Consider the following 107,749-nt stretch of genomic DNA (forward strand, 5'->3'; position numbering starts at 1 on the left):
TATCCAGGGTAGCCTCTTCAGTGTTGCCACTGCTCTACCAGAGGGCCCTGCCATTATTATTACCCCAGCGTTGCCAGGTACCCATTACCTGGGTCGAGAGGGACATGGTGGGTAAAAACATCTTGTCCAAGGACGTAAGCACTGGGCAGGACTCGAACTCGGGTCCTCCGACTGGGAGTCGGGAGTCTTGTCCACTATGCCACAGTTTTCTACACTTTCATTAAGGTATGATAATATAGGTAATAATTACAATAATAATAATGTACACTTCTATAGCGCAACAATTCATTAAAAAGATTCTCACGGCGCGAAGTACGATTGTTATTATTTTTTGGGGGGTGGGGACATACTGTATAATATATTGGCTTATGTACTATATATATATATATATATATATATATATATATATATATATATGTATATATATATATATATATATGTATATATATATATATATATACATATATATATAATATACATATTATACATGCAAACATGCATTCACACTCACATACATGCATAATCATGTACATATACTCATATCAATACATACCTTAATGAAAGTGTAGAAAACTTGAATATCGTCATGTAAGTTCATCACAAAAAGGTATAAACATCTATATTCTGTATAGATTACGACTATATACATGTAAGCAAGACATCATGATCCCACGGGTTATTAAAGATGCACTTTATCAAAATATATTTCAAATTGAACAAAACAAGTGTCACATTGTTACGATGCATTTAGACTAATGTACTTTATTACATCATATCTATATCACACTTCTCCTTGTATGTTACATTCTCCATATCCTTTCAATTGCATTCATGTTAAACTTAGTCCCGCCATAATGACCCATAAATCTCACATCGTAGCAATACAGTACATAAAAGGAATATTGTGGAATAAGTCAGCAAACACACACACATAAAGGTAATACTGAGGTTCGGTCGTAGCCATTCTTTTTAACCATGCTCATAAGGTTGTGAAATCATTCTTAATTGAAAGTTCCCTCAGCTTATTCTGGTTAAGTTCATTTTAGTATGAATTCTCTCATCCATTCATTCCACCTCTCTCCGCTCGCGCGCGCACACACAGACACACACACTGACACACACACACACACACACACACACACACACACACACACTCTCTCTCTCTCTCTCTCTCTCTCTCCGTCACTATAGCTAGCTTTACACCTCAAATAAAGTTAACCATGATTTAAGGACGTAGCTATCAATGTAACATGTACGTATTGATATACTGCAATGGCATATCAAATTCAATCACAAGACCCACAAAAATCCGACGACAAAATGTTCCAGTTTTGCTCACAGATCTGGGACTTCTGGTGTTGACAGAGGTATTCATACCTAGTATTCGGAAGTATAAAATCAATGCAGTCAGTGTGTTCTGTGTGTGTGTGTGTGTGTCTGTGTGTGTCTGTGTGTTTGTGTGTCTGTGTGTGGTCTCTGGGACTTCAAGTGTTGACAGAGGTATACCTGTTCTGAAGTATAAAATCAACGCAGTCGGTGTGTTCTCCCCCCCCCCCTCTCTCTCTCTCTCTCTGTAAGTGTGTCTCTGTGTATGTGTGTCTGTGTGTGTGTGTGTGTGTGTATGTGTGTGTGTTTGTGTGTCTGTGGCTGTTTTCTTCCAGTTTTGTAATTCTTGTCTGTCTGTTTGTTCTGTCTTCCACCCACTTGGTATGTGAAAGTGCTGATGAAAAGCTTAAAAAGTGTCAGCAGTAGCTGAATATTGTCAATGCGTGTTTGGTATGGAATGTCGTCAACGGGTGTTTGGCGTCTTAAGTATCCCATTGCAACGAATATCTGCAGCTTCCTTTTGTTTTTTATTCAAACACGATAAGAGATGACCACGTGCACTTCATGTTATACCTTGAACTTCAAAATCGATCTCGGTAGCTTAGGGTCATCCATTGTGCTGTTAGAGTTTCTCCTCTTCCAGAATTCGACCTTCAAGCGATACTGGCGACTCTATTGGTTTTATGATACAAGGTCACACTAAAAGGGATGTATAAAAGCGTGACCAATCAGTCATTACGATACAGTTTTGTTTCTAGGCTCCATGTTTCTGTCTCTGGTCGTCTTGTGATGCCAGCAAATGTTGTTTTTCTGCATCGCTTGATCGAAAGCAGCTTGGTGGACAGCAAAACACTTGTGTGTCGTCCATCTTCAAAAGTTGTACCCACACTCTGTAGAAAAGACTTGAAACAAAAACAAACGAAATTTCTTGTGAAAATGACAGTCGATCTAAGCAAGCTATTACAGTTGATTCTGCATACATCTCATGACTCGATAAAACTCAATAGTACTGAACCACTTCAATTTTTTATCTAATATTTTTTGATAATGTGAACAGAATTTTCGTTGCATATATATATATATATATATGTATATATATATATGTATATATATATATGTATATATATATATATATGTATATATATATATATATATATATATATATATATATATATATATATTGGGGGAGGCGGGGGTGGGGGTGGAGTTTAACTTTCGGTCTTGTGATAAATGTGTCAACGACCTCACCTGGCCGTGAATTCTGGGAAATTAATTGAAGCTAGGAGTGTCCTTCCATCGAAAACATTCAGTACAGAGAGCTGCGGTTATTCTCATGACAACTTCCTTAGTCATTTTCTCATATTATTAATGCTATTTTTCGAATCTTGTCCACGTGATTCGCATAGAAAACCATGCAACATATCACAAGACATGCCCTGTATTGACTTACGTAGACTCATGATCACCTACGATAATCTTACATAGCAAGATTAAAGCAACTTCGTAATCCAATTCGTAAAATAAATGTCAGAATTGTTCGAATGCAATGTAACCAAAGGAAACTATAGAGGTGATCAGGAAACACGAAGACAATTGAATAACGCACATCTGTATATAAGTATAGGATTAGAAGGCGTTTGTTCCTAGGAAAGATCAAAACTTTACTGACGTTGACGTAGGTGGGGCACTGTTCATACCAATGAGGTACTGCGGTACTACATGGCTTAGGACTGTGGTGAGGTCCATCTTCATGTTTAAGGTCTCTTCAGTACAGTTAATGTGTTTTCGTAATTGCATATCACAAAAACACAAATTACAAAAACACATCATTTGTAAGTTAGATAAGATGTATTTGCTTTTGGTTTTGAAATGGTTTTGGGTAAATACAATTATATAGACATTTAGTTGATATAGAGTGTCTGTACAACAGTAGTGCTATATAGAGACAATGTTATAATATAAGCGTTGTGAAACAGCTACACTGTACATAGTTTGTAAAATAATGACAAATAAAATTACTTTACTATATCATATTGTATAGTCACACCATTTGGATTGAAAATGTTAACTAGGAAAGATGCACTAGTGCAGAAAATGTCCAAACAAATAAAAAAAACCATGAAAGACAAATTAGTAACAGATAATAAAATTATTTTTTTTAAAACAGACGAAAATGATAGCAGTGGTTTGTATAATGCTCCAGGTAATTTGTGCTCACAATGACCCATAGCCGGCGATGAAGAAGCTTATGACCACGCCCACTACTTTGTCACCGATGGCCAGTCTTGGGGAGGTGATGCCTATAACGTTGACGATGATACTCGCAGCGGCTAGCAAACAAGCAGCAAAAGAATTCACTCCTGTAATGACATTAAACAAGGACAAGTGTTACAGCAACAACGATGATCATTGTACTACTCATCAGTGGTAATACTCCTCCTACTACCAATATTGATCAAGAATGGTAATAACACAGATAATTGTCATTGTAGAAACAATTATTGGAATTATAATATTACTTTAAAAAAGTGATAAAATAAAGTCAGTTGTACAAATGATAATGGTTAGCAATGCAAAATATACATTCTGAATGTCTTTCTCAGCACTCATAAATGGTGACGTCACAAACTCTTTACCTACTATGCAAAGAAGACAATAATATAAAATTGGATGTTCTTATTTTCATTTCTTTTTAATTTTACCGTCATTGAGGCATTAAGGCATACACGAAAATATTTATAATGATGCACACACAAAAAACATACACAGATAAAACTTGTATCACATGGTTTGACATGTAATTTAATTTGAAAATTGATATGATTATGCAGTGTGAATGTCGAGGAAAATGATTACAAAATCCATAATGGTGATTTTTAGCATAATGTTTCGTTATATACTTAGTGGTTGTCACATTTCTGTAACCAGATTTACATAATTATAAAGCTAATTGTCACAAATGATAAACCTCAGTCTTTAGGTTGGTGTTAAAAAAAAAAGTTTCCTATGATCGGCATTATACCCAAAATTACAGCTGTCAAATACGCAAAATATTCTGTTAAATTTGCACACACACACACACACACACACACACACACACACACACACACACAAATTATCGCCCTCAGCTATGTTCGGTAATTGATATCGCTTTGTTTTGTTGTTTTTTGTTTACATCTATTGCAATTTCCCATCTATACAGACTCCTTTTCACTGGTACTTAATCCAACACTATTTTGGCATTGAATTCTCGGAGATTGCTTTCCTGGTTCAGTCGATTCGAGGGATTTACAATAGCTGTAAGATATTTGCCGATGGGGGCGCTATAGTGCTTTGCAGACTTTGGTTGTGGCGTCTACTTTACGGTACAGGCGATATCAGCCAATACATGATACGCTCTATTCAAGAACAAGTCTAAAAGTAAAACGGTATAGAAAGTGGTTCAATCAATGATTTGAATCTGGAATCTGGAATTGAGTCCAAAGTATGTCTTTATGCCGATGACTGTATTCTATACCATGAAATCCGTTCACCGTCAGATGGTGCTGTTCTCCAAAATGACCTCCAGCGCCTAGAAAAGTGGGCTAAAACGTGGCTAATGTCATTCAAATTGCCAAAATGCCAGATGATCCACTTCACAAAAAGGCGTACCATTATTCCAACTTCATATACACTCTACGGCCATCGCCTTGCAGAGGTGTCACAACACAAGTACTTGGGAATAACCCTGTCATCGGATCTAAAATGGAATACACATATTGACAACATCACCAACAAAGCAAGCAGTATGCTCGGATTTCTACGGCGTAACCTCCATAGAGCCCCTCTTAATGTCAAAGTACAAGCATGAGTTTAGTCCGCCCTCACCTGGAGTACTGTAGCCCTGTTTGGGACCCGCACACTTTGAGGCTTATCCAAAAAGTAGAGGCTATACAAAGGAAAGCTGCCCGTTTCATAACCAACGATTACAATTATGGAAGCTCTGTAACAACCATGCTCCAGAATATCAAACTACCTACCCTGGAACATAGGCGTCACATGAACAGTATCATATCCATGCATAAAATAATCTATGGCCTGGTTGATTTGCCCTTCGAAAGACATGGTGAATTCAACCCTGAACCACCTAGAAGGACCAGGAGTTGGAAGCCTCTTCAAATCAAGCTCCCTACTTCCAGAACTGATCTCCATCTACACTCATTCTTCCCAAGAACCACCAGATACTGGAATTCCTTACCACAAGCAATAACCAATATAGCTGATCCACGTTCATTTAAAGATACATTATCCAAACATTTTGAGTAATGTCCCTCCTACCATGACCTATGAACCAAAGTTGAGTGTTGCTCTACCAGGGCTGATCAACGTACACCATCAAGATCAAGATCAAGAATCACACTTGAGATTTTTGTTCTCTCCATTGAATACATCTATTTTATGTCAGAGTTCCTTGACACGAAAATATCGTAATTCATAAAATTGTTCTAAGGCAGGTATACTCTATGGATGGTACTCCATGAGACTCTCTCCTAAATCAAATCTTTGGATGCGTTGGGTGTCTGATTAATACAACAGTACTAAAACATACCATAATTTGGTTGCATTCTTTACAATTGTCTGTTACCTTATATACTGATATAATCGATACTTTGTAGGACATACACCTGTTTACTCCTTGGTAAAAACATACAGCCAACAACGTTTTGAGAGATTGGGCTTTATATAGCTTGACCTTTACATCTCCAATTCCTCTGTGAAAAAAGCAGCAGCTATTTACTGCTTCATTTAAATTTTGCTATTTCCTCTCAACGTGAAAAGCATCATGAAACGGAAGCATGTGCAAGGTTTGATATTAAACAGTTCTCGACTTTTGTGATAACATTAGTTGTTGAGTTTTCCAGATTTGAGGAGAATATTTTGAAGACTTCGGAGGCAGTTTTTTTCCCCTTTAGATATTCTTCTGTCGTGAAATACCTGTGACTATCATAAAGATGTAATATTGTGTAATGAATAGATAATTCACTGCTAGGAGTGATCCTTTAACATGGGCAGTACTAGTCATAAAGAAGGGAATGTGACAAACCGTCGGCTACCAGTGCCGGGCTGTGGAGGAGAACGGCAAGAGGAGTTTTCAAGATGAAACAGAGAAACTGGAGACCACATCCGATTCCGAGTAGAATGTACAGTAATTCACTCTGTCAAGCAACATAAACGAAATCACCATAGCGAGTTATCTTGTTTTGATAATCGATACAATAATACAGTCATAGAAAAATTAGTTATGATTTGAAAAAGGTATATCATTAAGTGCGGGTGTATCCTATTGGAATCAGTCGTAGTAGTATAGTGGCTGGAGCCATGTTGACAGCAGCTAATTATTTTACGGCTTGTCATAGAAGTTATCATATCATTATAGAACAAATACTTGCTAATATAGCGCTTACAGAAACGAGTGATAGTTGCAACAACAACAACAACACATGCCATTTTATTGTTACAAGTACAATAATTCAGTAAGAGTATCAAAATAGGGACAATAGTGGCAAGTGTTGAAAACATTATAAGAACAGTAGTCACAAGTGAGCGGGGTAGGAGTGAGGAAGTGGAAGGGGATATTGCCTCACCAAATTGTTAAACATGCAAGAAGTGTCCGTTTATTGAGTTCCAGACGGACTCCATTTATTTTTGTGAGGTTTGTGCTTACATAGCGAAAACTACATTTTGACTTGTTCATACGTGCTTATGTAGTTCCTTAAGGGAGCATTTGGCAATTCATGTGGGTGGCGAAGAAGGTGGTTTCTTGACTTCTTTGTTTGCCCCTCAACCAACAAACTGTGCCTTTCCTGAAGGAATCATGTGACATCTTTATTAATCTTCTTTAATCTAGAAACTCATAAACTTAAAAAGCTACAAAAAGCTGAAAATGCTGCATGTACATATCAGCAGCTATAGCTGCCGCATAGACACCAGCATGTTGACATCAATGCCCCAATTCCCATTCTAATCCGATACAGAGGACCTCTCTACGAACTTCTCTGCAAACTTCGCCATGATATATAGTTATCGTCTTTACGATTCTTTTAGGTTGTTCATTTGTGAAGATCGCCAAGTTACACTTCAAGATTGACAATCAATGACGGGTTATAAATGCGGATATAGGTTGAATGAGCATTGGATTGAATCTTTTAATACTTGCGTTTATACCAACCTCCCCACTCATAAAGATATAAACAAAGCAGGAAAATACATCCTGTCAATCATGCGCTATAACTAAACAAAATTTTAATGAAAAAGGTTACCTCTTCGTCATCTGCACTCCCGTAGTCACTGAGATAGATCAGAGACCTAACGAGGATGAACAATGCAGCCAACCAGAACAAGATTCCCATGATCAGCTGAGCTCTGAAACATAACACATAATTTTGACTGTCTTCGAGTTGATAGACGGATCGCCTAAAGAGCACTAGCATTTGTCTTTAAGACGCTCTTTGGGACCCATGCAGCTACGAAGGTATGCACAGTTGTTCTTTATAGGATTTGACTTTACTTTGACAAGATACTTCTTTATACCACTGGTGCATACAGAGCGCAATATTTCCACGTATATGGAGTTTGTTTGATTCCCTAACTAAAATTCGCAAATGTCACTGAGTCAGAGCTTTTGAACTCGTGAACTCATGAACTGTAAAAGGAAATTATAATAAGATATTAAACCGGCATTTCACTTTAACGATTTACAGGTCTTAATGTAGGTGACATTAATGATATTTGCTTTCCGTTTAAGTCAAGTGTTAAAACGTATAGCCCTTATTATTTCGGATATGTATTGATAAAGAAGGTGATGTGGTGCAATATATATTATATATATATTACTCAACCTCATTTCGGTATTAGTATTTCGGATATGTAGCTCGTAAAAGATTATGATGGGGTGCAAAATGACTGAACATCTCTTCACATTAGGATTTTTCCGGGGGGGGGGGGGTCGAAAGTATAAGAGGCGGTGGAGACAGAGCCAAAGTTGCGCAGATTTATGATTTAAAAAAAGCAGGACAATGGCAATTCTACAAAAATTTCATCATTTCATACTACGTTGTAGTTTGAAATATCAGGAGATAATATAAAGGTCCCATGACTCTCCGGGGATTCCCCTTGGAACGATATAAAAATGTAAAAAAGTATCAAGGATAGATAAGAAGGTTCGATAACATGGCAGGAGTGTCTATATAGATGTGTCTAAGATGTTTAAAGGATAATAATACACAACGGTTCTGAATGGTTTCTCAGTTGAGTTTTAGAACATTTCTCTTAAAGATTCAAGAAAATATATGTTAAATAGCTTTAGTTACTTTTTCAGTCGGAAAATATGTATCTTTGACTTTGATTTTATCCTGATTGAAGAACAAGACTCTTTGTTTCTGAAGACATGAAGACCATTATTTGTTTAAAGATTACGAATCACTGGCTCGTGTTAATCTTAGAAAAAGGTTTTTCTCAGATTATGAGTAACGAACACTCAGGTTTTTTAAATGGTCGTTGCTTCAGGAAAAACCATTCGCTTAGCATTCAAAATGATTGATATCTTAAATGCTATGCAAAACAGAGATCCGTTTGGTGGTAGACATTTTGAAAGCATTCACTGATTAGACGAATTGGATAAATTATCTGTACATTGAGGAGCACTCTGTGGAGTCCAGAATCATTAAATTTTGTAATCCTAGTACATGTAAAATCTTCTACATTCAATAAGTTGTGACAAGAATAATGATAAACTGCACGCCTTTTTTTCTAACTGCAAAATGCCAATTTCATTGATTTTATTCCATCAAAACATTAATATTATGTACGATAACAATTGCTTTCTGTTTATACTTGCTTCGAGCATAGTTGAATAATCAGCAAATGAATAGAAGAATTTATAGATAGAAACTCACTGCAGTTCTCTGAGGATGGCCTTTTCCCCTGTCTCAGATACGAAAGATCTCCAAATAACCACTACAGCACCGGACGCATCCAAAAAACAGCTTAACTGCAAGAAAAGGGAATGGACATAATGAGATTTTGCGTCGTTACTCTCGATAATGGATTAATTGATCCGCTAATTCACTTTTTCCCGTATAATGGGGATATAGTCTTTGTGGTTGCCTCTACCACGCGTGGGACTGGCGAGAGTTTGCATCCATCAGTCCCATCTGAAGAACCCCAGACAACCGTGAATAGATTTGATTCCTATCGTCAAAAGCACTTTATAAAGGCTCTATAAAAGAAAAAAAAAATTGCCCATTCATTAATCATGACTTGAATGTTAACTGCAACAAGGCGCAAGATATACAGTGAAATGACATTCTCTGAAACAGCGCGTATGTGAGCAGACATGAGAGTTGAGAGTACCATAAGTATCTCCGGGTGCCATACGCATACAATATATATAAAAGATCTTACTTCGATGGATCGACAGTGAATAGTATTATCAAACTATTATCGGAGGTCACTGGTTATTAAACTATATACCCATTTGTGTGTTTTTGTTTGTTTGTTTGTTTGTTTGTTCGTTTGAATTGACTGGCGCGCTGATGGGTAAACGTGATTTCTCCCTCACTACAGAAAGAAAAACTTCGGAAAGCTAGTGCCATGACCCTGGATGTTGATTATTTGTTCATCAGCCCAATCTCGAACAAAGACTGGAATGGTCTGCGAGTTGATTTGTCTTTGCGACGCAGATGTTTCTTCCCTGTCGGTGTTGATGTGGCATGGTAAAAGGCAACTTCGCCCACTAACATCTCGCTGCCACAGATAATTTGTGAGATTTCTTCACCTTTTCACTTCCAACCAACTGCGGAATCTCGTGACACAACAGAGCTATTGATTTTCTCAGATTAACCTTCTAATATGATTATGTAGAATTGCTTTCACATTTCGATTGCATTTAGCAAGTAGAAAAATTGATAAAATATCGCATGAAATAACGCATTAACGAAAGTCGCGAAGTACCGGAATTAGACAATCTCTCTCGATCATCCTGGTGACAATTTTTGTTGCACTAACAGCCAATAAAAATAGATCAATGTAGTTTTTGTTCTGTGTTCGTCGTATTAAAAAGTAGAAACAAACGGAAATTCAACTTATTTACATTATTTTTACTTTTTGTTTCTAATCGCTTATCCAAGCGAGGCCGTTGTGGCAAAATAAAGAGTCTATTAATGAACTCCAATTTGAACTTTTACAACTCTTCAATATAACAGTATAATAACATTCACATGTACATCTTCAAGGCTAAATGTATGGAAGCGGTACAAAGACGTTTCATACCCACTAACATAAACAACATGTTTCTGGCAAGGATATCTAATACATTATTTTTATTGCATCATTATCATAAAGTATCAATCGCTGGACTACAATAAACTTATTTTACAGAAAACTCTGTTAAAAATCAACCCGAGTTTTTCTGAGGTAAACAGTTAATGCAACAGTCCCTTGATTTCATTAGAGTTGGCCATCTCGAACTAACTGGACATGTAGATGTGTGCACTGTGTAGTATGCTTGTTTAGTTATTTTCATCTATTTTATACAGCAGGGTTGGCCTGTTCAGTCGTGTGAAACTGCTTTACAAAGGTGTCATGCAGTTATAATAAACATCGTTCTACGTGAAAATACAAAACACATAACACTTATAGGCAACATTGTAAACTACAAACATGGAAAGTGGGTTAATGGTAAATAAGTACACGTAGATAATAAATGGATACATAGCACTGTTATAAATCAATTGAATCAATAATAGGGCTTTGTATCACTTTTTAAATCTAATCTAAATCTATTACGCCTACCATTAATAAAAAGTCAAAAATATCAATGGTCCTGATATAGATCCATGCGGGATACCTTATTTAAGCTTCAAAATTCACTAGAGCAATTATTCACTGTAACAAAATTGCCTCCTGTCTCTCAAGTAGGATTTCATCCAGTCGGATCCTTTCCCTTTAACATACTACTGAAATTTTGCAAGAATACATTTGTTGTTGTGGAATAATACTAAAGGTCTTGCGTAGATGTAAAAAATACCTCCAGTAACATGTTTGTGGTCTATTTTAACACACAAATGATCTGTAATTTCAAATAAACATGTAGAAGTAGAACAAGATGGTGTAAACCCTGATTGACAATTTGCAAGGAGTTTATTAACATTTGAATATGCATGAAGTTGATCATGTATTGCTCTCTCCATTTTTTTTTTTTTTTTTTGGACAAGGCAGGTATAGCACTGAAATTGGTCAAAAATTATCAATATCAACCAGAAGATCCCCCTACGTGAAATGAAGTAATTTTGCTGTCTCAAAATCTTGTAGAATAATACATTTTCATAAAGTCGCATTGAATAAATGGGTCAAAGGGTCACCTATCTACTCGGCAGTCACTTTAAGAAGCTTATAGGATGAATAAAAAACGAAACGACATCATTATGTTACTAATTATCACCGTGATGTTTGCATGGAGGCGATTGCGTTTGGCAACCTCTGTTTGACTTCGCTGATACAGGACACCAAGATAAAAGAAGATGATCCCTATCAGACCTATTGTTGCAGAGCGGCAAACACAACTCGATAGATATCATGCAAACGTATCGCATGAGTACATATGTATGTATTATAGTCTACCTCCAATAATGTTTGCAGCCGCTAAAATTCGATAGGCAGACAGACAACGCGATTGCAGTTTCGTCATGTCTTTCGATTGTTGCGGTAAGCTGCCATAGTAGGCCTACTTTATCAAGTACAGTTTCACTCTCTGAGTAGTCATCACAATTTACTCAAAGTAGTAACCTCACATCACGAGTTCGACACCAACAAGTCATACACCTCACGTGTCATACAGCCATCGAGTTGTGAATGTGTGCATCTCACAAACTCGACGTCAACAAGTCGTACAGCTCACTAGTTATAAAGCTCATAAGTCATACAGCCCACGAGTCATACAATCCACGGGTCATACAGCTCACGAGTTATACAGTTCATGAATCATACCCCCGGTAAGTGCAGAAGGTCCATGAGTTCGACATCAGTAAATAGGCCCATGGGCCATACGGTGCACCAGATCGACACTAATCTAATAAGACCCATGAGCTCGACAGTGGGCAAAAAAGGCCCATGAAACCGACATTACACCACGTAGGCTGTATGTCTTGTAGGCTATATAACTCGTCGGTGTATGACTCATAGACCTTTCTTCAGTATCTAGCTCTTGGGCAGTATGACTCGTGGGTGTCGAGTTCGTGGGATATGACTCCTCTATAGACAATACTCACTGCGAATGCAAAAGCAGAAACACTTCTTGATCTCTTGGATTCAACTGTACAATGCAAACAAAGTGAGATGAATGTGGTTACGCTGATGCAAATATTCCAGTGCATTTTGTCCAAAAATGTAAAAAGTAATCCCAATGCAGGAGGAGCCTAAATGTAATATTTACAGAAAAAGTCGCATGGAATTAAGAACCGGTATTTGTTCTTGTTATTTCTCGCAAGGTTTCCTTTGGGCAACCGTTTGTAACAAACAAGCAAAAAGAATGACGTGCTTTGCAACTGTATATATCGAATACGTTGGCATTTTATATTTTGATGAAAAATATTTGATGCTGGCTGATATTTTCAAATAAAATTGAAAACAAAAAACACACCTTGTTTAACAAGGCATATACGCCAAGCAATATCTTGTATTATTTATTTTAAAATCGTTGACCTTTTGACCTCTGACCTTGTACGACTTAACCAATATTCGAAATTCGATCTTTAGGTGATGTACTTGTGGTGTGCGTTTTGTGGTCATAGATCAAAGCTGAGGAAAGTTATTGAGAGCACACTGAATATATGGCGCTTATTCAAATCCGAAAAAAAGTTCATCAAAAAGTGGCATTTTAACCTTTGACCTTATCGGCATTCACAAATATTCGAACATGAATGACATCTTTAGGTGATGTAGCCTACTTGTGGTGTGAATTTGGCGGTCATAGCTCAAAGCTGTGGAAGCTTTTGAGAGTACACCATAATACTGTTAGTACAGTGCAGGGAAAGTTAATTAAATTTTGGCCTTTGAACTTGTCGGACTGCACCCATATTCACACCTGACCGCCATCTTTATGTTATGTACTTGTGATGTGAGTTTGGTGATCGGAGCTCAAAGGTGTGGAAAGTTAAGAGAGTACATCAAATTGTTGAAGACGTAAAAGTGACGAATTTGTCTCGCTTCCGCCACGCGGGCATGATTAAAACCTGTCCACAATACTGAGGAACAGGAATTGAGTTAAATGGTGCATTTGGTAAAATATACAATGCAGTATGAGTGTAATTGATACTTAAACAATATGTTGCTCATAACATGTCATGTTACTTTGATGAGATCACGATTATTTTTGCACCCGATACACCTTAAAGGCTAATTTCACGGAGCACACTAACGATTTGTGCAGGGTGCGAATGTCGAAGAAATGGGCAAGTCCAACATTCGTATTTTAGTAGGCGAAAGATTGCCAAACCTGCGGCGGGATTCGCAAGCGTTGTCAACTGTTCGTGGGTGTCATTTTTTGTTCGGCGGTGATTTAAAAAAAAAAAAAGATTCTTGCTAACGTCTTACGCACACTGATCTACCTCTGCCTGTTTTGCCTTATTTTTTTTTTTTTTTTTTGGGGGGGGGGGTGCATGCTTACAACAAACTCGTTGCTTCTAGAGAATGAGCCCATCTTAGCATCACTTTGTTTGGTTCTCCCAGTGAGAAAGGTTTCCACCTCCCTGGTTGTTCCTATCTCTTTGTCCATTTTTTCGTTTTAACACTGTCTCTGATTTATGTCCTTGATCAGAATTGAACCTCTTTCATTCAATTTGATTTTTCGTATAAATTTTCGTCGTAGCTTTACAGTATTCGAAATGGGATAACTACAGTAGTAAAAAAGATACATTCAAACTCACAAAAAACCTTTGTCCCATGACGCTATGATGTTCTGCATGAGGGTTTCGGCTAATCAAAGTGTCAGTTTATTCAGGGAGATGAAGAATTCTGAACAAGACGAAAAAACAAGTTAGCAACATTTACTTACCAAAACAAAAGATACCTAGGATGATGAGAAGCGCAGCGGAGACATAGCCGAGGACTCTGGCTGTTTTCCAGAGACGATCCTCCCGAACTGAGAAACATACCAGAGATATCGTTTTGTCGGAGCTGTCTGAAGAAGAAGAAGAGAATAGAGTATTCCTTTAACATAATTCATATTATGTAGGGCTATTAACAATTTAGGAGATTTTTTTCAACAAATGTTAGTATCTCGCATGATTCCCTCGGCCAGTGTTTGTCAATGCTTTATACAGTAAATAGTTTCAATTCAGCAGCTTGCACCGACCTGACATAAACTGTCATCACTAGAAGAAAACGCACCATGAAACCTTTAAAAATCACACGACAATTTGCAGATTAATACTGTGTTCGTGATATGATGCCAAAGCGGCCAAGTATCTAAAAGTAAGATTTGTCACCGGCGCGAACGTATATAAAATCTTCCATGAAAATTATCTACTTTGAGGAACGTTTCAGGCTTCCTCAAGGAATGTTTTGAAGGTTGGGGAGAGCGAGAACGTGCTTTCCGGAAACGTCACGAGTGAGTAGGTCCCATTCAGAACCACACCCACATCCAAGAAAGAATACAAGGTGTGCCTTGAAACCATCCACCACAAAAAGGGTTTGGCCCTTAAGCCCTTTTTACACTTGTGTTTCTTTCTCTGACCCCGTACTTTCTCTGACCCAGGACTATCGTTAGTCCCGTACCAATTTTTTCATCTTTTTACATTCGCCAATAAATCCCGTACTAAGCTCTTGTCCTGGGCTAAGGAGAAAACTGACCTTTTTACACTCGTATTTCTTAGCCCCGTAGTTTCCAAACCACATGAATATTCATGATTACGTTGTGCACTGTACAAGTACACGCACGCACCGGCAGCACTTGATTACCTCGTTTCTGATTGGTCAGTGGGGGATCGGACTTCGTCTCCGTCGCTTAGCCCCGGATTATTTTTTCGTTCTGTTTACACTCGTTTTCTTGGCACCGCAATTGCGGTGCTAACCCTGCTATTTTGAAGGGCCAGATAGTACGGGATTATCGGTGGGGCTAGCCCACTTTGGCAAAAACAAGTGTAAACAGAAAGTGGGCTAAGGAAAGTCCGGTACCAACGGTGGGGCTAAGGCCCCCCCCCCCCTTAGCCCCACCGTTGGTATGGGACTAAGCAAAAATTTGCAAGTGTAAAAAGCCCTTAGGTTCACGCTTTTGTTTTTACTTTGTTTGTTTTGTTTTTTTTTCTGGTTAATTCGGCCCTTCTAGGTCTTCATTAAGTGTGGGCCAACCGTGGGAAAATATAGACTTGACTAATAAGTCTTCGTGTTTTTCATCGCGAACACAACATCCACTTAGTATCTTTCTTTCTTTATTTTTTTTCGTAGAAATTATACAAATACAAATACATCAGCATCTTATGGTAATAACATATCATAATGATGCGTAACGGAAAGTAGTACATACCAAGTAGAGGCTTATGATTTAGATCTTTCAAACTCGGGCTGTGCCTGTCGGAGAGTGTGATGGACATTTTTCGCTTTCAATCAAAGATATAAGACAGAAAATAAGTGTCCAAAGTTGACTTTTTCCTGCATGGATTAGCAGATGTTGATTGTCTTCTCAGCACCGAAGCTAAGCCACAGTTTGGAACGTCTTAACTTTTACTCATCCATTTATCAAGGGAAGACGCCAGTGAAATACACAGAACATGCAGCGTCTGGTAAGACGACAAGAATAGTAGGATCACGTAATGAAAGATGATATCGGTTTGTTGTTATGCCTTACTGTATCGAGAGTTTACCCTATAGTCATGTGCCTAGGTATTTTTCCCTTCCTTGACTTGCGTAATTCATTTTAAGATAATGGTCTTACTCGTTTACTTGCCAACTGGCGTGGTGGTAAAGTTACTTCCGGGTAGAAAGTAATTTTCATATATGATCAGGAAATAAGCTTGACCGTGTAGAAGTGCATGATGTGTCCGAATGTGAAATACATACATGGGAGTATGAAGGCAGTATATCTTAGGAGTAGATAATTCAGATCTTTCCTCGGAATGAAAAAATTGGAAACTTCTTTATGAGAGAAGGTGGAGCGATACTATAGATTTCCCGTGAATTTATTCTGACCCCGAAAAAGAAATCAACCGTTATTCTCAGTACAAAAGGATTGCGTACGCGAGTGACATGGTGTTAGTCTTTAATTTCCTTTTGTGAAAAGCTCTTGAGGTGTATTACCGAAAGATTTCATACACGATGTTGGGACAATGCATAATTTCGTGGCGTTTGCAAAAGTGATTTTTATACAACATTTAAGGCACAACAAGGAATTATCATCTATAAAGTTTAGGAATATTACTGCAATGATGGGTAGTAGGCTGACATGAATTTTAAACATCACGGCAGGCTCCACGTTTTTAAAAGTGTGGGGGGGGGGAGCAGTTTATCATTTCTGGTGCCACTTCCGGGTTTCTTCAGCTTGCAAGCAAGCAACAAAAACAACAAAGCCCTCTTGTACAACTTGCAATCGCCTTCCAATTGACATCGCCTAATATAACAAGCAAAACAACATTAACCAAAGGGGGGGGGGGAAGTGGTTAGACCCTTTGTATTCCTTATGTATTATGCAAAAAAAAAGTGGGGGCGAGCTTAGCCTTCAAATTAATGGGATAATTTAAATTCACATTATCAAATAGCGCGCTATTTCGTCATCGGGTTATGAAAATTCAAGCTCAAGATTCTGAAAATAGCACTTTTTTTTCGAAACATCGGGCTGATGTGAAAACGCCTAGAGTGATCGCGGCTCTTTACGTAAATGGTTGGAGAATAAGATTGGCATTGTTTGCAGGATAACAACAGAAACGTCTACCAGCCATGGCATCGTTCCTCATTGTCATTGGCAGTCATTGACCTTGGATTGGCAGATTGGTATCTCTGGTATCCCTTCAAATCTATTGCCCTAACGATAGGGGCTTTGTTTGAAACAGCAGATGCATATCATAAAAGAACCGAAGGAGTTTGTTATCACTTCTCAAACTGACGCGTACACGAGTTGGTACTAAAGTTATTTATTTTTAATGGCACATAGTGACATAAGATACAGTAAATCACATCCTCTTGCATCAAATGACTTTGTGCATCAAATTACTGTATCTTATGTCACTATGTGTCATTAATTCATCTATTCATTTATTCCATTTTGTTTTCACAGAATACCCCATTTCCAAAGGGCTCCTGCATAAAAACAACACAAAATAGGACGTACAAAGCTGCATACAAAAATACAGTAAAAGATTAAGATGATATACAGCGTGTCCCAGAAAAAAACGAAACCGAGTTTCATTGCAATTCTTTGCGATCATAATCACATGTTTGCTTTATGAGTTGTACATGGATTGAAAGATACACTTCTCTTCTTTCATTTGATGCACAATTCATTGTTCCAAATTCGTGTATGACCGAGTTAGAACAATAGACAGTAGTGCTACTAAATTTTCATTTGCACGAGCAAATGTCGACTTTGAATGAGTTTTTCAGACTTTTTCAGCAATCTTTTGCAAAAAATGAAATCATAGCCTTCATATCCGTTCTTTTTCCTTTCATATGATATCCCACGCGTCAAAAATGACCATCGCCTGCTCGAAAAAACTTACTTTGAAAATATGCTTCCATTTTACCCAGATAGATAGCTAAATAAGGGGCCATTTAGCTTTCCCGACATGCCCAACTTGGCAGATAACAATGGCCTTCATGCTTCAATGAATTTACACAAACATGAAGGGAGGGGGTAAAAGAGATTGTTACTGACGGTTCGGTTGTGAATAGTGTCTTAAATTAGCACATGATCATGAGCTTGCCTGACCATGCAGCTAACTACAGAACAAAGGGTGTTCTTCAGCGGAATGTTTGGGAAGGCGGGGTGGGATAAACGGACCGAAAAAACCTTCCGAACCCCCCCCCCCCCCCCCCGAAAAAAGACGACTTTCTGTCCTGCACTTGCACCTTTGAAATGTCAGAAGCGCAAGTTCAGTGATAGATAAAGTGGTGTACCCTCTCTTTCTACTTCACCTCCTCCTTCAAAAACCTCAAAACCCTGTCAGTGATGAAGGACTAACCACGCGTGAAGGAAATGTAGAGAGGAATGAAAACAGTGAAATAAGTTTGAGGTACAAAATCATAAAATGTGTATCATTGTTGTAACGTTGATTTCCCCTAGCCATTGGACTGCGTGCAACCTGAGCATACTCACGATATTAGTCTTCAATAATTTTGGCTATGTCTCATAGCTTATTCTAAATAAATGACAACAAAGGGCTTTCCGTCTCATACAGCATTCTCTGTAAATACCCCCCCCCCCCCCCCCCGAACAACATTCACTGTAGCACTGTGGTTGTTTTGTGTGAATTCAATGGTGCAGATGAGCCCATTGTCTAATGCTAAGTCGGGAGAGCTGAATGCTTGTTTTTCGACTATCCGTAGAATCGGTAGAAATGAAGCATGTTTTCATGCAAATTTTTCTCAAGCACGCGTTATTCATATTTGACGCGTTAGGTCTCATATGAAAGAAGAAAATATGAATATTGTGCAAATGAACTTTGTTTTTCGAAAACGTAACGTTAAAAGTCTGAAAAATTCACTTAAAGTCACCATTTGCGCGTGCAAATGAAAATTTGGTAGCACTGCTGTTCATTGTTCTAACTCAGTTATGCATGAACGTTGTACATCAAAATCTTTCCATTGATGTATATCTCATAAAAGAAAACGTATGATTTCGATAGTAAAAAGTTGCATGGAATCTCGGTTTCGTTTTTTTCTGGGACACGCTGTATATCAAAATTTACTTAGAAACTGAATATAAAAAATAAGATTATCTAGAACTAGGCCTAGATCTGGACAATTAGAAAACGGGAAACACTTAAACTTACCAGTACTCGTTTTTGAGGGGAAGTCATCTCCACTCTCTCTGAGTTCGATAGATCTCTGGTAGAAGTCCTGGTCGATGTTTTTGTCAACCCTGGCCTTCCCACTCGACCCTTCATCCTCAGGGCCTTCACTCACCGAGTTCGCTGTCAACTCCTGGTCATACTCGTAGCCTCGTTCGATCAGGCAGCCGTCTTCTGGTGAATCATTCAGGACTGGCATTGCCTCGACTGACAAAACAACGAAGAAAAGGGCGTAGAAGTGTATGATAATCATATGGTTTGTCTTCGCCTTCAGACAAGACTGTCAAAAGTAAAGGACCTAACATTACGCATCCATTCTTTACTGAACCATGGCGGTCAACAGACATAAAACTAAAAGTTAGCCTATACTTAGCATCTCTCAGAAGCCATCAGGGTCTTAACTTTTTATGTCGATGGGATCTTACTTGACATGAACAAAATTTTTACTATCGCCGGCTTATAACTGCAGTCTTGTCACAGACGCGTTATGAACAGAGTACGGATAGCCTCCTCGCTTTGTCAACGACTTTTATCAGGTGGACATACTAGTAGATACTTGAGTGCCTCTCAAGATTGTTCGGGATTATCATCGCGTCGCAACCCCAGGAATTTTGCCAGTTATCTTTCCAGTCTGGTTTAAAGGCCCCGTGACTTTTTTTTCTTGTCACATTAAATCCCATTCCATGACTTCCGCTAATGTGAATGAGTCTACTCATCACAAATTCATAACTTAATGTTAAATCAAAACGTTACGACGTATGACAGTCACACGTATTGAATCAATTGATTTTATTTTCAGTCTAAAGTGAAGTCAGGTGAAATAAGCATAACAATACATAATTGTACGCACCTTGCCTTAACCAGGTACAGCAGGTCATTATAAAAACACAGATCTTTATGAAGTGAAGATTTCTTGCCAAAAGCTCAACCCGGAACAGTTTTTGACAAAGACTATCATCAATCAATCGACATTTCCTCAATGTAATACACCGTCTCTGTATAGGACTACTTATCTAAATTTTATGCATGCTTTGTTCACAAAAGATTGCCGTAACAATCAAAGCTTGCCCTATCTATACGTAACAACATCCGATGAATGCTACAGTGAATTCCTGCTCAAGAAAATTGAAAATGGAGGGGCAGGTGCATACAATTGTTTGATACTAGAATGTGAAGGAAAAGAAACATCATTACAGAAATGGTTGCTTCCATGAGACCTGTCGTGTTATCATGCGTTAGTGCACCAGTTATAGGTACATTGCGTAACAATTTGGCATTATGACAAGTAATGTAGTAAAAACTGCTCATAGCGGCCACCTTAGAGAGAGAAAAAAATTACCGTTATAGACAGGGTCTTTAAACATGGTTTCTCTGGAGGGGAAATTGTAGTGGCCGTATCTGACAGGTGGCCGCTGGGGCAGGTTTGACTGTATTCCAGCTGACTTTACGATTCAAAATATCATGAAAGGCAAGAAGGTTTTGTTGTTCTTGTTGCTGTTGTTTCGTTGTTTTGTTGCTTTTACAGAGGCGGAGTATACATGTAGTGGGCGCAGAAAGCGAAAACTGCATTAAAAAAAAAAAAAGAAGACTAAAATTTCGTCATACATAATCATTTCAAGAATTCCAATACAGGAAGTTCACCTGGACCTGGAGTTCAGGGGAACTTTGTAACCCTAGATTAGTACATGTTTGCACTTTGACAAAACCAAGAGAATATGTCGATGCAGTTCCTCATCATAATGTGTAATGTAACACCGGCAGTGTTCATGTTCATCTGGCTATCATTTATTGAACTTCTCTCACTTTGTCCAGAAAATCTTCAGCTCACTATAATTTTGGGGAAATCCATCTTAGAATAATATTTGTCCCGTAAGGCATTACAAGAACATCACTTGTTTCTACTTTCTATATCTTAATTTTGTTTCAGTTTTGGGTTCCTATTTTTGTCATACAGTAATATCATTTACACGACATGATATGTGCTGTAATGATTTCTCCATGTTTTTTGTTTATCTGGAGACTAGGGGTTAAAATAGTGTGCTTACAGAACTCTATACCAACGGCACTTTCGCGAGTTGAGGCGTTTATACTACAAACTTATATTTAGTATAAAGAATGTCAGTTTTTGGCTACTCTATCACAACAAGATGAAACAATGCTTAGTCTTATCCCCTTCCCTCCCCCTGCATACAGTGTTTGCATTGATTTATGTAAAGTATCAAAGGTCAATGGGTCCAATGCTTACAAATGAATACTCACATTATCAGTCATGATCTGTGTTGATTAGTCTTGCTCTTGAGTGTGTGTGTGTGTGTGCGTGCGTGTGTGCATGTATCATGCAAGAAAGGTATATCATTTGTGTCAAAAATGTGTGATTTTTCTGTTTGTACAATGGTATCAGCTGATGATATTATATCTGTACTGATTTGAATGTCAATAAATAAAGATTATTGGGAAAAAAAGTGTGTATGTGTGTGTGTGTATTGTCATAACGCATACACAATCAATCCAACATTTGAAACGACACATAATTCTCTGACAAATACATATCGTATCTACATAGCCTTTAATGTTTGGAAAAGAAAATTAAATTTCAGAATATGTAGAAAAACAAATGTTATTGAAAGAGACCATTTACATTGTTATGTATTATACAAATATCAATTGTATGAACAACTCTTTAGTATCAGTAACAGTATTTACATTCATATATGCTTTATAACAAAATATGACTCCTTAATAACAGAAACACAACTTATCTAGGTCAAATGGTATGCTGGTGCTTACCAGAAGGTATAAATGATTGGAAGTTATCAAAAGGGCATGTAACTTCATGATTTTTATGACAAAACAAAGCTGACCAACAATTGCACAGGAGCACTTACTACAATTTCTTCATCTTAAAAGTTTACCAAATACAATTCTGAAAATAAAAGTATTACTAAGAATTATTACACCACATATCAAAGCTAATTTTCAATCTCATCACACCATAACTGTGAGAGCAAATTCGTCACTCACAAATTAAAAGATTGCTACACTGTATTTTTCACAGCCTTATGTAATTCAAAGTTCCAAGTATTCCTTGTTTGTGCAATCACAATATATAATCAAAGAATAATATCAGTAATTAACAAATGATGAAAAGTTTGATGCTTATTGTGAAGGCCCTGTATTACTTCAACAGAAACACTCTACTCTTTCTCACTCGTAAGAATTCCAATTTCAAAACATGCAAATCAACAAAATGGATTCTTGTATTCTTTGGATGGTTCTAATAAAGTTTGGCTGAAGAATAGGCATGCATCATAATGAGAGCAAGAGATTGTGAATATTGTCATTGTCAGTGACCCTCCCCCACTCTTTTTCACCCCCTCTGTGGCCATCTTGCGACCATCAATGAACAATTTTATCCTTTACTGACCAAGGCACTTACAGTACTTCATCAACTTGGGCTCTATTAGTTTTGGATCTAGAAAAGCAGGTGTCACACAATAATCAGATTTATGCCAAAGAAAAAGGGGGAAATCCAGGATTGCTATTACTGCGGAGAACAAAGAATTACTGTTCAAAAAGAAAGGCACAAAATATACAGTGCTCCATTTACACATTATTTGATGTGACCATAACATAATCATAAAAATGTAAATAAATCACAGTAATCTAGCAGATTCACAAATCTCCATCCACAAGAGCAGGTTGCTTTGAAGACCATTCTTTTCCACTGAGTCAAAAGGTTTCACGACCGCTGTATTGACTGTGAAGGCAGAAGTGTGCTGTGTGAAGAGCCACCACTTCATAATTGTCACAGTATGAGTGGCATTACTTCATGATGGATAGCATTGTTTTATTAAAAAGTGACAACTGTCATCACTCTCCTGTCCCAATAGGATGTACAAACAAATGGCAGCATGCTATTCCTGCTGTCAGTCACATTGTATATCTGTGTGCGCCATTTGGCTTTGGCATGGGCAAACACTAATTGCAATATTGACAAAACATCCTATACCTCAACACAGACTTTATATGGGCTCTTGGTGTTCTGTGGAGAACTTTTTTGTGTGTGATCCAAAACTATGTCAGACATAAAATCTGCCATGTAATAAGGTATGTGACTGGATTTGCCAACTCGACTTCATTCTAAGATTTGCTGGAGAATCAGGCCTGGGTTTGGCTGCCTGCCTGCCTTTGGCAGAATGGAGTTGTGAATCAATCAAATTGATCAATAATCAACAAAAAATACAGAGCAAAACATTTATCATAAACTGACTCCCTTATGACAGACACTATTGTCCAAAAATGATATAATTATTTTACTGTCTGACTCAGGTTCAACTTTCTTCGTTTTTTCTTCTTTTTGTGGACACTTGGTACCATGTGTTCTCTGGTACACTATTTCTAGGCATAATCTGCCACCTCTTGTAGCAACATGTTTTCTTCACTTCATACATACACATATCACTGATTACAGATCAACACAACATCTACGCTGTGCTTCCTATCTGTTATGAGTGCTCAGCAACATTTAACACCAAATTTCCAGCTTAATGTATAGTAGACCTGGATTCAAAAGTTGCAATATACCATTATTTTTATTGTGATGAGCCTAGGTTTCAAAATAGTGTATACTGTACATGTATACCATGTAGAGCATTCATTAATACATCAAGGTTTATTGAAGGGGTCTTGTGAATCATTAATTGTCAAAAAAGTGTTGCTCTGTCTCTCTAACTTTCCACTTTTTGGGAAACTGGACAACACTAATAATCTGTTTCATGTCCTTGACTTCACAAATCCTGTTTTATGTTTGATGAAGCACGGACAAGGAGTTAAAAGGAAAAAAAGCTTCAAGAGGCCAACAGTATAACATCTGCACAGTTCATTAACATCAGTGTAACAAATTTTGATCTGCAGTCATTTAACTCTATCTTTGTGTGTATGACTGACTTAAGGATAAAGAGCTAGGACTGGACACCCTGTGCAGACAGCAACACGATGCTGTACCATCCCAATTTGACGATACAGAGAGAGCACTCAACCAATTCATTAAGAATTGTCAGTCTTCTTCAGAAGTAAGTTTCAAGCAATATTATTCTCAATACAAGTTGTGCTTTATATATTAATCCCATCGACTCTCAGCAGTTGTTTACTTCATCTATACCTACAATAAGTAGCTATTTTCATATACACCATCTATATTCATATACACCATCAAAAAGCACAAACAATTCAAATACCACCTCAACGGGACTACTACCATAGAGATGAGTGTGGGGGAGCTTTGTGCTATGACTCTCCTGAGCAGCTGACTGGCTTCCACATCTCTCACTTTGTTCTATTTCGTGGAAAATACAGTTTCATTTCTTTAAAATCAAGACAAGGGTACTTCAAAGAGCATACATAATGTGCCTGTAACTGCCATAACTCTGTAACAATGTAACACTGCATGTTGCAGTGACACACAAGCACACAAATGCACAAAATAAGCAAGAAGTTATGTGCCACATAAGATCAAAATTTTACATTATCAACTTTATATTTTAATGATATATAATTTTCCAGCAAATGATTTTAGGTTTATCAACATGTTATACATCAAGATACTCTTGTAATGTATCAACAACTTTAGCTCTATTAATGTAGTATGGTAGCTTACATTTTTTGAATGAATGCATGGTAATTTACTACCTACAAATTGTATCAAGATCTTGTGACAGATTTCTTGAAAATGACCCACATTTATTACCCCCCTCCCCATAAAAAGATAAATAAATAAAAGCTGAAGCAAGGTGGGGTATTAGTTTTTCATTGGTAACATGATTTGTTCCACCATGTCCACACAGAATGTGCATTACATATGAGAGTTTCACTGAATTAATACAATTCCATGTTAACACGCTCACCATCCTATCCAAGATGTGCTGTGATGGTGCAGGACTGAAGTTTTCACGGCACTTTACTGACACAGAAAAAACTAAGATCATTTGAAGCACGACATTGAAATCAATGTGGAGACAAGCACACATTCCTGATGCTAAAGATCAAGGACTAAGGAATAGTTCTTGCAAATAGAAGTAAAAAAATCCAAAACAAAAACAATATAGAGGTCCAGAAACATGCTCAAAAGTATTTTCTAGGCATCAGTTTAATTCTATATCCACACTGATTTTCACATTTTTGCTATTTCATGGAATATGATGAAGTTTCACATAATACAAGGATGCCAACCTTGTATAAGAGAACATTGCAGTATTCTAAGGACTGAAAAGGTGTATTTTTGGTGAAAAGAAACAGTATTTTTTATTTTTTCTGGAATAGATACGACACGTACTGTATATGTACTAACAACACTTGAGGAAAAAAGTATTTTCCATGAAACCTGCAGTATGTTTGGGAAAAAAAAGACAGCAGTTGGCATCTCTGCATGTAGGAAAGTAGTGTCTCTAATAAAAAAAAGACTGGGCATTTCCCCCGAAAGAGACAAAAGCAAAAGACCCACAAAACAAGCAAAAACTTTATATCTTCATCAGAACATGCAAACACGATCACATATTAATTGCTACACAGACAAAAGTGAGACCTGGCAGAATAAAACCTGTTCTTTCTGTGACGATGTAAGCCAACATTGGCAGACAGTGACTGAGATGAGGCAGAAACAAAAGGATGACAAGAACATTGACTTTGTGCATACGAGTTTAACAACTTTCTGACTTACTGTATGAAAACCGAACATGCTGACATAACTAAAACTACAGAAGAGGATTTAAAAGATCCAATTATAAAAATACATTTTGCACAATTATTTTCATGAGTATAATTTCTTAAAAAGTAAATACTTCTATAAAATACTGAATTATAAAATGCATGATCAACTACAACAAAATTAAACAAAAACAAATCAGAACCTAAGCCAAATAGCAATGTATGTACATACTGATGGCTATGGAAGAATTTGTAGACTCATACGACTTCAGCATTACTTTGGATACATACGAAGAACATAAAAATTATGTGAGATTTGAGGAGATCCTTCAAAGGTATTTTGATTAGAAATAGCGATTTCTCTAATCATAATCGAAACTGTCCTTGGGTTCCAATACAGTCAGAAAGATACACTTAGACTCGAAGGTATGAGGTAATTCTTAACATTACTTCGGCAGTATTTCTCATAGGCAATACCTAGAAATATATATTACAAACTACAACAGGATTATGAATTACTTTCACAGCTCATATCCTCGCTGAGAGTTATGCTGTGTATATGATGTCCCAAGGTAGACCAACTGGCAAACTTCAATGAACATGATTAATTCCAATAACATTCAGCAATATGTTGCCACAGACTTCTAACACACCAGCCAGTGAGCTTTTTACCATAATTTCAAGCAAACTTTAAAACTCTCATTGATTCTTTTCAGTAGCTATGTACAGTGTCTTCTCAGCCTCTTCCATCTATGATATTAACCTGCTTTTGCACTGCAGACATGAATACATGCATATACACACTTGTCCACATAACAGTTCAAAGGAATGTACAGTACACTGATGAGTGTTGGCTGCCATTATGGCTTTGTAGGGGAGTTTTGGTAAGAGACCAAGCACCCTGTGTTAAGTCTAGTTACACTGTCAAAGAGTCTGTCACAGGAGGGCCAGTCAGACACATCTTGGCAGGCACAGTGAAAATAACGACCCTTTTCTGCCTGACAAACTGGTGGTAGAACATGTCTGTAAAACAAGTGTTGAAATCTTTGTTGCATTTTAACTAAGTTAGTTACTCATCATTACTCTTTGGAAGATATGAAATATTTTTTTTTTTTTTTTTTTTGGGGGGGGGGGGGAAGGAGGGGCATCATTTTAAATATGTATATATTGAGTGCCAATCTTGGCGCCTTCTTTAATTATGGTCCTGTGTTACACTTCAGACATATTTTGGTCTTGGATGTCAAGTATAGACACAGTCACATTCAATAAGAAATTATACTATTGAATGCATGTCAATACTATTGAGCAAAAAACCAATATTTTACTGTTAGTAGGAGCAACAATCTGAGCAGCAGGCAAAACAATCCATAGCCACTTCTTATCCATGTCATGTTTTGCATCACAGTGGAAGGAGAACATCCCGATGCCAAGGGTGCAGAGGGCAAGCTAGAGCAACCCTTGCATGAGACTTCATTCTTCCACTCCAGACAGTCTGATCCTAGCACATCATTCAGCTCAACACGTGATCTGCTTGGCTGCCCCAGTCAAAGTAACCAGACACAAACCAAGCACCAATCTAGAGTCTTTTCCATTCATCATATGACACTCGGCAAATTACAGCCGGACTTCTGTGACATCCCTGGTGGTATGTCAGACGGCGACAGTAAAAGTTTACAAGCTCTCTGGCCTGAGGTGGCAGACAGAGCCTACTCTTCAACACTAAGCTAGCTACTAGAGTTTGCAACCCTCAAGCGATGATTTTGTCCCAGTGGTATGGGTCTGGAGATGCTGGGCACGTTTCAGAGATCTTCATAAGAGTCTTCTTCACTCTGAGTGAAGTGTGTCTGGCTGAGGTTGAATGGACCCAACACTCCTTCATCAGTTTGGCCATAGATGTCAGCACCTGAAAGAGTGATTCCAGGATGAAAAGGAAGTGACATTTGGTTTAATACATCAAATATAAAAATTTTTATCATCATCATCATCATCATCATCATTATCCTTATTACCTCCGCGAGGGAGGAGGTTATGTTTTCATCAGCATTTGTGTGTTTGATAATGTTTGTTTGTTTGGTTTTTTGTTTGCCATGTACAAAATAACTCAAAGAGTTGTAAACGGATTTGGATGAAACTTACAGAAAAGGTTGAGAATGACACAAATAACAGATAATCTAATTATGGTAGTGAACATTTTGGCAGGAAAAGACAATGAATTTGGGAATTTAAACTGCACATTTTTTGAGGTTTGCATACACGCACTAAAGTGCATGCTCTAGTTTCTGCTAGGGCGAGGCACGCCACGCAGCTGAAAGTTGATCATGTGACAAAAGGCTTCTGTATTGGAAAATCGATCAATTTTCGTATGGGTGGAAATCACTCATCTCTACAGAAGAACAAGATCAGCGGTGCTTCTCTAGTTATTATTATCATTGTCATCATCATCATCATCATCATTATTATTATTCTTATTATTATCATTATTATATCACAATTCCTCATCAACCTTTATTCTAGCTCCAATGCATGGTTCCTTTTTTCCTCCTGAATATTTGAATAAACAGCAAACAATACAAAGATAATCTCTCTACAAGTAGCAAGTAGTTCACTATACACAGCCCTTCACATTTTTCTTCTACATGAAAGCAATTACATATTCTTTCTGCCTATCTGGTCTGTTACAATATGATCAATGTCATGAGCTCGAATGGGTTTGAAGCTGTATTTGCCACATATTTCGAACTGCATCACCTAGCTACAGCAGTCATAAGATAAATAAATCTTTTGAAGAAGCTGCCAAAATGAATACCCGGTAAAAGTATATGGTTCTGGATGAGATGATTGGTCTGGATGCTTCTCGATGGGTTTCAGATATATTACACTTGACCCCTTAAGCACTAGTTATGACTGAAAATGAGCAATCTTCACTACAACAAAAAGCAGCATTCTGCCACACAACTGTATGTTCATCACACCAAAGTGACAAGTGAACAATCTTAACCCAAGTTGAAACTCACTGTATTGTTTGTCCACCGATTGGGAATATTTGGTCGGAGTTTCTCAATGCAAACGACCTTTCGCATGTCGTCAAAGCTGGGGTCACTTGGCACATATTCAAAGAATGGAGGCTTGTAGTCTGCTACCATACCTGCATGTCAAAGAAACAAAAATATAATGCACAACTTAATGAAAACCTTTGGTGCCTTCTGGAGAACATTTACTGCCCCATATAAATAAATGAGTAACTGCAGAAATATCCTATGTCAAGAACCTTTGCATTCCTTCTTTCTTTCATAGAAGTGGTCATGAGTGCTGCAACTCTTGAACTCAAACAAATTAACATTTTGGTCTCTTGTGAACAGTGTAAATTTGACAGCTGTTTAACTATCCAAAAAAATATTATGTAGCAAAGCCAAATTTACCATGTTATATAATGCCAATGCTGTCAAATGGCATTCTCAATCCTGTTTGTTTGGAAAAATTTAAATGAGATTTTATTTGTCAATGCTGCATTAAATTTCTAGTTGTTGTGCACATCACTTCCAAGACAAACAAAATCTCTTGCATTTAGTTCCTCAGATCCTTAGATTTCCATATGCTTGGAGCAAAATTGTGTTGCAAATAATGCTGTACAGTACATTCAAGCTTATCAAAAATAAAGTAATTGCGACAACCTTGAAAAAAAATTTTCAGCCCCATACAAATGTTATCATGGTGTACACATAATGGAATATAAACTCAATGGTTGGTAGTTGAATGACGAAAGTAACTGTAAAACCTAGATATGTGGTTCCCATAGAGATGTATACTAATAATATACTAGAGCGCGGACTGCGTGTGGCGCGTACGCAGTGCTCGTGTGCCGAGATGAAGAGGCCGCGCGCCATCTTTGTCCGGGCAAAAACAAGCATCGGTCCGGGCAGCGCAGTAGTGGTGGACACGTGAACACGTATACAACAAGCGCTCAAACACGTATTGCCTTTCAGCAAAAAGATGAGGGGGTCGGAGATGAGAGAAGGAAACAACTCAAAAATTTAAGTTGCTAGCAATCTCTTATTGTGAGTGGTAAAGAAAATGAAAATATAAAAAAATTACTTTATTCTCAACGAGGTAATACTTTCAAGCCGACCAACACGACCATGGTCCATGCAATACAAAGGGTTCTCTTGGTCTCTAGACTGCCGGATGCCCCTTGTGATACAGTATACTGCGTCAATTTTTGTATTTTTTTTTTTTTGCAGTTATTTTTTTTTTCTGTATGAGGGGACTGCATTCTATAGTCCTATCTGTGTATACGAGTGTTTTATTGTATTTCTATTTTTTTTTTCCTGGTGGTGGTGGAAATGAAATAAATCATTTTTATAAGTACGTGTAGGCATATTGGTTCCATGACATATTGATGTTCAAGCTCGAAATGCTAATGTTGAAGCTTACATAAACCCTAACCCAAATCATAACACCCACGGTGACCCTAATCCTAATCCTCACCCTGCCTTTCTTACAAGAACCAAAAGCCCAATCAGACCCATGATGGTAATTCTACTTTCAGAAAGATATCAATGCCGGAGCATATGTCCTGTCACCAGGCATATATTACGTATTCTGAGCTTTTCTCACACTATCTTAGTGAAATTAACTGCTGGTATAGCAAAGGGTGGAGGAACGATTTTTTTTTTTTTTTTTGTGGGGGGGGGGGGGGGGCTCAATGGTCAAATAGGGCACTTAGAAATGAGCACTTTTTTAACTTAAAAAGGGGAGTTTTTTTTTTTTTTGAAATGGGGCAAATGCCCCCTCCCCCGTTCCGCCGACCTTGCATATAGTTATGTACTGTATTAGCTATCTATATTATAGTAGCAATAGATCGAGAATAGCTGAGGGAGGGCGGAGTGCCCCTGACGAATTTTGCAAGACCGTTTCTTTTCTTTTTCCTTCTTTTTTTTTTTTTGCCTTGAATCAATCTGTTTAACACACACTATAAATGTAATTTTAGTTACTTGTGAAAGGAATCTCCGCTCCCCTTCTTTTCTCCTGTTTCTACATCCAAAAGCAGCACATGAACCAGGCATTTTGCAACATAGATCTATGCTACTTTAAGTAGAATTTGCGAATTTAAGAACATTTTTCGATTTCCAAACTCCGATGGAGACCTTGGCATAGATGCCAGCCTACTGCCGTTGCATCCCGTCGTCGATCTCCCTGAATGCTCCGTAGCGCTACACATTATCGGTACGGTCGCTAGTCGAAATTTGCCCGGACCAAAATGGCGAACGCCTCCTTCTATCGGTCACAGGGATTTTACGGAGTCCGCCCTCTAGTGTTCTTAGTATACATCTCTATGGTGGTTCCTCATATTTTGTTTTTAGAAATGTGGCACTTTTCCATTATCAATGCTCTGATGTACATGTACTTTTTCTTGATACATCTCTTGAGCGCATGAGCAGGGGAATATCTATTTCTATGTTGAAAACGCCCATCAATATTTTTCACAAGCTTTGCAGAGAGGTACAACAAAGTTACATCCGATAATATCTTTTAAAGACTCGGGCAAGTCTTGCACAAGGCATGATCCTCTCCCTCTACAAAGAGCAAACAAATTGGAATATTTATGCCACGCTTTCACGGTTTGCTACACTGTATGCCAATACACTTTATTGGCATACAACAAGGTATACAAGTTCAGGAAAGCAGCACAACGGTATCTACACTTGTATACTACAGCCTGCTAGACACTATACGATCAGACTGGTCAAACAACTTGAAGACCAGAAGTGTGACATCACCAGCTTTGCTAGTTTCCAGTAGTGCAACTGGGTATTAATGCCAGTCGCAGAGATTTAACACATAAATTACCAAGACCGGTCATGGGCTTTCAGCCAATCACAATACAGTATTATGCAAAAAGCAAAAAAGTGCATGCAATGTGCACTGCAGGCACTTTTATAGTCAACAAAATTGATAAAATGTACTGAAGCCAGAACGGTCGTAAGCCTAGTTGTGTAGTCTGATTGTATAGTGTGCAGTGTCAAGCCGTGCGACTGGTCGTATGCCCTAGAGTCGTGTGACCAGTCTGATCGTATAGTGTGAGGTGGGCTTTAGAAGGAGTGAACCACAAACCTCCAACTTCACATCTCCTGGCAATCTCCCAGAGAACCAATCCAAATGCATACACATCAACTCGCTTGAAGGACTCAAAGCAGCGAATGTTCATTGTCTCATCCAGGAGCTCAGGGGCCATGTATCGCTTGGTGCCCACTCGGGTATTTGTGCCCATGTCAATATGATCGTCCTTTTGTGTGTGCATGACGGCAAGGCCAAGGTCGGCAATGCAGCATGTTAAGTTCCTTTTGACCAGGATATTCTTGGACTTAATGTCTCTGTGTGCAATTGCAGGCTTGCTGTTGTTGCATGTGATCTCCGTATGTAGGTGAACAAGGCCACTGCAAGCCGTCAGAGCAAGGCGGCACATCTGCCTGGCATCCAGCACATGACGGTTCAGGTAGTCATAGAGAGAGCCTCGTTCGTGGTACTCCATGATGAGCCAGAGCTGGGTGCAGGACTGGCGCGACGTCATGTCGGAAGCGAAAAAAGCCAGGATGTTCTCGTGGCGCAGCATGACTGTGTTGTAGATCTCGGTCTCTCGAAACCAGGACTTCTCGTCAATAGAGCTGAAGATTTTAATGGCTATTGTGTCTCCTTGCCATGTACCCATCCAAACTTCTCCATACCTCCCCTTGCCTGCAAGAAAGAAATACCAATCTCATTATAAAGTCTACAGTTACATTCAGAAGGTGGTCCTTAATTTCAAGGATAAGTTCTTAGTTAAGTGTCTCATGGTCTCTTTCGTCACGAAATCGGTCATTTCGTCACGAAATGACAATTTTGTCAGTGAAACAATTTCTCAACTTAAAGGACAAGTCCACCTTCATATACATAAGGATTGAGAGAATGCAGCAATATTAGTAGAACAAATCAGTGAAAGTTTGAGGAAAATTGGACAATCTGTTCAAAAGTTACAATATTTTAAGTATCTACGCAGTCACTGCTGGAAGAGAAGACTACTACAGTGTATGATGTCACATGCGTACAACTATATAAGGAAAATAAAAAGAGAATTTCACAAAACTTTACTTTTTGAATAAAGTGCACATTACTTCGACTTGCTACTGACTTATGTTAAGGGTAATATTATTCCCCCTGCCTTCTGAAAGAGAGAAGTCGAGTGTTCTTTTGTTATGTGAGAAAAATGGAAATATGTTGAATTTTCGTTATTCTCTCTTTATATCGTTGTACTCATGTGATATCACAAGCTATAGTAGTCTTTTCATCCAGCCGTGACTGAGCAGAAACTTAAAAAATTCATAACTTTTGAACGGATTGTCCGATTTTGCTCAAACTCTCACTGATGTGTTCTACTAATATTGCTGCATTCACTCAACCCACATGTCTATGAAGGTGAACTTGTCCTTTAATGACAATTTCATAAACAAAATTGGTATTTCAGTGATGAAATTGTCATTTCATGACGAAATGACTGATTTCATGATGAAAGAGACCATGGGACACTTGGCGCCCCATACTAAACTACGAGCTTATCCTCAAATTAGCTTATTCTCGAAGTTAAGGATCCTCGTCTGAACGGAACTATTGTGGTTTATATCTACCTACTCACGAACAACATTCATATTTGAATAACTGCATATTCTGCGGAAGATTGATATGTAGAACACAAAGGAAGAAATGCAGTCTGTTGAAATACCCTACACCCCACAGATTGACTGCAGTCTTCACCATTTGGTCTGACCACATGTCAAGAGCCTTCACCAAATAAACTGCTCATCAGAGCTCAAAACTTCGAAATTCCCACTTTGATGCTACTGCATCTTGATGAAACGTCATTACCTAAATTTTATGATTATGCAATTTCATTTTATTTCTCCAGAAAAAAAAAATCTACTTTAGAGTGTGACTTGACTGTGCAACTTCTGAATCAAGAAAAGGTGAGGTATGAAATTCACATAGGTAGGCCCAAGGTCCTCCTTTGGCTCCTATGACGGTTTTGAAGTTTGTCTCCTGTTGTGAAGTTTGGGTTGAATTCAGAAGGCAGGTTTTGATAATGGAGCTGAACATGTGAAAAGCTATGTAAGACACAAAGCCCGCAACGAATGATAGAAAATGGACGAAAAGATATGACAATAATTTGCAAGAGCCCTTGACTCACATAAGCCAAAACTGCAACAGAGGAAAGTATTTCAGAGGAGCAAAATGAGACTTGGGAAATGGTATAGGACAAAAACAATTGAGATGCATTGCTCATGACAAAATAGAGCTGACAGAGAAAGGAATATCCTCCTCCCCCATGCAGGTGGATTTCCTAGATTGATGCTGCATTCTCTTTTGGTTTCCAGAGGATAAATTTGGTAGATGAGACTCCTTACCAACTTGTTGCACCAGGTTGATTTGCCTGGCTACTGTCCTTTGTACCAAGTAGGGTAGACCAGATCCACTTCCAGATGTGTTGGAATGATCAAACAGGTCCTGTAAGTTAAAAAAAAAAAAAAAAAATCCAATCTGCAAATTTTGAGAAATGTTTAAAGGTAGATTTGAGGCAAGGGAGAATTCGACAATTAGCAAAATATTTAAGGTAATGCATTTAATCTAAACTGAGAAAATATAAATAATCGGTACCAGGGTATACAATGCTAGTGGAACACTGAGAAATAAAACACTTAATTAACTCTAAGTGTATACAAAATGTATCAGCAAATTGCATGAATTGTCAGATATACCATTAAAAGCTAATAAAGAGCTCTCACTTGGATTACTGAATCATCGTTCACAAACACTTTTCGATATAAATAATGTTCTGACACAGCAAAGCATTTCATTCTGAGCGGGATAGACATGGACATCTTTTATGTCTCTCTCTCTCACTCTTTTCTTCATTTCCTTTGGATATATCACTTGTTATTCAAAATCCCTCAAGAATAATGAGAGGAAGTTGGACTTTGCAGCTCAATATCACTTCTATTTTCAGAAACTGACAGTCTGACATGAATTCTTATGAGTTTTCAAACTGTGAAGTGATATTGGATATGACCTGCTGAATCTGATGTATCTGCATCACACAAAGAACACCCAATCTATGACCTTGCAATAAACTTGTACACTTACATCCTGGAAGGGAACAACACAAATTAAATGGTACATTGCAGCACGTGGAAAATTAGCTCTGGTGTAATATAACATCTTAGAACTTTTGGGGCCCTTGTATCTCGCGACCGTTAGCGTTGGATGAGTTGCAATGGTATGACTAACAAAGAGTAATATAACATATTCAACATCCATGACAGAATAATTCTTATAGCTTCTGATTGTTTGAATGCTCATCCTATTCATTGAATGAATTCACATATGCACTACAGAACTAATGAAGGGGTGCAGATGTACTTTAATATTAATCATAAATTGAATTAATGAATTTTGTGATTGATAATATAACTGGACCTAGACAGCACAACTTTAATGTCATCTGCAGATACTAATTCACCATACTAAAGAAGAAATCTAAGATTGTCATTTCATGTTCTTTGCTCTTTTCTAGATATTGTATGGATATTATGCATAAAACATGAAATCCTGCAAGGCAGAGGATGCTAATTCCTACAGAACTATTTGTGATGGCTTAAATACCACACTGATTCTCCTTATAACATCTCAGAGATATCATTCAATAACTTATCTTCCATGATGCTGGGAGCTTAAACCACCATATCAATTTATGACAAATCATATTTTAGTCTTTTGTAAACAATCCCGATGAGGAATGCAAGTACACAGGGACAAAAGGACACTACAAAAACTTCACATCAGAGGTCCTCGCAGGAGATCACAATAGATGACTCTGACATCAACCAATATTGTACTCTGTCATAACTTTGATAGATGCCTTTACAACATTGCTGATATATCTATAGAGACATGCTGTTTTGTTTTCATATATCACTAACAACCTCGCCTTTAAAGTGAATCCCCCTTCCCTTATTCAACAAAGCAAAAAGAACACTGTGGAAGCCTCATCTTGTGGCTAAGAAAAAACACATACAGTCTACAAATGAATACAGTGTGACAAAGATTGTGCATGAGTATGTCAAGAAATGAATGATGTCTACAGAAATATGAAATTCCTGCTAATGTATTTATGCGCAAGTTTGATTTTTTCCCCCTGCACATTCAGTTCTGCTGCTCCACACAGGGTCACTCACCTTAAGGGTGCTGTCGCCAGCAGGCACCGCTCGAATGTCGTAGGCATGACGATATTGCGCCTCCTGGTGGTTCAGTTCAGACATGCGCTGGCGGTGCAGACGTCGAAAGCAGTAGAAAGCGATGGCCAGACAGATGAAACAGATGACCAGTGGTCCCACCACACCAAGGATGGTATATGTCAGGTTGTAGGGCACTTTCTGACCAAAATCTGAAGAACAAAAGGGAAACAATTTGTCCAACAATTTGTCCAGAATTTTTTGATTTCCTTATCATATGAGACTAGATGAAGACACTTAAATAGCACTCTGAAAATATGCCACAAGCGCATATCACTTCAAAGGCAACTTTTGATTTTACATCAATTCATTTCTGACGAAAAAAAGGTAAATTGACAAAGGATCATCACATATTGTCACCTGCCCAGTGGAAGGGCTCTAGCATGAAATTCAACCTCAAAATTGGATTTTGGTTTGTGACATAATTCAGTAGAGTTTTGAAAGCTTTTCATATGATGTAAATATTTCTTTTTTTTTTGGGGGGGGGGGCACGTACAAGCCTTAGGGCCCTTCTGCCAGGCAGGCAACATAAAGCTTATGGCAAGAGAGAGAGAGAGAAAGAAAAAAAAAAACCTCTTTCACGGCACAAGCAGTCTCTTCTTGTTGTCAGACTCCTAATAAACATGTATAGTTCCTCATCATGCATATTACAGTACAGTGAGATGAAGCAAGCACAAGTCTTTGATGAATTCTTCCGTGAGACTTTAATGAATGAACTCTATGAAGTACAACATTGTTGCCTCTAAATCATGCTCTTTAGCAACTTACACAAACTTGGAAAAACACTATAAAATCCACCTTCATTAATGCTGGCCTACATTCAGCTGATATAGATCAACTACAACAGATCAATGTCTTTGTATGAGTACTTTCAACCCACACAGAAGAGTGCCAATGACATTAACTTCGGGAGCACTTTTCCCCTTTCTATGGCTACTGGGGAGAATGCCCTTGGAGAGTAGCTTGAAGATTGCGTGGAAATGAAGGCAATCATTGCCACATCAGGTTTATTTGGCCTGGAGTGGCTGGCCACTGAGGTCACTCATAAACTCATCTCCGTCTCATTAGATCTCATTGTCAACATGTTTTCTTTTCTATTGCAGCGCTGCTTCGATGCATGTACCCTGGCTGCTGACTTCCTCGGAGGTGGTGAAAATTGGAAGTCATTCATGAAAAAATACTTTCTCTTTAAAAGGAAGGGCAAAGGAGGAAAGACTGTGGGGTCAGGTAATAGACAGATGAAGCCCCTTGCCTGCACTGACCCATTACACCATAGACATACATGTACAGCTCAGTTCATAGACATCCACCTCAGTTTCAAAGTTTGAGAGCAAGTTACAAGAAGTGCTCCTAATAGGACAGCAAATATATAGTTCTACACAAGTTTCAGTGACTGGTTATTTAATGGAACCTTGACGATTTGGGCAAGATAATTTGTCACTATGCACACGTCGCACCTACTGTCCTTAGAGTACATTATTAAGACTTTGAGTCTAATTTTAGCAGCTGAAATAGTGTTCAGTGATAGGCTCCAGAATCTTTCTGTCAGCAAGTGTCGTGCAAGTGACACAATGTATTAAGACTGTATTTATAAGATAACTGGTGGAACCGAATGTACAAGTACAGGAGCTGCTGTGGCTCATTGGATATGGTCATGAACTATCAATCACAAGGTCCCTGGTTCAAGTCCCGTGCCTGCAGGGGTCATGCCACTAGGGGCAAGGCACTTTATCCTCATAGCCTAGCACTTCGAATGTGACTAAGGCTGCGCTTATCTAACTCAAGTGAGAGAATCATGTTTACAAAAGTATGTTTGGAATAGCGTTTGCAAACGTGGTTTGAAATGCGATTCTCGTAGTTCCACGTTTATCTAACCATCATCAAATCACAATCTGAGTGTTGTCACTGCACAGCTGCTTTGCGCAGATCAACCCGGGAAGCAGAGATCAGGTTTTATTTGAAAATACATGCCCTAAATAATGTGCTATAAAATGGAACAAAATAATTTGTAAATGACATCACATCATCTAATTCCAATAAGACTGGATGGAATGTCATATCTGCACTGTACAGTGCAACAGATTTGAATTACAGTCTTTTTTTGCAGAGTATGCATGATCTACAAAGTACCAAGCAAGGAAAAATAATCTTGAATTTAATAGTTTGGTTAGACCTTTCAGATACATTTAATCAAAGGCAGTATGGAAAGATCAACTTTTCATGTTTATCGGTACACTCTTTAGACAAGAAAAAATATGTTTTCCTTTGGCAATTTGAAAGTTTAATCAACTATGAAATGCAGGAAGTAGACTCAAGTCATGGTCATTTAATCAAATCTACACATCTGTCTGCATGACTGGGCCCTATTTCAAGGGAGCTATTTAAGAGTGAAGTCAACAACAATATAACTCAAGTCACAAGATTCCCTTCTTGATGTAAACATGTTGATCACTCCTTATCCTTGCAGTCAATCCAACCTAGCCAGGAGTAGTCTGCACTTCCACACTTGCTTGGACCATTCATACTCTAGCAGTTGCATAGCAGTAAGCATTGCAAAAATCATGCATTGCCTTCAGCACCATCCATGCCAAGATTTCAAAGACAGCAATAAGGATAGCGGACAGCATGGTAAAGAAATCTAAGTCTAAATACAACTATAGAATGCAGATTATATACATGTCTTATTTGCTGCATGGGAAACTTTTAATGTCATTTTTACTAACATTTGCAAGTTATAAGTCTCAATACTTATTACAAATTAAAGCAGAGTAATCAAACAAAATGGGAGTCAATGAGTACAGTTCATTTCTTTAAAACAAAAACTAGAAAGCAGTTTTTTGCTAAGATTTGACACATGAAACTGCCATGTCAAGACAGGTGAATTTTACAGGAAAATGGCTGACAAGTCAAGTGAGAGCTACAACTACAGTACTAACTACACATATTCTTAAAGGAATCGTATAAGTTTCGGTTGAGACCTAATTTCAGGTTTCAAACATTTTTGGGTGAGATAATGAGAAACCTGTTATGAAATATGAAAGAGCATGTAATTCCATGAGGATTTCAATGTTTATTTGATGAAAATTGGTTTTGAAATGGCTGAGATATCCAAATAGAGCAATTCTAGTAAGTACATGTATGGGACCCACACTTTTTTTCTGATCGCTTCGCTTACTTTGTTTTTGGATGTTTCAGTCATTCCAAACACGATTTTCATCATATAAACTTTGAATTCCTCTTAAAGTGGTATGCTCTGTACTATTTCATAAGTGTTTTCTTGGTATCTCGCAAAAAGCTAAAAGCCCAATTCTCATCTCCACCAATACTGTACTATCCCTTTAAAGTACAGCATGGAGCTACTAAGTGGTTCCGTGAGTACAGCAAGAAACTGAGCATTGTCATACTACATAGGCAACCTCTTCAGACAGGAAAGAGGAGAGAAGCCTTGTACAAAAAAAAAAAAAAACTATCATGAAATAATGTGGACATAAAGGCATTATTTACCGTTTGTAGATAAACAAAAGCCCAGCTCTAGTGCTTCAAAATAATTCTAGAATGTGAGTTAGGGATATAAACAACTAATGTAAAATGTTAATCAGTATAATCAATGTTAAGTATTATTAAACACATAAAATGTGAACAATACTTCTTTTTTTTAAAATCACTGCTCCCACTGGTAAATAATACCTTTAAATCTCTCATTTCCCCCCCCCCCCATTTTTTCTTTTCTTTTCCTGAGGGGGTGGACTTCACATGCCCTCAAAATATCCTGCACATCCCTTTACTGCAGCTGAGATGAGAACTGAGATTACATCATGTCATTATCATACAATACTCTGATTTCCTTCGAAGGATGACAGGAATATGCTAGATTGGTATGGAGCTAGTCTTACTAACAGACTTTCATCAACAGCATGCACAAACACATGCATGCCAGAATGCGAAATGCTGATTGAACTCAAATACAATCAGACACAAAAACTGTCATATTTAAAGGGTATAGCTAGTAACTGATCAGTGGGAATCAGTGGGAATGCTGGGGGATGATTGTTCCGATCCTTGTGGGATTCATTTAAGAGTACATTATATATCTATTGTTGTGTGAAAATTATTTGCTTCAGAATGATCTCATATTCAAGTAATGTGCAGTTTGATGTTTCCAGGTTAGCATGCCTGTACAGTGTGGGGGGCGATCGTTATGGCCCGCTAATGATCGCCCCGACACTGTACAGGCATGCTAACCTGGAAACATCAAACTGCACATTACTTGAATATGAGATCATTCTGAAGCAAATAATTTTCACACAACGATAGATATATAATGTACTCTTAAATGAATCCCACAAGGATTGGAACAATCATCCCCCAGCATTCTCAGATTCCCACTGATCAGTTACTAGCCATCCCTTGTAACTAATCTGGCACAAGCAAATGTCTGATTTTTTATCTAATTGTTAATACAGCCATGTTGAGGATTTATAAATGACTAACAGTTAAGTTCTTCGTACAAATGCTGATTTCCTTTGGAAAAATATGACACCTGTACATATGTAGGGCCTACATGTATATGGCCATTATAATTCACATTATATGCATTCATTTTGCCTTTAAGCATGTCACAAACAATATGTCTTGTGCTGTTTAGATACAACAAAAAAATGTGGCAACTCAAAGCTGAACATGACATGTTCATCAGAATGAGATTCATTTGAGGTTTTGGCTTTAGGTCACTGTCACAGCCTAGAACTGACTGGATTATGGAGCAAAGGCCATCAGGCACATGTGGACATGGCAGGAGAAAAGTGAGGAATTCACAGGCATGTCTCTTGGCAAAGGCATTAATCACAGAGCAGCTTAGTTCGGCCGGATCTCGGAGTCCTCTGCAAATCTTGGCTGATGATCCGTGATCCATCACAGCTAGCAAACATCAGAGCTCCTCAGGGAAGTGCTGGCAGATCCTTTCCCTCGCATCAGTATCACAAATGAAACAGTCACTGCTGATACCCCTGCATTTCATCATACTGTAGCAGGTCACAATATAGGCTTTTTCAAGGCCCTCACACTGTTGCCAGTGCACGCTGTCATGAAGCTGATAGTGAGCGCATCAGTGCGAGGGACTTTTGAGATCTGCAAGTGTAATTACACTTAATGATCCAGGGAAAGCACCACTCCTCCTGAATAATTCAGTTGATTAGTGTGGTCACTGAAATTTCCAGATTCGCCATCGGCTGTCAGTGCGAACTGAATATATGCATAAATTTTGCCAAATGAAGCTCTGCTGATCAGCTGTGATTTTTGCTATGAACTGCTTGTAGCAAATTTGGTAATTCAAAGGCATAAGAGATATATGGAGAAGTCTCAAAAGGCTCCTTTACGAGCCTACTGTATCTACTGGAGGAGACTTTGCCACAACTGCCACGATTGATCAGTCGCTGTGACTCGTGTGACTCTAAAGACCAAGAAATGGCTTATGCTCCCACCAAAAAGGCGACTCCAGGTCGACGTCTGACAAGTCTTTAAACAAGGTGACAACTTATTTACCAGGAAGTTACAGAAACATTGCTGCAACATCGCCATGACATCTACACCTTGTTGCAGAGATGTCTCAGAGACCGCACAGACATAATTACTCTCCCCAATTTGGCCATGACTAAGGAGATGTTTTCATGACCACTCTATGACCAGTGAGACTGGAGTCACCACCAGGTCACCACCTAGTCTCTAAGCCAATGTGATAACCACTTGATACTGGGACTTGCCTCTGTCTGGCATCATGACACTCTGCTCATTTCTCTTGTAATTACAAAGAGAGCAAGTCTGTGACAAAGGCTAGCTACAATACTGCACTAACATGCAAAGATATCACATATTCAATTTGTATTATGATAGTATTGTCATGTTTTTTTCCAAATGCAGGGAGTAAATTGTATGTAGTGAGAAGCAGTTCTATAATATTTTGGTGGGAGGGGATGAATTATATAATGCACATAATCTCGTTGGGTCATTTTCAGCAAGAATATTATTTTGTACGAATATGCAAAATAGACTAGAAATGTCGCTTTGGCGACTGGTATGCCTCCGCCATAATGCATGATTTTCCCAATAGGTCTAGATAGTACATGTGGACACTGTGTGATTACATTTTCACAAAATTGGCAAAATATTTGAATGACAAGTTCATCACAAATGTGTTGAATGTTCACCTTCCTTGATGTAGGTTTAATTGGATGAATAGGAGAGCATGTATCTAGGGATTTAAGGACTTTAACTTGACTTTGACCCATTCATACATTTAGGCATTGAGTAATTTTCAAGGTACAGGTGTGGAGAAAAAGTGCAATTTCTGAATTGAATAGTAAATTGTTACCATTTTCATCTGGCCTTGACCCTAAAATTCATAAGATAATTACTTTCAGGTAGAACATGCATAATATGTACTAAGTTTCAAGGTAACTTGAGCCACTTCCGAGATATGGAGGAAAAAGTTAGTTCAGCACTTTCACTTGATCTTTGACCTTTTGACCTTTGAGGCAAAAAGAGAAAAAACAAACTTTCCAGAGAATTTCTATTACATGTAGGTTACACACGCATACACCAAGTGTAAAAAAACAACCCTGCTGGCATTGCATAAATATGAGGGTAATAGTAAAATGTTGAAGTCTTGCACTTGACCTTTGACCCCTGACCTTTGACCCCATGAACCCTACATTCTCTAGATAATCACTTCCAGTCAGTACGTGTATACTTGTATACTATGTTCCATGAAGATACCTTGAACATTGAACAATTTTCCAAGGTACGGAGAAAAAAAAGAAGTTTTGATATTTTTACTTGACCTTTTGACCTTTGACCTTTGACCTCATGACCCAAACTTTCACCAGAGAATCTTAATTGGGTAATACATGTATACACTAAGTTTCAAGAAAATCTCTTCAGGCATTCAATAGATATGGTGGAAATAGTGAAATTTTATGTATTTGACCCTTACCTTTTGACCTTTGACCTTTGACCTCATGACCCAAACTTTCACCAGAGAATCTTAATTGGGTAAAACATGTATACACTAAGTTTCAAGAAAATATCTTCAGGCATTCAATAGATATGGTGGAAATAGTGAAATTTTATGTATTTGACCTTGACCTTTTGACCTTTGACCTTGAGCATGTGCACCCAAAAGTTGATAGGCACAACTTCACCCCCTAATACACATACATGCCAAGTTTCATTAGGATACCTCAACAGGTTTCGATAGTTACCTTGTCCACAAAATTCATTACGGACGGACGGAAGGACGGACGGACGGAAGGACGGACGGAAGGACGGACGGACGGACGGACGGACGGACAACCCGAAAACATAATGCCTCCGGCACCACTTCGTGGCGGAGGCATAAAAATTGTTAATTATCCTCATCTTTCAAACTTATTAGAAGAAATGCCATTATTCTCACAATGGATTGAAGTCCAATGAGTGATGCTTGAGATAATTTCATTTCTCTACTGGCAGCAAAAACTGCCAATATATGTTAGATATCAGTTTGTTTGAAATTTATAGAAAGACATCAGACCAAAACAGAAAAGAGTTAAAAGATTAAGACTAAGAGACGAAACAAAACATGAAAAAACCCTCAACTGAATATTGGATATATTGTACTAGTGCAAATATTCAACAAAGATCTGTTGCCCACTATGATTTCATAACATAACTGATGCAAATCTATCATCCATGCCCAGATCATTTGAGATTATGTCATTACTTATTACAATAATTTAAATGCAAAATTTAACTGTTAAGTACTGTGCACAGCATTAGATATACACTGTACAGCTTGGGTCAAAATATCTATTATCAACTCTGATCACATTGCCGGCCAGACGGGGAAAAAAAAAAAAAAAAAAAAAAAAAATACTGATCTCATGCTGATAACACAGAACTTTGCCAACTGATATCAACGTTATAGGAGAATGCCTGTCCCCCCATATTCCCTGATTGAACCAATTAATTAATATCTTCTGACCCTGACTTCAACAAAGGGGCATGCTGTCACAACCAAGACTCAGCAAACATTGAAAGAGATTCTCTGGCTATGAGAGGACTGCATGGGAGTGTCTCACTCGTCTCTCTCTCCTCTGCCCCCCACTGGAAGATATGTGATTCAGCCTCATGACAGGATCAATTATGGCGGGGTAATTAGTATCAGACGTGACCCTCTGTGAACCCTGTCTCCTTACATGTCTCCTGGTACCACTAGCGTCATCAACCCTCATCAAAGTCAACCAACCCACACCCATACACCCCTACTGCATTTAAGTTTTCATCTTGAAGAATTGCATCTGTGTCGCACATCCATCGCTGAAGGCCACTGGAATTGATATTTTGCAAGAACATTTCTAAATGTGCAGAGGAGTACAAATGTCACAACACACTACTTCTTCAAAGCACGTTTCTACAGTGGATTAAAGAAAACAGACATAGAACTTTAAAAAAAAATGTTTCATGATCACAGCTTGCATTTTACATAAATCAACATCAACTGTTTCAATGCCACCAAGCAGGCAAGAAGTGTAGCAGGTTGAATTATTGATGGCAGGGAATTGAGTACATGGCAGGTTAAGACCGACAACCCTATAAACTTGTCAGTAAGAATATTTCCTGTACTATGAATCATAGAATGACTATTCCCTTCATTGGCCTGCCTTGTCAATGACAAAAACATGTACTAAATAAAAAGTACCTAGTTAAGCTTGCATAGGAACAAAATGAGAGAGAACCCTTACTGATCAAATTTAGCAGCCTATCATTCTTAACACTAACACTTATCATGGCTATCTCACAGTTAGAGCACAGTGTAAACCTACACTTTACAACAAAATGTTCAGGAGTGCACTGAACACAGAGCTATCTATAATTTACTGTACACTTGAGGACCAAGAGCACCTGGAATATGAGTATACTTGAGTGCAAATTATAACAAAAAGTAACTTGGAGTCTGTGGAATGAGGCATATTGAGAGCAGAGCATATTAAGGAGAGCCTGAAAGGAAAAAGCCTGTGTTTCAGTTTCATGTTTTTTATAAAGTATTTGAAAGTGTGGGTTTCCTTGAACAACACAATAGTGATAAATATCAACTGTATATACTGTAAAACACGATATATTCGCGGCATGAAAATTTCGAGAATTGGAGCCCATGGCCTTTCTCGCAGCATGAATTTTTCGCGAATTGCCACTAGCATCCAATGCATATTGTGTAGGCAAGAACTTTTGCGTGCATTTTAATTTCGCGAATTTTGGCGCTCGCGAAATTCACGAAATTAAAATGCACGCGAACATTCCTCATTTTACAGTAGCATTTCCATATCTATTGTTGCTAGTAGGCCTATACCCTAAATTCAATTGCAGTTACTTAGTAAAAACTCTATATGAAAATCAGATAAATAAAGGTAATTGTAATGTCACTGCTGAGCAATTCTTCCATTTGTTTTTATACTCACACTCCACACACACACACACACACACAGTTTATTTTAATGATTACTCACAAATGAAAAATAAGTAAAAAAGTATGTGAGTCATTATAGCTAGCTTATAAATCCAGAGTTTTGTTAAATTTTGTTTTGCTTTGTTTTATTTGTTTTTTTATGAGGGCCCCATCCATTTCCAGCCTGACCACTCACAATGGTGATCTTCTCCGTTCAAATTTCTCTCATGAAGTGAAAAAATGAATACTTTATACTATGTATTTCTTATCTTATTTGCATGTTTTGTATATGTTTATTGTGCAATATCATTACTCATGTTTTTCTTATTGTGTAACACTTTGTTGAAAATTCTAATAATTGCATTTGTCATTATTTGCATTTTTGGAATTTTAGTTCAAATTAGTATAATTTTTTGTTTGTTTGAATGTACAAATAAACCAAACCAAAATAACTACACAGAGCTTGACACATTTAGGGACAAGTCCACCTTCATGTACATACGGATTCCCCCTGCCTTCTGAAAGAGTGAAGTCGAGTGTTCTTTTGTTATGCGAGAAAAATGGAAATATGCTGATTTTTCTTTATTCTTTGTTTATATCATTGTACACATGTGACATCACAAGCTATAGTAGTCTTTTCATCCAGCCGTGACTGAGCAGAAACTTCAAAAATTCATAACTTTTGAACGGATTGTCCAATTTTTCTCAAACTCTCACTGATGTCGTCTACTTTATTGCTGCATTCACTCAACCCACATGTCTATGAAGGTGAACTTGTCCTTCAATTGGCATCTGGTGAAGCAATGACATGCGAAAATTCAATATATCGATTTCTGGTCTGATTTACTTTTAACTTTTATTGATCTGTTGCTTAATCTTACCACATGCCAATTTATCATGATCAAAATTGAAGATGGAAAGCGGGTTTTTCTTCAAAGGGAACATCACAAAGGGACCAAATAATGTATCATACTCTTCCACTTTAATAAAGCACACAAAGATGTATACAAGTATGATGGTGGGAAAACTAATGATTGAATTCCTAAATTCCTGGAGTAGTGTTGTTACAAAAAAAGAAAGAAAGAAAAGAAAAAATGGATAGATGCGATGAATATACAGCTGGGCAAACAACCTGAAAAAAAAAATGCTGCCAACATCCTTTCCAAGCAGAGGCTTCAAAGCAAATCTAATCTTCACAAAGGGCTTACAGAAAGTGGCTTTTGGTATTCACCTCTTAGCATTAAACTATGTGTACATATACTAAAGTATACAGATAAAATTTTGTGGTGATTGAGCAAGAAATCATAGGGAAAATTAATCTAGAGAAAGACTGAATGAACGAACCACCAATCCCATCACTGCACATGTAATAAATTGGTTAACTTTAACACAGCGGGAATAAAGCACTGTCAAACTAAGAGTTTATCAAAATGCACTCACACACGCACACATCCCAATACCTGATTTCAATTGCATGCATTAGTGTGCATCATATGAGCACAAGCTGTTTGAGGTTACAAGAAAATCAAATACATGCATGTTCCAACTACATCAATACACAGAATTTCATGAATTCCCCACAGATAGAGAGTCTAGGTGACTGAGGTGAGCAAACAGCGAAGCTCAATCTTGATCCATTAATAAACTTCTCTTCAGCTTCAGGGCGTATTCTATCAATTTGTCACACCAAATTTGTAAAGATGGGACCAAATGGATGAGTAAGCACAATCTGTGGAGGGTAATGTGCTCCTGATACCCACCATCCAGGGAGCGCCCAGTTCAGCAGCTGATCAATTGATTGGAAAAAGCCAATGGGGTCAGCACAGTCGTCACAGCTCTTCAACATCAGCTCAAATTGGCCTATACCCCTTTTACACTGGCAGCTAGAGTACTTCAGAAGCAGTCCTGAAGTGGTCTACGTCCCAATGTAAATGGGTCACTCTAGTACCTGGTAGGTGGTTGGGGCAGCTTCAAAATATGTTGTTTTTTCTACATACATGCTCTTGCTTCTGGCACTGGCAAGCACTACTATAGTATTCATTTGCATTTGGTTGGAAATCGTGCAGAACAGTTAAAAACACCTTGTGATGGGGCATGTTAGTTTTCCATATCAGCCTGGAAAGTAAGATGGGGATAGTCAAGGTAATGAAAAAAATAAAAATTGGAAAAAAAAAAACCAGAATTTACCACTCTCAATCTGGATGCTCAGAACTTCAAAAGAGTACTAAATTATTTGGGGTCATTTTCCATATCAGCCTGGCAAAGGGATTTCAGTCCCAATAGATAACACTAGATAAAGAAAACGAAGCATACAGTATTCTCCACTTCTAAACCTTTCTCACATTCATGAACGATGACAAACAATTATGGGCTCTGCAATTTGGAGGAAGAAGAGGTGCATTCCCTACCCAGTACCTTGCCAAGTAACTGGGAATCATAATTCTTGACATTCAAAACACACAAAACCACAGTGACGTCCAATCTACAGAATCAATGCAAACTGTTCCTGCAGCTGCACTGACCAGAATGGATCTCAGATCACATTCTTCAGGATTACTTTGCTTGTGTTTTCTGGAGGAGGAAAGGGAATGGTAAGAAGCAAATCACATCTTTCTGTCTCCATATAGGACCTACATGTTGTAATCTGGCATCTACAGTGAGTCACTCATATGAGAAAGAAATGAAAACGCCTTCACAAGCGGAAAACAAAACAAAAACACAAACAAGTTGTTTTCTCCCCACGAATCTACCCAATGATTCTAACCCCCAACTGGAGCCGTTGCCATTAATACCTCATTCCACAGCAGACCTGACCCATTTCCATCCCCCCTCACTTTGGGAGCTCTTTCGCTCTCATTGGCTTCTTCAGTAGATCACCATGGCAACCGTCCGCCGAGATTTAAGTCAGGAATCTCCTTTTCATTAAAGGTAGTAGCTGTATTTTTGCAAGCACTCCAAATTTTCACAGAAAGTCATCTCAAGTTTCAAGTAGCAGCTGGCACCAGAACAAAATGGCAAAGTTCGAATCGACAGCTATAATTTGACAATGAAACAAAGTGTTCTCTGAATTTCAATCTATTTTCACTTAAAGGCAGTGGCCAAGATCAGTAAAATTAGGGGGGTCTGATGCAGAAATGGACTGTTCATGACTCACATATTATGTGAACATGGACAGCATTTTTCAAGCTCTCTTCTCTCCACTATAAAGATTTGTCCGTCATGAGCCTCTGGTACATACACACATGATATATCACATACTTTTAGGGTCATTCAAATTTGGGTAGGACAGATGAAACTTTTTTTTTTCTTTAATATCATTTGAAATTCTCAGGAACTTAATTGTGTATTCCTATTGCATTAAAGAAAATACTAAGCTCCACAACTGAGTGAAAACTGAGGTTATCATAACATGAAAGGACTGGCAAGGTAACGATAGTTCTTAGGTCATCACTTTCAGTTCTGATGAATCAGTTTTTCTCAAGAGATGTATACAATTATATGTTTCCTAAATCCTGAAGGGCAAAACTAACAGTCCAGGGTGACAGTAATTTAATCTTTCATCTCTCACCACTATCATTATAAGTCTATTTCTGACCTGTCAACCAAGTTACAAACTGTACATCTTTACTAATTTACAACTGAAGTAATGACTTTTTGGCAAAAGCACAGTGACCTTGGACCTTTCACCACTATCATTTTATAGGAATAACTGTCAATTTATTTCTACAACTTCTACAAAATCATTTGAACAATTGCCATTGTTAGATGAAGATACAGCTGGAAAGTGCCCTATTTGTAGGAACAGTTAAGTGATCTTTGATTTCCTATTAGAGGGATAATTGCCCAAAATTGAATCTCTACATTCACACCCCAAGTTGCATACTCGGGCTGGGTACCAAGCAAATCCACTGAGTAGCTTTTCTTAAATCATGACAATGAGATGGGACAGACGAACGGACAGACATACAAATGTACAGCATCCTTTGGGGCGGAAGTATGAAAAACCTGTAGACAGCAGAATAAGAAATCAAATTTGACTGAAATATGGGGGACTGTCAGGATGTTGGAATATAATCTATCACGAACTATTCACATATTTAATAGCAATCAGTCACTTTAATGTGATGTGATTGATCATGAGAAAATTTGCAATACCTGCTCCCATCAAATCAATAGTCATTAGGGAGCACAGAATAGTCAAGAAAAAAACAGACTGTGCGGGTGTAGCAAAAATAATGACTTTCATTTGATTATTTCCATTATGTCTTGAAAGCACTTCAATATTGATTTCCTCTGAATATTTTCTGAAAACAATTCCCAACACTTTGAGAAGACATAATAATACTGATTTCAAGTAAACATTTCTTCCACTAGACATGGACTACAATGTACGTGAATAGCAGCTAGCTACTTATCTTCCTACAGATTTTTGCTATGATTCCTAATGGGTTTTTAATACAACATTTCAAGGTATAACCCAAAAGGAAGATATCTTTGATATTGTGGCTTCCCTGGAAAATCATAATGCATTTTGGAATAAATAGCTCACTAGATTATATGAATCTTTGTAGTTTTGTTACTCATAATGGCAAAATTTCTGCATTTAAAGGTTTTCAGGTGCACCTATCAAATCACAATGTTATATACTGTTTAAGTGACTTTAATAGCCATAAATCTCAAGACGTTTCACAAGAATTACAACTAGGTTTATAACATGAGTCAAATCATATCTGAATACATGAAGTAAAAGTTAATCGAAAGTGCTTTCAAACATAAGGTGAAGGAAGCATGAACATATCTGATTATCATATACAGTACAACTGCATAAAATCCAACTCTGGATATTGGAAGGATACTTACTATACAGAGTAACTGGTGATACTGCACTTGAAATGAATTGCATTTTGATATGTTTTTACATGGCTGCTATGAAAGCAATGAATACTTGTACAAGAAAGTAAAATATGGGACTGTTTGGCTCAAAGTCCCCTCCTAAGGACTATAGGTAGTGAGGATAAAGTGCCTTGCCTAAGGGGGCACAACCACTGCAGCTGGGGGACTCACACCTCCGGATTGATAGTTTGTGGTCTTATCACCACAATATGTATGCTCTATATGCATAGCTTTTCTTTAACATCAATACTCCAACAAGTAAAGGCTGGAACGTGGCAACGAACACCCACTTTAAAGAAAACGGTTAAATATTCCACTGGATCTTTGAGTCTGTTAGAAAAGCTATTATGTCTCTAGACCACAGGACAGCATGAAAGATTCATGGCTCTCAAGTGGAATCCACTATCTACTCTTAGCCGCTGTCTGTTAAAGCACAGCCTCAAGGCTGGGTTCTTACTAGTTTACTTATTGGGGAATCTGGTGCTGTGATTTATGTTTATTACTATAAAATGTAACTACCTACAAAAGACCACATTTTCATTTCACAGGCAACAAAATCAACAATACTGGCATTTTTTTCTGACCCGAACTTCAACTTTTTGATATAATGTTCTACATTTATGAGTCAGAAAAGGGAAATCAAGGTTTTCAGTTTCATTTATGGAATATTTTGGACAGGAAAGATAACATAGCAAAAATCAGTTGTATTGATTTTCATACTACATCAGATATTACAGAGTGGAGTTCCACTACCATCAATTCACTGCCATCTATGACTTGGTAGATATCAATGTGTAGGAACTTGAATGTTTCTGAATTGACATTTTCCCCTGTTTCTTCCTTGATATCTCTTTGCAGGTTGGTGGAAAACTACTTTGAAAATGTTTACAAAGTAGCAAGAAATCGGTTTATGATCTTATTTTGACATGAAAACGACAAATGTAACTGCAATAATACTCCATTTAATTTATGGTTCAAAACCAGAAAGCCAAAGTACCTCTTTATTCCAGTTATTTTACAATTCTTGAGGTACATTAGTCAACACGATTTCCTGTCAGAGAACATGCTACACCAGGGCCCCGTTTCATAAAAAGTTGATATGATAGCAACTCTTGCTAGAATGGCAATTGTCATGGTAACGATGAGAATCCAGCTTCCTGATTGGCTGTTGCTATTGGAAGTTGCCATTCCAGCGAGAGTTGCCATCCTAACATCTTTTTATGAAATGGGGCCCAGAATCCATGAAAGATTGTTTCCTCAACAAAGGCAGCAGTGTAGAGACTTACAATGTAATCTGACATTACCTGACCACAGAAAAGAAAAAGAAACATACAGTGCAGAACTTAATCCACCCAAGAATGTTGGATTATCCAAGAACAGACTTGTACGTGTGTATCAGCATTGAGAGCTGACTTTCAAAGTTCTATACTTTGTATGTTCCCTATTGGACAATCACAGTCATCTTCCCATTCCAATGTCAATCTCTTGAGTCCAAGAGTAGCCACAGTGCACAGATACTAAAACATACAACATGAAAAAAAAAAAAATCTGCTTACTTTTCTGTATAATGCTCATGAGTGAGTGAGTGTGTGTGTGTGTGTGTGTGTATGTAACTTGTGTCTATTGTCTCCTCCAAATCTCTTAATACTGCATAGATCTTTTTTTTTCACTTCAAACATTTTATTTTAAGCATCCCTTTTCAAATAAAATATGTACTCCTTAAGTTTTCAAGGTTTTAAAGCATTACTTTGTTGATACTTGGCATTTTCTTTCGTGTGCACTTTCTAATATGATGATGCATGGTGATGAATGAACACAAGGGCATGGTGGTAGCTTCAATTTCTTTTCTTTTCTTTTTTTTTTGGGGGGGGGGGGGAAGAATGCTCTAAAAAGCTGACTAATGGAACAACCTCATCAGATATTTATAAATGATCCTTAAAGGGAAGCAGTCCTGAGATTTTCACTGTACTGATAATTAAGAAGAGTAAAAAATATAAACTTTCACCAATTTATACGCTTGGACATCAAAAATTGTCTCCGTACGCGATTTTTGAAAAATAATTCCTGCAAGCGATCGTGAAAGAGCCGGCAAAAAGATGCTACGTAATGCATGCCCTACTCACCAAGTTGACAGCCGTGCCTCTAAAACCAATTTAAGTGTTCAAATGATTAGTTGCAATTTCATCATATAATGTGAAAGTTTGTGATTTTATGATTTCAAACAAAATATTTCAAGCGTAGATATATATAATTTACGAAAAATTAATATTGTAAACATAAATTTATATGTATTTTTAAACCAAATATACCATGAACTTGACATCAAATAGGCACGGTCGTTTTCTAGCTTCCGTCCGTGTTGCATACTTCTTAGCGTAGAAACCACTCTCGCGCGCAAATCCTTACCATACCAATACACAGTACACTCGATCGACTCCGTCCAGTCGATTTTGGCATTCAAACCGAAGATAACCTGTGCATGAGAGAGTCGAATTCTTCAAAGAAAATATTGTTTGTATCTCAATATTTCTGTAAGTAGTCAGATAATCGCCTTTCCTCGAAAAAAAAAATATGACGTGAGCCGGGAAGGGTAAACACAGGGGGTCGTAGGGATATGATTTCGCTCCACTTTGCCGTGCATGTCCAGTCGGCACTGGCAGCAGCTAGCTCAGTGGCACTGTACTGCAGTCCAACCCCGGCTGCAGGCCCACGGTAAATTAAACATAGCTAGCCACTTTCCTTACCTCTCTACGCTTTTTTCCCTCGGTTTTCTTCGAAGTCGATGCTCGAGGTATTTCTGTTTTATAACTCATGTGAGCAAATGGTCAGGATTGCATCTGGTTTCAGGAGTTTTCTCGGTTTATAACCGAGGGCCACAGCCTGCCGGTCCACGTAAAAACATCGCTTCACAAATTGTCCACGCACAGGTAGGTCACAACACGATTTCGAGATTTTGTAGGCCCTAAGTTTCTTATGTTCGGCATCGTTGTACCGATATTTCCCAGCCACACAGCTCACCTTTCACGATACTTTTGTTGGTCTGGGACGGAAAAAAGGATTTTCCTGGGAAATTTTCCGCACGATTCGAGCAAAACTACTGATGTAAGATAGCCTGACCAGACGACGCTGAATGCGGTCGCCCCTGTAGTGTACTAGCAGGCCTGTGTAGAATCGTTTCTACCTACAAATATGTACACTCTGTACGTACTATATATAGAACATGCATGAGCGGCGACAGGTAGGGCTGCAGCTGCGCTTGAGACTGGAAAAGTGCGAAGGGCAAACCGCGTACGGGGTGCGTACGCGTATCTACCGTAGATCTATCATCTAGTTGTACCGTCCACACGTGCGAATATAATACACAATACATACACACACACACAAACACACACACACACACACACACACACACACACACACACAACGTAGAAACAATGTCAAATACGAGTCGGAGTAGCCACCGACGTCTTCATGCATCCGGGTAAACTAGGGAGCGTACGGATAACGAGCAGAACACGGCTGGGAAGAGTTGTGCATCGACGACGTATGACTCTCCGCCAAGACTTGCTCATTAGCATATTCACCATGCAGAGTCACACTTTTTCAACCAAAATGTACGAGCTTATTTGGTGATTTTAAAGTTTGTTTTTGGTGAAAGTAGTTCATTGGAGGTACCAACAACAACATATTTTTTTAAATTTCGTGAGGACTGTGTCCCTTTAAAGAGCTTTTCTGACACATGCTGCTGCTTTTTAAATGTGTTGGATGTGCACATTGAGACATGAAAGAACTTTTTAGACCCCATTAAAAAAACACAACAACAAACAAACAAAAACCAACCCGAAACACTAACTGCTCAAATCAAAGTTTTTTTTTTTCAAATCAAATACATATATATATATATATATATATATATATATATATATATATATATGTGTGTGTGTGTGTGTGTGTGTACAATTTTATGCGAGGGGCATGCCAGAAGTGTATGTACAGTACATACTGCTGATGGAACAAATAAAATTTACAAAGAGATATTGTCACTACTAACACATGCACAAAGAAGAGGAAATCCATTCTCACAAAATGATTTGGCACGCTGGCATTGATGCAAAGTTCTTTTTACCAGAAATTTTGAGATATCATAATGCAGCAATGTATGTAGCATAGAAGTTCCAAAATCTCCTTCCCTGCAATCTCACCAATGCATTTTATCAATTGACTATGGAGTGTAATCACAAGTTTATCTTCCCTATCAATTCTTGACCCACCAACATACACGTACAACCCATCCCCCTCCTCTCATTAGATTTCGGCTGCTAGAGAGAGAGTAACCTTGGAAGCAGAGCTGACACACGAATGTATCCTATTGACACCGTAAGTGGAGAGTAGGAAAGTGTAGGGTGTGCTACATTGACAGTACAATGTGGCAAATGATGGATCTGGTTGCTTGGTATAGATTATGGAGCTCCACGGCAACAGTCCCCACCCCTAACCAAGATTTATTGGTCTGCATCGATGTGTCTGCCTCCCTCATGATTCATGAGGTGAGAAAAGTTTGTCTTGTCATATAGCTCTATCCATCCTCTTCTCAAATGTGATTCCGGAGTGCGGACACATTCCAATGAATCATATTTCCAACCCATGTCAATATGCTATGACTGTGAATAAACATCTTTCCTTTGAACAAACTGCAAGATTGATAATTCTCTAATTCACTTTGGCAAGTAGGCAAGGGATAGTTTGTTGCGCAGGCATTAATACAGCACATCATTAACTCATACACAGAAGTATATTGTAAGTAAAACAAATTCATATAAAACTTAAAAGTTCACAACCAGAGCTAATCCATTGAGGGAAATTTAAGAAACTACCAGGACATTTTTGGAGGCAGACAGTGTAGATATGAAACTAATATGCTGTACAAGGGCTGAAAATTACAACACAAGAAGAAAAGTAACAGACTAATAAATGATTCACTAATTATCGAGGTGGCACTTCTGTAGGGAATGTATAGATCCACTTTGTTTTCTTTTACAGTATACTGCACTCCTCAGAAAGCGGCACTACTCAGTCACAGTCAAAGATGGCATAGTGTCTGTAGAAATGTATGAATGGCTGATATTTGACTACTGTAAACATTCTTTAAAATTTAATCAGTCATAAGAGTCGGCCTAAAAATGCTAAGGATTTCTCAGTATGACCTATTGAAGGGAAAATTGGCCTTGTATATTTCAACTACATATTGATTAGGTTAATTCTAGTTCAGTGCTCAGTACTGTTATAATTGGACATCAAGTGACATCATAACAATTTAATCAGCAATGCCTCAATGCAGGGCCTTGTTGCATTAAAGCCAATTAAAATGTCTCTGAGCTTGCTTGCAGACAAGTATTTTAATTCACATAGGGGTATGGAGTCTATTGAACCTCCAAGATTTCTATTCACTCATACATCTACAATCAGTCAAGACAAATCAATGATGAAATTGCTCTGTCAGCATTGAGTACACTGCTGAAGTGAACATATTGTACAAGATTCATTGCCTTTATAATCATGTAGCTCTAATCCATTTCGTTTATTCATCGTATTTCTCTCATACTCAAAATATCAATATCCCAAACCCTTCTTTCAATATAAATCAAATTTTGAATACATGCATATCTACTCTTAAATCTCCATCTCAATTGTATCGTCTACAGCTGTAGTTCTACCTGTACATCAAAGTTCTTAGTTTTTTGTTGATAGATGAAATCAGAAGTAGACAAATATGTGATCCAAAGTCCTGTAAAGGTAACATTTAGATGTAATATACATCACATTGTGAGTCTACAAAATGGACAAACTGGCCTTGACTGCAATGCAGTGCACAGATACAATTAATATTGTTTTCTTGCTATTACCTGTTAGTGAGAAAGAGAGTTTAGAAAGAAAAAATTCATTTTCACATTCTGAATTCCAGAAGAGGATACTCATTGAGTTTTTCAAGACAGAGGATTATCTTTTACAGAATGCAAATCTCTTTTCCACTTCACAGTACATGTACAACAGAAAATTTGACCTGACCTGTGCTTTTTCTCATTATGAATTCTTTTTGTAAATATTCATTCATATTATATATTTCTGGTCAGTTTTCCTGTTTTTCTGAATTTGCTATATATTTTTCCCCCTGTGATTCTCTTTTGTCTGTGTATTTTACCTCCTGTGATGCGTGATGTAGCTGTTGGCAAGAAAGTTGGATTGATCTCATCGTTGCAGAATGGCTCACTGCAGCAGATGATAGACATATCACTGGTAGACTCCACCTGACAGTTCATCCTCACCTCTGCCTCCGTGTTCAGACAGCCCTGGAGTGTCACAGTAATAGACTCAACATGTTCCAGTCACTTCTCTACATGCCGTCAAAATTTTGAATTAGTAACTACAAAAAGTAACTAAAATCTCGTATACTTTTCTTACTTGTTGAAATCACATACCCACTTATATGTGCCTTCTCTGCATAATTTCACAGCTTCATCCACCTTGAATGAAACCAAGTAAAGTAGCATTTCATTTTGTAATTTGAGTTACTTCTACACTTTGGTTGTGCTGTTTCCATCTAAAAGTGGGAAATTTCCACTGCTCTTTGCTAATAAAACACCAAATCTGTAATTTTCAGAAAGTGTTTCCAAACTTGATTCTAGGTGCCATTATGGGTTGTTTTCTGTTTGAATGTCTGTAAACATGCTACTTATCAATCTCACATCATAGTGGCTTTACTAATCCACTAAATATCCAAGATAACTCTTGAAGGAAGGTGGTCATCAGAATTATGCCATGTGTATGGAGCCATAGGGAAATAATTTATTCATTCCCTAGTTCTGCTGAATTCATCATATATTTCATTAAGCAAATTGTTTATAGACCTTCAAATACACTGTGCAACTTTTTTTTCACATGTGATTTTAAGATAGTTCAAATAATCAATATCAATTCATATTAAATTTAGATGGATTTGGTCACAAATAGCAGTGTAATCAAATCAGACAGTATATCATGATTTATTCAACCCTTTATTGATGCATGATTACGCCTTAAGCTCTTTTCACACTGAAATTTCCTTTACTAAATTGAATTTCCTCAAGAAAATTTGGACTTGAATATTTACTACATAATTTACGGTTCCCTTTATCCTGTAGCTACACTATTCCCTGCCTGGGGAAAGCGCCATCAGCTAACTAACCCATCTTCTTGAGATGCGGCCATTCTCGTCGGAAGATATGGAGGTGAAGCATTTCCTGGCAGCTGTGCACATGTTTGTCCCCTCACAGCTTAGGTGGTCACATCGGCACTGGATGGACGTGTTCTTGTTGGGTACATCTGCTACGTACATGTCTTGGCTGGCTCGCATTGTCGACACTGAAGGAGAGCAAAAACAAAGAAAGAAATGAAACCAGTGATAAGTGCTTTATGCCAGATCTGGCCCTTTAGTTTTTTGTTTTTTGTTTACTTTTTGTGTCATTTTCATTCGGACGTGGAATATTCGTTCTGTGAGAACTGCACGATCACTGTGTAATTTCTGTCTAACTTCCCCATGTATTCATGATGTTCAACAGTCAAGAAATAATGTGAACCAAGGCATTAAGTAGAATGTGAAAAGAATGTAAAGTATTACTTTTTGCCATTCTGCACATACATTCGTATGTAATACAGTAAGATTGCAATTATCCCGCAATCGATTATCCAAATTCTTTGTTATCGGGACGTCAACTGGCTGACATTTTATTTTTATGTTTTCACATGTTTTCGGTGCCAAATCTCACTCAAAACATACATGTTAAACCATTATTATGCGAATACACAACAGGACATATTCCATTCATCGCAGTGTAACAGTCCGTGAGATGCTTGTCACTGGCACCAAGTGTACAGCAGTAGTTACTGTACAATGCAGCGGCAGTATTTGACAAGTCATAATATCGATCTCATTATCAGTCAATATCAAATAAATAATACATGAAGGGATATTCAACATATAGTTCATTTTATTTCCTTATCAATTTATGAAATATGCAACATGACAATGCCATAAAGATAATCATAATATCAGTGAATTGGTAGTAACATGTGTACACCCCTACCATGATATGCTAGAAAGAGCTGTATTTGAGCACACCTCTCTTATCTGGCCAAATCGATTATCCGGACAACCGCCGGTCCCGACGTACACCAGAGAAACGCATGATAGAATAACTGCATCTGAAATTACATTTGTGCCAAGAAAAATCCAACCCAAATCTGAAACAGCACAAAAAAGTGCATCTTTGACTGATGTTCTCTTTTTTTTCCTGGTGTATGTGTGTGGGTGGAGGGTTACAGAATGTAAACTTCATGTGATGTCACTAGCAATTCTCAAGAAACCAGTCAAAGGAAGCTACCTCTTCTCTCTGGGCACACAATACCTGTCTGAAGCAATGTCTGTGACATGACAACTTGCTGCCTATGAGCAAAAGAGGGCGCTTCAAGTACTTACTGTTATGCAACAGGCAAAAATACCATTTAAAAAAAAAAAGAACTTTGTGCATAAACACATACCGGTATACACACAAAAGAAGAACATTCCATAATGATGAATGTTAGTATCAGACTAGTAAACATACTGAGCAATTATTGTCCATCCAGTTCTCCTTCAATGGACAACCTGCATTGTTGTGCCAGCTTGTTCTCCTGACTAATACTGACAAAAACAGTACTTTTCAACAATATCGACAGCAATCTAAGTTTTATTGCTTTTGAAAAAATATCAAATAATCATCATGCAAAAGAATACAATGCAACAATTCACAACATGAATGTCAGGAAAAACCAAACACTCAAGCCTGTGTTTCATACAACAAATAAAGCATTTATTGAACAGAACATGGCACAGTCTGTTTCCAATGCTACATTCAGATTCCCATCTACATTATGTATCACACATACACACTACAGAGAGTCACTTGTTGATCTGTGATCCTAAAATATTTTCCTTTCACTTCTGTCCCATAAATAGATACATTGTGGTGTTAACATGCAAAATTTCCAGAAAGGTAGATTTGGCAAGCTCTACACTATATTTCTGAACAATCCCTTTCCATCCTCACAGAAAATGAGCTTTAAATTACATTTGAATTTCTGATGCAACTTCCTTGATAAAAACTCGCTTTACGTCATCCTGAAGAGGGATAGAAATATTGTCAGTCGCAATAGGTTACAAAACATTTTACATTATCCTTTCACTTTACGAGTAAAGTCCCCTTCAAACTCTCTTGACTGTTACAGCAACTGCTGTGCAACTTGCAAATGAGTCCAGGATGCTTGCAGCCACGCCAAAACTGTCGACTCTCATTTCCTATCACATTCCTCTAAAAGTGGAAAATCTCATGCCACCCCTCCCCCCTTAACCGCAGCACAACAACAGAAGCAGCAAACAACAACCTTTAAAGATGTACCAAAGCCTGTCAGATTATCTCAGTGATCCTGTGAAAATATGACAAGTCCAAAGTCATATCATCATTGGCAGATTTTTGTTTGCTTAGCTCTATGATTTCTTGCAGAAATATTTACAACAGTAAAATAGAGTTGTTCTCTTACATAATTTCTGAGGAGTCAATCTTTCTTCATGCAAGTAACTATACAGAAGCGACAGTATTCATGCATGTTTATTAATGAAGATCAAGAAACAGCTGAAATTATTTCTCTCCTGGTCATAATCCAACAATATTCTTCATATGTTCTTTTCATGGAGTTGTTTTCATTTTTCCCCCCGCTCTATACTGGTAAACAATGGTGTGTATGTGTCTAGTAATTAGTAAATAAATTACACATAAAAGGTATACAGGTTTGCTTGGGGCAAATTCCTGCATGTGCTTGATGTGAAACCTGTCCAAATAACAGCGATACATTATCATACCAAGGACTTCCACTATTAAATTGTGGGTTTTCAGAATATCATTAGTGTTACTGGTAATTTCTGCACATAGTCGAACATGTATTTCTGTGCATGCCATGTACTGTGCATTTCTCTATCTGCACATTCATGACAGCTCAAGTTATTCAGAGAGTGCTAGAAAGATACCATCTTACAAAGTTATTGATACACTGTGCACCATACTTATCATCCCCCCCCCCCCCCCTGAAAAAAAAAGGAGCACTCACACCTATGCAGAAATCTTCTACATTGATGACAGTCTAAGGCATGCTTACAAAGGCAAAATCTCTTGGAAAATGTAAGAAAGATTGTAGGCAAAATGTACACATACTGCCATCTGTCAAACCCTTACTGTTCTTCGCTAAGCAAAGGCTGCTTCCCCTTTAAGCATGTTGTCTAGAACTTCAGTTCATATATTAACAACCATGGAGTTATAAATGACTGTGAGAGGGGCTACAGGAAGTAAACACAGCAAATGATTGTCTGGTTTGGCATGCAGCTTGTAAGCCAGAGCGACAGAGCTCTGCTAAGAAAATCTGCTAGAAATAATCCTTTCCCTGGACGCTAGGGATTTCCCTCTTACAGAATGACAAATCCAGGATCATTTCCATTCCGCTGAAATGACTGTTTGTGTGATAATGTGACTGAACCAGAGCTAAACATGATCTTGAATTTCAGGTTCGTCTTATAAGATGGCCATGCATAATAAATCAGTATGCACAAGGTTAATGCAACTTCCACAATAGCCACGAATAACTGCTTAGAGAACAGAAAATGGCAAAAATAGCAAGTTGCATTTCGCTATAAAAAGAACATCAAACACAACTGCATTAAACATCTGCATTATTCAAGGCAGAAGACAATCTCTCAACAACGTATCAACAAAGGATTTCTCTATGCATATGAAAATAAGATTTAATGGAATTCCTGTCTCTGGTGTGGTATTATACATAAACAGTCATAGAACAAATAAATATTGAAACACAATAGTAAGACATTTGGTCCCACTTACATGCCAGCTCAGTAAAGAAACCACGCACTTCGTCTAACATCAAACTGCATAAAAAATGTTCTCCCATCACAGAAAGGAGAGAGAGATAATATAGCTAATATAATATGATGTAACTCACACTTATTCAAACCACTATCCTAAACAAAGCAGTCCCTCACAGCAATGGTGACATAAGAAGAGTCTCAGGCCAATGCAAACCAGACTCTTGTCAGCTCGTATGCCTCACAACCATGTGATCCAGCTTGTGTGTGCACGTGGGAAGAAATCCACAGGGCTTTGTGCAGTGCTCAAGCTGATGGAAACATGAGCAATAGCATGCCATCCAAGGGAAAGTGGTTCAAAAGCATTATATGCAGTAGGCAACCTAAATATTATAGTTTACTTTGCTCTGGATCACAGAGATGAGTACTTTCGCCACTTGTAGGTTTAAAGATCTTCTGTGCAGGAATAGCATTTCTCAACAAGGACATAATTCAGTTCTTGGAGAAACCAGATACAATGCTGGAGCTACTGAAGTACTGGCCTTTGTGTCAGCACGAGCTGTGGGTCTATTTTTGTCTCTCCATTTTTCTCTTAGCCACGTTCTTCCTCTCATAGTTTGTCAACTGAAATAGCAGAAGTGATGCAGCACTTATGTGACAGAGAGTTTCAAAACAGAATTGAGTGTTAGCAGAGACAGATGCATGAAGAACGTTCACCAGTGGCCTATCTCTAAATCCTTGGGCTCTTTCTGGGTCACACGCCTCTCCAGCCTCATCCCTGATGTCACAAGAGCAGTGGTCAATTGCTGACAGCTACCCGACATAAGGGTCTTAATGACGTCTGTATAATCTGCACGCTTCAAAGGGCGCAGCATCACTACCATTGTGATGCGGTGTGATAGGGAAAGAGCTGTGCCATTGTTTGCATGAGAAGGTGAGGCAGGTTTTAGTTTGGGCCAAGAGGGGGACTTCTATTTCTACCACATTTTTAGACATCTCTTCCTCATCAATATGGCTGGTAAACACAGATGTACAGTCTTGAGCCCCTTTCTCACTTGGTTTTTTTTAGTCCCATACAATATAGCCCTGCACTATCCTAAATCCAGAACTATCCTCAGCCCCTTTTCTCACTTGCATTTTCAGTGTAAGGTACACATGACATTCAAAAAAAATTCTTCAATTCTTATTCAGTGAAATCCAACTTAATATGAATTTTCCCTTTTTTATAGCCTTAAATGTGATGGGGGAGGGGGGGGGGGGTTTGGTGGCTGTCTCCTCTTTTGTGGGGACAAACACTCCCCCTCATGACTTCACTATGATGCAGGTACAGTATTCAGGTACAGCTGTACATAGGCTTAATGTAAAATGCAACAATAAATACAAATGCTTGAAATGAAGGTAAAGGACCCATTCTTGGAAGCAGGCCCAAGGAGAATAGAACAATGCTATTTTAATACAATAGTAGTGCCAAAGTGTCTGCTACTCACGAGATATCGACCACACCCTGCTTAGCAGACAAGAAGGGAAAGAAAACAAGGTGGGGAGAGGGGAGGACCAGGTGTAGACCTGAAGGAGTAGTATGGTGTATGAATGGATGAGTGGTTTGATAAACACATCTTTAAAGACCTCAGTAAACTATAGGGTGAGCAGGAAAATCAGGAAAAGTTTGTTGAGAATGGCTGTTTATTCACATATCCAAGTCAGTTTTTTTAAATTAATACTTGGATAAGTGGCCTAACAATTACAAAAACTTTGTTATGAATACATAAATTAACACTTAATACCAGTAAGAATTAGTATGGGTATAAATGAACTTTAAGACTTGAATCTTTCATAATCATCAACACATCAGAAATTTCATGCTAAGAATTTGGCATCTTTACTCAAGCTGGTAGAGCATCATTCTTGTGTTATAAGGAATATTATACATTTTTGAATAATGACTTCCATGAACTATGGTCAGGATTTCATTACAACAATACTAATTTTGCTCAGCCTTTGGTCAGCTTTTGCTCAGGTACACTCTTCATACCTCCTGGGCTTGGCTAGATTAGATAAGTGAAGACACTGAAGCAAGTGAGTATCAAGAATTGAAATGGACCTCTGCAAACTACAAAGAAAGGGTAGCAGAGTATGCCTGGCTTAGTAGGACTTGGGATTACTACGAAACTCAATGCAAAATATGAAAGCATTCAATACACACCCAAATGCACTATACAGAGTAATTATGTCATACTATGCACACATTTTTCTTATTTTGTATTACAACAAATAATCACATTACTTTCCGAGAGTCTACCTTTATTGGCTAGTTTCCCAGAGCAATTTCGTTTAGAGCTGTTAAATTTGCTTGTTCTTATGCGACACAGTTCAGTACTTCGCATGCCTTTTTTTTTTTTTTTTTAATGAAAGAGTTGTAGCTTTGTAAGGAAATAATCAAGTGCTCAGGGGCCTTACATGTACAGTAAGTATTAATGTACATGTCAGATTTATACATTTGAATGTGTTTAGTAACTTTGCCTATTGCCCATCAGGATCTGTGAGAGACAGTTACTTACACCTTTTTTTCAAAACAGCATGTGAGTTCTTCACCTGATGAAAACTAGTCCCAAATATACTCGGGCAGGTGTTTACGGGAAATGCATGTTGCAGCAAAATCAGTCCATCCTAGTAGTAAACGGGTTAAAATGTAATGGAATTTTTGTCTATTTTGCAGTGTTGACACACACACGATACAGCAACTTTTTTATCCCGTTATGTGCTTTGAGTGCTGCTTGACACAGGAAACCCCTTAGCACAGGATACACTAACCAAAATTCTCCACACAGAAAGGGTTAATGGGAATCTTGAATGTCTCTAAATTCTTGAAGCCATCATGCACAACCACACATAGAGTTCTTCAGTCTCCTGCATCTCAAAAAGGAAGGGATCAATAGTCCATTCTTATACAACCAAGGACAATCACAAGCCGATGTAAGATCTCCCAATCCTGGGCGGGTGGATGAGGGGTTATTAACCAGCAAACTTCGGCGAAGCTTTCACTTAATGAATTAGACACTGTTTAAGTGCTTCAGAATGTTGACAGATATTCAATGTTTGGGGAGGGGGGTAGATGGGATGTGAACGCAGAGGAATGTACCTGTTCTCTCCTACCAACCTTTTAAAGATTAGATTGCATCTATAGGCATGGAGATTTACATTGTAGCTCTTATTTGCAGTAATGATTCTCTTTTAAAAATATACAATGTATGACAATTTCGACAATGAAATTCAAACAGCCAGACTGGAAATAATTTATGCTACAAGTGTAGTACTTTGAAAACCAAAATGTAGGCACTGATGATGCTTTACAAAACTGTACTTTACATACACGTACAATTGTACGTTCAAATTCCGAGTTAGCTTTAATACAGTGCCTTGTGACAGTTTTTCAATTCCTCACACTACAAACACTACACAACAGATCACAAAGAAATAGTTCAATAGGGTTTCCTGAAAAAGAACAATTTCTACCTTGAATCATGGTGAGTTAATCTTAGTTTAAAGGGATAGTACAGTTTTGGTGGAGATGAGAATTGGGCTTTTAACTTTTTGCATGATACCAAGAAAACACTCATGATATAGTACAGAGCATACCATTTCAAGAGGAATTCAAAGTTTATTTGATGAAAATCGGGTTTGGAAGGACTGAAACATCCAAAAACAAAGTAAAACAAAGCGATTGTGATAAAGTGTGGGTCCCACACTTTGTTAGAATCGGTCTTTTTTGATATCTCAGCCATTTCAAAACCAATTTTCATCAAATAAACATTGAATTCCTCATAGAATTACATGCTCTTTCACATTTTATAAGAGGTTTCTCATTATCTCACCAACAAATGTTAGAAACATGAAATTAGGTCTCAACCATAACTGTACAATCCCTTTAGGACTCCCTCCCCATCATTCCAATTAGGAAAAACAGGATTATAATTTGAAGGGCATTTTGAGTCACAGATGGTATTACAGTAGAACCTTCATCATAGACAGATTAGGAGGTGGGTAAAGGGTGATACAGAGCTCATAATTGCATTGGATATGCAAATGTACATGAACACACTGTAGGATATATCTTTGGCCTAATTAGAGACCTGATGTTCATTTTGTCGGCATGGAATAAAGGACTAGTGAAAATATTAATTAAGTATGCATAGGTATAACATTCAAATTGTCCCTCCCCTTGAAATACCACACAAGAAGTCCAAGCAGAGTTTAGTCTATCAGACACTACGAAACAACTTCACTATCAAGTATGCTGGATATGTTGGCGTACTTCACAATTCAGCATATATTTTTCCATCATTTCCAACAAAGAAAAAAATGAAAAGGTTGTTTGTGCCTAACTTTATCAATTACAGGGTATCTTTAATGCATATATACTGTAATAACATCCTGCACGATACCATGGCTTTGCTCAAAAAATAAAACAGAATAAAACAAACAGTGGCAGTGAAGCAATGCTGTGGTATACAATGTATAATTGCAGTCCATCCTTTCTCATTCATCATGGTGCTTTGTTTATCATCAAGCTCTTGTGAGTCTGGGTGGGGTAAATGTGTCCAATGCCCAACAATCACTCAATTAAGCAGTCATAAAACCACGAAATATTGACTGACTACCATCCCTCATCATTGATCTGGAATATTGCCTCTTTCTTTCCCCCCCCGAGTGGATCACAATGGGCTCGTTTTTTGTGCCCACTGTGGGTACACATCTGCTGAGCACTTGGGTTTTAGATTGATATCTCCTATTAATGCAATAATGATTGAGAATTTGCCATACATTGTATGATTAAGTGTGTTTAACTTTATTTTGCGTGGCCATTAAGGAAACAAAGAAGTGTCTACAATAAGCAATCTACGACTGGATGGCTTTAACTCCCCTTTATAGAAGGACTGGGCAGTGAGGATAAAGTGCCCATAGCCTACTAGCCAACAGAGAGTCTGTGATAATATCATCATAAATGGTCAATATTATCATTAAATCATGGTCACTAAAACCATTACTATACAATTATCAGTAAAAGTTTATATTAAGTATGGAAAAATATATAGAACAGCAATCATTGTCATTTACAAAAATAAAATATGAACAAATAATAAAACTAAAAAAGCACTAAGGGAGTGCAGACTGCCGCCAAGCAGCTCATTTCCACCAATGCATGCATGCTTAAAATTGCCCAATTTCACGATGATAGCAAAAAAAAAAAGAAAAGAAAAAAAAAGGATTAAGAGTGTTTACCTCAGCAGCTTCCTGCTAGCTGCACGGCTCCTCGAGCAGAGCATGCATATGCAAACCTCAAACACGCTCAGCTCTAACTCCCAAGTTCATTGATCAAGCAAATTGTATTTCCAAAAAATTTTTTTTTTAATCCTTCAAAAATTCATAAAAATTCCCAGATCACTATACCAAAATGAAATTATTTGTTCCTTGTGTCATTATTGACTTTTCCTGTAAGTTTCATCAAAATCCACTCACAACTATTTTATTTATTTTGCAAGAAGACAAACCAATGCTGACAAAAACATAACTTCCTACCTTGGCGGAGATATAATTCTGTAATTATGTGTTTCACATACAAGAACCCTGCTGATGCTACAAAGGAACAACAACTAATCCCCTGAGCTTTAGCTGCTCTTCATTATCTTGATATTTGTATATGATCAAATCCTGATCCCATGCTCAAAATAAGAAATGTTCAAGTATATGCTACAACTAAATCCTCGTAAAGTTCTATTCCCTTGCATTATTTCATGAAAAAAAACTCTTATTATCACGATTTACAGGTATATAAATGATTACTTTGAATTCATTTAAGTTTTCTTACTTTTGTTACGGTATAGGCATTAGATCTCTTGCGCATGATTATTTATTTTGTAAAGTTATATGCAATTTAGCACCTGGACTACAACGTATAACATGAATAAATACATTTGTAAATCTTACAATAAAAGATAAATCACTTTGCTTCTTTTTGTTGTTGTTTTATATTCCCATATGGTGATTTTGTCACAAATGGTCAGCATTATCATTAAACCATCGTCATTAAAACCATGACTACTACATGTACATGTATCGGTAAAAGTTCGTGTAAGTACTGTAAAATGGTAGGTACATGCATAGTCTGTAAGCCTACATATACATTATGACAATCATTGCAATTTACAAATTAAAAAAAAAATTAATAATTATACAGCAATACGTGTTCCACATACAAGCACCCTGTTGACACCACTTTATGTACATGTACAGTAGGAATGGCACAAGTATTCAGGGTTCTAGCAGTCTTCACAGGAATGTCGACAAACTATTTATAATCAGGCTTCTTTAACAGGACTTACCAAAATCCCAGTGGTTGGGTACAGGAAGACAGAAGGATTTTACATTCCTTTAAAAAACAAGGATCTCCTCTGCCCTTTGTCTGAACTTGGCAACAAACTGGACATTGGGACATTGTCAACTTGCTGTAGGCTATATAGGTACACTGTACATGTACTGTACAGTACAAGGGCTATTCCATGTATTTGTTTCGTTTTGTTCTGTATTACTGGGACCCCAGACTTTCGTGCAGATTTATAACACCCAGTACTGCAAGTAGGTTTGCATACAAATGTTGTAACATTCTGACGAGATGAAAAACAAAAGACCAAACTGACAAATACCTAGCTTGAAAGAATGGAAAATTCTTCCTCAAACTGACTTTTGACAAACATTGCAACTGGTTAATATCATGAATGATGTGCAATATTAGTGGGTTTCCTTAATTGTGCTGTCAAGAAAGAAAATAATATAGAGACACTATAAAAATCATTACCTTTTATACTTATGATAATTGGAAAGGGAATATGAAAATATTGCTGAAAACTGGTCTTATGTCATAAAACAGTTGACAATGATTCTTAACCTGTAACAGCTCATACAATGTACACACTTTGTACCTTTGTAGATTAATTTGGACTGTCTTCTGAGTTTCCTTTATATTATGTTTTCCTCATGTCATATCTACTCAAAGACTTTTGATATTTCCTTGTAACAAACTACTCCACACAACATCTCCCTTGACAATGCACTTGCATGTCAGAATTTTAATGCCACAGTAGATGGTACATTTAGTGAACAGAGTAGTCCTGCATCAAATCTCTCAAGTTCTAGGCCATTTGACATAATGCAGATGTTACTACAATAACTGTGTAGTGATGCAAACAGAAATTACATTCCATGAACATGATCAACTGAATATTTGTGTAATATAAGCATAAAGTTGATTGAGGACACTTCAGTATCACTTTGATTGTAGACACGAAATAGAAAATGATTTCCGACACAGGTACAAATGTACACAAATTTCTACCATAAAGTACATTCCCGTTGAAGTTACATGTCTATCATATTCACACCAAATACAACTTCACATTCTCAACAAAGGAAAGAAAGATGAACAAGAAACATACATACAACTTTTTGTACAAGATTATCAAACTCACTTTTCCCAAGATGATCTGATAAACTCATGATGCAGAACAGGAAACAAAAACGTTAATCTTCACAAACAAGTCCTTCGATAGCCGATTGCACTTGTGACAAAACAAAACACAAGTAACTTCGACATCCCCCACTAGAAAACAACCAGCGCCCCAGCGGACAGGCACAGCAAATACGACAAGACTTCCAGGTATCACAGCAAAGAGTGGTGCATGTTGGGTGCTTTCACACGCAAGAAATTAGGTGTTAAACAGCTCCTTCCTACGGCAGACTATGCACCACTAGTCTCTTGCCAAAGGCTTTTGACTTTTCCTCCTAGCTTGAGTGTTCTATTAGGAGCCAAATGCTCAACTCGCATGATAACAAAGAGATTGGCTGGTTAGCGGTTTACATTCTAACATTTACAGAAGGTCATAACTGCCAAGTAGAGTTCTTTCTGAGTATTTTTTTTTTTATTTCAGAAAAAATATAGGAGTGTTTTCAATCTGGAGTGTTTGATAGTGAACTTGCAGTTCATCACACAACATTTATCATAAAGATGCTTTTATGTCATCACTCCTATCTTAGATGATCAATATAGCAAAGCTACTGTAAGCTTTGTAGAACAAAATTTGCAGAACTGGTCTGTTTCAAAGACTATCTATATCCACAAAAATGGGGCAATGCCAAGTTTGCTAATTTGCACAGGAGTCCAACTGGCAAGGTGTGAGGAAAATATGAGAATTTCAGACAAACAAGTTCAAATTTGATGATTGTGGCCCATATAAAGACCCATGTAAGGTCCTGCAAACACATTAAAGCCTAGATTTCAACATCCCAAACTTGTCCCCTCTTTCCCTTCCTTTCAGGCTTTCTCTTCTTTCTTTCTTTTTTTCTTTTTTTTTTTTGGTCCCTTCTGTTATCCCCCATTTCAGCTCTCTGTTTGTGTTGGGCTGTGTATGCGAAAGAGTTTATATCTTGTGTGTATTGACAGAAGTATTTGACAGAGATTTGACCAAACACTGAACCAATAAACATTCCATGGAGATTCCTCATCTTTGTGCCTTGCTCATTAAGAGAAAACTCTTCAAAATGAAGAGCTTTCATCCCAACTTATTATTGCACCTACATTCTACGCTAGAGCCCATTCTTTTCCCCAAGAACCTACTTTATACCACATGTACATGTATGTGTTTCTTACTTTATGATCAAATGCCAAGAAATAATAAAATTTACATATCATTCTACTATCCTCATAGGTATACATATTTCACAATTTTAAAAGACTTGTATAAACAACAGATTATTTTTTTCAAGCAACAGTCAAAGATATATTTCTCATTGACATATTTTAACACTTATCTATACTTCTTCACAAGGAACATGGGACTCATCTATGTGATGTGGGATTTAATTTCCTCCTTACGTTATTAAAGAAAACTTCCAAGAAGTAACATTAATAAAACCTTGTCATACGACCATTGTGAGAGTGAGTCACATGTGACACTTGCTAGCCAGGCCCCCTGAAACTTTTCCAAGCTCTGATTCAACCTTGCTATGGCTATGAGCACATATGTTTGTGACAATCATGCTGTGGCAACGCATGGCATGGAAAAATAATAATGGCAGAGTGACAATGCACCAGTCACGTGGCACTGTAATGTTACAGGGAGTCACACAAATTACTTTTCGTTCTCTCAGCAAAATGTTATAATGCACAGAAACACTGTTGGTCAAGGGCTTTTCAAAACCATCCAATGAATAGAAACGTAACACAGAAAATCAACATTTACAGCTTCTTTGAGAAAATTAACTGGTTAAACATAACATTATTCTGGTTCTCTCAACCTTCATGCAAAAATGTGCAAACTTTATTAGCAAATTCCACAAGTCATTCATTACAATTCACCTGCAATGAATTGTAATAGGCCTACTTATTTTACTTCTTCAGATTTATAATGACCCATTCATCAATGAATGATTGAAAATAGGTCAGAAAACTACAATGAGATGGCAACCCTAGTTCTTTGATTGTTGCTGTTGTTGTTGTTGTTATGCTTTACTACCATGCTGCATGAATGCTTTTGACATATTTTTTTTTTCACTGCCAGTCTCACGTGAGTGTGGTGCTGGTGATCCCAGACTACCGTTGGGGTCAACAGCCCACTCTCCAAAAAGCCAGTGAGAACAGAAACAGGCCTAAGCTTGGCCCCATTAATTGCCAAAGCTATGCCCAAGCAAACGGTGTGGATAAGGAAAACTTATGCAGGCGGAGGAAAAAGACCTCTACTGACAGTTGGGATGAAAGAGGGATCTTTTAACTGTTGGAACTGGTTCATGTGGTGCTAAAAACATACTGACACAGACCCATGGAGATAGAACAAAAACATAACTTCCATCAAGAGAGAGGCTTATGGTGCTGAGTTTGCAGACCAAACATGACCTAATTCCTGATTCCAGGCACCACCTGTGCACACACTCCCAGCCCAGCTCTCATTTCGGTCCTCTTTGGTCCTGTGATGGAAGGTGAGACCAGGGAGGCGGGACAGTGCCCAGGGACTGCCTCAACAAGGTGTAGCATCAACCTATCACCAAAAAGAACACAGCGCCCTCTATACATCAGGTAAATGGCTATTTTCACTCCCCATACACCTGTCAGACTGCAAAAAATGTTCTTCTGCCCACTGATGTTACATAACTCTATTTATACCGTGGAACCAAATGCCAACCCATAACACATCATATAATTATTTGAGTGCCAACACTAGCATTGGGGAGTTGTTGTACAATGTATCTCCACAAAGTGTGAGCAAGGGGTGTTTGGATATACATTTGTAGGCATATGTGCTGCCACAGCAATAACTTGAAATATCCAGTAATCACTCACACTTTGATTAAAACTTCTTACATACTGGAATTCCATTTCCTTCCTACAGCTGCTTACAATGTAAGTTTGAGAGGCTGTTTTTCTCAGACATACAATGTAGCATCATAACCTAATGCACCTACACCACAACAAACTCATTTTTATTTTGATTGGGGTGTCTTTCATTGCAGGCAACTCTGTGCTGAACATTGAAGTCACTCTGTTGTTTGACTTCGTGGTCACAAAGTGATAAGTAAGTCTGGAATATAGAGACTAGAGATGCACCAAGCTCATCACAAGTGCAGAGCTCTCATCACCCTCTTCTGGCAGTGTATCCAGACAGCCCTGGGAGAAATGAATCATGATACATGTATGCTCTCTGCTCCATTAGATTATAAGTTCTAAAGGAAAGGGACCATTAGCCCACTCTTCTTTAATTAAAGGCCATGATTTGCATACTATGCAAGGATAGGCAGACAGGAAAGGCAGCACTATCACATTTGCTTTTACTTTTAATATCATTGGCTGCTTTATTCACAGATGCACTGCACACTGTACACATCCCAGTGTTTGAGCCAATTATCCCTGACACAGGATCGGCTTTCTTCAGAGATTCCAAGACTGCATTAATGTCAAACTGAATTTCACTCCATACTACACAACATCTTTCTTTTTTTTTTTGGTCTACTACAGATGTCCCATTATATCAAAGGGCAAGGTCTCTAGTAATTACGTTGCTATGCCATCAGAGGTCGAGACAATTGCTTGACAGAATCGTCAGATCCAGTGTTCCTACGCTCTAGCATTCTGACTGCAATGCAACTTTGTACTCTGAGCAGTGTAATCATTTGATGCAGATTGCTTATTTTAAGCCTTTTTCAGTATGTAATGCTATGTATCAGCTTTCACTGAACTCTTAAACATACAGAAATTATGCATTTGATATTATTTCTTATGATGCTAACTTTCCCTGGATTTTCATGGCTTTTTAAGAAACTACTGATCACACACAACCTCAACGTCAGCTTACTGAAGTCCCTGAATTTTATTCCTTGTGAGCACCCAAACTTACACTGTTTCATGAAGCTGTGTATGGACCCTACATGTACCACACCTCTGGATTCCACAGCTTGCAAACAATTTGCCTGTTGTCTGACAAATGCCTCCCTCATTTCCTTTTCCTTATTTGATGCATTGGATGTTATTCTGACAAACACAGAACATGAATGAGATCAATTCTCACTTATCAAACCTCACATGCAATATAAATAAACGGAAAAAATAATGACCAGAAATGAATATTATTTATTAGTGGCAAATTGAGCACAGAAAATGGAATTCCATCGGGATTCGAACCCGAGAGACCTCCGGATGCTAGCCCGGTGCTCTACTGACTTAGCTATAGAAAGCCCTAGTTCAGTGTTCGTCCCAGAAACCTTTATTCTGGGACGAACACTGAACTAGGGCTTTCTATAGCTCAGTCGGTAGAGCACCGGGCTAGCATTCGGAGGTCTCGGGTTCGAATCCCAATGGAATCCCATTTTCTTCGCTCAATCTTCCACTAATATATGTAATATAAATGGTAGAGTCCATCACCACTATTCTCTATTTCGACGCCACAAAATAGTGGTTGGTTTCCTCTCAACAATCTATTTAAAGTTTTTGAGTGTTTTTGTTTTGTTTGCTTTTTTCTGGACCCCATTCAGCAGATTTGGTAAAGATGTTTAGTTTGAAATAGGCCTAGGTGGATTTCATAACATATTCATATCTTATGCATATCTTTTAAACAGAGTTTGTTCTTGTCAACCTAAAAGCTTGTCCCAGACTTGTCCAACATACAAGTAATACATGCAAACTGGATTCCAGCAATTCAATTTCATTTAAGAAGAGCAGATTAATGGAATAGTTCATTTCTTTGTTCCCAGGAATGAAACATCCATAGATTTGATACATTAATGGCCTATTATCAGCATTACTAGCACATTATTTTTTGAAGGCCTTCATGGTTATGTTTGTTAATCATATTTGCTTGTTTATGAGTAATACAAATTGTTAATAGTACGGAAGATGGTCATCATTGTGGTAGTAGAATCTGAAAGAAATAAAGTGATCGTTTGTCACACGAAGCGAGGTAAACACAAGGTATGTGTACGACGTTTCGGCCACGAATTCTGCTGGCCTTCGTCTGGCTTAGTCTACTTTGCCAGACGAAGGCCAGCAGAATTTGCGGCCGAAACGTCGTACTCATACCTAATGTTTACCTCGCTTTGTGTGACAAACAATCACTTTATTTCTTTCAGATACAAATTGTTATACATCATTTCTGATTAATTTTATCAATTCTTAGTAAACTTTACTCGTTGCTTTGATATAGGATTAATAAAATACTCAATCTAAGTACAACTGATTTCCATGTTCAAGTAGATTGTAGGACATCTTTATCTCCATTCAATTTGCATACAGATGTATATTGTTGCAGTGACAAGTACACTGTATCATGACAGAATCTATCCCCAAACTTTATATCGTAACTTTCTTTAGATAGATACTTGTATCTCATATGTAATACCAATTCTGGTTGTCTGATTTTTTTTCTATTAAACTCAACTGGAATATGGCATGGCAGTATATTTTAAACTATAAATCTGTTTTGCTGGGCACTGTACTCTTACATGTGTGTACAAGTGTATCTACATGTGCAGAGACAACCAAGTCTGTGAAGTGTACATACAGTATTTTGACTTTAGCTGCAGAAAACTATTCGCGCTGCATGACCAGCTGTTTTCTTTTCAGCTCATGGGCAGCAATATTCTAATTATTCAAAGGGTGTCTGACAAGTATCACTAAGTTGGGTTTTTTTTTTCTGTTCAAATGCCTACATGGTTGGAAAAATAATTCAAGAGAATGACTGCCCACTTGACGATTCTTTAGTAAGCAATCGATATTCTGCATAATAAGAGTTGAAAGCACTATCACATGTTCTCTTTATCGTTTTCAGTCATTATTAGTCAATGAAATGTCATTTCATGATCACATGCACCTTCATATATGTCAGGTTTCATCAGAAATGTTGTTCACAGTATCAAAAAGAAAACAGATTGGTGCTTAAACACAGAATCTCCCTACAGTGGAATACAAAGGGAACAATGAAATACATATATTTCAATGGTGAGGGCTCTTAGAATCGGCATTCATAGCAGCCACCCAGGCGAAGAGGGGAGACAATTTTCCGGGCGGCCTGGGTCTGAGCTGGCGAGACTGAAGACATCACAAAAATACCAGTAGTCATCCTGTAGAGAGTGGTATGAATGCATTCATTCAGCAAATTTGTGTGTCTAATGGGCTGTAAATGTCAACAAACATTTGATAAATGATATCATGGATCCACTAGCACTCATGTAGGCCTACAATGTATCTACAATGTATGTGTAAGGTGAAGGGAAGAAGCCACAGCCTCACCCCTTCGGCTGTATAGATACAGTATAAATCCTACAAAATTTGAAAAATGTGTATAAAAATCAACCCTGAAAAATACAGTCATTTTTAATTGTAGCCATAAAAAATGCAGCATATTGCCATAAACACTCAGAAACATTTAGTCATGATTATTTTAATTACATTGTACATTTATGAAGCACATGGTGTCCTTCGGGTCAGAACTCACAAATAGCTGTCTTTCATTTATGTATACTTATGAATGCTGCCCACTGCTTTAGTTGTCGTACCTGAGCACAGATTAACAAACATAAATTGTATATAATATCATTACTTGTAATTTGTACATTGGGAGTTGGTTTGACTCACTCTGTCAAAATGATGTGTAAAATAAAATTCCCCAAATAGGAAGTCACTATATTCTATGGAGAAACAAAAAGTGAATTTTATGGCATTGTTGTATGTACAAAACAGTAATATTATAGAAGAAATGCCACAAATTAGGCCTGTGACTGCAAACTTCATTGTCAATTTCAAATATCACACTCCCCTTATGTAATTGTTTTGGCAATGTTTTGAGTGGCTTTTTGGCAAAGTTTCCAGGCAACTTTCACCAAAATGTCACGATTTTTGTCATATGATCACAATTTTCTACTGGCTGTGTGAATGGCCCTCACTGAGTCCACTCGAAATTAAAAAAAAAAAAAAAATATTTGGACGATGCAGCAAAAGACATTTATCTCATTTTGATGATGGATTGTGATGGAATTCTTTCATATACCTCCTACGTGGAAGATTAAAAATAAGAAATAGTCACCCCTATTTTGGAACAAAATAATTGAAAGAACTCCCAGGAGATAATTACAGTTCAGCGCACACCATTGGTTTCTCATTTCCAATTTCTTAAAAGACTGAAATCATTGTGTTGCCCTGCAGACAGACAATGTGCTTGAAATTCTGGCATACAATGAACAGTCACTAAAAATTCATCTAATTGAGGGAAAGCAGGTCAGACATGCCCATTGGATTGGGCTCTTCTCATGGCGCCACGAGCCGAAACTGACATTAAGTCAGACTGCAAGGCGGCTGTTTTGAGCACGAAGCCTTACCATTGAGTCTGTTCACTGGAGCCGTGTTAATGTGGATGGGTAAGGACAGTGCTAATTGAGCAGCTCCCAGCCTCTCATTTCCTATGTGCATCACTTCCCCTGCCCCATTCACTAGGTTATATCAAGACAGAGTGCCACTGATGGCTATTACATGTATTCTGGATGGCTATTACACTGGACACCACAGGGATATTCACATCCAAATAACACCACTTGTTGGAGCGCTGTGACATCTGAATGTAAAACTCTATCACTCTCTCACAGTATCCTGTAATAAACCTGTACAAATCTTATCACTGAAGAACATATTAGTAAGCAAAATTTTCACAACTTTCTTTCCCATCACAAGTTCACATCTACTTTGTACACACTGATTCATAAATATCAACAATGAAGGAAAGATTTCGACACACCTGAGGTTTTGAAGAATACCTGCTGTGTGACCTGCTTGTTCAGTCATTCCTTTCACTATACTTACATTGTAGTATCATCTTCTCTGATATATCAGTCATATTTTTATTTTTCAAAATTAGTAATGAGATTGACATGCTGTCTGAATTACCAAAAGCCTAAGATTTTCATACATGTATGACATAAAAAGCAACTGATCAGTAATAAACATCACTGATTACAGCTGGCACAGTTTGTCATGAGTGGCTCTTCCTTCAGCAAAGTGACACTAAATCTGAAGCAAGGACTTCAGTTTGTGGTTTATACATGAAAGTGGTACAGACACTCACCTGTATGACTCAATGATAATCAGTACGTCCTGTACATGATTAACAGGAATACAGTCAAAAACAAACAAACAAACAATTTCAAGAGCTCTCTGCTTGCAGTATTTGGAAATATTTCAGGGGTCCTGTGCCTTGGGAGAATTAATACCATACTAAGGGAAATGATTACTTGATTGTGACTACGAATCATGCTAATAATTTGATGATCAAAGGACAGAAACTGTCAAGACAATACATCTGGTTATTCAATATCATTCATCTTTACTTCATGATGTCATGACAGAGACTCCAACTCTCCCGCTTTCGGATCTCCCGCCGAAAGCACATTTTTGCAAAATCTCCTGTTCTCCCGCTTGAGATTTGATTTCTCCTGCCCTGGCTCTGTGTCTCCTGCTTGAAATGATTTCTTACTTTTGTAGTGTCGTCATATGTTGAAAGCCTGAGATAAAACGAGAGAGTATCTAGAACCCTAGAGCTTCCAGTGCCCTTAAGCGTGCCCTGGACCCTGGCCGCAAGGAACTTCGCGCTTCGTGCTCGTGATGTGCGCATTTGGAGTCTCCCGTTTTCTAGGGGTTTCAGGCGGGAGAATCTCCAGATCAGAAGGTGCTTGGGGTTGGAGTCTCTGTCATGATACAAAGTAATGTCATTCACCTATCTCTGATTTGATTTAAAATTGATAGCACCATGACTCTATTGGGCAAAAAACTCTTCTCTGACATCATTAATAAAATATGACTGGCATACATGTACAGTGTAGGCCTACCTTGTAATCTAGGCAGCAAATCTCTTCCTTTAGAGGTTACACACAGAGACGCTAAAAGAGATAATCCTACATTCTTGTCAGGGTAGCTGAGGGAGCACTGGGTGGAAGGAAGTGTCTAAACTTGCCCTTGCATACTTCTACTAAATCCCTGAGTTGATTCCTAAGGAGACCACTCTTAATTTGAGTGTGAAAGGGTTCATAGACAATGCAGACATCCAGTTCATAAGAGGACACATGTGCCTTGCCATATATCCCCCTCAGGGTCTAACAAGAGATGACTAGGAGCGGCACCTGTTTCCTGTCATGATTGAAATGCCAGCATCGTAGAATGGAAGGATGTAAATCGGCACACAAAAATGTGTAGGTTAGAGGTCAGGTTGCTTCTGTTTTCAACCAAGATCATTACTCAACATATTTTCAACTGGTCAATGGAAAACAACAATTATGCAAGTACTAATTGGAAACTGTAATCTGACATTTTGCTTACAATATGTTTCAACTTTGCATATGTCAATACTGCCCAATGCAGCTGCTAAAGTGAAAAATGAAATCAATACTAGACAAATATGTACATTGATGTATGCACTGCACTTAAGACACTGCATCTTTTGGGCTGGTGAAAAAAACATAAAATGAGTTACAGACAATTAGAAAGAAAAATGAACATACAGTGAATAGGTGTGGGACTGGTTTGATTAACTTATATTGCAAAATAGATTATAAGTGTTGATGATTCTATCATCACAATTCTGGGCTCAGAATAAATCAGCTTCTTAATAACTTTTCTTCTCATAATAATCATAAAACTACAGAGACTTACTCAATTCTTGTGGTGTTGTTAAAGTGTGTATGGGTTTTCATCCATTTCACAAAGTCAGCACTACATACAAAGTTGTATGGTGATGGGATATAAAGAAGACAGTACTTTCTAATGGTCATGGAAAGTGCTTGACCGAGACATCAAATTTTCCCTGCATAAGGTATTGAGGTGGCTCAGCCTGTTACCTGTATCTTTAAAAAACAAAAATCAAAACAACCCCCAAAAAACCCAGTTCATTTGATAAGGTTTTAGACTGTAATCATCTATTCTTTTTTTCTAAATAAATATGCTGGAAGTTCAGAGATGGACTGTACAGGAACCGCTGCACACGGGATAAGATTGTGTGTTACTCAGTTCCTTTGCAACTTGCTTACTTCATGTTCACCTGCTGCTTGATACCTACATGTAAAATGTAACTTTGTATATTAATCGTCTACTGTACGCAAGGCATACAAGCTACAGTACAGTAACAATGCAGTTTCTGGATCTTCACATAGACAACTACAGCTGTACACACAATTTGTTGCTGATATCAAACACTTGTAAATCTGTATTTTTCAATCCTGCTACCACATCTATAATTAGGCCCTACATTACAGTATTAGCCTACAATGTACATACATGAACTTCAGGGCTCGACACTAACTTTATTTTTCGGTGGCCCGATGGGGCCACCAAAATCATCGATTTCAAATTTTTGGTGGCCCGAGAGAAAAATTTGGTGGCCCGAAAAAAAAAAACATTGATAACAGTCCATCTTTTTTTTAGATAAGTCGCACACTCACTGCATGTATTTATGCATTTCTGGCACAAAAAGTTACGAATTTATTGACACACTTTTCAAAAAATTTTGGTGGCCCGAGGTGGGCCACCAAATTTGCCCTTTTCTGAAATTTGGTGGCCCGAATTTCATTTTTGGTGGCCCCGGGCCACCGGGCCACCGTTAGTGTCGAGCCCTGAACTTGTGGAATAGAGTATGGCAAATTCAATCAGTTGAAGACACTGGGACATCATACAACCCACATACATTGCTGATTGTAGTTATGATGCATTCGAAATTCAGTCTGCTGCCTACATTAAAAAAAGTGAACAGACTCAATGGTAAGGCTTCGTGCTCAAAACAGCCGCCTTGCAGTCTGACTTAATGTCTGGGACATCATACAGATGTAAAGTAAAGTTGTTCACCAATCACATTCAAAATGGTATTGTTCTACATATTGTTGATCAATAATTCCAGGGAATGACTGCTAGCAGGGATTGGGAAGAACCCAATCATTGTGATACTAAATACAGGAAACAGCGGGCTGTACCTCTTTAGCTGAAATGCATGTGTTTTTGTGGTCTCCTCCTACAAGTCTGAAGGTATTGTAACAGCCTACCAATGAAACATTCATAATGTGGCTTGGAGTGCAGATCAAAAATGAATTTCCCTTTTTTATCAGCTCTTTATCAGGCTATGCAACCTGTATGATCTGGTATGAATTCATTCTTTGAAGACTGGGCCCACTGAATGAGCCTGGCCTGCCGGACTCTCTCTCTGTTCCTGGTGGAACTGATGGGTGACAAAAAGCTCACATCACCACACAGCTTTGCCTTTGACCCCAGGATGGATGGCCCACAGATCTCCCCCTTTTCCTGTTCTGCCCGTATCCCCTTCCCCACACTTCCTGTTGTCCCACTTTTCCCTCCCAGCATCACTCAACCAGGATTTGCTTCATGCTCTGTTGCAGAACACCTGTCCTCCTCATACTGCGTCACTACCCTAACCTAACAAACGAGGCTCTACAATACAATACAATATACGCTAAGGGATAGAGCACTTCAGCCAGAACCGTGCCTGGCACAGGTAGTGATGATGGTACACACACGCACTTTCACAAGAAGTTGCAAAATTTACATAAGCCCACGCACCATTTGAACATTAACGGAAACCCATCCATAATATTGACAAACATTCTATTCAATCCATCTTTTGTGAGAGAAGCACATCATAAAATATTTCTGGACAATCTGCAACGCAGACAAAAATCTTCTGCATGTACAATGTAGGTAAGACTCTAAACAGTATGGTTACCAAATTTTAAAAACTATTTTCACTGAGAAATTAAACATTGAAAATGACTACTGTACACGCCGTGACTAGTACAATATGTACAATTTATAAGTAAAACAGAGTTTAACTTTGAACAGCACAGCACAGTTGTCTGCACGCATTTACTGCTTTGTTCACATCACTGACTCAATCTTAGTATAAAACAGCAAATCAAAATAAATGTTAAATTTTCCATTCAAAATAATACTGTAAGTACCAATTTAATTACCGGTACCTACACTCCCACCTTTTAGCCGTGCAAGTATTTCATTATCAATCAGTCATGTCAATATGCCACTCATCATTTTGTTTCATTATTTGGAAGTTACAATGTAGTTTGCAATATACCGCTCCTTGGTTGAACAATGCATGCATCACAGAATCCACCTATTTCTTGCATTTCAGTATTGCTGCAACGACAGTTAAGTATTCAGTTAATAGTGTACAATGTCAGGGTGCTACATATAAGCACTTGCCCGATTGCCCAGGGCAAGTGAAAATCAAATTCGGGCAAGCATTTTTGAACAATAAGAACAAATGCTTGCCCGAATTGGGCAAGCAAAAAGTTTTGAAGCCACCTGTTTTTCACTTATTCCCCCCAACATACCCACAAAGTCAACCACACAGATACCCAAAGATATTGGCAGTTTACTGATGCAACACACTTTATATTTCATTTCAGCAACTTTCCAACACATACATGTACGTGAAGAAGCCACAATGCAATGTGATGGCATCACTTTCAAGATCGGACAGAGTTTGTTACTCCATTGTGTTTAGGCGTGCCAATCAATGTGTGCTGTTTATTCCACTGATTGTGTTTTATTAGGCCCTTGACTAGCACATGTTTTTCTATATGATTTCCTTATATTTTGGATTTTTTTTTCGGGCAAGTCAAATTCATGTTCGGGCAAGTGTTTTGCAGCAAATTTGGAAACCTGCTTGCCTGACCGGGCAAGTAGATAAATAAAGTTATGTAGCACCCTGAATGTACAGAGTGAATGTCACATGAGTGAGTGATATTACATCAATCCTTTCACACACTTCGATATCACCAACAAGCCAATGCTACATATTACGTACTTGTGCATAAAGACATTGTACAGCACAGTGTATGTAGTATAAATTATTATACAAGTTGTATGTTCATATACACCTGTAAATATAAAATATATATATACATGAAAAGTTTTGACAGGAAAGCTTGGTTTTGTAAAGTCTCTAAAAAATATCATATTTTACTAAACATAGAACAAAAACAAGAAGTAATCTCTTTGTTGCATTATTTGTCCTCACAGCTACAGGTACATGTACATAGTAGACCAGCCAAACCTCAAAAAAGGCTCTAGATAAGGATTCGACGGCATTTTTTGTTAATGCTCCGTTCTCATACTGAAAGTCTTGCAAAAATACTAAGGAATAGCGTACGGCCGGATGTCACGCGCGTTTTTGCCGAAAAATGTCATTTTTAGCACAAAATTCAGAAGCATGTCAAAAATCACGATTTTTATTTTTTGCTTGCATTCAATTGATATTTGAAAGATCATGAGTTTCAATTGTCCCTTTTAATGAAATTGCAATTTAAATGTGTTTCCTTAGCATTTTAAAAAGTCATTTTGTACAGCCATATATGGGGCTCTCAAATGTTTGGGTGTTGTTTTCTCGAAATAATATTCACAGATTACTTAACGTTTTGCAAAGTTTGCTTTTCCAAGCTAATTAGATGATCTTCCAAAAGTACTTTATTGTTTTATAAAACTACAAGTGCTTCTTTAATTGAATGTGTCAATATTATTTCTAGTTTTCTTGAAGAAATCTTTACTTTTAATCAAAACTCTGAACTTGCAGGAACTCAGAAAATGCATTTTCCGAGCATTTTCCAGTAGCCCCGCGCAGCTTGTGTGCGCGCGAATACTTAATACGTGTGCGTACGTCTACCACGCACTACCCCTACGATCAGCTACACGAAATCTCTCGCACGAGAGCTGCATGTTTCGGTCGTTGAGTTGGAAACGTGGTGACTGGAAAAGGGACTATTTCCTTCGAATGTAAGTAACTTAGTAAATAAATACATAGTTCCTTATTGCACTGCATAACGGAACTTAAAAATCTGTTTTGATCTATTAGTTAAATATACAACTTTGATCTGAGACTTGGTTAATATCAAGGTTCAAGCGCTAGTACTACGTTAGGCCGATGTCTTTAATTACTGTATTTCGCACCGATCCCGTGGGCGCGGGCATGCCTACCAACCCCCGGGCCGCCACCCGACCGTGCCGGCGGTGTTTGTTAGTGGAACAGCGATTATTCCGTAAAGCACGTCTTGACACGGTGCGAAAAGAGGCCTAACAAACATTAGGTCTACGTCTAGATTTAGGTGTCTTGTTAGTTCGATCTAGGTTTGTAATTTATGGCCTCATCACATGCAGTTGGACTGAATCCTCGTCTACTGTTAGGTCTAATCTATCTAACGGTAATACACTCTCTCTAACTGTTAATACTAACGTTAGTGTTAGACATTCTAGCTAGTAGGGGTAGTGTTACTCTAACGACGAATGTTAGTGTTAGTGCTAGAATGTACGGCTACGCCTGTTATTATGCCAAAACAATTCAATCGGGCTAGGCCCTGACACTAGTAGTATAATCACAATGAACTTAACACCTAACGTTAGCACATTAGCAGTTGTATAACGTGGACAGTATAGGTCCACTACTACTAACGTTACTGCGCTGGTTAGATGTATTTCTATTTGTAGGGCTAGAGCCAGGTCCAGGGCAAGGGGCTGTAGACTATACAGAAGATGTAGATGTAGATCTACCAACGTTTAGAGTCTAATAGTAATATACTAGACCTACAATATAAAATCTAGGGCCGGGGTCTGAAGCATAAATAGCTGGCGTCTGGAATTAGGATCTAGGTCTAACCTTAGTCAAGATCTGGGCCACTGATTCTACCTAACGTTAGAGGTTTCTAGTAATCTACTACTCATATCTAGGCAGTTTTGTTGTAAAGACCCAGCTTACTAGGCCTAGCTAGACCTAAGTTTAGGCATCTAGAGGTTCTAAAATCTATGCATAATAATTATACTATATATGTAGGCTAACTTTGATCAAAAAGTTCATGTTAGATCTAACATTAGAAGATCCTAACATTAGCTCTAACGTGAATTATCTAGGCTAATATTAGTCTCTAGAGCAGAGGTCTAAGGTTGATTCCACTCTTTCTGGTATTTGTAGACCAGTGGGTTCAGAAAAAGAGTCTAGGATTTAGGCCTAGGTGTTTTATATAAAAGCGAGTCTACAACCAAGTGATCTTGCCATTCGAATATGCCTGAAAGAGAGAGAGAGAGAGAGAGAGAGAGAAAGTGTTCAGTCCTGACTGCCAACCTCTCCTAATCTGTGAATCATTTACATGTACTCTTCTAGTTTACAAATAGATCTAGTCAAAGAGAAACTATTTAGAAATGTCTTTACTCATAAGTACCAAGTTCTTATGTTAATGTCTCAAAGAATAAAGGTTCATTTGAAAAAATGTAAATATTACATTTTTAATGGATCATTTATACCGACTCACTGAAACCTAAATATCTTCTTCTTTTTTAACTTTTTAAAAAGCTAAAAAAAAAAATGTCATCTTAATGAAAGAGATATATTTTTAGTTATAATTGATTTGCATGGGAAACAAAGAAAATTATGTCAATGTCAAGATGCCTTTTCAAAACAATTACATTTCAAATTGATTTTATTTTTTGTTCACTATTAGCTTATAATGCTCTGCTTTAAAGATGAAAAAAAAATTATTTGAGTCATGTTGATTTCTGTTTTCAGCTAGATGTACCAACAAGTGGACAGACTGAGTCTTGTCTTCAAACTTCACCAAAGAGAGAGACATATGCCTATTCTGACTTGCCAAAATCTAATTGTAAAGACTGAGCTCTTTCTACCTGCAACAAATTGCAGAACAACCAGAAGGTAAGAAACGGTAAATGTCTTAAATAGCGGTCTAATTTGAAATATCTTTTAAATACTAACTTACTAAGTGTTTGATTATCAAATGTATCACTTCAGTGCCCAGTTGAAAATAATGCCAAATCTAAATACATTGAGTATCAAATATTCCTATTCCATTTGAATAAATTGTAACAAGCATGTTTTCGCTTTGACAGTTGCATTACAATGCAGTGTACAAATACTTTGCAAACAAAGAGAGGAGAATAATCTTATACACGTGTATCTCCATTTATATAATAAGGGGAGCAAATCTATGATCGGATGTGTATTCTTGTTTTCTTGTAAATTCATTGCATGTTCTATTGTAGAGGATCATATGAAAGAACGGTATTCTATCTACTGAAGATGAGATCATATAAAAATCAAACATAAATGTAATCAAGTAAGATATTATATGTAATGAAATATTTCTCAACCATGTCAATTGGCACAAGTGTTTAATGTGTGCACAAATGAAAATACGTCTGTAGTCACAGATCAATTAACTTTCCATTGTTATTATGTTGCGTTAAGTATGACGTAAGGGTGATATGCTGTGATGTATTGTTCTTTATTTTTATCAAGGTGTCACCAACAAATGGACATGCTGAGTTTGAGATCACATCCACTAGAGTGAGGGGGAGATAGAAAGATGTCTTGACTGCGATGTGAATGCCCTTTCCAGCTCAGAAGTAAGTGTCATCGATTTGAAATTAGGAATATCATCTCATGAATACAAATCGATTTATGCAAGGAAATCATATCCTAATCCACATACAAATGAGAGCATGATACAATCAAATATTTGTGTACAGGAATTACAGGTGTCAAGATGACTTCCATCCTACATAATTCATTTTCAGTAAGATATGGCTTTAGAGCATCAAAGATGATAATAACAATGACATGATTAATGTATTACATGTAAGACAAATTAATGTTGACAGTGACCTGAAGATCCAAAATCTCATACTAAGGGATTCATGAGATCGTGATGATTAATTCTAATTCATGATGAATGTGTTTGTTTATGTTGCAGTATGATTATCCTGTTTCACTCATAAAAATGATAACTTATTTAAGTTTTTGTTAATTGTATTTTCGACCAGAATTAGCACAAAGTGGACAAAATGGACCCTGCAAACCACAGCCAACTACGGACAAGAGAGAGAGAGAAAAAAAAAGAAAGAGAGAGATGTCCTGACTACCAACCTCTAATCTGTGCATCCTGCACTCTATTTCGAAAGGAAATGTGGGAGGTAAGCAATAATACATGTACATGTAAAATGTAAACCCCAAATATGTTGGAATATTTTGTCAAGCCTTTGACATCTTGACCAAATTTTTGACTGTCGATCGTTCATTGGGCAGAAAATTAACGCATGTTTTGCTAAATGAATGCAGTACTGCATATGCATGTAGTCAATCACTCCAACAACGAAGATTTACATGAATTAGCGCTGATTATTATTTTTTTTTTAGCCTCTGTCAAAGATGGTTGCAGGAGTTTTTATGTTGTTGCAGTCATCATTCACACGCACATCTGTCCTATTCTCATCTTGCAATAACTTAACATTTACTCAGCAGATCATCTTCAACTTTGGTTTTATACAGAAGAGATGATTACCTGCTGAGCCTTGTACAAGTAGCATTTTAGTTATTGTTGTGATTTTGCTGCTGATTGTAAATTACAGGGAAACCCTGATTTTTATTGACTGTAGAGCATTGCTACCATGACATTATATTTACCTTCGGATGGCAAAGTTACCATAACCTCTAAGCAATTTGACTTTGATTAGTTATGAGGGTATTGATGTGAAAGGTCACAGGGACATTATATGCACGAAAGTGTTGAATGTATACAGTTGCAGTATCAGGCAAGCACTACCTTGAAATTCTTCTGAATGGAATAAAAAGCTTAATGGAAAGAATTGGATATTTGGATCATGAAAGTTTCCTACATTTTATTTTTCATCGTGTACTCACGGTTAAATTGCTACAATTAGGATCTACTGTATAAAATAATATACTTTACAGTTTCAAGGAAACACTACATATAGAGGAAATCAAGTAACCGTATGTCTTTATTAGCCTATATGTCACTGTGTCTTCACCAAAGATTAAAATGCCCATGTCACTTTCCTCATCAAGTAAAGACAGATACACCATTCTTTCTTTCTCTCTCTCTCTCTCTCTCTCTCTCTGTCTCTCTCCAGAAACAACCCTGCCAGGCTATCCGGTCCACATCCAGATTCCGTATGAAGGATGTCATCAGAACCTGAACTTACATGTGGAATGCATCCATCTAAACTTCTCAAATATAATCACAATGTGCTTTCAGAACTATTATAGAAGTTGAATATATAAAAGACATATGTATATATTAGACATTTCTACTAATCCAGATTAAATGCTTCTTTTCTAATCTTTTTTTTCCTTTTTTTTCCCTTAGTGATGAAGTAAAACAAGACCTGATATCAAAATGTGCACAACACTACTTGGCAAAGAGCATTTACAATATGATTTGATGTAGATCTACTTCCAATTTTGATGGCAGCATTAAAGGGATGAGGGATGGCCTACTTTTGGTTGAGATGGGGGCTGATATGGAGATTTTGTAAAATAATGAGAACCCTGTTACGAAATATTAAAGAGTAAACAATACCAAGAGGAATTCCAAATTTATTTGTTAAAAATTGGTTTTGAAAAGGCTGAGATGTACAAAAACAAAGAGGTCCTAATAAAGGTGGCACCCACTTCTAATTATTATCATTCTGTGTCACTTTTTAAAAAAATTTCTCGGCCGTTTCAAAACCACGAACTTTAATCAAACAAACTTCAAATTACTCTAAGAATTTGATGCTCTTTCATATTTCATAAGTTGTTTTTATTTGCTTGCAAAAAGTTAAAGTCTGAATCTCCATCTCAACCAAAACTATAACATGCCTTTGAGACTCACAGTTACAAGCCGCATACTAGTAGTTCATGGAAATTGATCCTGTTATTTCCTTTGAAGCCCAAACGCCAACATTTTAATCCTGTCAGATTGGAATGTCTTTTGTTTTTGTTTTTATGGGGGGGGGGGGCAACAAAAGGGAAGTGAACTTTGCCTTTCTTCATCAGATGGAGGAAAATATGTGACATGTTAGTCAGAAAAAAAAACTGCACGTTGAAGTGCTTAAAAAGAGAAAATTTCACAAAGTAACAGTTGGTGAATCTGAAGGGAAATAGCATAGAGCATGTTTTTTCTTTTCTAGTTTAAGATATAAAAGAATAGTATGTAGCTTAAAGGAACGAACATAAGTAAAATGTTTCAATCCAAACGCCAAGTACAAGAAGTAGTGAAAAGAAAATGTACTGGTCAAGATGTATGTTTTGCCAGGTTTTCTTTCACATGTGCCATAATTGTCATGATGTTGGTAATACTGTAATATATGTTAGCTATTCAGGGCCCCAGCAATGTATTCTGGTACTTGGAATGAGGGAAAGTACTAGAGGGAAATACCGGTACCATGCATTTTGGAGAGGTGATTTTTTTTTCTTCATTGAGAGACGAGTATTCAGTACAGATACCTTATCACACTGGTCTGCAGAACACAAAAATAATATCAGACTAAAAGTAGATTTTTAAAAATTTGGCAGTCACCATTCTAATTTAGTTGTACATTGACGAAAGTTCAATGCAACAGCGTACAGTCATAATTAGCTAGGATATGTAACCACAAATTTTTAAAAAGATAGAGATATTGAAATATTGCTTATAGAGAACATTTTGTTTTTCTAACTGGTGTAACGTTTGTGATGCTGGACACATTATAGTATATGTCACATTAAAAAAATTGAGGCTGTCAATGCAGTTAATGTAGTCAGCGCAATTTGTATTGTTTTTCAAACTCTTTTGATGTATATCACAGAGATTTGTTCATGAAAGACATTTTCACTGAGGACTCATTCTTTTCTAAAGCTTTTAATCATTTAAGAAGATTGCTTTCAGATGGATTTTTTTGTTTGTTTTTAGATGTCCACAAATGGAGACTGAGGTTCTTTACCTTTCAAAACGAAATACTGTTGAAGAGAAATAATTATATATATTTTGCAGGATTCAAGCATGTTCTTACTGTGTATGGTATTCTAATCAGCATTTTGGTAACCAGCAACATAGATGTCAAGTGCTGCTATTCTAGTAAATGTACGCTAATGGCAAATCATTGCTTTAAAAAAGAGAAATTGCCTCGTTTACTGTTTACTGTATTTCATTCGTGAACGCTGTTTGAGACGGTGGTTGCGGGCGTGTGCACATTGTGTAGTACGTTTTGTTGGTTGACTGGGAATTTAGAGTGTTGGTGATAACTGAAATGATTTTTTTTTCACAAATTTGTGATAATATAGAAAAAAAAATCGAATTGCAAACAAACAAGTTGTTACATGTCTGCTCCAAGGACATAGAACTTGGCCAAGGATTAATATAATCTGCAATATAGACTCGATGATATAACCGACTTAATGATGGGAAGGGGAAATAAAGCTGTTATTGCATTGTACGCATTTCACTTCTACTTCCTTTTCGCTTCTTATTTTCTCTTTTGAGGGTGATATTTGCCTTACTTTTTCACACAAATCCGGGATACATAATAACATTTTTATGTCGCCGACTAAGTGTGCGTTCCAAACAACGTTCATGTCAACAATCAACCATCATAAAAGAAACATTTAGTATAAGTCTTCTGCGGGAGAATAAATCAAAATAAAATGCAAACACCTCGCCTTAGAACATTACAAAAGTAAAAGTGATTTCGTGCCTATCCCTTGCAGGGCTCCGTTTCAGGGCCTGAGAATGCAAACTATATAGCATTACGAATTCCAAAGCATTCTCGGGGGAAGGGGTGAGTATGCAGGATGGGAGATTTGGTATCGTAATTTTTCCCAGTAACATGTGATTTGTTATCACGGTTTCCATGACAACCATTTCCGAACATAGTAAACAATTTTATATAACTCTTAGGTTTCATTGTTAAACATAGATTAGTTAGATTGACACATTTTTCACACACACACAAAATGTTTCAACACTTTCGTACGTTTTACAATTATGAATATTTGAAATTTTCAGGGAGTGACCTAATGATAATCAGTTGCCATGGTAACAACACTACTGACTTTATTATTTTTTGGGGGGGGGTGGGGGTGGGGAAGAAGCACATTTCAGTCATATCAAGGTGCCACAAAGGGTTTTGCAGTCAGCTATCCAACCTGTCCATTGACTTCGCCAATTATGTAAGATAAATACCTACACGCACTATACCATGTACAATATATATGGGCTTACGCTATACATTCGATTTTTCATTCAAAATGCGCGTCCGGTAAAAATACATCGTCCCATTTAGGATAACATAAAACGAGTTATCTTTCGCCTTATCTTGTAATTTCTTTGCTGCATAAGATATCAGAATATATATTATATTTCGGAATAATAAAAACTTTTGAATAGATCGATTTAGGTAGTTTAAAAAAACTTTGAAATATTGGTAGATTTTACAAAGTACAATTTTGAGTAAATCAAGTTTTTATGTTTCATTGCGCCATATATGTGCGTGTAAAAAATCTACATTCAAATGCATATTAGTCAGGTTCTAAACTTGAAATGGAAGATAACACATTTCTAGTTTGAAAGGTACTTATCAACCATTACTTATTTTGGTAAAAAAATAAAAATCGTGATTTTTTACATTCTTTCAAATTTTGTGCTAAAAAAGACATTTTTCGGCAAAAACGCGCTTGACATCCGGCCGTACGCTAAACTTGAGTATTTTTGCAAGACTTTCAGCTGGGAAACTTAGCATTAACAAATTTTGCCGTCCAAAGTAAAAAAAATCGTCTTGGCTGGCCTACTATACAGTACACATGTTTAATGTAGGCAGCAGACTGAATTTCGAATGCATCATAATTACAATCAGCAATGTATGTGGGTTGTTTTGCAATGTGCTTTGCACAGTGTTCTAGTTTTGGGGTGCAAGTTGTATTGTGGTAGGCCAAAGTAAGTGCCTTGGACATGGGGGTCTCATCATGCTGGTGGACCACATGATGGATTGTTCAGCAATGAATCCTACTGTACTTGTAAGATATAGAAGGATTCTTTCCTACATGCAGTTTCCATGAATGGGAACAGGCTACACCTAATCCATATTCAATATTAAATCTTTTTTCTCCAGTACGATTAATTCTTACAGTATCTTAGTTTATACAAATATCTGATTAGAAATGTGTCCTGCTCAACATACAGACAAAGCAGTTAAGCTGTGTCACATACTTTAAGAGGAACTTATCATGAATATTCCTTAAAAGTAGGTAGATCAGCTTGAATATACTATGCACGCCATATACATGTATTTAGCGAGTCTAATATTTCACAAATTGAGACTTCCCGACAATTCTGCTTGTGGTTAAATTTGCGACTGCAAATGGAGAAATGTATGTGTGCACATCACATTCGAGTTGGGGTCAGAGTCAGTATTCTCATGAGTTTTTAAATTAATGATCAGCACCTGACTCACAAAATTCACAAAAATAAAATCCTCATGAAAGATACGATGTACAATGTACTGTAAAAGTGGGAATTTTGCGAATATTTTTGCATGACATACCATACGCGTGTTCCAGCAGTTAATGTTCTGATTCCGCGAAATTACAAACACACAAAATTAATCTTTAATACCCAGCTGAGTGCGAAAAATTACTTGCATGAAAATATCCACTTTTACAGTGCTATACAGTATGATGCTGCAAGCCATAACCTGGGGTACCAAGTAAACAAAGTTACTGCATTTTGTAGTGCCGCCTTGTTTCCTTGAGATGTACAGTTGCATACAGCTATCATGATTGCCAAATTTTAGTGACCCCGATAACGACCCTATTATATGCCAATTCAACTCTGTCAGATGTGTAATGTAGTATGACAATAATAGTAGTAATAATTGTCATTATCATTACATAATCAATACATCTTCTCTAAAAATGTTATGATTTTGGACAATAATTCAATATCATCAAAGTGACTATTTTAGTCCATATAGGATGCTTGAACATATGCCGCAATTTGGCAATTATGGAATTATTTCAAAATTTTTGCAGCTCAATGCTAATGAAAGTTTCCCATTCCAGAAGTGCATAAAATGGGCGCATTTCTTTTCACAGCTAGCCGAGAGCATGGACCAGCAGAGGCGAGCATTAATTTGCGCATGGTTGCCAAGGTTCACAATCTCCTGATGCAAAGGCAAGTCACATACGGTACAATAAATGTGTGCATTTACAACACAGCTTGAAAGCTATAACTGCATTTGCTGTGAGTGCTGCATCTAGAGCCTAAAATTATGTATTTGTATGTAACAACGTACAAGGTACGTTCATTATTGCATGTGTTGCCCATTGACCCCGCATATTCATACTTTGATTCATCGCGGTTGCACTGAAATTCGCTCCACAGTCACAAAATTGCAGGGCATGGACATTTTGTACATGTACGTAGTTAAGTAAGAAAACACACAACATCAAGCCCATAGGGTTCGCTGGGGTCAACAGCAGTAGAATCACAGTGTAATTACTGTGTAATGGGGGGTAATCTACAAAAAAAAAGTTTAAAGACAATTGCACAATCCTGTTCGGCACGATCGAAAGTGCTTACGTGTACAAGGTAAGTCCAAAAGGACACCAACATGCAACAAGACACAAAAGCTCAGAGTGTCACCCTGTTAACCTTTTATTTTACATTTTCTACACTTTAATCACTGACTGGAATTCTGTTCGAGTGAAACTATAGCGTAAAATACCTTCTTTCATTTGATACCTTTTGCATATTATTTTCAATTTGGATCATATCTTACCAATGCCTCAAGGAGTAGTTTTGTACAATCATGGCCATTTTTTAATACGGTATATGCCAGACGTGAAAATGCATGGTAAAGGATATAAACTGCTGGGCAGCATGCTATCTCTGATGTTAAAAAACACACAAAATTCATCTTACCCAGCCCAGTGCAAAATATTACTCCTGCAAAAGTATCCACTTTTACAGTATACTGTTGGTACTGTCTGCAAAAACACCCACTTTTACAGTGTACTGTAAAACATGAAATACGGTACGTACATGTATTCGCGGCATGAAATTTTCGCGAATTGGAGCCAATAGCCTTTTTTGTGGCATGGAATTTTTGTGAATTGCCACTGGCGTTCAATGCATATTATACTTAGTGTAGACAAGAACTTTCATGTATGATGGGGGGTTGTGTTTCCGGACACTTACGTTCGCGCGTGAAAACTTACCTATTTTACATAGAATATGCACCCTTTACCTCAAAGACTTGATAGACTCCTCATATACTAGACAACATACTCTGAAAACGGCGTGAAAATTAACCTGCTAAATCGTTGGATTTCCCCTTCAAAGTGACTCGATGTACGTGTCCGGTCCCACAACGCTTGGTCATACATTTTAATTTCACAAATCTTGGCGCTCACGAAATCAAAATGCACGCGAACATTCCTCATTTTATAGTATTTGTACTGTTTAGCAGTGTAACCCGCGAGAGAGAAAAAATAATAATCACAGGATTTACACTGTATTTGATGGCTGATGCATTACCATTAATTTACTGTTGTGTTAAGATGAGAAGCATAGTTTTAAAACACAATAAAATTGTCTTGCATGGGTATTGTTAACTGCGACAGCCGCCACACGCAGTGTGGCGGCTGCGCCGTGCTCCCATTCAGATCTTCATGTTGAACAAACGGGTGCCTTTGCGGCGCTATATTTCCTTAATTTTTCAACAGAAACTACTAGGAATGCTTACATGGGTCGATGAAACCTAAATGACTATCATCGGCGACTGTTTGATGCATTTCATTGCTTGTGATGCACAAAATGATGTCTTATAAGCAGCTCACCGATGTTCACAGAATTCACAATCACTTGCACAAGCGCACAGAATACGTTGTTGTTGTTGTTATTTTATTTACTTGAACTGTATTGCTAGCCTTTTGTCAAGGCCCTCTCGCTGTAACGGAAGAGCGAACGGACGAGCGAAGCTAGTCCATCCGAGCGCACAGCACTACCCCACTCGGCTGGGCTCTCCACACCATACAGCGAGAGGGCCTTGACAAAAGGCTACGTATTACTTGCTACATGCGTAGATGCGTGCAAATGGATACACGTTCAAAATGGCAGCAAGGCTCTCCTCACTGGGGCAGGTCGCTTACTCCTAAAAAATGTGGAAAATTTTGCAGTTTCCAGATGAATTGGTGAGAAGAACCAAGCCAATGAAGTAATCTATACCGTACTTCAATTTTGATTGTTACTGTGTTCATTATCGAAATTTAGTTATTGTTTATTTGTGAAGTCGCCGCATGTGGCAATAGGGGAGCTATAATATTCTCACATAAGCGAAACTGCGGGGAAGCCGCCAGGACCGCGCCTGGCGGCGCGGTCTCCGGGGCTAGGGTATTGTTTGACCGAAAGATCGGTCTGTATCTGTCCGTCGGGGAATGTTCCGCGGAGACTGCGTCTGGCTTCACGGATCCCCTCCGTATACAGACCGAAGTCAATGATGCCAGCTCCTGTGTGGCAGTAGCGCACAGATCAAACGTTACGATAAGCCAAATTTCAGACAGCGTTTTTACATTCAAACAAGTTTGACATGACATAACACATTATGCAGCAATATTTGGGGTTAATTTCTCACATTTTGCAATCGAAATACTCACAGTAACGCGGTTATAATGCAGAAATGTTATCCATATCGCAACATCGCCGTTCGCTAGCTGTAGGTCGCCATTTTGAATCTGTAAACCAATCACATGCGAGGTACTTTATTAAGTAAAAAAAACACGTAGAAACTACCTCGCATGTGATTGGCTAATAGATTCATACTGTATGTTTCCGCAGTTTGAACGTGACGACGCGACGGGCTGGTTGATGTGTGTTTTGCGTTGAAAATTCGACCGAAATATTGGATTATTCATTAATCTGGTGAGTTTAGTCTATTCTTGAATAGTTGATTTAACTATTCAAGCTTAAATTTGCCGACCTAGGGCCGTGAATTAGACGCAATCGAGAAGGGTGAGGTACCTCACCCAATTTTCCATAGAGACAGTGGTTAAGAACATCCACACAGCAATGGGTACTACAACCTTCCGTCTGTCTACGGAGGACGGCGTTAATGGCAAAATACAAAAGAGTCCTCCGGACAGACGGATCTTTCTGTCTAGGGTATTGTATGCATAAAGCACTAAAAATTACTTCACCCATTTTTCAGTAACCAAAACTGAAATCAATTAAAAAATATAATTAGGCCTAATTAGACAAAAAGGTGTCCCGGTATTTGTAATTATCGCAGAGTAACAAATACAGCATCATATCACTCAGTCAGGCACTCCTCTCCTGATCCTTTGAGCGTGGTTTCCACACAGGTGACCTAACCAAACAGTAACAGTAACACAATTTTTCTCATCTTCCACACGTATGCACTCGCACAAATGCAGAACATCACAAACCAACTAAATTACACCCACATGCACATGTTCTGAATAATTAATAGACCACCTACAAGTGTGTCATGCTAAGGGGTGACAGAAGTCATTTGTACACTGCAAACCAAAGTTAAAGGAATTAAGGAAAGAGGGGGGAGTTAAACCCTAGTTCTCATCAGCGCAAAGCGGAGCCGTAGCTCGTAGACATAGCAGCAGCGCAGCAGCAGCTAGCTGTGTGGCGTCGGCGTAATGAATAACTTTTGTAGCGGGCAGGCACGGCCTACGATCCGGTGCGTTTCACCTGCATCGAGCTAGTAGTACGGTACTGTTAGAACTTCAGCTGTAATACCACAGTATTGTACAAATGCATGCAACAGTGTTCGTAAAAACAACTATCATTTTCATGATCAAGACAAAATAACTACTCTCCATGGACTGACATTGCCAAAAAATACAAATCAACGGAAAAACACACGCACTTGTAGAATACTTACCAAAAAGGATTATTTTTAAGGCAAAAATAATGGTCACGGACTCCAGTCGAAGCGTCGCCATGTCCACATCGCAGGCAGTATTTCATCGATTGCCAACTTTATTAGTCACCCCTCTGCAGTGATCAAATATTTATGATATCTTTTTATATCCCCAAAATAGTTTTTATGATTTTTTTTACCTTAATAAAATTTAAAATTATTACATTTTATTATGCAATTGATTTTAATGTAATCAAAATCATATTAATGGGCAAAATAATTTGCTATGGATAAAACTTGATGTAACAAAATAATGATGGTGGCCATCTGGCGTCAGATGGAGCTGTTCTGTCTGCAAACATAAACATTACCTCCCTCTGGAAATATCTGACATCTTTTAAACGACCACACTAATTATCTTGCTTCTGTATTTTGATGAATTCACGTCAGTAAAGGCATCAAAAGATCACCTGTCTTAGGCCGATGTGGACTAGATAGGAAGAAAAATGACAATTCACACCCAACCCCCAGAATCAGCAGTGATGTTTAGAAAAATCAAAAATATAAATCGTAGAGGGCAGCATGCACATTATCATAATGGAGACCACAGAGATTTTCCCGAGTGGTGGGGAGGAGAAACATCTCTTTGATGGAGACCCAGTGATGGAGACTCTTGTTCAGTATAATACAGAAAGACGTGTGCCTATAATGGTTCCATGACATTTGTTCCTGCGACATTGGCTCCCATGAAATATTTGCACGTTAAAGCCAAACATTAATTCTACCCAATACCTAATCCTTATCCTCACATCAAACTACACCTAAAACCCTATCACAACCTTTTAAGATAGAGAAAATAAGATCGGAACAAAATTGTTGCAGGAGCAAAATGTCGTGTCACCGCCCATCCGTCGTCTTTTTTATAGATTATACGACCTATATTTCCCTTCTTTTAAACACCAAATGCATGTATTCCTTGTTTGCCTTTTTAAATGTGTTTACCCTATTTTAGATGTGCGATTGTTAGTTTGTGCTAATCCATGTCTCAATGTCTGGTTGTTGAGTGAACCGCCATAATGATCGTCATCTCCTGGCGTGGTATGCGTGATCTTCTTTGTTTTGCTTCCTAGATTTCAGGACATTAAAATGTCCTTAGCTTCTGGGGTGGTTTGTTTTGTTTTATTTTGTTTTTTTACCTTTATCATCATAACTCATGTTCTCGGGGTATGACCTCCTATGTGATTTCCCTGGTATAACAGTATAGGGGCAGAATTGATGGCGGTAATGATGATCAACGTGTCTCTGCCCGTCGGTTGGAGTCGGTCATTTTTGATGGGAGACTCGTATCTCCGCGAGTACAATGTCGTTTATTTTTGTTTGTTTCTGCATGCAGGAGAGAGAAACTGCTTTAGGAGTTGCTTGAAGATATAGGGTTTTCTCGGCACCATGCTCGGGTCTTGTCTGTCCGTCTATCTTTTTGAATACATTGTACTGTTTCTGTTCGAACAAGTTTAGTTTAGTGATGCACACTGCCGCAGCCTTAGCACGATAATGCTATAATGAGAGATTCTACAACGTCCTTTAAGGGTTTGCTTATTGAGCTGTGGGCCATTGTCGCTCTACCATCTGATCTCGATTCTTAATACTAGCTGGATGTTTCCCCTCTAAAATGCTTCTATTATGCTTTGTATGTTATCTTTCGAATCACCAAGAAACATGAAGGCAATTCTGTCATCGTGGTGGGTATATAATGAAAATGAGAAGTTAGCAAAACTGGAACTGCAGCAAAATTTATCTCTACGCCGGTTGATGGAACGTTGAATGGCTTTTAGAGTTTGTTTGGCTTTCTCAAACATAACGTTTTTATTATATGACTGCTTTGACCACTGTCTTCCTTACTTTCCTGACTCTTGACCAATCAATGTCGCTGTCGAATCCACGGGATTCCCCCTTTCCGACTTGACTGGTAAGAATGAAGCTGGTTCAAACTTCTGGTTTAACTGCGGTAAACCAGTCTGAAGGTTAAAAATAGGTTGTTTGAAAGTCCTTGCTTGTCTCTGTTGGACCAGTACACCTCAGCTTAATTGGAACTTGTTCGATCTTATCTGATGGCAGCCTATCCGGAATGGTTCAACCACCTCCCTGGGCTTCATCAGAAGGTCTGAAATGATTAAATTTGTCAGGCCTTATATATGTTTTAGGTTTATACGTGGGGTTTGATATTCCATGCACTCCTCCCTACTTATTTGATTCTGTACGATCGGAAAACGGCGATGCAAGGGGCGACCGCGCAATCGAGTGCAGCGGCAGACGGCATTCTACTGTCGCATTTTATATTTTCCTCCATAAGTCAGAAGGCATTGTTTACCTTTACATCATCACAGCAACAAGCCAATGAAATGTGTACTTTTTACTGAAAGTTTTTTTTCTTTCTTTTTACTACATGACATCACGAATTGTATATTTTCATCTGTAGAGGATAGCACGTGTAATCAACTAAAAACCTCATAAGTTTTGAACGGATTATTCGATTTCCTCTAACGTTTCACGAGTGTTTTCAAAATCTTTCTGCATATACCTAATACATAATGTTTGTTTGGGGAAGATCGCAGTTAAGTATAGTGTGGTAAAAGATGAGTCACAATATATATATATATGTATATATATATATATATATATATATATATATATATATATATGTATATTATGTCTATAGCTCGTCCTGGTTTCTCGCTCTGAAACAAGAGGCAGACACCTCCGTGATGCGTCTGTCAGGATACAAGACCAACGCCTTGATCACCCATGGCACGTTTAGCGAGGTATTAATTTATGCTTCTTTAATGTCTTGATTGAATAATTAGACCATTGTAGGCGAATGAGCTTGCCTTTTCTGTTCCATGTGATCTCCAGGATATTCACAAGCTAAAACCACGACTTACTGGATTCTCCAGTACTATAGGCCTATACATGGCGACATCTTGAGTTTAAATGCATCCACAAACTAATGAAAATGCATTAGCGAATGACGACGGGTCCGTCTTCTGTTGCAAATATCCTGACACACCATCCTTTAATAATTATGATAATGATACTGATAATGGCAGCTATTCCTGTAGGCCTATACATGCATTTATATGAAGGCATGGATAATTAAACATTGAATAAGTAGGTTTAAAATTTTAATTTGGAGAATAGTCTTGAGGAGATAAACATGATTGCAATATGATTGATTTAAAGCTAGAGAATAGTAAGCAGCGGGGTGAAGATTAAAGTGTAAATTTTCTTCACTTTATCTCCCTCTACTAATGAAATTTGTATAAAGATCGTGACTGCTCATCTATAACTTAACAAACATGTCGGGGGAAAAAAACCACGGGACTCGAACCTGTCATCTTAAGCAGTTTGCAACAGGTTCGAGTCCCGTGGTTCCTTTTTTTCAGACACGTTTGTTACATTATAGATAAGCAGTTGCAATCCCACAAATTTCATTTGTAGGGGAGACAAATTGAAGAAAATTCACACCTTAATGATTGATTTACTCGTATAATCACGGAAGATGAGCAGCAGCATGATGTATGAGCAAAAGAATTTTGGGGGTCTATAACTGGGACCTGCAGAAGTCAGTGAAGAGACTTTGCCAGTGGCGAAATGTGATTTTATTATTTTTCTTACTTTTAGCGAGTGTTAAAAGGTGAACTACAGAAGTCTGGAGTTTATTTTCCTTCGGTTACAGTTCGTTATTCCAAAGGTTCGTTAATTGGAAAGAAAAAGATTCGTTATTTCAAAGATTCGTTATCCGAAAATGAAATAAGATTAGTTATTCCGAAGGTACGTCAATCAGAAAATGAAATAAGTTTCGTTATTTAGAAAGTTCGTTAACCCGAGAATGAAATAAGGGTCGTAATTTCGAACGAAGGTTAGTGCGCACCTTCTTTTAGTTTTCAGATAAACGAACCTTTCCTTTACTTCAGTTTCAGAGTGATGAACCTTCGGAATACCGAACGTTCCGGATGAAAGAACATTCTGAATAGCGAAACTCATTTCATTTTAGGATTGATAAACCTTATCGGAGCAAAGAAACTTATTTCATATCCGGATTAACGAAAAACGTTCGGAAACGTTCTTCTTTGAGAGGTTGCAGAACAGTGATTCTGCTTGAGAAAAGATCAAAGCATGCAAAGTTTGGTTGTAGTTATAGGAATGTACTTTCGAATGAAAGAGGATAGGCCTACTCTGTATTCCATGATTATGAGATCCGTGAGTGATGACGAGTATCGACATGCATTATAAAGATCCGTATTCTTGTTTGGTTCCAGTTTGAAGAAATATTTTACGGCAGCTTTTTTTTTTCTTTTTTTCTTCAATCGGACTTCATATTTTCGTCGGCGTTGGTTTGCTACTGTGCTTGTAATGTTTGTCTGGGCGTAATTGTAAGCAAATTTATGCAGACCCAGGCTGCACAACCTGGCGCACCCATAACTCCTCATTGTATATATGTTTTGATTATGTATTATTGTTGATATTTGTGATTGCAAGCCGAATGAATAATGAATGAATAAATAAATAAATAAATAACAACGATAATAAGATTGATAATATTAACAATGATGATAATAATGATAATAATAAAATAATAATAATAATAATAATAATAATAATAATAATAATAATAATAATGAAAAGTTGTGACCGGATCGGAACGAAATTTCATTGTGTGACTATCAGAAATGGTAAAGGAACTAAGTAGTAGTTTTTGTTGGTGACAGAATGTCTGTTTAGATCTAGAAGTTTGAAAAAAGAAATATCATTACTACGCTAAACCCGGGAAGTTTAAACTTGTTATAAGCTCACCGCACACTACAGGAAAGTCCGATCATTTGAATTTTACACGTCAAATTTCTGGCATTGTCAGATCCTTTTAATTTTAGTTATGGATTGGGATTAGGAATGAAAGAGGATTGAAACATGTTTATAACATGACGCCTAATTGGTCATGGTATGTTTCATCTCATGAACACACGACACACACACACACACATATTGCATGCACAGACAAAAGAAGAGTCCTCACATTCTCATCTCATTATAACCCTGCACCTCTCTCTCTCTCTCTCCTAACAACTGATTTGATTCTCATGGGACTAAAGCATACCTTATATACTACAAATCATCACAGGTACAAGGCACGTTTTTTCTGCAAATGACTAAGTCAGTATATTGCCTTCATAAATACATTCTACACAATTCCACAAAGAAAATGCTACCCTTTGGTGTTAACTTGCTCAGACTGTCAGAAACAAAGTGTTGAGCAAAATCAAGCAAGTATTTACAAGACAGTATGTTATGGACACCATTGCAGTGTTTTTGTGGGTTTTTCCACACATGCACAGCAAACATGTTTATCACTTTCAAAAGAAAGTTATAGTACTTAAGATGACAAACACTGCTTATAAGGCAAAAAGATGAGATCATGCTTCATGCAAAGCAATGGCAAAACATTTTGATTAGGGTCAAATGGAACACTTTTGTTTTTAGTTGAAAAAAACAAAAACAAAACAAAAGTAATACCTGCTTTGGATGAAATACAATTTACTGAAGTTGTGTAGTTCACTGCTTGGCCAGCAAAATCCAACAATGAGGCTACGTGGCAACAGTGAACACGACTGGAAGTTAAAGAAATAATTGATAATGATCATTTAACTGTCACTATACAAAAATCCACTGATATCTGTAACACCGCTGGAATAGTGCCAAATCAGCTGCTCACCCATTTCCTTTGCCTTAAGAGTCAAAATATTTTCTTTTCCTTCAAACACCATCATTATCACATGAATTATCATGCAAATAGGGAATATGTATGTATGTATGTACAAGCATACATATATACACCCTACATGTACGTGTGTGAGTATATATTCCCTTCTTTCCATCTGCACTCGCAGGCAATATGTAGTTATATTGAAATGATATCAGTCTGAGTAGTAGAACAATTCATATTACACAGTGGTCATACAAAGTTATATGTGAAGATGTCTTACAGGTGATAATAGTTAGATTCACACAAAACCTACCATCAGAACATGGGGGCAATTTCATATTATCATGTTCAGCAATGTGGATATAAGATTTTGAAACATTCTATGAATGCTATATAGGAGTGCTTAAGACTTGTAGAATTTCAAGGTCGCAAATTTCCAGATATGGTTTTGTGTCACGACCATAGTCACAACAAGCTAATATGAGAATGAGCACCTTATAGTGCTACACCCTACTTGTCTTCACACAATAAGTGGCATTAACATGGTAACTATATGATTATCATTTCACATCAAGATACAAAAATAAATCAGATTGAGAAGACCAAATACATTTCTTACTTCAAAATGCAAAGATTTTTTTTTTTCATAAGCCCTTGCTTAGGGCAAAGCATTTATACAACATTATGAGTTTCAGTAGCTTCTCAGGGCATAGAAATGTCAGTGGCGGATCCAGAGGGGGGCGCAACTGGCGCACACCCCCCCCCCTTTATTTTTCGTAAAAAACAAAAGAAATAAAAAGAAAAACAATGAAATGAAACCCGGAAGTGGCACCAGAAATATTAGTCACGCCCCCCTTTACAGAATTCCTGGATCCGCCCCTGAATGTTGTATATAGGTTGAAACAAAGAACATACACACTTTTCAAATGACAAAAACAAATTCCTGGGCTTCTAAAGAAGCACAAGTGGTTTCAAGTTAGGAGCATATTTGGATATAGATATCGAGAAAGAAAAATGAATACTAAATATAATCATGAAAAATTCGGTTGATATCAAACTGTGATGAATCAGGCAGAAATGTTTATAAGCTTAAGGGGTCCTGTTGAGAGTGAGAACAAGAAAGTACACTATGATTTTCACCATTGATGCATTCCTTTCAAATAGAAGTATCAAATGTTATGATGCTATTTCTTACTGCAGGTTTCGAGGGGTACATCACTGAGACAGTCCAGACGGAGACTTTAACATGTACCGGGAAACCAACAGAAACAACGTTGTGAAGCTTTCGGTGTTTTGTTGTTGTTGTTGTTGTTGTTTTTTTCTTCTTCTAAAAGTTTAATTATGGCACAACTTCTCTTTGGAACCATGCAAGAGGTCAAAGCACTTGGAACTAATATTCATGTGGAAAATCTTTAGCACATTGATAATCTGCAGCAAGTTGTAATATTTGCTAGCTCAAACACTTCAGGATACCTGATATATACACAAGTTATTCACTGTTTGGGGGAAATTGCATCATTTTCTTTTAAGTTATATTACCAACAATTCTCTGAGGCTTTGTTAGTCTGATTTGTGGAATCATTTTATATGAATTTTGTGAAATATTAATAGTTACTTAAAGAAGACTGTACATACCAACCACAATCCCTAGTCTGTAGACAGATTCCCAAACCAGGGAGACTTACTCATTGCAGATAGTATCCAATAACAGAAATAATAGGCATTAGTTCTCACTCATTATATTGTATCAGCCTTCAATATGTCCAAGAAAATGGATCACTCTCTTAAACTACAAATGATTTTTAAGCTATCGCCATCTAAAAGTGCTTTACAAAAAGAAACTGAATAAAACAATTCAATATTAGTGTGTTTTTACCTAAGTCTCTGTACATCTTCTGAATTCTAAATGCTAGAATACTTACCACCAACTATTCCTTTCAGTCACTATGCACACAAAAATAGTATCATAATTTCCAAAGATGTATTTATATATTGTATACATATATCCTCTTATTGCCATCAGTAGCCACTGAAAAATAGTATAAATCTACTTCCACAGAAGCAAAAACAAAACAAAACATTTGTTCTAAGCAGTGGTATTTGAGCAATGTATGACTTTTACTGGAATGTAGTGTTCACAATTATGCAAATACACATTGAAGTGGTTGTAAAAAGAACTAGCCTCAGGAAAGAAGATCAAGAGTTTTCACTGAGGCTGGTATTGGAGAAGTAGAAACAGTGTACATACGAGACCAATATCTATAAAAAGAACATGCTTGATATTAACTGTAAACTATGAAATACCAATAACAACTTAGTTGGAACTGGAATTAGGAAGCAAGCAGCATGTGGTTCAAAGCAAATAAAAATCAAACCTTTGAAATAGCCACACTTGGGATATAACAGTCACATGAGATCATCGCTGCCTCTGATTGTGTATGGACAAAGGCAACACAGATTGCATTTGACTAAATACCTTGATTCTAATTATCCAGCACAACTCTCTACGTTGACAGAATAAAATCTTCATACCGCAACCACTTACAGTCCACACAAAAGGGGGCCTTTATAGAGAGGTGACTGCCACAGACAGGTTGGCAACCAATTTATCCTAATCTGAAACCATGTGTCCAGTACATGATGACAACAGAAAGTCGATCATAAGATGTGACTACATTACCCATGTCAGAAGTTGAGCATAACAAAATGTTTCACATCTAATTCATTTAATTTCTAATAACAAATTGGCCGTTACGTGAAACTCAGAAAGAACAGTTAACAATTCTACTGACAAATAGGTCTCAATCTGGAGTCTGTGGCTGCTTTACATAGTAAACTGTTGCCCACATGAGAGAGAAAAAAAAGTCTACAGCGGGCCACGTGAGACAGGAAGCAGCTGTGCTCTAACACATAACCTATTTCTAGGGTATTTGAGGTGGCTGCATAAGGCAGGTGGTAACCTAGACAGGTTTGACTGTACCACAAATAATGAACAGAGATAATAGCCATGTGACTCTCTATTCATGATTGACACTAACCTGGGTGCTTGAAAATAATTGTTGTTATTGTTGTTGTTTCTTTCATCTGAGATATACTGTATGGTAATGACAGTAATTCTTATGATGATAATGAAAATACGAGCCACTCATTTGGGGCACATGCCATCATGTACTCATGCTCATTTTATGATTCAAATAACAAAATATGAAAAAACCATACCATGCCATACCACGAATATGTTCCATAAATATGTACCATAAATAGATTTCTTTCTTTTTTTAAATCATGAAGTATGTTGGAGCAACACAAGAAAATATGAAGACAACTGTCAAAAGCGAATTCCCCCCTGGCTCAAACTTTCCACTCATTACACTAAAAAGCTTGTCATAGTTTGTATGAAAGTGCATTGACTAGTTCGGGGTTTTGCAATCGAGTTTCATGCATTAAAAGGGACTTGTGCTTTACAGAATCTCTCAATAAAATGTCACTTTCACTCTGGTTAAGGGAAAAGTAATGGCTGCTTTTGAATTACTCTGCTGTTTAAGAAGTGAAAATGAGAAATCCAGAATTACTGATCCTTGTACAACTGACACCTTTACAGCAATATAGTTTGTTTTTGTTTTTGTTTTGCATGCTGTCAGTAAAAATATGAGCTTCATATTGTACCAAGCAGGTAATAAAATCCCACAGGTATCACAAAGTACTTCCTTCACATTTAAAACTCGTCTCCTTCATAAGTGGGTTTTTGACAAAGGGACTGCAGCTTGTCTATATCCTATAAACAATTAGGTCACAACAAACATCTTAGTTGTGAACAACTTTACACCACTTTCTATACAGTTTTGAACATAATGAAACATATGGCTAGAAAGCATGAAACTGCAGTTAGCTTTAACAGCCTCAAATGATGTATCAAATGTATTACAACTAAATCAACTTTTCAGCATTTACCTGCATTGACTGTAATGAAGGTATACACATTGAACTACATTTAACAGAAGGGGAGCAGATGATAGCTTTTTTGATACATGGTAACAGTTTTTTTTTTTCAGATTAAAACAGAAACAGAGTCATTAGAATTACAACATGGCTTTTAGTATTTGTCAATCAATAACATAGTAAAGACAATGTTATCAATCTGTCATCACAAGAGCATGGAGAGTAATGTACTCACAAGCTAATCTTCTGAAATACACTGATACCTCACTCATCTGCTAATGTACCCTGTTTGAAATATAAAGAATTGCAAGCACTTATTTTAAAGATAAAGAAGCAAAACATACTGTAAAAGTGGAAATTTTTGCACATTTCACACAACCAGAAGCAAATATAAAAGCATACAATTTTTTTTTTGCATGCCATATGTTCCAGTAATTCATCTTACCCAGCCAAGTGTGAAAAATTAGTCTCACGAAAATATCCCCTTTTACAGTAACCAGATACAAACTTGACAATTTTAGAAACAACCTCACATACAGGCATAGAGAACTTGGTCATTTTCTGTAAGATATAATTTACCTATTATTATAACAATACATCAGTCGTATACAAAAAAAAAAAAAAATCATTTATGAGCAGTATGTTACAAAACAACATACTGAAGATGTACTGTACAGATTATGGTGGGTTGTGAGTGATAATTTTAACTTTGCAAGTTTGACAATTTAAAAACCACACTGCTTTTTGACAAGTGTATTTGGATCTTACTTTTGCCCTATACAGTAATTAGACTTTGTAACTGCTACATATTATCATACATTACAGACAGTAATTCCTTTTTATATAAGCTTTCATATGTGACCGTGCACCTCAAAACGAACATAAAGTCGCACACACTGATTTTGCATGAGGACTGAAAATAAGTGAAATGGGTCAACCTAGCCGAACTTCTAGCCGGTCTTCTTTTACATTATGCTTGAATTTGATATTATAAAACGGGCAGGAAAGTGTGTTTTTTTTTTGCAGTTTATCTCGAACACTTTTGGTAGAATAGTGTGATTAGGTGTGTCTTTAGAATCCCTTTTTCATTTCTGAAAAACCTTGTCCACACTCTTCACTTTCAACTCTAATTACTTTTGAAAGGATAGTGCTACTGCTTTGAAAGTTAGCATTAATTATGGACAGAATGTGTTAATGAGGCATGCTTAATTTTAGTTTAATCTGATAATTCCTTCATTGTTGTTACTCTGGTGGTTTACTTCCTGTTTTTTGTCCCATTCATCGCACAGCCAGCACGGTTTGGTAAAGATTAAGCGCTTGAATAGACACTGTACTTCAGAGACTCTTTTCTCAGTTCACACTTTTCCTGAGTTTGTGCTTTCTTTCCAATATTTATATAGGTTAGGAGAGTCCATTTGATTTGAGTTATACATCATTTTAAAGCTTAAAGTTTGCTCTTTCAGAATATGGTCTTACCTAAAAATTCATATCTGGCGACTTTTTGTTTGTTTTGAGGTGCAGGGTCACATATGCCCATGCATGTAGCCATGTGTAGCAGTTTCTTAATTCTCAAAACAATAGAGAAACAATAGTGATAAAACTAATAACTGCAAAAAAGATATTTATAGGACAAGGGAAATGTTTTCTTCCTTCTTTTGGAAGTAAGTATATTTTTATGGTTGATGGGTTAATCTTTTTAAAAGATTAATCCATATCAAAACATTTGTGCGGGTAGGAGTGTGGGTTGGGTATGTGTGTCTGTATCTTGCAGCTGCTGGAATGAATCAACCACAGCATAACTCTGATAAGAAAATAATTTAATTTGACACCATTCATTCAAAATGTCAGTAAATGGCAAAACAGTTTCTACATCCAAAAGACTTCATACATATGCGCACTGCATTGTCTTACATATACTGTTGCACATTCAAGCTTTCATACTGTGTAATTTTTAGAAATAGGATACAATGAATTGAGAGCCCCTCTAATCACTTTTCTTCTAGTATATGGGGCTACCATAGGAAGAGAGCAATTGCTATGCATGATAGCTTGAA

The 107,749-nt window shown here is 37.5% G+C and overlaps 2 protein-coding genes and 1 long non-coding RNA gene across 3 annotated transcripts; 1 reads left to right on the forward strand and 2 right to left on the reverse strand.

The window, feature by feature from the left end:
* Positions 1-1,839: 1,839 nt before the first annotated feature.
* LOC139728028 (transmembrane protein 163a-like) lies at positions 1,840-19,560 on the reverse strand. The gene is made up of 8 exons (XM_071638993.1): positions 19,344-19,560; positions 14,417-14,542; positions 12,633-12,676; positions 9,261-9,355; positions 7,626-7,728; positions 6,410-6,521; positions 3,545-3,686; positions 1,840-2,228 (listed from the first exon to the last, which is right to left on the reverse strand). The coding sequence occupies exons 1-8, from the start codon at positions 19,558-19,560 to the stop codon at positions 2,081-2,083; spliced, it is 987 nt and encodes a 328-aa protein (XP_071495094.1). The 3' UTR covers positions 1,840-2,080.
* Positions 19,561-27,301: 7,741 nt separating this feature from the next.
* LOC139727989 (activin receptor type-1-like) lies at positions 27,302-96,097 on the reverse strand. Its single transcript, XM_071638958.1, has 8 exons — positions 96,020-96,097; positions 57,973-58,148; positions 56,950-57,097; positions 36,323-36,531; positions 34,496-34,595; positions 32,175-32,795; positions 29,078-29,208; positions 27,302-27,966 (listed from the first exon to the last, which is right to left on the reverse strand). The coding sequence occupies exons 1-8, from the start codon at positions 96,078-96,080 to the stop codon at positions 27,811-27,813; spliced, it is 1,602 nt and encodes a 533-aa protein (XP_071495059.1). The 5' UTR covers positions 96,081-96,097; the 3' UTR covers positions 27,302-27,810.
* On the forward strand, positions 83,020-86,423 carry LOC139727988 (uncharacterized). Its single transcript, XR_011710782.1, has 4 exons — positions 83,020-83,062; positions 84,843-84,986; positions 85,590-85,696; positions 86,114-86,423. It is a non-coding gene; the product is annotated as an uncharacterized lncRNA (long non-coding RNA).
* Positions 96,098-107,749: the final 11,652 nt, after the last annotated feature.

The sequence above is a fragment of the Diadema antillarum genome, unplaced genomic scaffold (genome assembly GCF_040938485.1).
Source record: "Diadema antillarum isolate AM-2024a unplaced genomic scaffold, OU_Dant_1.0 seq00000161_RagTag, whole genome shotgun sequence".
Taxonomy (NCBI): Eukaryota; Metazoa; Echinodermata; class Echinoidea; order Diadematoida; family Diadematidae; genus Diadema; species Diadema antillarum.

Bases quoted from the DNA above. Each gene is read 5' to 3' on its own strand.
- LOC139727989 (XM_071638958.1), bottom strand. From the start codon at position 96,080: ATGGCGACGCTTCGACTGGAGTCCGTGACCATTATTTTTGCCTTAAAA. The intron at 34,596-36,322 runs GTGAGTGACCCT...TTTAACTTACAG, and splicing joins CTGGCGACAGCACCCTTAAG to GACCTGTTTGATCATTCCAA. The intron at 32,796-34,495 runs GTAAGGAGTCTC...TCTTTCTTGCAG, and splicing joins CAACCTGGTGCAACAAGTTG to GCAAGGGGAGGTATGGAGAA.
- LOC139728028 (XM_071638993.1), bottom strand. From the start codon at position 19,560: ATGCCAGTCCTGAATGATTCACCAGAAGACGGCTGCCTGATCGAACGA. The intron at 7,729-9,260 runs GTGAGTTTCTAT...GTTATGTTTCAG, and splicing joins GCCATCCTCAGAGAACTGCA to AGCTCAGCTGATCATGGGAA. The intron at 2,229-3,544 runs GTGAGCACAAAT...TTTTGTTTCAAG, and splicing joins ATCGCCGGCTATGGGTCATT to TCTTTTCTACAGAGTGTGGG.